Source organism: Cyrtonyx montezumae, unplaced genomic scaffold, assembly GCF_038088225.1.
Source record: "Cyrtonyx montezumae isolate F1298 unplaced genomic scaffold, pur_monq_1.0 scaffold_17, whole genome shotgun sequence".
NCBI lineage: Eukaryota > Metazoa > Chordata > Aves > Galliformes > Odontophoridae > Cyrtonyx > Cyrtonyx montezumae.
This window is the reverse complement of record NW_027071903.1, coordinates 9699751-9843929: the sequence shown is the minus strand read 5'-3', so window position 1 is coordinate 9843929 and position 144179 is coordinate 9699751. Positions and strand designations below refer to the sequence as shown.

The 144179-nt window shown below is 38.2% G+C and overlaps 3 protein-coding genes across 8 annotated transcripts; 2 read left to right on the top strand and 1 right to left on the bottom strand.

The window, feature by feature from the left end:
• Positions 1 to 14420: 14420 nt before the first annotated feature.
• On the top strand, positions 14421 to 29528 carry N4BP1 (NEDD4 binding protein 1). 2 transcript variants are annotated; one of them, XM_065733234.1, is made up of 7 exons: positions 14421 to 14734; positions 17158 to 18929; positions 23331 to 23461; positions 23923 to 24019; positions 25723 to 25830; positions 27349 to 27456; positions 29003 to 29528. In XM_065733234.1, the coding sequence occupies exons 1-7, from the start codon at positions 14501 to 14503 to the stop codon at positions 29337 to 29339; spliced, it is 2787 nt and encodes a 928-aa protein (XP_065589306.1). In that variant the 5' UTR covers positions 14421 to 14500; the 3' UTR covers positions 29340 to 29528. The 2 variants fall into 2 exon arrangements, with proteins under 2 accessions (XP_065589306.1, XP_065589307.1); XM_065733235.1 differs by lacking the exon at positions 27349 to 27456.
• A 53894-nt stretch (positions 29529 to 83422) lies between these two features.
• SIAH1 (siah E3 ubiquitin protein ligase 1) lies at positions 83423 to 103384 on the top strand. Of its 5 annotated transcripts, none has more exons than XM_065733231.1 (3): positions 83423 to 83659; positions 93433 to 93570; positions 100654 to 103384. In XM_065733231.1, the coding sequence occupies exon 3, from the start codon at positions 100656 to 100658 to the stop codon at positions 101502 to 101504; it is 849 nt and encodes a 282-aa protein (XP_065589303.1). In that variant the 5' UTR covers positions 83423 to 83659; positions 93433 to 93570; positions 100654 to 100655; the 3' UTR covers positions 101505 to 103384. The 5 variants fall into 5 exon arrangements, with proteins under 5 accessions (XP_065589303.1, XP_065589304.1, XP_065589301.1 ...); XM_065733229.1 differs by lacking the exon at positions 83423 to 83659 and adding an exon at positions 83974 to 84136; XM_065733232.1 differs by lacking the exon at positions 93433 to 93570.
• Positions 103385 to 106074: 2690 nt separating this feature from the next.
• LONP2 (lon peptidase 2, peroxisomal) lies at positions 106075 to 143278 on the bottom strand. The gene is made up of 15 exons (XM_065733228.1): positions 143040 to 143278; positions 141985 to 142219; positions 141024 to 141155; positions 139189 to 139311; positions 138192 to 138355; positions 137385 to 137479; positions 134953 to 135211; positions 129159 to 129300; positions 122758 to 122908; positions 121675 to 121801; positions 120127 to 120255; positions 114895 to 115039; positions 110150 to 110357; positions 108675 to 108865; positions 106075 to 106883 (listed from the first exon to the last, which is right to left on the bottom strand). The coding sequence occupies exons 1-15, from the start codon at positions 143270 to 143272 to the stop codon at positions 106662 to 106664; spliced, it is 2556 nt and encodes an 851-aa protein (XP_065589300.1). The 5' UTR covers positions 143273 to 143278; the 3' UTR covers positions 106075 to 106661.
• Positions 143279 to 144179: the final 901 nt, after the last annotated feature.

The following is a 144179-nucleotide window of genomic DNA, read 5'->3' as shown; positions in this document are numbered from 1 at the left end:
AATCATAGCATTTGTTTACTTTTCAGAAGGATTAAAAAGTTGTGTACCAACATGACAGCTCCAAGAAGTATGACTTTATGGGACTTTGTAGTAGAAGGATAGAGTAATCAGGAATCGAAAAAAACCTTTGCATATTTAAAGTACGACAACATCATTATCCCTTGTGCTGAAGGCTGAGACTCCCATAAAAAAAAATAACATACAGACAAATCTGAATGCAGTCACTTCATTAGTGGTAAACTGGTAGCACTGGCAATGTTGCAAAAATAATACAATAAAGTACAGACTTATTTTAGTATATAACTAAAAATTCTTAAAGCTTATTGAAGACAAGAAATTTAGCATATTCAACTCAGAAAGGTTAAAGTATATCAATAAGAGGAAGCAATAAATGCTAAAGGGCTGATAGTAATTTTCTTTTGTCTATAGTCATTCTCCCTCAAACTTCTCAGTCACTGACCCAGAAACTATTCTCATTTATGCCTTGATAGTTTTTCACTGCCATCTTAGTAAGAACAGGACGTAGTAACCATGAAGATTCCCTTTATACTACCTAGAATCCGAGTATATTTAAGCTAAATACTCCAAGTACTCCTTTGCATCTCCCTTCGCCCTTTCTAAAATATTTATCACAGTAAGCTTATCTTATTACATATCCTATAAACAACAATACAGGACAATAAGACAGTTAAGTAAATGTGCACTTCACAACACTGCAATATATACTTAATTATTTTCTGAAATCAGAGTGCATAGTTACCACCTCTTCTGAGATCAAAGTTGATATTGCACAGACTCAGCATTGCAATAACAAAAATACAAATGAAGAACCTTTCTGGAGCATGCCTAACATGCAAGCTCATGAAGATAGATATGTTTAAATAGATGAGAAAAAAAGAAATGTTCCAGCCTAAAATCTCCAAAACAAGAGGAATATGAGTAGAATTACTTCCTTATCCTTGCATGCAATTCTTTGTCACTCCAATTATGTCTTCATTATATCTTGAACATTAGCTGGAAACATAACAGATATGCATCTAACTCTGACTCATTAAAATACAAGATATTAGATTAAAATGTTCATGCAAAACTTCCAACATTTCAACACATTAAACAACAGAATAATTCTAATGTACATGCAGATTTTATGATACTGCAATGCCACTGGCTTTATGAGTTCATCATGTTTTGCATAGCAGAACTTGCTAAGAAAAATAATTCACTGAGAGAACTGGGGAGAAAGAACAGAAAATCCTGAAATTTCCAAGGAGCAGTGAATACCCTTCACCCCAAAAAACATCAAGTTTTCTGACCATCTCTACCAATATAATCTCCTATTATTTCCTTTGGGTATTCAAATTAGATATTCAGAAGAGTGTTGTATTGACACTGTCAGACGCTTAAACAGAATGATTTCAGATCACTTTGGCAACGGTATTTACTAAAAATGAATTGCACCATTTCAGGGAATCAAATAAAACAGAATTTAGTTCTGTATTGTACCTCTTTATGGACAGAATGTCCCAAAGCACTTTATAACACAGCAGCTTACTGACAGCACAGTGAGTACAGGAAAATGCAGCAGGCAGAATGTTTTCAGCAAAAGCTCACATAAATTCATAAGCAATAGAAATTCTTTCATTGAGAAGACTCGTTGCCCAGGAACACAGTTTATTTCTGTTCTTTTTCACAAAAAAGACCTGAGACAAGTTTTTCTTCAACAAGATAAGGATCCTCTTAGGCTCTTCACATCAAATGTGTTAACTGGTTTTACTTAGATGAATTCTTTCACACCACCTAACAGAATATTGCAAATTGAAGCTTGAAAAAAATTGTGGTGAAAATAATTCTACAATGCAGGCATTCTGATTTTTAGTGTAGCCAATACTGTTAACATCACATCATCTTGAAGAAAAATAAATATATATACACCTCTTCTGATGTTATTACAGAAGATGAAATTCCTAGTGTAGATTCAGTCTAGCATCTGTCTAGCATTCTACTCCATCCACAGACCACTCCAATTGCTGTTTGTAATTCCATCCAAAGCGACTTTACTGTCTGCTATTGCAACAGGCTTTGGTTTGTATGGTATGTAAGGGGTGCTATTGGAGAGATTTTGATTGCCAATTCCAATCAGGCTCAAGTTGAAAGGCATTACTTTTGTAGAACAGAATGGACATTCTGTGGAATAACCACGGTTTAATATTGTTTCTATTTAAAATATCATACATTAACATTTAATGAAATTAAATTCACTTGGAGCAGTATACCCACTAAGGGTCAAAGACAGTGTTCTAGAATCTAATGGAAGTCTTCTTTTATGCTAGTGCTGTCCAAATCATTATTTGTCTTGACTTCAGTGCTCCCTCCAAACTTAATTACTTGGCTTCCCTCAGGGCTGCAAACTGAGGCAGCCTCAAAATGAGGGTGGCTTATATTAAATATATTTTAATTACTGTCTTCTACATCCATAGAAGTAAAGGTGTTTCTAATAGTCAAAAAGAATGAATTTTCATTCACTCAACTCAGTATCTGTCTTTTTTGAATGTACATAGAAATACGTGGTATTCACATACTAAATAAATTACATAACTTTCTTAAAAAACAAACAGGAACATACATGAAAAGAGAAGCTTAGGTCTGTAAAGATAGAAAAAATAAAGTAAAATTTCTCTCCTGAGTGGGTTATTATTATTCTCCAAAAAGAAACACAGGTAAAGGAAGAAAAAGTAACGATATTTAGTTAAAAATTAAAGGAGATAGGAGAAGTGAAGGAACAGCATCTTTTCACCTCTTTTGTGCATCTTCAAATGACAACATTCATATTTTGAAAATAGTCTTACGTTCTGTTGGATACAAACATTATTGAGAAGCTAACAGGAAGCTAAGCAAACTGCGAAGAAGATCATGAGCAGCATTGAAGTCACTTGGAAAATTTTATATATTTTAGCCAACTCTAAACTTCATTTTCTCCAACACTGCATTACAAGTAGCTGGGAGTTTTGAGGCTTGCATATTAACTATCTGAACTATTTTACTATTTCAGGATTAATTCATCTTTCCACAGTGACAGTTGATTTTTTCATTTAATAATAATAATAATAAAAAGAGATCTTTGTGTTAAAACTTACATTAAAGCTGCAGGACTAACAAAATTCTCCTTGAACTAGTCAGATCATGGTCCTTTTTCTATATGGAGCAAGTGTTCTGTATCTTCTGTCATTCTAGAGCTACAATAGAAAAAAAATCGGGATCAAAATCTACTACATCTTCTGACAATCAGTAATATGTCACTAAGAATATGATTTAAAGTCCACTGAAATCAAAGGCAGTCAAAGACAATGTGCCTTGATGCTCTTCGGTTACTCATCCGATGTACACAACAAACAACACACCGTAACTTTTATTTTGGCAGATGCTGCCTCTGTATTTATTATTTCCAAGTTGCCTACCACCAAGGCTCATCAAATATTTAACTTAAGGACCATATCTACAGTTTGCTCCTTCAGTTTTTAGCAAGCTGACTGTTCCAAAGGGTCTCACTGAGATGTATGGAAACCAGAAGCTCTTCTGAAGAGAAGACAGCACTGAGACAAGATTAAGCTTTGACATCTCAAATGTTGCTGTTAAGGAACACACCAAATTCAATGGCTAGTTGGCATACAGACTACACTTAAACCACAATCCTACCTATTCAGTTACTTCAGATATGAGAATGTAACCTAAATATACAGGGTTTTTTTCTAGCAGTATGGTTAGACATCTCAACAACACCTAGCAATAAAGAACACCTTCTTACTGAAAATAATTGCTGAAGAATGACATCTGCTGATCCTGCATCCTGTTATACATTATTGGAAGCCCCCTGTTCTCTCATTCATATCCCCACAGTAGCCTACAGAATCACTTCAGGGCATCTGGGAAATTGTAAAACCTTTGAGTTAATAACTCTTTCTGAATAGTCTGTTTTCATGCAGTATTCATCCAGGCAATGCTATGCTTAAAACAAACCTAAGCTGTCAGATTTTTCTTTTAAGGAAGCATTTGTGCTTTTGTTTTAAGTGTGAACCCTGGAATAATTTATTCATAATACAACAATAAGCTGTCAGCTACCTTGACAACTGAAAATGAAGAGTACCATACTCCTTGAATATTCCCAGAAATTTGTGTTACAAAAATAGAGAGAAAAGACAACACATTGAAATCTGCAGCCAGACTCCACATGCAAAGAAACTTCATTCAGATGCCACTGCATTAAGATCTGTAGAGCCCTTAAGTCATAACAGTCCATCAGAAAAAAAAAAATCACCCGAAGCAATCTCAACATATCTGAAAATGTTCATCTGTCCATTTGAAACGGAAATTCAAGTATTTAAGCTCAGCATTAAAAAATTTTTGACAAAATACAAGAAAAAAAGCATGTTTGTGGAAGAGAAACTGCTTTAATTGGTTAGTTATGAGTATTTGATAGGTTTATAAATGGCAAAACTGTCAGAATGCAATTCTTCTCCTGGCCACTGGCCAAAGCAGTGTAGATTTTAGAGAAGATAAAACCATAGTTAGTACCGCCTTTCCCACAGAAAAAAAAATCTCAAAATGATTCTCTGCATTTAATTTTTATTTGTAAGAGGTGGTATTCACTCACTTATAGTTTCTCATTAAATTTTTTCAGCTTTTTAGTCTGTGTCCCTAAAAGGGAACATGCCCCAGTGAAAAGCCACAGATAGCCAGGAGCATCAGCACACACTTCCAGTGCAGATAAGCAAATTTTTTAATTGCACCAGGAGGATTAATCCTGTTTGAAGCATTATTATCCTGCAAAGAATAACTTTATCTATCTGTACCTGATAGTATCCTACTTTCTACAGAAGCTGCATCAGCTTAGGTGCACCAGTGACTAAGCTGCAGTTAGAGCAAATGTCCACTATAGAAAAGCTCCAGAATGATTAAAAGTAATAGGTCAGCAGAAGCTCCCTGCTGCAAGACTTTTATTCATCCTCATCTACCAAAGTGCTTCTCTTCTCTACATGAGCCACAACTTCCCTATTCTCCAAATTTTCACTCGCTATTTTTAAAGGCTAACCATCCTGCTGACCTAAAAAATGCCTGCAGTAACTAAGGAGAAACTCACCAGGAAGGGAAGACACAATGAAGATCCTAATCCATGTGCAGTGCCACTGAGATGTGGCTTTCTACCATCCACACAGTGGAATGAGGACACTTCCACTTAGTTATAAAGAAGAGGTCATGGAAGACCTTCACATATGCTGTCTCCAACAAGTAAGGAAACTCCTATCTTTTCCCTGTAGCTAACAGACTTATAAATAAGTATCTTGTGCCCTTTCTTGTAGGGATTGTAAGCACAAAGGAGTATGTGAGAAAAATGAAGATTTATATTTACACATCAGGGGTCAGAGCCATATTTCACTTGACCTCAGCCTCTGAAAGACTACCACTAGCTTGTTAAGTTGATGGTATCTATATATTTAATTACACCTTACAGGTATTATACATACACATTTTATCCACCACAGATATCATGTCAGGCAGAGTTAGCTCATTGTTTTTTCAGCTTTTTGCTATCTCAAAGAATATTTGAATTAAGAAAGAGGCTTCATCATATTTTCAAAGAGGCTACATCAGATGCACCTGAGCTCCCCTGTGTCGGCCCTGCCTTCCAACATTTGCTCCATCACTGCTTCAGGCTGTGACTTAGCATTTCCACTACACCAATACACTGGTATTTCCAAACTCAGCAGTTGAGCTAACACTATCAGTTACCAAGAATAGTAGAGAAAATTGCTGCACAAAAACACAGGTTATTTATTGTACATTCATAAGAAAAATGCACACACTTGGCATTTAAATACACACCTACCTGGAAAATTTTAGCATACAAAAAATTCTCTTCCAAGTTGCACATTTGTATAGTTATTCCAACAGTCAGTACACGAAATAACAGTTCATTATCATTAGCCAAAGAATCCTCCTTTTATTCCAGTGTAAGTTACCATACCTTGATACTCCAAAACCATAAGAAAGATTGCCTTTCTTAGGATTTGGTATCTATTAAACATTTATTTTCATATAGCATATTAAAGTGTGAATAATAGTTTAGCACAGTGCATTTTATTGGTTCACCAAGAACCAGCACACCATTCACTCAGCTCCTCTGTGTTCAAATACAGCAGCCTGGCCTATCAAAAAATAAATCAATCTTTTTGAATAGGGGGTATGACGTTTCAAAAAATTCATTTCTTATTTTTTTTCCCCTTAAGTATCACTAGAATAATTTCTTCCTCCTTAACTTACATTTAAGCACATTCAACTCAGTATAGCTGTAGTGTGTGAAACCATAAATGATAGTACCTTTAACTCTTCCTATTACATCTTCATTAAATAAGATAATACAAACTTGAAGGAAGTTACAAATAATATCTATGAAAAACAGGCTTCAGGAAGATTTTCAAAGTTATTCTTACATACTTTTGAGGAAACTATTACTCCAACAATTCATTTTCAATCATATGCAATAAGAGTCAGCTGGTACTTTCAGATTCATAATATTCTACATCTCTTACATGTAACTACACTAATCAACTAATCACTTTTTCATTGTTGTGAGCAAGTTCAGCCAAAAGACAACTTCTATTAAATGAGTTAGTGAAGATTCAAACATCAGCACATAACAGATATTACCAGCCTCTTTGGTTACTAAACCATTATTCGGAAATTAGGAGCTGGACTGAAGTAGCTCTCGATGACCAAATGTAATGATCATGGGTTGTATTACCAAGCAAATTACAGAATAGCACATACTTTCTACATCAGTTTTCATATTAAGAGCTTAAAAGTGGTTAGTTTTTACAGCTCTTTTTCCCCTCTTGAAAGATTAAACAAACGTTGAAAAAATATATTTTAAACCTTTCCAACCATTTGTAAACTTCTTAAAGAGTACACTTCAATTTTATTTCCATTAAAATTGTTTTGCATTAAAGTTATATTTATACACTCTAATTGTAAGATTTAATGAGATGGTTGCTATGATAAAGACAGGTCTCATCAAAATACACCAGGTCTGATATGATGGAAACAGATTCAAAATTCTGATCTTACTGAGGGACACAAGCCTGAGTGAGTCTGCCTAAATGATTCTTCCCTGAAACCAAAGTACCCTGTAAGAAATCAGCATATGCTTGACATTCTACACTGTCCAAATATCTTTGAGGAATTAGCACTTCCTTACAATATAAAAAGTTTGTGCACTCAATATACACGATTGAAAATATATACACTTTTTCTTCCTTGAAGAGCATGCTAATTAATAAATCTGCTATAAATCTATTCTTTGATTAGAATAGAAAGAGTAAATATTTAATGCAAACTAAAAAACCCCACTGCCTTAAAACAAAAGAAAACTGAGTAACTCACAAGCAGAGTAACAGATTCACATACCTTTTAAGCGAACAATAATGGCCACAAAAAACTGTCTATTTACTTGCTGCTAACTTTTAAATCCTCTTTGCCTTTAATTTTAAAATGCTTTCCTGGTCATAATAATGCAGCAAGTAAATATATAAATGTGAACATTTTGCTTGCTTTTTTTCCATATTTCTTACAGTTTTGGTCTATTGAGACATTCCATTTTACTTGTTTGAATTATATCTGAAGACATAACATTTTATATATTACAAAAATTTACTAATGCAAACTAAATATAAAGTAAATTGTACTAATAAAAAGATTTATTCATGGGATAAGAATCAGGCTCACAAATGTTTTGCATCTAGAGATCATTGATATTAAGCGATATCAAGTACTCATCTCTATCTTAAAGAGAAGAGAGGGTAATGGCATTTACCAAAGAGTCTAGAAGTGATAAATTACATCTTACTGTATCAAGTCAAAGGTTAAACTTATTATTGCTCACCACAGGCCAACCTTAACCCTAGGATTAATGCCATAAACAAAAAAGAAAATTCAGTTTGCACACATTACTCGCTGGGATAATGTCTCTGAAGAATTACAAAAGTGAAATGATGCCCCCTACTGCTTCCAGAAAATGTTTCTCTATAAATAAGAGCTGGTTCAAAGGGAAATTATCATGTAAAACCAATGAACATGTATTTTCAAACTAACCAGTGCTTATTAGCATGACACATGCCAAGGACAATTTATTTCTTTGGCTTTTAATTAAAATATATGAAGGGCCTTGCCTGGGAAAGAAAACCAGAAACAAACAGTGAATATAAAACCTGAGTTTCTCCAAAGTTATACATTTGGGTAAAGAAATCATGAAAATTTAATTATTTGTGCTTGTATTTTTCCTGATGTAATACTCAGTACATCAAATTCAAAGTAATAACTTTGATATAGTAATGATGTTTCTTAAAAAGTGAAGCTGATAGGATTGATTTTGTTGTCATCTAGCAAATTAACACAATAATCAGCTAATATAGGTCATACAGTGCTTTGAGGTGTGGAAGACCACAGTTCAATTCCCTACTCAGTTGTACAGTTCTAGCATCACAGGAACTATTGTGATGAGTTTATTGGTGGGCAGGGAAAGCAACAGGGTTACTGTTTGGCTTGCCTTTCAGAGAAGTTCAAATACTGAAGATCTATTAACAAAGCCTGGTTTTGTATTCTGCATTTAAGCCACAGTAGACCCAGTTATATCAATGCAGTTAACAAATTATATTATACTGATTTAATCCCCAATTATATATATACACCCAAATTTATATATATATACCCAAATTATACTGATGTAATCCCCAACTTCTTACAGATATTTGAGCATAACTTCTCTATTTTGAAATTAGGCATATTATCAGACATTAAGTACATTACTGCCTTTAATAATCCGACCTTCAGTATTGTTGAGAACTGAGAATTAAGATAGGTAACAGGGTTTTTAAGTTTTATATTTGTTCAAGGCTCGTAGATGGACTACAGTTCAAAAGTGTTTATAGTAGAAAAATAAATAGCACCTAAATCAGTACACATTTCTTTCCAGTTCTCACCTAACATAAATCACTACAGATTAACTGGGCACAGAAGTAGACAAATGTTTAAATAAAGTGTTCTATGTCACAGGAGGTGGTTTAAAACTACTTAACAGTAGACTCTTACCAGGCAGGGAATTCTAATATTTAAATTTTATTTTCATGGCAAAACTGCGTTTAACTGTGCTCAAATACAACTCAAATGCAGTCAGAGTCCTGACCTCTTCTGCTTCTACACTTATGAAAAAGTGTATTGTCTTAGGGTATAATAGAGATGAGAGGGGCCTGGCAGAACACCATTATGAAGGTCCATAATATAACTTACATAAGTTTCAAAAATTCATCTGCCATATAATGTAACCTCCAAGTTTTTTTCCTAGATTTTGATCTAGGAGTCCTTATCAGAACACAGAACTTAGAGTTGGCTTTTATAACTTACAATGGAACAACTTGAAATGGGATTATACCTTCATGAAAATGTTTATTTTCCACCACCGTGAAAGCAGACACAAAGAGGGACATCCCATTGCTCTCTAGATTCGCTTTCCAAATGTTAGAGGGTGAAGGCAGTTTCCAGAGGTCTGGTGTCTAGAAAAAGCCTTCCAATGATATTTAATTAAACTATCTTTGCTCTGAGACATACAATAAAATACAATGAAAACAAATGTAAATGCATCACTGTTACTCTGTAAGGAATGACACGTCAGTTTGATCATTTTGCCACTATTGTGCAAGCTTAGCAAGTCCAGTCAATCAAATTCAACTGAAATCATGACATACTCTAGTTTACAACAGCTAGTGATTAATCCCACTTACATTAATACGATTACATTAGACAGTATTCCCACAGAAAGTCTGCAAGCCTGATGCTTGAGTGCATTGTTTTCATAAAGATCTTTTAAAAGACAATTGTTGGTAAGTGTAAATATACCAGAAAAATCTTAAGATGTGCATACACCTGTTTTCCAAGAAGTTATCAGATAGAAGTGTACAGGAAGTCTGGTCCTGCCAACCATCTATACATTAAAATGTAAAAACTACAGTATATTCTTCTTTAACTGAAGAACAAGTTTTGTTCTGTACAAATTTAAGCCAAATATTACCATTCTCTTCTAGACATTCAAATAAAAATAAAAATTGAGATCAGATTCCAGACAGCATTACTGAAGTAATCAGTGCCCACGCAGATGTCTGACCAGTAGGAACTTTATTCACTGAAAGGTTAAACCATACCATAGTCAGATAAGCACTTATTTTTATGCTGGTGTACGTGTCCCAGAAACCACCTGTAGAGTCCTATCTTAAAAGAGGCTTTAAAATTCTGTAATGACACAAGGATTAGGATGTTTATTCATGAAATTATTAAAAAAAGTCCTTTGGACTGCAAAAGTAGTAAAGCCATAGTGGTGCTCAGCATTCGAAGCTTAACTTTTGACAAATTGAGAAAAAACACTGTAAAGAGACAGACTGCTGCTTTCACTTGTGGTGTTGCATAAACTTTGCTAAAGGTACATGTTCTTTAACTCAGAGTGAACACTGAGAAAGGCCCTCTTTCTTACAGTGTTTCAGCTGAAGCCAAGCTGTATATTCCTCAGACAGCAGAGGTGATACTCATTCAAATTCCATTTGTCATTTTCACAAGTAATTTAGTACCTCCTGCAATAAAGACTATGCTCTTAGATTACATATGTCCTGTCAGTCATTCAAGAGAAACTATAGTACTTAAATACACAGCAAACAGTGTAGAAAGTTCAAATTGAGTCATTATCATACACCTAAATATTGACATTAAAAAAATACAAAACTGTTTCCTGGAACATTTCCCAGACTGAATGACAGCCTTTGCCAATACACCTGCAGCTCTTTGCAACTAATTAAGAAACCTGAGCTAACACACTCAAAACGCTTCAAAAAACAAATGTAAACTCCATTGCATAAGGAGAGAATTATTACCAACTTTCAGTAACTGATGCATGTGTAATTGCAATACTTTTTCTTCCTTTTTTAAAGATTCAAATATTTCTAGTTCTAAAAAGAGTTTGGAACAAACAAAGGTAGTTAGTTTAATATTAAGGGACAAATAAAATCAGTAGCAGAAACTGATAAATGCAGAATCTATACCTTGGATTATTTTCAGTTTCCTCTTGAAACCAAAGAAATAAAACAAAATCTTTGATCAATGGGTTCATTAAGAACTCTGCATTGCAGTCAGCCCTACAAAAAGGGAGCTTTCTCAGTCACGATTTTCAAACAATTACACAGGTGTTTCACTGTGCAACCAGAGATATCAATAAGGTCTAGAAGTTTAACCTTAGAAAGCACAATTATTTTATGTCAAATGAATTTTGTCTTTTTGCTTTGTACTTCTGTAAAGAAACAATCATTCCCCTTAAATGAGGCATATAGCAAAATCCCCCAATGAAAATTTGATTGGGATACATTGAACTGAGATACCACACGTCTCAAAATTTTGCTACTGCAGTATTTATAGCTACAAATTAGAGTTTCAGCTATTCAAATTCAAGTAGGATATTTTCTATACCACAGTATTTTAGAACCCCAGCCTGCAAGTAATTGTACATATATTTAAACTTCTGCATGAGGACAACACCAGCGAAGGCCATAATACTACTGGCAAGGATCACAGCAGAGTCTGTGAAGTGTGTTACCATAGTCTGCATAGCTCATGGATCTGAAGATTCAGTTTCTGTAGTTTGAGCTAGCACAGCTCTGTTCTCTGTTCCAAGTGTGAAACTTAAGCCCAGACATTTCAGGAAGGCCCAGTTTCACAAAATAATTTACACAAACAGTTTTTAATTGCAGAATATTTACTGAGAAGCAAGAAGTTGATCAAGCAAACTACCTTAAATTGTCTAAGAAATATTAGAATATTTCTCAAATACATTTTCATTAATACAGTTAATGAAAAACTTAGCAACAACTTCCTTACTTACAGTCAGAACAATTTGTAAAATATCTGTAGAGTCAATAACCCAAAAGAATAATATTCAGAGAAAATAGTGAGGAATATGACATAATTTGCTAGGCTTATCTGAATGGTAAACAGACACCCAGTAAATAAAGAGAGGCTCACCTTCTGCAGATGGTTGACACTTACCAATGACTCCACACAGAAGGAACCTCCAACAAGAGATCCTTCCTTGGTGGTGGTCAGCCCTTAAATGGGGTCTGGGAGAGATGGAGCCAGACTCCACCCCTTCCAATCACACCAGTACATTGCCTTCACCTGTGCCCCTGCAGCTGACTCAGTGCTCACCTCAGGTGATCAATCAGTGGTTCAGGACGTGATCAACAGTTCCCATACAATATCCCACTAGTGTTCCAAGTGGAAATACAAGAGCAGGCATTTAGTGACCAGTTCCCTCAACTGCTACCAGTTAAGCACTACATTTTCCCTTCCCTAATGTAATCCCTACAAGACGTGACCAAAGGGTCAGGAATCTGAAATCTCCCCTCCAACTAAACAGGACCTATCACTCTGGATATTCTGCTGTGAACAGCCCATAGTCTTCCTTCCTTGACAAGTTCTCTTTGTCAGTCCATTATAAAATGTAAGAGAGCTTCTGGTGTACTCACCTTAGCTAAAGTCTGGTTTTAATGCACCTGAATATATGCCTGGGACAAGAGCCTTGTACCTTTTCCAAAGAATGGGCAGCATTAAGTTAGGTCCACGGTTTCAATTTGAAAAAAATTATCTAAATATTTTTCTAATCCTCATTCACAACAATGTATAGGTACTGTTCCAACTAGTTTTAACAATCAAATCATGCTTGTAAACGTAAGTAAACCTTCTCTACAGCATTGCTCTTTTCTCCTTACAAAGGGTTCTAGTTTATCTTGAATGCTGAAATGTCACACACTGTTTAATCTTAGCATGTTGGAGCTGAGTCTTAATGAACCTTACTCACTTGCAGTGACCTCCCTGAGAGACATTTCAGACCACAGTAATGCTATTAATCACCTTTGAACCCAGATTATAGAGAATTATAGAGATTACAATAAATTCTGCAGTAAGAGCAAGTTTTATAACATACAATGTAGCAAAATAGCCCAGCTATAAAAATGTATATTAAAAAGCACTAAACATTATCCACTTTATTTAGAAACCAGTACATTTTCAGCTTTTTAATTATATTTTTTGTACCTCAAAATTGCTTGTTGTTTCATTTTTATTGTAAAGTTACTTGCTTACAATTTCATTTATGGTGAGCAGAGGCTGTAACGCAGCAGTGTCTGCAGTGACCACATTGTAACAGCTGATGGCACCAACCACACCCAGAAACTGCCCAGCACCGCAGTGTGCGCGCTAGGGCATAACTTAAAAGCAGGTTAAGTGTTTAAACTACACGAGGGGATTCTTTCTAGAAAAGTAAAATCTATCCTAGGGAAAATCTGTCACCTTTCTCAAATGTTCTGTCACCTTTCTCAAATGTAACATCAAACATTAGAAGCACACCCAGTTCAGAGCACACGGGTGTGTGTAAATGCTGCGTGCAGGCATAACTCGCCCCACTTAACCACACCACGGCAGCAATTATATTGCACTGAATGATATAAAACCATAAATTCAGAGAGCAAAACAGCTGTGTGTAAGTATTTGGCGTGACTTTCATATGCACACTGATTGCAATCCCTCACATAGTTACGTTTCTTAGTAGGTGTCTGCATCAAAACGATACCTTGTATTTACCCTCTGCCACTGTAACACGTCGGGTATTAAACGAACAAAACAGGGACGTTTTGATGCAAGTGTGCACCCACTCTGGAGGATGCATCTAGCAAACAGCTGTCAAAAAAACACCACTGCAGCAACACTTGAGAGATGGCCGAGATCCAGGAGGGAATCAAACAGCGAGAACTCGGAGGACGTTCGCTGTGGTCAGGTGCAGGGAATGAGAGACTCGAAACGTTCGCCCCCTTGTGCAGCAGCTGCTCCGTGTGGGCAACTGCGGGTATTGAAGGACCTCGCAGAGCCTGGGAGCTACCCTAACCGGTGGAACATTTCTCTCTTTACGACCACAAGGGATAAAACTTACTTCTTTTTTATTATTTCTTTCCGAACGAAATCCACCACGATGACACCAGACCACTGCTGGAACCACTTAGGAGGGGTCACGGACCACCTCCAGGCGGCGGGGGAAAGAAAACCCCGGGCTCTGCCATAACAAGAGCTGAGCGGAGCACAACAGAGTAACCGCCTCGGTAAACCCTCATCTCGGCTCCGGGCTCCGCAACGAACCGCCCACCGAGCGCTAGAGGCGGGGCGAAGCCCGCTAGAGCAGAAAGAGCCCTCAGCAAAGATGGTGCCCGCGCTCGGAGGGGCACCGCCCACTTCCTGTGGGGCTGCGCCGCCGTCTCGGGCTGATGACGCACGCAGCGAGCGGAGGGAGCCCGGGGATTCCCCGTGTTGTTGTCCTGCGGCCCGGTGAGATGGCAGGCCGGAGCGCGACGCGGCGCGGCTGGCGCTGATGGCGGCTCGCTGGGCGGCCCGCGGCTCCGGGCCGGGCCTGGACGAGTTCACCGTCCCGGCGGAGAAGCGCCGCTTCCTGGAGGGCAGCCGGGGCCGCATCCAGGGCCTGTTCGAGGTGCGGTTGGCCGTGCTGGAGGCGCAGGGGGACTGGAGGCCGCCGGGACAGCCGCTGCCCGCCGCCAGGATCTGGGTGCAGCTGGCGGGCGGCAGGAAGGCCGTGCGGGGCGCCAAGGTACGGCGGGGGATGCGGGGCCGTGGCTCTCCTCGGGGAGCAGCGGGTGGGGGGGGGGGGGGCGCGCCGGGACCCGCCAGTGTGGGCAGTGAAAATAAGCGACCGCGCTGCGAGAGCCGAGTGCAGAGTGCAGCGACCTCGAGAGTGCAGCGACCTCGGGCACCTGGGCAGTGCTCCCGCGGGCGGTGTCAGGCGCGGTCGGAACGCGTCTCTCTCTTCCGTGTTCTCCGGTTCCAGAAGCCGCAGGGATCGGTTGGGTGTTGCCAGCTTTCGGGGTTGCTTTACGCACCTCGCTGGTTCCGTGGCCTGTTGGCAGCTCCGGGTTTCTTCACCTGTTGGCTTGCTGGAGCTTTCTAAGCAACGAGAAAGCCGTCAGCGCTGCTTGTGCCCGTGGGGATGGTGCTGGCTGCTGTGGGGCACGCGTGGGAGCTGCTTAACCCCTCGTCCAGCTGGTGCTCGTGGGGCCTGGCAGCTGTGCCTGCCCGTGTCGCGGCGGTGCGAGCACCAGCTTGGCTGCACGTGGCTCTCAAACCCACCGTCCTGACACCTGGGCTTTTTGTGCCTTTAGCACCCGTGCATACAGTTATTACTAGGGATCCTGAGTGTGTATTTTATGTCTTAATTCATGATGTATGATGTATTGTAATTAGATGTAGGGAAAATATGAAAGTTAAGGTTGTTGAAGTAACTGACTCTGAATCTTAGCCAGATGAATGCTGCTGTTGGGCTCAGAGATTCCCGAGGCTGCTACAGGTACCATGAAGGATATTTCCCCTCTCCAAGCAGCTACACTACAACTTCCTTTTTTGGTGGTTCTTCTTCCAGGAAAAAGCCTGGAAAACACATTTCGATTTTGTAATTGTGTTTTTTCCTGACAGCATACAAATTGCTTCTTACTTCACATACTTGAAAGGGTATGGGAGATTTTATCCTTACATTTAAAGCATTCTTCAGACCCTATCTGGATGGCTTGTTGACTAGAAAGCATTAATTATCACTCATGTTTTTGTTATTTTGAAACATTCAACTACAGCAGTTTCTGTTTTAATTCGTCGATCGTTTGCAGTGTTCATTCTTCAGTGCTGTTCAAGTCTCAGATCTTGACTGACTTTTTTTTGTTTTTCAGCAAAAGCAGTCATGATGGCTAGGGCACAAACATTTTTCTGTTGATTTTGTTGAAGAAGCAGTTTGTAGAGTTAAGGTCTTGAGGCGTCCTGCCTTGATGCTTACATCAGTATGAATCAGAGATGATAAAAAGTGGCCTTGCATTGTTCATACCCTAGTGATGGCTTTCAGTTTCATTTAAATGAGTTTCAATTTCCAAGACTAAGGGAAGACAATAAAATTTGATATACTTGAGAATATGCAAATATCATGACTACAGCTTAGAAGGTGGTTTCACTGCATTATACAATTTGAAGTATTGTGGACTTAGGGAAGAAAAATGCTGCCTTACCAAAGAAGTATGGTGCTTCAGCAACTTCTGAACTCTGACAAGTTTAGAATGCGGTAGTAGAGAGAATTTACTTAGGTAACTTCTGGTAACAACTAAGGTAACTAGGTAACAATCCTTTTTTTTTAACTGCTAAAACAACAACAAAACCTGAACTTCTAGTATTTCTGCCCATGTTTAACACAGACCTGGAGTTTTGTGGAATTTTCTCAGTAATTTGTCAATGTAATCTGCAAACTCAATACTCTGTATGGACCCCTCATCAAAAGCTGCTTTGCTATTAAGAATTTTGGATGTGATCTCCTTTGGTAGTAGATGGTGCTGTTGTTTTTTTTCACTTTTAGTTGTAAAATGTAAATGTTGTTTTTGATTAATGAAATCTCTCAGAGTCCAGGTAGTGCTTGTCTTTCTACTTTTGTCTTGTTTTAGCATAAATTTTCTATAGGTTATCTTCTAATGGTTGCTGCTAGTTACATTGTACCATGCCACAGCAGTAAATATAGGACAAAGAGCATGTAATAACTAGTTAAAAATATAAATACCTTTGCATTTACTCTTTGTAAGTTCTTCAGAATCATTTTTGCTATTTTTTTTTAACTGAGTAGAAACTCTTTTCAGTGGTGCGTGGCAATAGGACAAGGGGAAATGGGCACAAACTGAAGCATAGGAATTTCTTCATAAATGTGCTTAAGAACTTCTTCACAGTAAGGGTGACCATGGAGCACTGGCACAGGCTGCCCAGAGAGGCTGTGGAGTCTCCTTCTCTGGAGATGTTCAAGACCTGTCTGGATGCCAACCTGTGCAACCTTGTCTAGGGAGCTGCTTTGGCAGGGGGATTGGACTGCATTATCTCTAGAGGTCTCTTCCAGCTCATACAGTTCTGTGATTCTAATGTATTTATCCATTACTGACTAATTTTAAATGTCAGCTTTTCACAAGTATTCATTCCTCTGTCTTTTCCTCCCTCTAGGAGTATATCAAGGGACTCTGTGAACCTGAACTAGAAGAAAAAGAATACTACCCAAAGGACATGCACTGCATTTTTGTTGGTGCACAGAACATGTTTCTCAACAGTCTTATTCAGGATACCTGTGCTGACATAACAGTGCTGGAAATAGGATTGCTTAGTATTAAAGGGGGTGCAGAAGCAGTTGTTATGGCTCAAAGTCAAGTTCAGCAGTTTGTGAAGCTTTTTGAGAATAATGAAAGCTTGTCAAGCGAATATGAATCAGATATTAAAAAGCAATTCAGGCAATTTGTGGAAGCACATGCAGATAAATATACAATGGATTTATTGATTTTGCCTAGCTCACTAAAAAGAGAACTCCTTACTCTCACACAAACTGAACGTTGCGAGTCAGGAAGTTCTGTAATAGATCTTACGAGGTCCATAAGCCCAGTAGAGTTTTTAGGGGACAAAACCTCTGAAGTAATTGTTACAAACAGAGATAGAAAAACGGGGGGTGAGGAAGAGAGAAACAGTGCTGGGACTCCTGTAAGTGAGCTCACAAAGCAAATGGACAATGTGTTTTCTGATGCTCCTGAAACAAGTTTTGTTCCCATAAATGTTGTGCCTCCACTGGAAGCAATGACATCTAAAGAAAGACAGTGTTGTAAGAGAAGATCTTCTGATGCTGAGGAAAGTCTCCCTAAAAAGCAGTTCTCTTTGGAAAATGAACAGGAAGTGAAGTCTGTCTCACACAGTGATCCTTCCAAGAGGGATGCAGTTGTCAATCAGATTTCAGATAGCTGTAGTGAATTAGATGATCCCAGTTACTGTATAAAAGAAGGCGATGATATCAGCGAGGAAATGGAATATAAAATTCTTGTAAACTTTTTCAGAACAATGGGATATTCACGGAGTATTGTGGAAAAAGTTATTGGTGTTCTAGGACAATCTGTGGAACCCTTAACATTGCTAGAAGAAATTGAAAAAGAAAACTTAAAATTTCAAAAAGAACACGAGTGGTTACCTCAAACACCTAGAACTACAAGTCCTCCTTTAGGAAGTAATGCAAATAGTTCACATAAACTAGAGGACAAGGGCATTTCTTGCAAGAGAAGTCCACTTAAAACCAGTTATACTTCAAATGAGACGAGAACAGAACATCACAAAATCAGAGATGTGCCAAGTACTAAAGTCGATGCAGAAGATAAAACACATATATCGGTATGCAAACCTGTCTCTCCTTCTGGTAAAGGTTCAGCTTTATGCTGTGAACAGAGAGATATTTATTGTCCTACTAGGAATCATAATTCAACATCAAGTGATACAGAAACTGATGGTTTTGTACCTCTCAGCCCTACGCAGGCTGGAGCTCCAAAAGATGTTGATTTTGTAGCCAGAGGGAGCTCTGATGTGCAGCGTACCTCAGCTAAGAGTAAAACTTCAGTCCAGCAAAAATCTGCAGGGCCCTCAACTGTGCAGAATAGTCATCCTGTTCTAGAGGACCGGTTAGGACACCACAGCTCTTATCAAGGGAGATCTCCCAACCAACAAACTTCTCAAATGTCAAATTTTGAAGTTCCTACCCAGGCCCACGTATTGTCTTCAGAGATACATTCTAAATATCCTGATAGAGAGATGGGAGGTTCATGCAGGCGTCATATTGATCCTTCCATTACTGGTGTTCAGAGATTTCTGGAATCTCTCAAAAAGCCATACAGACTGGAGTTGAAAAATGAACCTGGGAAACCATTCTTAAAACATATCATCATTGATGGAAGCAATGTTGCAATTTCGTAAGTATTGTTCTTACCAACTATCTCTTTTTTAAGGTTTCAGAGTGTTTTCAAGTGGACTCAGGGTGTCGAGGTTGCTGTAGTTTATAGAAAATTTTTGGTAGCTAGCTTTTTGGTGATCAGCATGTGTTGAGCTGAGCTTTTCAGACCTAGTGGTGGCTACATTGATAAGTTAGGGTAAGGTTTAATAACAAAAAGTTATGTGCAACTGACAGACACTTTAATTTCTAACACACAGCAGTTTTGATAGTTTTAATTCTCCATTTAATTATGGTGTTCGTGTTTAAGGCAGCCATAAGTTACCATTCACAAGATTTTAGCTGATTCTGTGTATGACGTTTATACCAGTGTACAAATCTAACTATAAAATGTGGCGATGGCTTACTGTATAATTAAAAACAATTAACACAGAATTTACTTTTAATTAAAAAAAATAAATGAGTACATGATTTAAAGTTAATTACATAGACTAAGGGAAGTCTTTGGCTTTGACTTAAATTGCTAGGTGACTGCAGTATTCTTGGAAGATTTGCTTTAAAGCCTTTTAAGACTAAACTTTCCTGCTTTGGTAGAACCTTTAGTAATTTGTAGAAAACTCAGATTTATGAAGCCAAAAATCTGAAGAGAGGAAAAAAAACAAACAGGATAGATGATGGCATCTGAAACCAAACGTACCTTAGTGGTAGGTGAGATCCTTCTTGGTAACAAGACTTCAAAATGAAAATTGAATTAATTCTGTAGTATTTCTTACTAGGCAACTGTCAAACTAGGAGGCTGATGTGTGCCATTTTAAAGCAGCCTACTTGGAATTATCAGTGCTTCATCTAAGGATTTAATGCCAGTCAGAAGTAATTTCAGTGAGCTCTGTTGCAAGCAACTTTATCTACAAAGGTTAAATTGTTTTGCAGGAAGCTAAGAGAAAAGTTAACTTCAACTTAAGAGTAAAGTGGATTTTCTTGTTTGTTTGCAACCTTGCAAACAACAAAAAAGCTGACTTTAAAGATTGGAAACCCAAAAGAGTCTTTTATCAGTCTTAACTAGTTAAGTCTAGGATAATAATTATTGAATGTGATGTTATATATAAGTAGGCTAGAATAGTACCAGTGATCTCACAAATTCTATAAGATGTGCTTTTCTACTGAGTATGAAGCATAGTGTTCTGTGTAGGAGCATTTGGTTTTAGAACAGCCAAATGCATCTAAAAACAGTGAATTAAAAGACAGTGAATAAGCATCTGCTTAGCTCTCCAAACACTGTGAGAGTAAGGTCTCCACAAACTTTCTTGATTGTGCATGATTGTCAGTAAAAGCAGGTACTCCCAATGTACATATATGTATCTAGCAGTACTTACGTGGGTTAGTGAAGTTCTGGTATTTTCTTCACTCACCCCAGTGGATTGTATTCTTTAACATCTGGAGATTACTGGTGTACTGTACTTAAGAGGTTGCTGCTTTAGGGCAGAACATCTAGGTACCATTGATGTGCTATCACCAAACAGAGTTCTACAATGTTTGTCTTTGCTGCTCAGACAAATTGAGGGGGGAAAAAAAAAGAGAAGGTGCAGGTCGGGGGGGTTGTACGTTTGCATTTACTTGTTGTTTTTTGTGTTTTGTTGTTTTTTTAAGTAGGTATTCCTGTAGCTTCCTTCTGGATAAGTCTTGTTATTTTCTTACACGTTAGAAAGTGAAAAATTGTTTTCAATTTTGCTTTGAAATGTTTTCAGTTTTGTTTCTCAGTATCTTGAGGTTATGGAGACCCACTTCCATTCTCATGTGTTTGTGCACCTAAGTATCATACTTTTTTTTTTTAAACAAGATGAATGTTTTGCCCATGTGCTTGGACTTAGTCTGAATGGGCTTTGGAGTCACTACTTGTATTGTTTTAACTCTGGAAGACAACAAGAAGCTGAAGAATTTCTCTTTTTGTCATGTGCAACCAAGTCTAAACTATGCATTGAGGCATTAATGCTAACTGGAGTTTCAGTGTTTTGGTGTTGTTTTTTTTTTGAAGTCTGAAGTTTAACTGCTAACAAGTATTTTTAAATCTATATCTTTTCCTGTGCTGAAGACAGGCCTCTCATGGGAGACTAAAATATCCAAATAGTTATCAAGTCATTTTTAATTACATTTTAATAAATTGTTGAAGAAACTCTAAAAATAATTGGATAGAATTATAATTTTTCCTAGAATGGTTTGTAAATCATGATGCATGCTTTCCTTAATTTCATTATAGAACCAAAGGGAAGATATGTCATGGAATATAATCTGCTGTGTGCTTTTTTTAGTTCTTCATGGTCATCTTTTCTCTTACTTCAGAAATACTTATTTAGGATCATTGTAGGTTTTTAAAGAGGTGGGATAGCTGAACCCAGTGTTTGCAGCAGCATCTGGGGAGCAGATGCAGTCTTCGAAATGAAATCTTGAAAAAGCAACCTTGATGTGATGACTTCCTGTTTTTGCAATGCCTACTTAGTTCAAATAAAGTATTTCATGTATCTGCTTATCTAGTAGTGATGTATTTTTTCATATTAGAGCTTAGCGTAATTCGATGTGTAATTTGATAAAGTTTGTTTCTAATTGCATACTTGTTTTTAATTTGTTTGTAGTTGCTTTGTAGTAGGAGTTTGTGACCATTGGGTCCAAATCAGCAGCTGCTGCTTTGGGCTTCTTTCTGGCTGCCTTGCAGGAAAAGTAGAGAATTCAATCATGTATTGTTCAACAGGTGTAAAGCTCTAAAACAAAAGAATGGAAAAGTAAAGAAAGCAGTTTTCAATGTGATTGTGGAGACTTCTGCATCTCTTAAAGTCTGACTGAGAACTATTTAAATAGTGAAAGCATTCAGTTTTCCAATTACTAGAATATCCAACTTAAAGTTGCAGGGGGGACAATGACTGCTGTTAAGTTTTGAACTGGAAGGCTTATGAGAGAAACTCTTCTGTGACAGTTATGTTTCTTTCTCTGCTCTTGGTATCAGGAACACTTCATTTCTTTAGGGGAAGGGTATAGGGCACAGATATTTTTCTTCAGAATCTCTATTAATAAAAGAAGCCTTTTTGTCTTTTATACTTCAGATGTAGCTTATTCAGTTTTCTGCCATTCTAAATATAGAGGTTATCTTCCAACTCAGTCCAAGAACTTTAATAGATTTATATTCTGATACATTTACTGTAAACGGCATATAGAAGTTGGAAAGAGGATCCTTGAGTGCTACCAAAGGTTGCATTTCACTGCAAAATACTTCCATGGAGGTGTTTTAAAGAATTCACTGTTCAGATTTCCTGGTTGATAAGACTAAGACTCCATTCAAAACTAATAAGGTATATGATTAGGTTTGTATTATACTATTACACATTAATTCAAGAACAGTTTAAAATGTGAATACCATTTGATTACTTACTGTTTTGACATTCGTTCTGTAGTCACTTAATGTCTTACTCAAAATGTAGAATAGGATCTACATCATAAGAAATGCTTGTTATGTCCATGATACCAATTGTAATGGATTATTGTAATCAGTCAATGTCTTTGTTACGTCTACTCTGTATTCTCAGAAGATGTGAGAGAAAAGTTTCAGAACTGAAACTAGTTCAGCGTTATGTAAGCACCTAACTGTTGTTTGGTGGGGATTTATCTAGGGTTAGCTTCTATTCCATCTTCTGTGCTTTATTTTAAGGCTTTTTTTCCTTTACTGTCTTGGAGTTCAGTTCCTAAGTTATTAAAGGGTGACTTCCAGTTGTTACAGACCTGTAGGATCATTGGTTAATACAGACCAGGAAGGACTTAAAAAGTGTCAATTCCAACTTCTGCATCATTCATAGTAGGCACTTGCTGATTTTAAGGAAAGTCACTTAACTGAATTGTAAAAACCATGTACTGTGCATCTTTCTAAGGGATTGCCACCGGACTGCAGTGTTTTGAAAATCTGTCTTCAAGGACATTTCATTATGTTGTTTGAATATGGTAGCTCAGGTTGTTGAAGAGAGGGGAAAGGAGGCCCTAAAAGCTCAGGTTATCATTGAATTTATCAGAGTTCATCTTGGGGAACTAGTTAGACTGTTTTATAGCAGGATAGTATTTGGATACATAGCGTGCTGACTGTCTGAAACAATTGCTGTTAGTTTCCTTTTAAAAGTAAATGTACTTCTAATTACCTAGGTATTGTACTAATGAAAGCTAAAGAAAGCTGAGCTATGTTAAATTAATGTGATCATTCTATTCCCTGTTCGTGCAGAAGACATTTTTTCCATTCATAATATTTTTCATCTGTAATATCCATCTAGCTTTTGTTTTGCTGAGGCTGTTGGGTACATTTTCCTACTTCTGTTTTGTTTGCATTAATAGTAATAAAACTCCAGTGAATATAATCTCATCTTTTTTTATTCCCATTCCTGCTCCCTCCAAGTCATGGTCTAAGGAAGTTCTTCTCTTGTCGAGGAATTGCAATTGCTGTTGACTACTTTTGGAAACGTGGCCACAGAAACATTACTGTGTTTGTTCCACAGTGGAGAACAAGACGTGATCCTTCCATTACAGGTGTGGCAAATAGTTTCCTAATTTTTTTTATTTAAATTAATTTGTAAATAATTACTTGTGTACTCCTATGAAAATGAAGAACATATATTTCATAAAACAAAGGATGGGATAGTCTGGCTGCTAAGCATGAGTAATTTGTTTTCAGTATACGTTGTGAGATACTCTGAAGTTCTCTATAGACTCGGTGATAAGCCATAGGTAAAGGCCTTTTTCTCTTTTTTCTGTTTTGTATTTTTGTTTCTTTGCTTTTTAGTTTCTGGTTTCAGCCTTTTCTTCCTCTGCTTTTATATTAATAACTCTCCAGCTATCAGTGTGCTATTTCTGTAAATTAATAGGTACAAAAACAACCCATCTTCTCTGATACATATATATATATATATATATATACATCTTATCAAATCCAGACCTGGCTTGGAGGAAAGCTTTTGTTTTTATTGAACAGTTGTTTAATCTTTTAACAGAGCAGGATTTCTTAACACAGCTGGAAGATGTTGGAATATTGTCTTTAACCCCTTCACGGATGGTGTTGGGAGCAAGGATTGCTTCTCATGATGACAGGTATGGAATATGCATAATTGAAAAATGTTTTTAACACCTGGTTGTGAAAGCTAAGTCCTTCATTGTCAGTAGTATTATCTAGTAGTTCAGCATATCTTGACAGAGTGCTGTGCATTCAGCTTTAGGCTGACTTTGACATATAACACTGTACCAGTAACATGAAATAAATGTTCTTGGACATATTTCTTGAGGTGTTGAATTCATTTTGGACAATTTTCATGGCAACTTTAACCAGAATTTAAGAAGTAAATCATTTCAAATGTCATTACTTGCATTGAGGGGAAAAAATGAGTGTTCTACTAAGGTAGGTTTTTATGCTTTTCCTGATCATGGATTTATCCCTAAATAATCTTATAAGTTTGAGGAGCATTAGCATAGATTAGCTACTGATCAGGTACCATTTTGTTTTTGTTTTCCTCTTAATGTCATTGTGGCGTATAGACACAGTTGTGTATTTGTGTCAGTGCATTTGTAACAGTGTGGGCTACTAAATTTCCAAGTTAATTTGAACTCCTAAATTCTGCTTCAAAATGTGGGAATCATTTTTTGATGGACAACACAGTACTAAGCTTTTGGTGAGTGGAGTGGGATATACTAGTGCTTTCATTGGTATTACAAACTTTCCTGGTTTTGATATCCAGTCAGAAGAATGTGGTAGTAAAGGTTTTTTCCACATCTGGTTTACCTAATTCTGCTTGGACAAGCAGTTTCTAGCTTTGTCTAGTGCAGTTTTGTTCTAATAATACTTCACACTTTTTCTGACTGGAATTTTTAAGTTCTTTGCATCGTGGGCATACCTATTTTGCTCATGTTACCTGACTGCAAAAATTGATGTGCAAAATATAAATGAAGTGCTCTGTAGGTTTATATCCTCGTTAAAATGTCACAACTTCAGTCTCTTTAGTAATCATGTAGAAAAATGTGTAATATTTTATATTATGTAGAAGATAGCCAAGTTGGAGTAGTTTAGACATGAATATTTTACACACAGCCAGCTTTTATAGTGTTATGTTAGTGCAGTAATTTTAAGATTATTGTGGAACTGAGTGTAGCATTTACATGTTTGTGCTTTGTTTGAAATGTGTCATTTTCTATCTTAAATAAGTACCAACCATTACATCTATGCTAAAGTCATCTCTGTGCAGTGTTTCAACTAGCAAAAAGCTTAGTTTCATGTAGGTAAATATCATGGAATTATCTAAATTAGTGTGTCATAACTTGTATAATAACAAGGACAGTAGCTGCAGTCGTTGTTAGCAGGTGTTGACAAAGCAAACAGTTATGCATAACACTATATTGCAGAACACAGACATTAATATTAAGCAAACTGATATACCTGAATGAGTTTGGGTTAGAATCAGTAATAATTACTGTACTTTGTAAAACACAAACCGCTTGCCTCTACAGATATTTCAGAATCTATTCTCTGGGTTTGAGGGTTTTACGCTTTCATGTTGGTATTTTTTTCTTCCAGTGGGGGAAAAAAGCTCCTGTAAAAATTATGTGCAGTAAATAAATGAATGCTGCCTAAAACTATATTTTTTAAGTTAATAATGGGTCAAAAATAAAGTAATTTTCCAGTATTTAACTTTCTTCATGTAAGCTAATTACTTTTGGATGGTAAGAATATTTAGTTTTCTAGATCTTTGAACGATTTTCAGCGAAGAAGACTGTTATAACTGTCTTTGAAATGAATGTTACAGATTTTTATTACATCTTGCTGATAAAACTGGAGGTGTTATTGTGACTAATGATAACTTCAGAGAATTTGTGACAGAATCATTTGCCTGGAGAGAAATTATTCAGAAAAGGTAATTACTTAGATTTCTATAAAACCTTGCAGGATGTCCGTCCTTAAAGTTGCAGGCACTGTAATTAAAAAAAAAGTTTTTAAAAATTATAATTGAGGTGAAGGTACCTGTGATGTAATTCTTGTAGAGCCCAAGAAGTTACTGTTAGTTTCACTGCTTTGATGTGTGGCCTTAGAATTGTGTGTTGAGTATCCTGATATCCCTATTATTCATGGATTCTCTAATGCATGTCTGTTAATTGCTCGTATCAGGAGAAGCCCTATATGGCAGCCAAACTGTGTTGCTTCTGAAGTTTCAGTGTTACATCCTGTTAAGAGTACACACTTAGCAAGCCATTCTCACAGTCTTTGTTGTTAGTTCATTTCTTCGGGGAGATACGATGGCTGATGCAGACACAGCGTCACTGTTAAAGTTTCAGAATCACTCACCCTGCACTGCAGTACAGCAAACAGACATAGCTAGACAAAATAATGAACACTTTATCCCTGCAGCTGTTTCCCTGCAGTTGTTAAGTATCCCGTGGGTTTCGATGAGTTCATTTAGCTGTCATGTATCCCTGTTTCAACTTGTGGATTCTCTGTGGCTCATAGTTTCTCCTGTGCAACCAGTTTCTTGCTTTTTTTTCCCCTCTCATTTTTTCCTCCAGTTAAATCAGGTCTTCTTAACAGAAAAGTACATTCTTCTGTTCAGCTTTGACTGAATTTCCTATCAATGCCTCAGTCTTTGTGACATTCTCTGAGCAAACACCTGCTGCAGTGACCGAGTTCTGTATACATATACTGAAATAAATAATTGAAATCTGACTTGGTTTCTTGTCTAGTAACATGGGTATTTTCACTGCTTCGTAAGAGAGCTTTCCCAAGTCAGGTTCTGTTCACATCTTCAATATGAATACTTATTCTTTGTCTGCGTGCTTTTTTTTCTTTTAAGATCATGTGTTAACATCTGCTGTTAGTTTTACTTCTGCAGAAACTCCGCTGTGCTGAATCTCCTCACAGACAAATTTTAGTTGAACTAGTTTCCCTGAATGCAGACTTTCCACCAGCCCAAAATGATTCCAGAAAAAAAAAAGTTTTGTTTCAGCTATAAGCATCTAACAATGTTTGCTAGTTGTGTGGCTTTCTGATAACAGAAGCATTAATTGCTCTCTGCTTGAAGATCCTTACAAATGAACAGCAGTTTGAACAACCAGAAAATCTTCTGTACTCATCTGGAAAATTCCACTCTGGTCTCTGCAATTTTTTTTTTAAACAGTCACCTGACATATGCCATTTGTAAAAGGAAAGAAAAAAACAGCCACCTCAGTGTTTTGCAGCGCAAATAAGAGCGTACATACACTCTCTAAAAGTTACTTCAGTAGTGAATGCTGGTTGTAATTAAAATGGTTATTCACTAGTTAAGCACCAGTAACTCCTGATGTTGCATGGAGTGTTTGCTCTAGGCAAACACTCCTCTGTTACAGAGATGAAGGGGAGAATACATTCCATAATAAAGAATAATGGAAGAACTCTCTTGCAGGTTGCTCCAGTACACTTTTGCTGGGGACATATTTATGGTTCCTGATGATCCCTTGGGAAGAAATGGACCTAGATTAGATGACTTCCTTCAAAGTGAAGGCTGTTCTAGGTATAAGCTTTGTTTTCACTTCTGTTTGAGACTGTTATAATTTCAGATGGGAAATGAACTGTTTGTGGCTCACCTGAACATTTCTGTATAGAGCAATATCGTAAGGATACAGTAAAATCAGACAAGAATGCTAGCAGTTAGTAGCTTAAAAACATGGGTATTTTTTCCTGTTACTGCAGTCTGTTCGGAAAGTGCAGGTGACATTTGCATCAACATCTCTCTCACGACTGAAATAAGTAAGACAAATGCCTCAAATAACTTCCTCTGAGGTTTCACTGTGGTGGCTTTCATACAAAGGTGGTCCAAACTGTGTGTCATTATTGCACAAACCTACTGGAAGTTGAGGTATGTGGTAGTCTAGTGTCTTTCTAATTACAGTGGTGCTATCTAAAATGCACTTGCTCATGATTAATACTTGGGCAGTAGTTACCACAGGAGAAACACTAAATTCATTTCCTTTGTCACAGGAGAGGCATTTCATTTCTCACGTGGTTATGGTGCTGTTGATAAAACCATTTTGGAGGGGTGTTGTTATTTAAATGCGTTTGTACTTGATTTACAGTGTTAAGTATTAATAAGTTTGTAGTTGTTATTGTTCTCTTTAAATATGCATGGATTTCAGAAGTACGAACTTGCTCTGTGTTATGTGCCAAGATTTAAGAATGAATTTGTTCTTTTAAACAAGATTTAAGCTGCCCTTTCCTTTTTTTCACATGCCTAACAATTATAAATGCTAATGTTAGTGAAGAGTATGGAGAGGGATTTTGAAACAAGTAATTAAAAATCAGTGAACCAAAAGGGAATTCACTTAATATTTAATGTATAACTTTTAAGATAGAGCTCCGTAGTTCTAATAGTTCCCTTTGGTAGCAGGAGAATGAACTGTAACATGAGTTCTCATTCATATTTCTGTGTTACGCGGTGGCACGTGAAGTGGAATTGGCCCTGAATTTAGTAGTGCTAGCAGTTTTGAGTAGCATCAACTTCTGAAATATTCTGAAATGAAATCTCAGTAATTAAGAACTATACTCAGATCCTAAATACTCAGATCCTAAAATTGCTGAACATTTCCATTGCCCCATTTTACAGTCTAAACTGTGGGCACAACTGACGAATGTCGTTGGCTCAAGTAGATGAAAAATGATCTCATGAAGTGGCTGAAGTGTCTCTGGTCTGTCCTCAGTCTCACATTCTGAAGCAGTATATATATGTTCGGTACATCTTTTAATTCATTTTGATCAGTGGCATTTGTGTTCCAATAAGTGAGCTTTGACTGTTGCTGTACTCTGCCAGGTAGGTGTCACAGTGCTCACAGTGTATTGGAACAAGTCCTAGGTAATGATGGTTAATGCTGTTAGTCATGCCAGAGTCAAGCTGAAAAATGTTATGCCTACAGTTTTGTTTCACATCAGAATCGAGTGATTCATAGTTTTTCAGTCAGTAACTGAGCAGTGAAGTTCAGGAGTTGTAAGCTCTTTTCTGTGGCTGTATGGAGACAGCATTTGCTCTATCTCAATTTAATCAAAATTTTAATTTTATTCCATAGAGATTTTCTGTCAACACAGAAAGCTTTACAGAGCAGAGAACAATATTACTCTGAGACACCTTTCTTCATGCAAGTCCCCAGTCCAACCAGCAGCAGTCGGCAGCCTAAAAATCAAGCACATGGTGGTAATTCAGCTGCGTGGCTTCCATTGGATGCAAATATCAAGGCTTGTCTATCAGTTCCACCACAGAGATCTGCCTCAGAAACAGTACAGCTTAGAGAAGCCCTAATAAAAATTTTTCCTGATTATGAGCAAAGACAGAAGATTGATAAAATATTAGCTGATCATCCGTTCATGAGAGATCTTAATGCACTATCTGCCATGGTGCTTGACTGAATAGTATACGGGGTTTTTCTATCAAAACTGATCAGACTAAATGTCAATATGAGTAAGAATGTTTCTCTTTTATGTTACTTTGTGAATATTCAGAACCTAATTTTATTTGTATAAACAAACATATTTTTATGTATGTCCTGTTGCTAATAGATGCCAGTTTTTGGTAAATTAAAAACTGCTGCTATTACAGATTTGTGTTAATATTTTCTATGAAAGACCTTCTGCTTCATTTTAATTGCTTATAAAGCAGTAATGATTCAAAAGAACTGCTGTCACTTTAATGTTAGAAGCCAAAAGCTTCTAGTACCTCCTTCACTGAAAAACTTCCAAATGTTTCTGATGAAAATACAGGTACTTTCTTTCAGATACAAAGACTGCTGCATAATGTTTATGTGCTTTCCTTAGGCCTTCATTGTCTATTTTGGAAATAATCTATAATCTTAAAGGTCTGTGAACAACTGACAACCGCTGTGGGGCTGCTGGAGTGTACTGTTGCAGTACTGTCACAAGATGGCATCGTGCATCTGTTGGTTTCTAGTGATCAAGAGCTGAGATTTCTGACCTGTAATTGGATGTGCTAGTTCTTATAAAAAAAAGTAAAAAACAGTTAAGTGTTGCTATGGATAAAACCGAACATTATGTGAATAACTTCTGGATACTAAAGAGATGTGCAGGTGATATTACAGGTGTCTAGTAAGCTCAGTGAACATGGCCAAGATGGAGTCTGTAGAGTGCACAAACAAAAAAAAAATGCCATTTGATCCAGGTTGTGGGATACAACATGAGAGTAATTAAGATTCCAGATAGAAAGCATAAAATCACAACTCTCATCAGTAGAAGACGCTTTTAGTGCTTTAGTTCTGTGATGCTTATGTTGCCTTTATATTACTAATTATTTTGACCATCAGTAGTATGCCTTTAGAATAATTTGAGCTGTTTTGTCTTTGTCCTGCCTATTTAAGTAAGAATCCTGCACTAGGCTATTAACAGAACATGACACTGTTTGTTTAGAAATTACACACTGTTTTGTGCTAAACTAATACACTGCACTTAAGTCTGTTCTACTACCTGAAAGTAGGGTAGCAGGGAAGTTGAATGTAGTTTCCAGAAACTGGCAAGTAGGACCACATCCAAGAGCAGGAGTGAAGATTATAGTGTGTCTTTGTACAAACTGGAAGTCTTCATGCCTTCCTTTAAACATATTACCTTTTGTGGCTTTTTTGTGACTGAAAACATGAGGTTCAGAACCCACGTTAAACTTTGGGCATGCTGAGCCTTACCTTGAAGCAGAAGAATATTGGCTTTCTCTTCAGTAGGATTTTCCTGGATTCTGAAATCACTGCTTGCTTAGAAGCCAAATGTACTGGATGTACTGAGGAAATATTTGTTGAAAGTCTCTCTCTGTTGTCTCAGATGGCCTTTTCACATGCATTGTGAGGTCAGAAATAGAAGGCAGAGTCCAGCTGCTCTCTCAATAGGAGCTGCAGCAAGAGCAAAACTAAGATATTAGGAACGGTTATCAACAGACTGTCAAAAAAGAAAAAAAGTGAGGATGAAGAAATTTGTTTGAAGGTGGTTCTACATCCACTGTTGATTCTTTTTTCCTTTGCACTTCAGTGGACGATTCATAGGTCAGGTGAGCAAGGTTATTCTGACCAGCACGTCTTTGCAAAAAAGTAATGCTCAACTAATAACTCCTCTGTGGTTTATTTTAACAAAATGTTAGGCAGGTCTGTAAAGCTGATTTGACGGGGTGTTTCAATGAGCAGTAGAGGAGTAAGTTGCATTCAGTCGTGGGTTTCTGTTTAAGAGGGATAAAATCTTGATGAGGAAAGTAATGAATTGGATAATTCTGCTTAGTTCTACATCAGAGTGAGTGAGACAGGGCAACTTTGGATCAGCTCCTGAGAAGTTCTTCTGGAAGTGTTGTGGCTTAACCTGGCAGGTAGCTAAGCACCATGCTGTCGTTCGCAGGCTCAGGGGTTGAGGTTATAAACTATTTAAGTTAGAGAAAACAAAAAGGAAAAAATGGTATTAATTATGAGAATTACATATGTGTGTATATACATAACAGGTGATGCACAAGCAATTACCTCCTGCCAGCTGATTACCAGCTAGTCCCTGAGCAGCAGCAGGTCACCCAGTGAACTCCCCCAGTTTTTTCAAACTTTCATTCTCTGAGACATAAGTAGAAGCTGAGAAAACTGAAACATCCTTGGTTCTGTACAGCATTGCTCAGCAACAATTAGAAATGTTAGTGTATTGACATTGTTTTCTTCTGAAATCAAAACAGCATCATACTAGGCAGTATGAAGAGAAACAACTCTGTCCCAGCTGAAACTAAGAAGGGAAATTAGGAAAATAAGCCAAGACCAGGACAGACTACTCTGTATCTTCATTGCTTATCAGTATACTGAAACCTGAAATTAATCATGCAGAGCAGAAGTACAGGTAAATAAATGCAGTGTTATTCTCAACTGTCACGAGGAATGAAGAAGATAAAGATTAGAGAATGACCCTGCAGGGGCAGCCAAAGATATGCTGACTACATCCAGTATGGGAGTGACAGGGAAGAGTATGTAAACTCCTCAGTAGCTAGCAATGGATTAAAGGGCTGCGTTAATGCTAGTAAATGCTAATGTGGTGTTTTCTGTGCTAAACATCCAATTTGAGAGGATTTAAAAGAGGAACGTAGTGTTAAGTGCTCAGCAGAATGCTAGTTGATTACTTTTGCATGGTGCAAGAAGCCTAGCTGGGAATAGTAGCTGTAAAACCTGTCATCTACCTGATTTTTCCCAGGAGTACAGACTTGACAAATTAACTGATTTCTGTGGTATTTATGGATATTAAAGCAAGAAACCCACTGGGGCCACAGGTTGTTTTCTATTTTATTTTATAGTTTTTTTAGGTTCTGTTGTGCCTTCAGATTTGAGTTTTAACCTCTGCTAATATTCTTATTAACGACCATTGTAGCTACAGTCTGAATTTTCCTTGAAGAAAATGGATGGAGCTTTTGCAATGCTGTGCCTGTGGCAGAGGAATACATGTGGTTGCATCTCATCTATACTTGGAACAAAACCATCGGTGTTTTCCAGTTTTGTTTTCACTTGTTCCTAATTCCCTACTGGCTTCCTTGATATATGTAGCAGCCATAACATCCTCTCTTTGCACAGCAGAACCAGACTGCATGAAGAAGAGCTGAGAAGGCTTTGTTGGAATCAACATAATTAAAAGTGCCTCATAACCATTTTTTTCCTTAGGATTTTTAAATGGCAAAAAAATCTGCTTTTCTGTGCACAAAAGTTTGTCTGTGGTGCTCCTCTATTTACTGTACAAAATTCTTAGAATGGAATGAGGAAAGGAAAAGGTAAAGTACAAATGTAAAATTACCCCTTTCTGAGTCTGAATATAAATAGAATGTTCACGAGGCCTTGAATTAATTGACTTTCTGAGATGGTACTGCTTTCAATTTAAGATATTTTTACTGAAATTAGAAGATAAAAGGAGTGTTCCTTTGATCCTGCTCAGAAATGTCCTATTTTCCAGGTTAAGATATTCAGAATTCCAGGTAGGTATAACTACTTCTGCCCAAGCAGAAAAGCCCAGAGTTTACCAGCAAAAGTTTAATAATAATGAAATACCCAGCGATAAGCAATAGAAAGTATGTTGCATGTGTGTGATTGCCCAGCTCCATACTAAAATAAAAAATATCACAACCACTTGAATACATTCAGGTAGTTGTCTGTGTCATAACGTACAACTGTGGTTTAGCTGGGCTGTGAGCCTTGTGTGGCAAACAGTGCAGTTTAGGCACCCACGGCATGCGGGGTGTCCTGGAGCTGTGTACTCTTTCTGCCATGCTCCAGATCCCAGATAAGTTACACCTGTTGCTGTTTTCTGTGCTGGTAAAAGTAACGTATAGTGAATGATACAGTTTTGTGGTTTAGTTTAGAATTAGCTTAGTTAGTGATGTACATCCTGTACTTGACCGTGAGTCTGAATTTGTCATTCCTGCTGGACCTGAGCTAATTCCATTAACTGTCTTCGGTACAGTGTTTTCCAGTGACCCTATTTAATATTTGGGGCTTTTTATTTTCTTTTTCCTACCAGTACCAATGCCTTGTGTGTTCCAGGGTTCTTTCCTATCGTCTTGGAAAAAAGTTGACTGAACCTAGAATAAAAATCCTCTGAGTCTGAAAATGTGAAATAGACTATGGTATTTACTGCTAAACTCTAGCATATCTCCTAATGCTGAATTGTACGGTGACAGAAGAATCAGAAATTTTTAAAGAATATTGTGATATGTAGGAAAGCTGATCTTCAATGGAAAAAAAAAAACCAACTCATGATTAAAAGCTTAGTATGAGTAGGTAAAATCTCTAAGAAGAGACTTGTGGAAGCAAACAGAGCAAACCCAAGTATTCTTCCAGACATTACCACAGAAGCATTATGTATGTCCATTGACAAGTTTGCTGTGGCAGCAGGTAACTCACTGAGTATGTGGCAGGTGACCATATATTGTTTTTCCTGTGATAGAAAAAAATTGATTGATGGAAAACTAAAATAATTATAGATGACTTTATATAACAGAATGAGTACACTGGGGGTCATTTTGGAGAGCAAATATGAGGTAATTGCCATTTTTTCTTAGAGAGAAGTCTTAGATTTTAATGAGTGGAAAACAAGGGGAAAAAATTTAACTCTTGAGGCATTACAGAGCTGACGAAGAATATTTGATGATTTTTTTTTTCTTATCAACCATAAATTTTCATATGGATGATCATCTCAATCGTTCTTACTTGTCAAAGAGATGCTGTGGCACAAGGAAGACCTGACCTACCTCTCAACAGATGCCATGCTCCTGAGGTCCTTACCGTGGCAATAGCTTTGTGTATACATCCTCCTCATCTCACCACATTATCTGTCCTGGAGGTAATGTCCAGTGCTCACACAAGGGCTGGCTCTGGCATCACTGCTGCTTGCACCGAGGCAGCTCTGCTGCTGTGCAGCCACAGAGGGTGTCCATCTTCCTTCACCTCAGTTGAGCTGTTGTGAGGAGGACAGCAAAAGAAAGGTGAGGAATCAGAAAGGATGGCTGATACTCTGCTCAGCAGAAGGCTTTGCAAGCTTGTGTGGCTGTCTGGGCAGCAGCTGAGCTGGGTTTTTGTGTCTTGGCCCAATTTTGCAGATAAGGTGGGCAGGTTGAACTGGCAGGGGATGGCAGAGCACAAGGCACACCGCTCAGCCACGGGCAGGGCAGCTCCGCAATAGTGTTTGTTTGAAATGAGTTTCAATCTCACTGTTCTATCTGCACTGCTAGCCCCAGCAGGGTGTCATCGTGTCAGCACTAAACTGAGGTGGCAACTGCAGGTAGGCTGAGCAGCCTACACTCGAAGCAAAGGGTGCCAGAGTTCAGAACTCTTCTTCTGTTTTTACAGAATGTGTTTCCTGTTATGTCTGTGATTTAATACTATGTAAACACTGTTGAAATCTGCGTTGAAGGAGATGGGATTCAATTCTTTTACATCCCTATGCAGAAAGACCTCTGTTTGTATAAATTGCTTTACCACAACTGAAAGCTGAGATCTGGGGGTTTGTTTTTCTTGAGTGACTGGGCTATGCCTGAAAAATGTTAAGTATTATATTCTTATTCCAAAATAAATATTCATGTTTGGACTTAATCAAGAATAGATGAATCACTTCAAAGTCACACAGTTACTTAATCAAGTGTAGACAGAAACCCAATGTGGTCTGGGGGCTTTGTTTGATTGTGCTTGGTTTTAAAGGGAAATGGCTTCTCTATTTGTTATGTTTGGTCTGGTGTTAACTGTAGGCCCCCTTAAATCATCTAGAGCTGTGTTCATGTCTGAGCACACTTCTTTCATATATGTGTATCCTCACCTGATGTATTTTTATTTTTAGATCCCAATGTGAGAATATGTGTATAATGCAGCCTTCAACTCTCTCTAAATTCTATTCTTGAAGCACACATTGTGCTATTCAACCTTTGTTAGAGGAAAACAAAAAACCAAAATAAACAACAGAGCTGCACTTAATCAAATTACACTTAAGTTGTACATTTAAGTGTCATGCTCACCACTCCCCTGGTTGTTCTTGATTTGCAGTCTTTAGAGACATAGACAATTTCCCAGCACTTCTCTGGGTCAGAACCAAAAGGGAAATGTTTTGATAATGGTAACATTTTTCCCTCCTTCTGTGTTAATTGAGATTTTTTTTTAATTAGAAGCACTGTTGTGAGTGGCAAATAACAGGAACTATTTCCTGTGAATGAGCGGTGCAAAGTTATCCTCTTCCATCCCTTCGTATTTTATAGAATAATCATCTTCACAATAAACTCTTTGGACTCTGACTTCTGGGTATGAGTACAAGATTTTTGTGGTAAATTCAAGAATTCACTGTCAAAAGAAGTTTGTTCTCTACATTTTAAGGTAGGCTTTATGTAACATAAGTGATCTTATTCACATTGTAAGAAAAGCTACAAACAAGTCCTGGTATTCAGTGCTGGTGGTGCTGCTTTTCCTTTTTCTGTCAGTGCCATATTAGGGCAGGCAGGCTTTTGGAAGAGCATGTCTGAACTGCCCTTTGCAACAGCAGAGAAAGCGGCTGAGAAAGTTCCATGAAAAACAGTGAATCACACAGTGTCTTTCTAATTCTGACAGTGTTTCCTTCTGTTTCACAAGCTCACAGGCTGTTTGCCATGAATGCATTTCTCACTGGAATATTTTTGTAGCTGCATCCAATGCTATTTTTAGATCTGGGTCTGATTTATGTTCTGAATGGTTCTGATTTTTAGGAAGCTTGTAGCTCCGCAGCAATTGATGCACATATCCTGTTATTTTAACAAATGATATTTAAAACAATAATTGCCTTGCAAGTTCAAACACTACCTACTGTGCTGTGTCAAACTGTGGAGGCTATGGTAGGGGATTCTGGTACTGGGAGGAGCATGGTTACAAAACTAGATGTGTCTCTCGTAGGTTCAGTTTCTTCCTTTCATCACAGAATATGAACCCGAGGCCCTGACAGCAGTGCAGATAGCCATGTCCAAAGTATTTTTACAGTGTGCTCAATTTTGTTCATCTATATTGGTAGGACACACTAAAATAGTGCATTCCTCAAGCGAAAATAAGAATGATGAATTAAAAAGAAAAAAAAAGATGGATTTTAGGTACGAGCATTTTTCAGCTTTCTGCATATGAACTTGCTAGAATGGTGTTCCACTGTACTGTTGAAGTTTCAGAGCTGTGTGCAATAAACCAAGTTTTGCTGTTTGCATTTATATCTAAATTCTGCAAGGTTGCATTTTGTAATTTTTAATGGCAATTCAAAGGAAACATTTTTTTTAAGAAGAAACTGTTTTTTTAATATGTTGGTTCCCCTTTTTCAGTCTTCACTTGAGTACATATTTTAAGTTTGAGGAATGGTGTTTTCAATATACTGAAGACTTAAAAAAATGTTATATTTTTAATAAAAAATAGAAACTATTATCTAATGCTGTCAGGGTTCTGCTGGAATAGACTAATTAGTTTTGTATCTGTCTCTAGATTGTGGTTCAAGTCCGAAGTAACCTATAATTATTCTGCCTATCTATTGAATGAACATACATTATTTGAAATATTTAATCTTCACATTATTAATTTTAAGAGGAAAACTTGCTGAGAAGAATTCAGAGGTTAAAAAAAAAACAACAGGAAGAAGAAGGGGTGGCTTGCACATATACAGGCATAAACCCCTTCACCTCTCTTTAAAACAAATTTTGAAGATAAACAAAAACTCTGTATGCTTTGATTCTTTAATTTTACTGTGATTCTGATGGTCATAAAACCATTTAAAAGTTTCTGGAAGTATAAGCAGCAATAACATTCTCATATCTGTAGAGGGAGTCACTTGTTAATTCTTCAGTTCAAAGGTATATAGTGGCACTCAGTCTCCAAAGAAAAGAGAGTATGTTGTACAGTTATATACAAACTTAACAAATATTTTCAGTTACTCTCAGTGCAAAAGTTCACTTGTCTGTCTTACTGTACCATTTTACACCTTTACTGGTATCCTTACTGTCATGCCTTATCTTTGCCTTTTGGTTCCTGGCTCAGTGAGAGTACTTTTTTTTAATTTGCTAATAGATCAGTTGTGAGATGAGGGTGAAATTGGTAGTAACATATTTGCCTTTGTTATGAGAATTTGAATTCAATTTTGTAATGAGAAATTTTCTGTTTGGAAAACTCTACTTTCCAAAAATTAAGGTACCAGTGCATAAGAAAAACAAACAAACGAAGAGTGAGAGGAATTATGTTAAAATTCAGACATGACATCCCAGAGATTTATGTAGCAGGAGAGGAGCAGAGCTGCCTGCCTTGCTTTACCAGGACCACGTCAGAAGCAAAGCAGAATCCTAAAGCAGGGTCAGGAAGGGGCTAAGCCTTCTGCTGGGTCAGTGCCACAAGATGAAATGACATTGAAACCATTCTTGAACCTTCATGTGAGGAGCGTTACTGCACCTTGAATCCAAATGAGCCCCAGTCATTTGTGTGCCTTGCAAAGGCAGAAGAAAATAATGAAGATCCGTAAAGCAAGAGCATGAAGGTCTGGCAGTATTTTTGTGGAGGGGGAGAAGATACATGGTGGTTTTTAAATGTGGGAGATCTTTGCAGTAGAGGGCCTTGAAATAAAAAGAGCACATCAGAGTCCTTTGCCAGATCTCCTACTGGCAGAACACCAAGAATATGGAGCATGACATTCTTGTCTTTCTGAAGTGTAGGGGCTTTAAAACAGTAAATTTGATGTTTGTTGGAAGCAAATTAATGTTCTCCGCTTCAGATACAGCTACTTGAGTATTCTTTACATTAGAGAAATATAATTTTCTGTATTTTAACTTTTTAGCCAACTTTTTAATTCTCTTGGCACACATGCAAGGAGGTCTAGCAGCTGCTGGTACCTAACTGACAGAGAAATTGCCAGGGGCTTGGTAACCTCATTTGAAACGCATAATTCAACACTCAGTTTCCCAGTGTTTAAACTTTTTTCCCTCCTAGGGTTGTGCCAGAAAGTGACATTTGAATACGATTAAGGACGTAGCACTGAAAATAAAACGGTTTAAGACAGTATTAGTGTGGACATGAAATAAACTTGTAGAGTTTATACTGATTTGTGTGCGCACAAATGATTTTGTTTGAAACTTTTCAGTACATTAGTTTTGACCAAAAGTTACTTAGGGCTGTAATTCATAAGTAGTACGTAGTACTGGAGTGGCTTAAAGTGCTACTGGTGTTAATTTGCAGGAGTTCCACTTTAGCTACCCTTGGTGCCATGTCCTGGTGTCTCTACTGTCACAGCTGGCATACTGACTTGATCTGCTCTAGGTCATGAGTCAGTTCTCTGCTGTTAATAATAACGTGGAGATGATACAGAAGCTAGCTGGCTGTCCTTTGTTTCATAACATCCATCACAGCTAGACTGTACACATGGAAATCAAGTCAATCTTTCTAGTACTGCAGCAGCTCTGAGTCTTCAAAATTATGAATAAGTAAAATGATTCACACATAAACCCACATACTTGTAGCCCATCTGATGGGATTAGTCTCAGGGCCTTTCATGGACGTTATTGTACTAAGAGGTGAAAGTAGTTGCTGCTTGTGGAGCTATTTTGGAGAGGAGGTTAAGGTTTATTTAAATTTATTATTTAATAATATACAAATAATAAAGCAGCTTAAATGAGATTGTAATGTTCCTGTAAAACATTTATAGCCCTTTATTTCTCTCATCACTGATGAGCTCTTGATTGCCTCTTGTTTGTATCATAGTGCACTCATAGTGTAGTAAGAAGGATGTAATAGGAGAAGTAAGAAGGTATAGTAAGAAGGTATATATATATAGTAAGATATAGTACATATAGTAAGAAGGATGTAATAGGAGTCAGCCTTACATTGGGTGCATCTGTTCATAAGCTGCTGGGAGGAAGAAGAGGTGACTTGCCAGTGGCTTTTTGGTGCCAAGATGTGGTTAAGACTGAAACAGATTAATCTTTTCTTCCCCTTAAGCATATGTGATATCTCCTTGTTATTAGGACTGCTATTTAGTTGTAGTGGTTATGGATTAAATACTAGTCTTGCATGCAAGTTTTCCTTCCCTTCCATAAAATGACATGTAGATGTACTTTGAAAGTTTTGTTAGGATAGGATCCAAACATACAGAAACATTCCTGCAAATGTAAACACTTCTTTTAAAAGTATGAAGATGAAAATTTCTTTCTACTTTCTTCCTGGGTGAAACAAACACAAAATCTATTTTTCATAACTTTGAGGCTATCATGTGGTTAGAGCATGCAGACGTGGGGCAGAAGGTCTGATCAGATATCAATGTGCAAAGGGTGAGAAATTTGATAAGCAGTACTCAGCTGAAGTCTGAAACACAGAGTGTTTTTATGGAGAAAGTTCTAGACAACAAGTAAAGATTTGGCCATATATTTGAAAATTCAGTGGTTATATTTCAGAATAAATTGTGTGTGTGTTTTAATAACCTAGCAAACTACCACAGGCAGTACTACAGTCTCATCATGTCTCTGTACAGCCTGTAATATGGAAGGAGCTGGGCACTAAATCCTATCCTACTATAAATACAGGGTTTGCAGGCTTAACATTTTACACTTAGTAACGTTTGGTTTGAGTTAATATTTCTGACAACTGTCTACTCTACTAATTGATTAGATACATTATATGTTGTAAAGAAGTGCATTTTCTCCATTGTGCACTTTTCAGGGGAGAAACTGAGATCAATACTAAAATGGAGATTGCTGTATCCCAGGCCAGAGGTTAAAAATTTTTCTGTAGAGAGAAGTGAATAGATGTACAAGGGAAGTAGCAAGATGTGGATGGATGATGAGGTTCTGATAGGGCACACAAGAGGCATAGTGGTTGCTTACAGCAACCTGGAATTCCATGGTAATTTACGGAGATTGCATTCCCCCACTTTACCATTACAGGATGTGAAATCACGCAGCTGAAGAAGTCATAGTGAAGTATTTTTATACCAAATTATAGAGTTTTGAGACACAATGCAGGTTACTAACAGAAAAGAGTAAATTGTACCATAACATATGCCAAATAATACAACTAGAATGCACCACAGTTTTCAGTATAAAAATATTATTTTACCAAACCATGAATGCTAATACCTGCCATGTCTCATGGATACTGGTAAAAAATTAATGCGAGGCAAACCAAATCAAAGAAATTTAAACCGGAATTTATGTCCATGGCTTACACAATAAAATATTCTCTGGTCCTGCAGAACAGAAAACCAAGACAAGATAACTTTAAATTATAAGTATGTTGACTGAACTTAATCTTTTGCAACATATTGTACTTTTTCTAAATGGCCTACTACTGTCACCATCCAGCATGGCGTTTAGTTTATGCAGCTATTGGCTTTAGAGCATCTGGACATCAGTATGAGAACTTATGTTATGCAGCTCATCAGCAGATTTGCAGTCCCTGCACTAGCAAGGAGTCAAGGCTGCTATGACAGAAAAAGAGCAGGAAAGATTTCACCATCTCTTAGCAGAGCTGGGGGGAAGAAAATGCATCATGTGCTATGACAGGTGGCATTCATATGGCATTCCATGTTTTCTCTGAAGCTTTCTGCCAGCTTTGTATTAAAAACACCTGTGATAGCCCACTCCCCTGACTCCTAAGGCTATGCACTGACAAGGTAGGTTAACTCACAGGTGAACAGAGTATATATGGGAATGACTGGTAATTGTTGTTATGGAAACACCCAACAGATCCAACTGTATGAGGGTTTTGCTATGGGAGGTGGTCTGCAAGTTCAGAGCAAAAGGTTACATCAGGAAAGCTTTATTCTGAATTTGAGAGCCTAAAGAGCTGGGAAGTGTGATATTCAGGTATGTCAAGAGTTTGATGGCTGTTAATCATGTAAATTTAGGGGTGCTTTTTTGCTCCATTTTTCTAGTTATCTAGTAGATTTGATTGTCTTGCTTTTTCAGTTTCTTTTTGTCTTATCAATCTACTTATGTTCTGATATAAGCCTGCAATGTGGTGTATTATGTTTTGATGTATTGATGAGTTGGAAAAGGGGGAAAAGACCGAATTTTTAGACAAAAAAAGCAAATGAATAGCCTGTAATTCATAAAGGTAATTTTTAATGTGGTATTTTGCTGTGTCTATACAGGTTCGTTTTCATGTTGGCTTTAATCAGCTTGCTGCATCTTTCATAACAAGGCAGATAATAATGTTTTAGTAGGGAAAAAAAACCACAATATTCATGGGTTATTTATAGATAAGTTTGCTGGTAGTTTAAAAAATACATATTCTTACTGTTTTCTCACCTGTTTTTCAATAGCTATAATACTCATGCAGCTATCATTCAGTATTTTTACTGGTGTTTTTTCTTTTTTTCTGTTTTTTAAATTAGAATCATTTTTTGGCTGATGTAAAAATATAAACAAATGTCTTGTCACTGTCAGTTAATCTAGTTATAGTGGCTGATGCTTCAGGAGTTTCAGCTTGTATTTTTAAGCACGTGACCTTTTGTTCCAAATGGTCATCAGGAACTTTATAGGGAAACTAGAAGCCTGCAGGATACAGATAGGGGCTTTACACTATTCTCATGAATATGTAAATACCACTCAAAGTCCACAGTGCTTCAGGATCTTTGGAAAATGTGGCCTTAGCACCTCAGCACTTATTGAGAAGCATGTCTTTTGCATTCATATGTTATCACCAAAATGTTACTACCTCAGGAAAGGAAGGTCAGGTGTGGATTTACAGTGGGAGGTAAATGTACTTTAGGTCGCCTGCCATTAGCACCATCTGGAGCAGCATGTCATGTGTCACAAGGCACAGCTGCAGCTAGGAGGGCTGTGCAGCACTTCCAAGTAAACAGCAGCAGTGCCTGCCCCAAATGTCAATGCAGGATCCACTGTACTCAAGAGAGGAGAAAATTAGGACTGCTTTCCCACTAATGAAACAGGGACTTGTTAAAGCTTTTGGGATGCAGTTCTAGTTCAGATCATTACTAAACTTGCTTTCATGAAGAAGGAAGCGATCTAAGAAGAGAAGCTGTGAGGTGGAGGCATAAACCTGCAGCGAGTTGTGCTGTAGCAAGATGCACAGGAACAAGAAGTCTGAATTTCAGAGTACAGTAGAATGCTATGGTGATTTCAGTGTAATTGTTAGTGCAGGCCAAGATATTTTTAAAGGAATCATCATGTGTTTGGTGCTAAATTTTCGTATGTGCTCATCTCTTTGAGTCCTAAGATATTCAGCACCAGGAGTACTAATCGTTGTCACTTGCAGGCATTAAAGGTGGCTGGTTCAGGATTTTGTTGCAGCAGCTGACTTAGTTATGTTTTCATAGATGTTCCGATATAGTTCAATGTGTCTCGTTTTGTCTAAATCTGGCAAAGGTGGTGGAAATAGTATTTCCAGTAGAAAGTATGCCATACAGCTGTTCTAGGTGCCTCTGGCCTAATTAACTTGCTGGTGCTTTGATCTTAAGTTAATATGAAATCAGAGCTCTATTGGCCTGAAAGATCCTCTTAACAAATTTCCAGTCTTCCTCATGGGCTTTGGTTTTGCTGGCGGTGTTCTCCAGGCCCTTTGTTCACCACCTACCATTAAATTCTTTTGAGCGCAGTTCAATTCAGTAGTAAGTGTAAATGTTTATTTAAAACTTCTCTATGTTTTTTATTATTATCATTTGTAGAAAAATAAGCTGTGGTAGTTTTAAAATATACAGCTAGCGAGCAACACAAGGCTTTCATAAAAGTGAAATAACAGTCATGGTGATTTGGTGTGACTGGTAGTGCCATTAATCTGACTATCCTGGCAGTTGGAGGTAAGCTGCTTACAAGTGTCTGTCTCCTCAGGAATTGCCGGGTACTTACCCAGCAATAAAGAGATGATAGTCTGTTTAACCATAAGAGCTTCTCTACCAGCTGCCTGTGTATTATAGTTCCTACTGCACAAAAACAGTTTACAGTGTCATGGCATATCTGGCTGCAGAAGTGTTCTATGCTACTTTCTATTTCTTGTGAGCTGCTTAATATGAAGCAGCCATGATAAAAAACTTGGATGTGTGAAGTCAGTGAACCAGTTAATTACACTGCAAGAGTCAATGCATCTACAAATGAAATATTGAATATACCACTTCTTTCATTCATGAAACAAAACAGTTGCTTACTTAAAGGAGACATCCAGTCATAGCCTTCTAAATTGTGTAGTTGTTGCAACTGGAGTACAGTTTAGTTTGGAAATGCCCTCATTTGATTTGTTTATTTTTAAGAACTAATGTCTGTGTTATAAATTTTACTTGGGGGTTGTCTTTTGTGTTGTTTTTGTTTTTGGTTGGAGCAGCATTTGGGGAGGATGGATTTTGTTTGTTTTTATTTTATTTAAAGAGAGACTGAGTTACTCAAATGGCCTGCAAAGGTGCCACGTGTGGGTTTTGGGTTCACACAAACTGGGTTAATCTGGGTCTGTCACAATGGGCATATGGTGTTGGAAGGGGCATATGGTCTGGGAGGTACACTGTAGTGCTATAGAACCTTTCCAGCTGGTTTATCTACAGAGCAAATTTAGGAGTTTGCGGGGGAGAGAGATTTGTTCCTGGAAATCAGTATAAAGTTTCATTATTTAGCCAGGATACTCAGCTCCCATTGTAATCTGTTCACTATAATTGTTGTCCCCCTCTCAAGAACTAAATAGGTCTAAAAGCTCAAAAGCTAAAAAAACAAGGCTGCAAAAATAATCTCTGGAAATAATCCATACGACAGTGAAATTGCTGTTTAGGAAGCTTATAGCCCTCTGAGCTTCATTAACAATGTCTAATAAATATTTTAAAAATTACTTTGATATTGCAGTTGTATGTTCATATCATTAATAGTTCACCTTGGAAAACATTGTAAAGTATTTTAGATTTTTTAATTTATTTTGGGACACAAGATAGTCCTGCTCCTTATGTTTTCTTCACTGCTCTTAGTGAGATAATGAGGGGAATAATGGGCAGGTTACAGAGGGAACTTGAGAAGTCATAGAATCATTTAGGTTGGATGAAATACTACAAAAGAGAGATAGGAAGGGAAAGAGAAGTAATGCATTTTTTTATTTTTGCTAAGGTGCAGTGCTGATATTTGGAATAAATTGTTCTATTATATATTTTTGTTCAACATTAAGATCTTTCTTTGCCTTTTGACCCATGAATGCAAGAAAAGTCTGCAGCTTCCAATTGAGATTTTTGGTTTGAACATAATATGCTGCAGAACTGCAACAGGATTTCTTAAGCAACCTGGTGCTTGTAGGACGAGGCCTAAACGTGCATGCTGTTGTTAGCATAATGAAGCCTCAGTTTGAGATTAAAGTCTGATAAGTACTCCATGTTACCAAATAATGATACTGGCCTATATACGTCATGGAAATTGTGAGAAATGGGAACTATTATACATAATTTATATTTTAAAATAATGCCATAATCAGTAGTGAGTGGTTTTAGGATATTATAATATATTGGCACTTGCTGGCTGTATAGTTTATGTATAGGTAAGCTCACGCAGAATATTTCTCATACATTCAAAGGTAATATTAAGATAATACTAGACTTATCTGACATTTATTCTGTAAAATGCTGTGGTTACATTTTAGCGTTCCCAAATATTATTCATTTATACTGATATTTTGCATTCTGTCTGTATTGATTTATTCTGAAAAAAGAAAAAAAGTTTTCAAGAATTAAAAAAAAATTGAGATAGTTAATGTTTTTACCTTGCTGTTTTGGAGGAATGCTCTTGGGAACCGAGGACTTCGGTGTGGTTAATGGATTGGGGTTTATTTATTTATTTATTTATATTTTTATTTTTTACTAAGTACTATATTCCTCTGTCTCTGGAAATTCACTGCATTTTGGCTAAGCCACCAGCCTGTGCTTGCACTCTTGGCTTCTGGGCAACGTGGTGGAGCCTGGCCCCAAATTCTGTGCCTATGCGAAAGTATTGCGAACTGTGGACTCATAAGCTCTGCTAAGCTTAGGTACAGCATCAGGATTTAAAGTTAGCTGGTGAATAACTTGCACTGTATCTTATCACGCTTGTTCTTCGATCTTGTTTGTAAGGAAAAAATACAACAAAACTCCCACTATGTATTCTCTCCTCTTTAGAGACCTTATCAGATACAGTGGAACACTTCCAGATATGCTGTCTCTTACTGAACTAACCACAGTGCAACATATTGAGGAATCACTGATTTATCAGTGCTATTATGCATATAGTCTACTCTTCTTAGAAGATGGTCTCATGTTATGTGTTTTTTCTTTTTTTGTTTAGCAGTGTTATTAAGTTCCATTTTATCACAGCTTGACTGACTGTCATTTGTTAGAACTGCCTGTGGGCTGTTCAACGCATCTAATTCTACATTTCTTAACTCCATTTATTTTCTTCCTGATATTAAAAATCCCTGCTTCTAATGACAGGCTTTTTTTTCAGTAGTCCTCTAAAAATAATAATAATAAAGGAATGCTGCTTATTTAATATACCACTATAATGCATTTTGCTTATCACTGTGTAGTCTTTAACTCTTTTGATTAAACATTGTTTAAACCCTACTCTGAAGGTAGAACTAGTAATTTCTTTTTGCAATTTCATATCTTGCTTGTTTATTAGAGTCCATTGCTCTAGAAACATATTCTCTTATGGGTTCATAGAGAAATTAATCTTGCCCTTTTGTTGTAATGGTGATGCAAACCCAGGGAGATTAAGCATCACTGGGTGCAGAGTTTTCAGTACTACTGTAGTAATTCTATTTCAAGCAGTGAGTTGCATTTGTAAATATTTTTGTTCTAGAAATAGACTAGGCTGCCCGTTTCCCACAACCTTAATCTTTTGTTCCTACTCCCCTCTAACTTTTTCCAGTTCTTTCCATCTTGCTTGTGACCAGCTGTGCCTATTTCTTGTTATAATCTCAGTTCATCAGATTTCAATCCAAGTCCTCTTGCCTGACTCTTATACAAATACACAAATAACTTGGGTTATTTACTTAAAAGATTAAAGAAAACAAACAAGCTGCAAATTGTTTAAATTCATTAGGATTGCTCTCAATTTATCTGCTCGATGGCAAACATAAGGTCTTTTATTTTTATATATATAATTTCTTTTATTGATTGAAGATATCTCTATAAAGATTAATAGTTGTTTTCTGTTTGGTGAAGTTCTAAGCAAAAAATATATATTTTTTCAGCCTATAGTAAGTTGCTAATATTTAACTTCAGATACTTGTGTGATGTTCATGAATATTTATGTATTTGGTAGATTTTACAGCTATATGTATGCAAACTGAGATTCAAGATTACCCATAAACTCAGTATCGGTAAGATCTTAGTGTAACTGAAGCCAAAGATAAGGCTTCAAACTTGAGTCTCAGTCCTGCGCAGAACTTTGCAGTATTTCCCTTTGAGAAGGATGAAAGAGAGAGAATTGCTTGTGTATTTATACAATAATTTCGTTATGTAAACTCTTATTTTCACAAATATCACAGTGTCTATGCAGTTCCTCTTTTCAGAGGAGCAAAGCTGGCAGATAATTAATTCTTTTTTTTCTATTTTTCAAAGGAAAGGTTATTTTTCCATTATTTGGGTTTTATTGACTCTTATGTTCTTTAGGTTCTCAGTAGTGAATGCTTTTGTAAAGCTTAAGCATCATAATTGTATTTTATTTTTCCTACTTTAAATTTGGGTAAAAATTGGTGCAAAACAGAGCTCTTTGCTTACCAAGACAGTATAATCAGATTAACTCAGGTTGGAAGGACCCTCAGGAGGTCATCTTGCCCAGCTTCTTATTGAAAGCAGGATAAGATCAGGCTGCTCAGGACTTTATCCAGAACCTCCAAGAATAGAGACTAAGCAAACTGTTTTGTGCTTGGCTGTCCTCATGCTTGAGAGGTATTTCCTTGTATCCAGCGTGACTTCTCTTGATTCAGTTTATTTTCCCCCTCGTATACTACTATGCCAAGTCTCCTCAATAACCTCGTTGTGGGTACTGGGGACAATCAGATGTCCCCAGAGCTGCCATTTCACTAAGCTGCACTTGCCTGCTTTCATCCGTGTCTCCTCACAAAGTGAGTCTTCCAGACTTTGACAGCCTTGGTGGTGCTCAGCTCTCAGTTCATCCATGACTTGTGTTTGGGCACAGAAAGTGAGCTGCAGCTGTAATTTTTGAAGCCAAGTTTTCAATAAAGATGAAAATACTGACGAGAATTCTGATAATAATTTTAGTTGTGGAACTGCCTGCTTGGATGTGATTGAGAATGTAATCATGGAAATGGCTTCTGAAACTTTAAAGGGAAGTTTCTTGTGAAACAAAATTTAGAATTGTGCCAGGTTTCTGCTCAGAAATAAAGCGAAGACAAAGAGCACTTTATGTGCTGTTTTTATGTACGTATGTTAGGAGGAGATCACACACACAGAAAACCTGCCTGTCAGTGTTTAAATGTTCCAGTTGTTCAGCAACAGCAAACCCTGCCAACATCAACTAGCTTGATAACTGAGCAGAGCAAATCTATTTATTTATTTATGTTTTAAAAGCACAGTGACTGTAAATTTCACAAGTCATATGCTTGTTTCATCACCAAGGTAAGTCTGGGGAAAATAAGTTCTGTTTAATGGTAACACAGTTACCAAATGGTATGGCATTGATCAGTATTCCATGTTTTACCCTTTGCTTTACACTTTTTGAGACATTCTTTGCCTGGCTGGTATGCTATGTTTGTTAATTAACTCCATCTGCTTAAAGTCTGTTCTGGCAGTTTAATAATGAGTTGCTTTATTAAAAAGTGTGCCTGCAAATGCTACTGTTGGTGGTAACAAAGGGAATTGAAAGAAAATACATCTTAAAAGTATCCACATTTTGCTGGTGATATCACTAAATCTTAAATTTCTATGGCTATGGTTCTCCATGAGTTTTATAGGAAATGGTATGCAGTACTGTGCAGTTCACTGTGCAAAATATTATGTTAACAGAGTAACCCTAATCACACTAGCATTGTTCTGTAGGTTTCATTACAATGTATAACTGGAGCCACCAAAAGCATGAAATTGTTGAGTTTTGCAGCTTTGGAACAGAAAAATCAGTTATTAGAAGTTTTTTCTTTTAACTTCTTGGTGAATTTTGTTTGAATAACAGAGACAGTGGTGTTCTGCTTCTTTGGCCTTGTTACAGATATTTATTCTTTACTACCGAACTCAGAAGACCTGCCTGGCAGGCTCCTGGGCATTCTTGAAGAACATGGAGAAGAAAGATGGAATGTTCATGTGTTTATTGGATCTGTTATAAGTTGCTTTAAAATATGTATTACTATTGAATGTACATATACTACCAAAAAATATTTTACACTTATCCTGAGGCAAAATGCTACCTGGATATAACAATCAAATTAGTCTAATTAAAAGCCAAGCATTGCAGATTTTGGACTTGCTTTTTAACTTTGGTTTCTTCATTATGTGCCTTCTATTGTAATTAAGTAATACCTTTTAAACTAGTTTGCTATGAAAGGAATCACTGTGTTCTGCTTCTCCAGAAGCTGCTGCTGTATTTGTACTTAGTCTATGTGTGGAATGTAGTTAATAATACTGTACTTCCATAGAATTTTGAGCCAAATAACAAGCTCACATAGTCTGACATGCAGGTAATTGGGAATTGCACTTCATCTAATAATTCAGAAGGTTGTCCTAGGGTCTGGATTTTGGCATTCTGGGAGATAAAATGCTGCAAGCAGATTATTAGTCGAGAGTGTGCCACTGAGATCCATCTGTTTATAAGGAAACAGCTAGATGAGAGATTCTCCTGCCACCTACCTAGTGTTTTTCAAAAAATAATGGAACCTCAATACTAGGAAATGGTGAAATTCACTTTGTCTAACTTCCGTTTGTTTCTTTATCAGTGAAACTGAAAAGATTATTTTAATGTGTAGAGATACCTGTGCTTAGTGACTGTCACCCTCAACAATTTTCAGTTTTGTCAGCCTTCTGATCTGCGCCACTGTTTGGGCCTCTGTGCTTGAAACTGTCCAAAATATTTTCACTCTTTAAGTATGAATATTAGAATTGAAGACAGTGTATCTTTCAAAGATGAGCACAGATAGAATTATCAGGTAGAAATGTAATATTTCATGTTTTTAAACATGGAAACATTTCATTACCAATATTTAAACTTATTGAATAAGCAAAAATATTTATTATCTTTAATAAAACAACTGAATCTTGGGAAGTTGACTAGGATTTTCTGTCTAATTCTGGGCTCCCCTGTTTAAAAAAGATGGGGATCTCCCAGAAGTAGTCCACTGGAGGGCCACAAAAATTTTATCACCTGACACCTTTATCATCTCCCATATGAGAAAAGACTGAGTGACCTGCAGCTGTCCAGCCTGGGGAAAAGAAGACTAGATGGGGATCTGTTAAATGTTTATAAATATCTAAAGGGAGGTGGGAGGCAAAATGGATGAGCTTAGGCTCTTCTGAGTGGTGTGTAGCAATAGGACAAAAGGAGTAATAGCCTAAAACTTGTACATAGAAAATTCTGTAATAACATGTGGAAGAACTTCTTTCTGGTAAGGATGATGGAGCACTGGAACAGGCTGCCCAGAGAGGTTGTGGAGTCTCCTATGGAGATGTTCAAGATCCATCTGGCTGCTTCCTGTGTGACCTACTGTAAGGGTCCCTATGGTACTGACCAAACATTGGATGTGAGCACCCTGAGGTGCTGGCTGGTGTGTTTCAGCAGTGGTGACAGTGATGGCAGGACACCTCCAATGGTACGGATTGTTACAAGTGTGGCATATAGGCTCTTGTTCATTGCTGGCAAAATGCATGGCTACTAGTGATGACTATGCTGAAAATAGTGTTTCATAGCTGAGAGTTTGCTCTCTAAACAGTGTTACTGTGCTTTTGTATCTGCTGTACTTTCCATGGAAATAAACAGGAAGCATAACTTTTGGAGTGACCTACTTATCTTCCTTTAATGTCTCTTTGCTTTATGAGAATATAGTGCTTTGTATAAAAAACGTGAGTAATTTATTTGTCACAAGATGATATAATCCCTGTTGACTTTTTAAAACTATACAAGGAAAACAGTTTCATCTTTGGAAGTAAAGCATACTTCTCATGTTAAAGTGTAATATATGACACTGGCTATCACAGCGAATCATAAATAAGGAATTTATCCAGGCTACTCTAGTTCATTGAAAATTTTGGCTATAATAGTACTTCAGTGGCTGAATATTTGGGTAATACACTTAAGGGAATCATCAAAACTGCCTTGACTCCATCCCATTTATTTCAAAGCAACATAAGTGCTTTGGGAGGTATTGTATACCTTCCTGCAAAAACTTTTCCATTAATGGAAAACGGTTCAGATTTATATACGATGAATGTATTCTACTTTGGTTAATTAGCATCTCCATGTTATCAAGGCAATATTTACTTGCCTTGACAAAGTTAAAAGGGATTGTGCAACTTAATGAATTTACTGACCACAGTGTGTGTTTTTTGGAATAGATTCAAACACAGTAACTAATTAGAAAATAATGTGAGAGCTGTGGTAATCGCTGAGGAGGCCTTCGTTCGCTAACCTCTGTTCAGTCAGTCATGCTGTATTTAATTGCAGCAGTGTTTAAACTGGCTTTTAGGATGCTACGGAAACATTCTTCTAGGGGAACTTTGTAACCTAAAAGCAAAACCACTGGATTTCTAAGCAGTCAGGAAGAAATAGAAATAAAAAAATGAGAGGGAATCTTGTTTGCCCACTGCAACATCATCAAAGGAAAACTGTGAAGAGGAAAAAAAGGTTATGTACTCAAAGATGGTTTGGATGTAGATGCTTGTTAATGACGTTTGATAGTTCTTGTAGCTAATTCGTGCCTTGTATGATGTGGAATTATGCTCCTGTTAGTGCATCTTTTACTATAATGTCTATCTTTGTGTTTGGTTGTCTAGTTGTTTGTAATCAAGGCTATACTGAGCCAGGGTAATAAAGTAGCTAGGATATATTGCTCACTCCCTTGTGTTGTGCAGGCTCATACAAAGAAGAGAGGAAGGTTTGTCCTGGCTCTGAATTTCATCAGTTTTAATGTTATGAATCGTATCTAAGGAATCTTAAGAATTGAAAACTCTAAATGTCTTTTGAGTGCTTTCTATTAATGCACAGTTCTTTAACTGTTGGGTTCTATATTATGAACAGAAATACTGTTTTACTGTTTACAGTTGCTTGCTTATAGAGACTAGAAATATTAAGCTAGATGTTTTTGTGCTTTAAATGCTGTCTCAGCTGAAATCAGGACAGTGGCATCAAGGTTGAAATGCTGCATGAGAAACCTAAGCAACCTTTACCAATCTGTCTCAATATTCTCCATTCTTAATTTCAGCATAGTGACTGAGTGAAATCTCTTAACCACCTTCCCAAGTTGATTGGAAGGATGAGAATACAGAAGTGGGGTGAAGCTAGGAAGAAGAGATGTTTATAAATTACAGTACATTTTACCAGCCATGCACTGTTGGTCATAGAAAGTGAAGTATAATCCCTTGACCAGACTTGCCCAATAGATTCTCAAGGCTCAGATGGATTTTGTAACTTGCTATTCTCCTTTTGCTGTAAGAACAACAGTGCCACATCCTTAGCATTAAACTGGTTCACAGAGATTAGTAAAAGCAAGAGCAACATTCATGCAGAAGGTTCTAGTAGTCAAGTACTAACAATGGAAGAAGAATGGTAATACTAATCGAGATTCAGAACAGACGTCCATGAAAAGTGAGTTAGCCCATTATTTTCTCTGTAACCTTTCACATATGCTCACCTGTACAACAGTTTGACGTGACCTGTAGCAAGACTGAGAGGTGCAGTCTGGAAAAAACAATAAAGCAAAAATATGGTAACTGAACTGTTAAGGTGTCTCTTATCTGTAGTGAAGCATAATTATTATTTATATAAATCAGTTCTATGGCTTTTGTATTAGTTTCAGTTGTTAGGACAAGATTAGTAGGTCTTGTCATACACTTGTTGAATTTAAATTCTTTCCTGTATATCATTGCAGAGCATCCTGTTTTGCTTTTGCCTCTCCCACTTCCTTTCAGAACTGTACCAGGAGCCTACAGACTTTTTCAGTGTTTCAGAGGGGTGATATGATTCCCAAATCAGAATGGTGGCAACAGGAGACAGTCTGCCTAGTGTCATTTTTTTTCCCAAGTTGTTTCTTTGTTTGTACTGTGAAATGAGATGGGGGGAAAACCAAAAAGCACATGATTGGCTCCAGTAAATACTAAGTGACAGTAAATGCCTTGTTTACTGCCTGGGGAAGGCTGGTAGTTCGCTGTATTACCACTGGGCCTCCTTCATAAAGAAACAGGGCTCAGCTCTCCCTTGGAGCTGGTTATGCAATTGATGGGGCAGGGTTTTGGCTTCTGGAGCAGCAAGCTTGCATAACATGGCTTGTAATCCAGCACTCCCTTCCCAGCCTGAAAGGATCTTTTTCATAATACATTTTCTGTGACAAAAAAGTGCTTCCAGATTTCTACGTAATTATGTACTGAAGTAATGGTATCTTAACTTTTAAAGGAATCTTCTTCAGGAGTTACTCTTTTTTTGCTTGTTCTTCCTGCATATGGGGTACTTTTTTTTTTTTTTTTTTTTACTTTTTTCCCTCTCAAATCATGAATCATTTATAAGCTGAAATAAGATGTGGAAGTTTTTTCCATACTGTGAAGGCAACTTTGACTTTTATTAACAAAATGCTCAGTAGTGCAGCGCTGAAGTAACTGAATGATGACAGCTAAGTGTTTCTTGGAGGCTTTACATCAATAAGTTCATTTTGTTGAGTTTCATTTTTTGTGTGTGCATTAGGCCTGCTTAGGAAAGGGCAGGTGAACAAATCTACACCTAAGAAGTTCGCTCCAGGCACTTGAGAAAGGAAATGCCTGAAGAGCAGCATGATATTAATGCCACAAAGATGCTATTTACAGAGATAGCTGCAGTGGTTACTTGAGGACAATGGGAATTGGGATTTCTTGTTCTTTATTGAAGCCTAGGGGCATGCATTCTTTTTGTTCTAACAAGAAACTTCCATCTATTATTCTTCAGCTGCCTTTATAACATAGAGTACTCATCTCCAGTAAACCAGATGCTCAATTACTGTCTGCTTGTTTGTCCTTCCAGAAATATGTGCACCTCTCTGTTGACAGAAAACCATAGAGCAGCAAATGGGTGGTGGATTTTGCTTGTTGCAATACAGGTTTTGTGTTGTTCTATGGCTTGTCTTGTGCAAATTTATATCATTTATATTTTATCTTCCCTACTTGTGCCAGATTGTGCCCAAATCCTAAGGTGGTTATTGGAGGAACTGCTGTTTTTTATCTACTAGGTTCTCCAACACCTATGGCAATTATACTAATCTTGAACAGAGTATCATAATCTTGTGTCTTGGTATGTTTCTCAAATTACCTCATTTGAGCTGTTGTTGGTTTCTCTCCCCCCCACCTCAAAAACAAACAAACAAAAGGTTTACTAAGTATTTTGTGATTTTGTGTCTAGTTTGGAATTGAATGACAAAAAAATGACCCTGAATAATCAATTTTCAGCTCCTTTAAGGGGTTAGCAAAATTTACACTAAATCTCTGGCAGGAATTCTTCAGACTGATAGTTTGAAAAGTCAGTAGTTTGTAACAAGCAAAATCTGAAATAGGAAAGTTAAAAGCTGAGGTATGTGAATTCAATTTTAAATTCAGTTTTGTGTTTTGAAAGTGTTTGCAATGAACAATAATGAAACCAAAACCTAAATCTGAAATGTTTAATTGGCAAATAAGATTTCAAGTACCAACTGGACGAGAGAATTCTTCCGTTGCTTTTTCTCTTTAAAGGTTTCTCAGCTCAGTTTTGCTGGCTCTTTTAACAGGAAGTGAAAAAAAATTCCTTCTCATCTCCTTGAAACTGCTCCACTGAGCTCAGGAGTGGTCTGAGGTAGCACTGTACAGTTCTGGTGTTGTTCTGAAGTTGTGAATTAAACTAGAAGCATGTTGTTGATATTACACTTGCGTGCTGTACTAGCAGGCAACTTTTTAACAGACACAATTACACTGATGACTCCAAAGGTTTTCAGCTTTTCTTTTTCTCTTTAGGTATAGGAAAATGTTCTCCTATAGACCATGTAAATTCATCTATAAAAACGACATTGACCTAGAACAACTGCATCTGTGCAAGGAACTTAAATGTGTTTTATCTGTCTCCCTACTACAGTACCATATCTGCATTACAGACTTGTACTAGTACAGCCCCTGAACGCACATACTTCCTCTTTTGATTTATAAAATATATTACTGTCACATAAATCAGTCAAAAGTACGAGGTATGTTTATTAAAAAAGCATTAAACTGTCACTTTGCATCCATCACTGTATGTAGTGGATGCAATGAATGAAGGCTATTTGATATAAACAACATTTGTCTTTTCAGATTATCTAGTTATGTAGTAGTCTGGGATAATTCATTGCAAGAAAAAAAGCTACATAATGGTATGTATAATGGGGAAAGTTTTTTGTTTATTGGAAAAAAATCAAATTAGCAGCTTCAGAAACAGCCCTGAGTCAGACAGCTAGCTCTGTTATTATGTTACTCAGAAGTTAATGTATTATGAACAAGTGCCAAATATTTCTGTGTAATGCGGAGGAGATTAAATGGAAGCTTCTATTTTTGAGATCTGCTTTGTAGTGTATGCGTACTCAACAGAAAAACCTAGATAACTAGTACACAGATAGCCCTGCTAATTATGAAGGATTACGTAAATTCTATGATTCTATGTAAACGTTCATAATCTGAGCATTGTATTTATCTGAGGGATTAAACATACAAATCAACAGAAAAGTTTTGAAAGCGGGATCGCAAAAAGCAATTAGAAATTTAATTTTAAGTGATAATGTGGGTGCATGATTGAGCTATGTTGTTTTATTTAAAGTCACATTCGCCATATGTGAAAGGGGGAAACTCCATGGCAGAACGAGAATGCGTAAGCGTGTCAGACTTCAAATCTGGTCAAGTAACTTGCACGGTGCTTGCTTGTCAGAGATGACAGAAGTTATGAGTTTGTGTGCAATTCTCAGCTAGTGCAGAATAGTTTTATGCTTTCTGTATTGCTTCTTTGCTGAAAAGATCACTGTGTAGGGCTGCAGAGCTGGGCATGGTAACAGCAGTTCCTCAGTTTCAGCAGCAGATCAAAAACCGGTGTTCATAAAAATTCTCATTTCTAAGACAACAGACAAAACTGATTTCAAAGATCTTTGCTTTCTAGAAAAGTTCAGATCTAGTTAGAATTATCCGTATCATTGTCAATCTAGCTGTTTAAAGTGATTCCTGTTTTGAAATAGGATTTCCTCTGCACCTCTTAAATATTACTAAATGTGTAGGACTTGGCTTAAGAATCTAGGATGATTTCCACTCTTTAAAAATACTCTTATCCTGAGAAGTAGAGGGCCTCATCTTGAGGGACAGAAGGCTGCAGTAAGGGTTGACTCACCAAAACTGGCCTCCTGTTTTCAAATTCTGTGCTTGGGAAGCTGGGGCTGAGAAGACAACATGGGATTTGGTTTTAGCATGGATTTACAGACCGTGAATATACCTGTGTTTTCTGAGTAATTGTTAATTTTTTAGTTCTCAGTATGTGAAAATGTTGCTAAAATTGCAGATGATTGTTTAAGCTATCTGGCATGTTTGAAAGTGCACCTTGAATGCTATGAAGAATTCACTTGATGCAGTGTTTTCATTTCTTATGGCTCTGTAGAAGAGGATTCTACTCCACAGCCATCCCCAATGAAAGTCAGTATGGATTGTTGTGGTCACTGAAGGAAGCATTAATTAAGGCCCTGGGAAAAGGACGTGTACACTTCACAGCTGCCTGCCAGAGCAGCAGTCTGTTAGCACACTGCTGACTTGAAGAGAATGCTAAAGACAATTACTGCTGCTTTATTAAAGGGACTAAAATCACCTCCTCTAACATTTAGAACCATTTCTACATTGGCTCTGCAGACTTTCTGAAAATAGTTGAATAAGAAATCAGGTTTGGGTTTGGTTTTAAGTAAGCATAGGGTTTTTGTTTTTTCAAAGTCCTGCTTCCATAGCAGTAACAAACTGGTCATTAGGTATTTGTTGCTAATTCTTTCAAGACAAAAGTTAGAGATGCCTAAGAAAAGTTTTTATCCATCAGCACATTTCTTTAATGGACTAGATCTTGAAACGGGAAAATTTAGTTTTTGTTTTGAAGATGACAGCATCAGTTTAGCTTTATAAATTTTGAAACTCAAAACGCAAAATATTAGATGATTAGGTGATGGTAATTACATTACTGTTCTGCCATTTCTAAGTATTTTTATACTGAAAGATTCTGAATTTTTTTTTCCTGTCTTTTTCACAGAGTGCGTTTACAGTCTTGTTTAAGCAGTACTCCTCTGAGTAATCCCAAGTTCCTTTGAATGATACACAAGAACTGCAGAATTTGGGCCCTAGGAAATTTAGTATAGACCAGTAACAAGTTGAATTTGCCTTTGAAATTCTTACCAGGTGGTTGGGTAAAGGTAGTATTTATTACCAGTCTGTTATGAGTAGGAAATATTCATATTTATGCTATGTGTGAGATTCTGGTGTGTTTCTAGAGTACTCGAGAGTTTATAAGAATCCTACTGGGAGCTAAATAGTGTGTGGTAGGAAGAGAATATGCCTTAGAGGATCTCATGAGATAACTCTAATGCAATGAGAAATGGTACCAAACAGAAGAGGAGTATCCAAGGAACATCTGAAGTCATGGAAATTAAAAATAAAGGCTAAAGAACTTTTTTATTTTCATTTCAAGTGGTTCATTTTGTCAAATGGACAAAGTTCAGAAGGATTTTTGTTTTCTCTCTGAATGTAGTAGTTATAGAGTTCATTTCTCAAGCACTTCTTACAGTAAATGAGCTTTTGTTTCTGGTTAAGAGCCTTTATTTTATAAAAGGACATAATAAATGTGCATATTCTGAAATTAAAGTATTTTCTATAACCATCTCTTTCTTATTTGTTTGGGATTCTGGAAGTAATTCTATTTCTTGCGTGTTCCAGAAAGCCCCTTCTCTTGTTTCAGTACATCTGTAAGAGGGCTTGCTGGTCTTCTTTAGACATTGATAATATGTGACATTTTACTGGCTCATTGCAATTCTCCAGAGAACTTCCAAATGTTTATATATTCCCTTAGCTGCCTAGTTATCTTAACACAATGACTGAGTTTTATTACTCCTGTCACTGAGGCAGCTACTGTGGTGTCAAGCCAAGAAGGACCATCTGGGATAACTTTACAGATAAGTTCCAGTGATTTGCTTAGATGCTTGTATTGACTTTAAAGCAACACTGTTCTAGGCCGTGAAGTGCTTTGTAGAGATAATTGCTATTGAATCTGCTGTTTTCTGTTTAACATGCTTTATTACTTTAAGTTCAAACTGCTTATGACATTGATTCTCCCCTTGTGACAGCTCTGCTATTGCAAACAGGAAGTTTGTCTCTTGTGTGGTTCCTATTTACCAGCACTTTTCTTTCTCAAGAGGGCTGTGCACACAAAACATATTCACTCGATACTTCTCCTGTCATCAGTCTTGTGCTTGAATTCTTCATTATTGTGTCTCTAACTCTCATCTTATGTAACTGATGTGGCTGTTCAGATTGTTATTAAACAAAGTTCAGAACATCATATGCTGAGGCAGTCACACTAAGTGAAATGTGGATTTCTCCAGGGGTAATGTTTAGCTACATAATGATGCTGCTACATGAATTAAATTTGCATAACTTCATTGTCTTCCAAGTTTTTTTCATTAACTTGGTAACACAGTAGTTAATAGATCAAACCACAGCTACACCGAAGATTATCATTTCAGTCTCTGAAATTCTAAGACAACAGCTGCAATCCCCTGGAATGATGTTCCAGACTTTTCAGATCTACAAGTGTTTTGGTTTTGTTTTTTTATTTAAGTGGTTCTGACTCTGAAGCATACTTCCAGGACAGATGAAACCCGGGCACTGAACATCTTTGGGAACTTTTGCAAAACCTTAATGAAGAACCTCTTTTTACTATTAGAATTACATCTGTAATCTGGATTCCAGCTTCAGAGCAAGAAAACTGAGGCATCAAGTAATTTTGATGAAAAATGGTTTATATTATCTAAGTAAACCTCTCAAGAATTTGTTTTCTCAAGAAAGCAAACGTGAGTGCTTTTCACAAATATCTGTCAGTCCTACTGATTTCTAAATAGAAAGTCATCAGACATTGTAGTGATAGATTAAAACAGAGGGAAATATATTGATAGGTCTTGAGCAAATCACTATTGTTGATTACTGACCTGGCCCAGTAGAGATTCCAAACCACTGTGAAAAAGAGAATATTGATTTTTTTTTTTATAGCTGAATCTGTCTGATTTTTTTAAAACTTTATTTAAGCTGAACTTTTCTTATGAGTGTTAGTGCTGGTTGTCTTGTATTTTGCATTTAGTTTGAAAAGTATACGTTTAGGTCTCTCCAAAAGTAATGTCTCCTATTTATTTCCATGGAAACTAAAACAGGTGCGGAGAGCATAATGAACACTATTTGATAGTGTTCTGTACCTGATAATTTGCTCTATATTTTTCAACACAGTCTCCACTACTGGCTATGCATTTTTGCCAGTGATGAACAAGAGCCTGCATGCTGCACTTGTAACCCTTGCACCAGCGGAGGTCATCAACTGCTGAAATGCACCACCACCACCTCACTGTGCCCACATCCACTGTTTGGTCTCCATAAACATTCAACTGAACATCAATGTGTTCTGTTTTTCTTGCGTGGAGGAATTCAGTGCCACCCCTTTGTTTCATACACGCTTCCACGTCAGACTGCTGCCATCTGTCACACTGCGATGTAATGGAATGTTGGCAGGAAGGTTTCACCCCTACTGCCATCTCACTAACATTTCTGTCTGACACTGTGGGCCAATGTAATACAATAGGAGGCGTTACTTTTGGTGTAGCCCTTGTACATGTCCAAGTCTGCTATCTCTTTTCCGATAGCTTCTCTCTTTTCCTGGTTTCTATGTGGTAATGAGAACACTGCTAGATGATCTAACCTCCAGATATTTTCCTCAACAACTGCTGAAAAATGTACTCCCCAAGAAGTGCCAAGCAAAACAAAAAACTGAAAAGAGCTCTAGCTAAAAGGAAGCTTTCATCTGCAAGCATGTTTGTGAATATTATCTAAGTAGATAGCTACCAATTGTTCTTTTTTTTTTTTTAACGGTGCCATGACTTTTCAAAATATTTCACAGAAGTAGAATTCTGTTGCAAGAGGAGGGTGTTGGATACGACTGCAAATTTTCTAATATATGGGAATAACAAGAGAGGCTGTAGAGGAAAAGAAAGTTATCTTTTGCTCTTTGCTTGTAAGCTAAGTCAGCCTAGGGCACGGATTCATGCAGTGGCAGACAGATATCTGCTCTTTTTGAGTGAGAGCACGCCTCTGAGGCAGTGCAGGCGTGCCCAAAGTGCTGCACGGGTGTACCTGGAGAGATAGCACGGGGCAGGGGTTGAGACGGGAATACCCCAGGGGAAATATAGGCTGGGCTGTGTACTAGTTGTCCTGAGTGTCAGAGATCATACTCTGACCAATCTTACTCGTGTAGGTGTACCACTGAGCCCAAAGGAGGGAGAAAGAATTGTGAAAAATCTAAAACAAAGCGATAAAAGGAAGCCAGAGAGAGGAAAGATACGAATGAAGAAAATTTTTCAGATTCCTTTTCTTGATTCAGAGCAGAAAGGAATCTCTGAACTGTTTAGGAATGGTATCCTAAAATTTTGTTTACTGTCTGTTAATTTAAAATATCTTGACTTTTCATTGTGCTTTTTTTTTTTTTTTTTTAAGCACTGCAGATTCTTGCTTATACTGGAAGACTAAATCAAAAGGTCTCTGCTTGGCCTCTAAAGACTGTAGGTAGTAAGAATTAATAGGATAAGGTACCTGTACTTAAAAATATTAAGCTCTTTTTCTACTAGAGCACCTGCAAAAACATAGGCAAATCCAGAATCAACAGAAGGTATAAATGCTATACTATGTGATTCATAAAGAAGACAGATGGTAGATCATCAGTAAATACTTTGACTACTTTTTGTCTTCCACATAGTTATGAGTGCAGTTACTACAAAGACAGAAGTTGAATGCTTTACCTCTATTATTACATATTTTCAGTTTGCTACAGAAATCTTCTGTCTATGAAATTGCAGGTATTTTTATGCTACAATCTTGTAGCACGTACTCAAACTTTTATTCTGTCACGCTTGCAGACCATAAATACAGTCAGTATTCTACTTCTTAGATGCAATTCTCAGCCCAATATCTTAGTCCCAAGGTGAAACATTTGAAAGATCCTATAAATTTCTGCAATTAAATATAAAAGAAAATTAAGCACCAAGGCTTGACATGGACAACTTGTACACCCTACACCCGAGGCACCTTTTCAATTGTGTTGCAATGTGAAACTACAAAAAATAAAAAATAAAGATAGGGCAGATCTCATTATTTATTTAAAAGATATGTTGTATGAAGCAAGATACGGGGGGAAACACCTGGTAAAAAAGGTGTGTTATTGTTTCTGATGACAATTTTGCAACAGGCCTAAAAAAATTAGGGATTTACACAGAAATACAGTGGGAATCTGAGTGTATAACCCCCTTAAACTAACATGCCAGAATTTTCAAAGGGTGAGAAGGGCCTGGAAGGAGTGAGCTGTAATCCAGTTGTTATTGATTTGTGTACTACAGTTAGCTCTATAGTGTGTGAGTACGTTCCTGGGAGCTACTGCTTTCCTGACAGCTAACAAGTATCAGGAGTCTGCCTCAAAGCTATAAAATGTAGGCCCAAATCTTTTTCTCTAAATAATGTAAATCCAAAATATTTCTGGTGGCAGCACCCAGTCTATATAGATGAAGGAAGAATCACAGAATCGTGATCCACTGTGTGACATGTCTTCTATATGTCAGTGTAACAGTGGATTTCTTTTCATTAACATACTTGGTGTCTTATTTCAGTAACTGATATGAAACTCAAGAAGAGAAGGTTCCATACACGCATCCGTGGGCAAGCAGGCTTGGCAGGCATTTACCCTAGAATGATACTGAAATTCCTGGTTGTAAACCAGAAAGCAAGACAGGAAAGACTTCTTAAAGACTGTCATTGACTTTTTAGTATAAGCAACTGTTGTTGCAAAGCAGATAAAGGAATTTGGATTCTATTTCTATTTCAGGTTGTAAAATTAATTTGATACGTTCTCCTGCCTTTTGACACCAGATAGATGCTGAAAGCCCTATTTAGATCCTGTGTTTATCTTGGCTTGGTCTTCGCATGTCTAGTGTGTAAGCCCCACAACTATTCCTCTCTAAATATAAGACATGTAGCTGATGAGTTTTCACATGCTCCACTGTCTCTGTGACAAATACACTGAAATCTTTTAGTATGTCCCAGATATTTCCGCTTCTGTTTTATATTTCTTTAAAACAAGGTTTGCAAACTCTTCTGTGTATCTGATGTTGTTGATCATTCTTTGAACATAATAGTATTTCCTCACAGCATGTGTGTTTCAAGGTGCTCTAGAAATGTCTATACCTTGCAGAGATCTCCCACTTTTGGAAGTATAGCATTTTAACAGGGATGCAATGTAAACTGTTCTTCTGGTTGCAAAGATGCTTTTCTTCCCCTCTCAAGTTTCTGAGACCAAGGTTTCCTCATAACACAGCCATGTTTTACTCTGATGCAGTGAATATTTTTGCTAAACCAGGCGGCCACAGATTCCTCACGTGAAAAACGGTTACAAAAGATGAGACAGGGAAGGGTGAAACGCTTTGTCAGAGTCACTTCAAAGAAGAAGAGAAAAAAAACACATTTCTGGAGAGTCTTAGAAATGAAGGACTTTCCTTGACTACACTGGCATTTCAGGATAAGACTTGTGAGAGGAATGGGCATCTTTAATCTTCAAGGGCATGAAAATGGCCTATATTTGGACTAGGGAGGCAGGGCCAGGTGGCTAAGAGTGCTGAAAGAAGTGAATGAAAAATATATATAAAGAACTTAAGAAATTCTCAAAATACATTTTAGTAGTAAAAATTAATTATAAATTTTCTTATGTATTGTAAGTTCCTGGTAAAGCAGATTAGGCCAAACTACTCAAGATGCGACTTGAAATGTAAAGAATCTCGTGTTGCTTTGATGTATATGTGAACATATTGAAAGTGTATATTTGTTAGCTGATGTAATATTGAGTCCTCACAGGTCAACTTTGCAGTGATTTATATGAAATCTGTATTTGTATATGTGTACATATACAAACTGTGGTACTTTTTATGTTCAGAGAAAATTGAATAGTCTTCCCAATTTGAATCTATATATGAAATATCTTTCCCAGAAGCTCCTATTAAGTAATAGGCTATTAATGTAATCTTCAAGAACTGAGAGACTGCTGAATAGGAATATATTGTTACTAGGAGAAAATGGTGGGCTTGTGAAGTCAAATTTTCTTGATGTAAATACAGCTTTTCTTTCATATCTACATCTCTCTCTCTCAAATATACCTCATTTGTGTTATGAAAACAAAACTACAACAAGTAACTTATGTTTATAAAGGGGGTGAAACAAAAATTAAAAAAAAAACAAAATTAGAACCATATGCTCTCAGAACTAAGAGCTGCATTCACAAATGGTTTGTTGTACAGCTTTTTCAGAATTATCTCAGATAAGTATTCTGTTGATGACAACCTGGAATTAAATTTGGATAACATACCATGGATTATTAAAAATATAAAGTAAAATAAACAGAAGTATCTTTCTGGCTAAAGGCTAGTTGTCACCTCAAAGAATTTTTGGTTTACGTTATTAAAGCACTCAATAATGATCAGCTGCCCTTGGGAGACATTTGTTAATATTTTATTCTATGTAAACATCTGGATTCAATTTAGTCACAGAACATTGAGAGTGAGAACTGACCTCTCTTCAATGCAGTGCAATAGGTGTCTGGAGGTTTGAATGCTTTGTTTGCATTACTTTTCTGAGATAAAATTTACCATTAATCCAACTAACTGAGATCCAGTAAGTGCCTTTTAATGCTAACTATCTTAAGAATAACTAGAAAACTAAATTCAAGTTCATGTGCAGGATTCTGCTACAGTATAGCCATAGTATATGTGATAGAGGTCTACAAAAACATACTAGATATCACTTTGAAAAGATAAAACAGCAAAATAACCTGGACAACAGAAGTTTTCACTCTGAATTTATTTTTGTTCTTTGCCATTTGATGCCTTAGCATAAATATGAAAGGCTGCCTTACTAGCCTTTGGCAAATAGATTTATTTTATTTCATTCAGGAGTTAATGGATTTGGACCTTTACAACCGAATCTGAGAAGTACTGAGTAACTCTCTTGAGATACTAAATGCTGCATGAAAATGCAACGTTGTCATGAATCCAAGAAGGAAATATCTCAATGTTTGTTTTTGTCCCTGAATTAAGTAATGATGAAGGACATTGATACTGTTCACTAGTTAGACAGCAAATAATTCCTTTACTAAGATAATGTAGCTATAACATCAAAGTAATTAGCCTTCTTAATTGAATTTAAGTTGCATGGTCAAGTTGTGTTCATTCTGCAGTTTATAAACATAATAGGGATCATTCTGGGGAGTAGGGAATAATAGAGTTCTAGATGAACATATGCATGCGATTTTCTGCCTTTGAGTGTGCACCAAGCAGTATAGGCACAGTGATGAGTGACTGAAAAGCTGCCCAGCAGAAAGAGACTGAGGTGCTGGTTGATATTTGACTCAATGTGAGCGGACAGTGTGCCCAGGTGGCCAAGAAGGCCAAAGGCATCCTGGCCTGCATTAGAAACAGTGTGGCCAGCAGGACTGGGGAAGTGGTTGTTCATTTCTATGTGGCACTGGTGAGATGGCAGAGATAGCACCTTGAATGCTGTGTTCAGCATTCAGCTTCTCACTACCAGAAAGATACTGATGTTGAGGAGACCTCAGTGATCTCTACAACTAACTGAAAGGAGGTTGCAGCAAGGATGATGTCACTCTTTTATTAGGTGACAAGTGACAGAATGTAAGGGAGCAGTCTCCAGTTGCACCAAGGAGGTTGAGCTTTCTTATTAGGAAGATTTTCTTCATGGGGAGGATGGTCAGTCTTTGGACTGCACTGCTCATGGAGTCCCCGTTGCCTGATGTATGTGGGAGACGTGGATGTGGCACTGAGAGATATTTTTATATGCCAATGTTACAAGTTATAAAGATTAATTTTGTAACATCATCTTATTGTTGAAAATGTTACCCAAGTTTCAATTAACTGCTTAAGTCCTCATAAGGCACAGTCAGTGTTACACAGCTGCTTAGACTTGGACACTGCAGATGAGGCACAAATCCTGCACGCTATATTTTACTTCCTTTGCTTTTGAGAACTTCATTAGTGAGGATTGGTTCATTTGCCTAAGCATAAATGTCCAGAGCTATTGTAATGATCTAAGATATTTCAGTTCTATTCTGGCTACCTCTACGTAAGGGAACAGATATCCTTTGCATTCTCTTCACTATGTAATATCTACATACATTTTCTAAATAATTTCGAGCTGAAGCAGCGTATGTGTTACAAACATTCTAAATTTTAACATCTGTAGTGCAACCCTAAAAGCCTAATACTCTAACTGTCCTGGAGAACCAGAGATTCCTGAGAGCCCACTGGTGATTTGCACCAATTATTGATATATTTGCTCAGAAGTTAAGTATTTGCTAACTGACAGGAGAGAGAAAACATTAAAATGATCAGAAATCAGAAGGTAACCAGCAGGGGGAGGGACTCCATGTTAGTCTGTTGTGCTTTTTCATGTGTTGTTTTTTTTGTTGTTGTTGTTTTTTAACAGTATCTTAAAAATTGCTTTCTCCGTGTATGTGAATATCTCTTGTAACTGATCTCATGAGGGTTATTTCTCTGAGGGTTGGTTTTTTTTTTTTTGGAATTTGTAACATTTTATTTATAAAAATAATCAGTCCAGGTTTCTGAAGTATAAGATTACATTTACATCTTGAATGTCCCTCTGAAATTTTCCTTGGCTTGGTAGGAAACATAGCCATCAAAGGCCACTGGAAAAGTTATTCTTGGCTTCCTTCCCAGCTTGTAGTAGGTAAAAGTCAATGTGACATTGGTATCCAAATAGCTGTAGGGGGATGTGGGCGCGTACACGGACTATATAAACTATAATAAATCACTTGTTTCAAACACAGTTGATCCTTTTTCTTGGCATCTAAGTGATTGTGCTGTATTTACTTTGTCTCTTCCTAAACGTTATATGGAAAAGGAACAGATTCTTCCCTTCCCGTTTCCTCCTATGACTACTTTGAATTCACCTTAGTATTTTTATTTCTAGATATCTTTCAGGTTATTCAGAGGTATAATTGATTAAGTTTCCAAAATGATGTGGTGAGCTGGGTAAGATCAGAGATTCACCTTAGCTGTGCTGTGTCAAGAAGTTGGATGTACCTGTGTGTTTTTCTTATTAAGTTTTAAAAAGAACAAAAAAAAATTAAAAAAGGACAAGGCAGAACAGTTCAAAACAGCATGTCCTTCCTCTGTTAGCAACTCTTAAAGGCATACAAATACATAGTTTTTGAGCTTTCATGCTGTTTGCTTTTACTAGTTTGGTCAGTGTGGAGTGTCAGGTCCTACACTGATCTTCAATGGAAAGAGCATTAATAATATTCTCATGTTTAGCAATACTGCTGAGAAAAAATAGCTGCTTTGGAAACTTTTGAGTTTAACTAGTGAAACTAATATGTTCTTTTGAATTTTTATGCATAGACTGTTTCTTGTTGTTCCTGAATTGCAGAGATTTTTTTTCTCAAAACTATCTAAGTACTTCTGACAAAAGCTCTTTACCCAATTAATTTTCCTGTAGTTACATTAGATGACCTTCAACAACTATATTGTTATCTATGGGGAAAGTCAGTGGCCTGTCTAGTAATTTTAAGCATCTTATTTCCAAAAAGTTCAGGTTAGGAAATTAGACTGGAAACAGAAGTGACAATCTTTCTGAACAGTATCTTAAGTATAAAAAGCAGGAGACTAAATAGATACATTCTTTGTGAGTGTGGTAATTTCCAGCCACAGTCTTGCTTCCCTATATCTTGTAAAGGTACTGGAATTCATTTTGTTTGAGGATTGCCCTTGTTATGCAAGTATTTGTTATGGAAAGATAACACTTCTGTTTACACTGAAATGACTTTCAACAAAAGTCAGTTGCTTCCATGCAAGCTGTACCTTTTTATGCAAGAAGTTTGCAGCAGATCTGTCTTACTCTTTGTCACTATTAATTAGTCACCTTAGATCCTTGTAAGGGGCTGGAAATTTTCACTAATTGGGGTTAGACTGAGATTTGTGTGAAGAACCACACTACATAAATTCTAAGGATTATTTTGTTTAGATATAGACTGTGAGAAGCAAGCTAGATTAATTCTCACTTCCTTCTCACTACCAAACCACTGTCATTTTCAGTTTTCATGGAACTTCCTGATTCCAGCACTCCCTGACACTGAAAAAAACTGCATTTAGCACATGTTGTCTCAATATATTTTTCACTGCTTTCCTTATGTCTGCTTCTGCAGTAAGTAGCTTAAATGAACGAGGACAAATATTCTGTGTCTACAATGCAGGCTAATGTATCTGAAATTAAATATCTGAGGAATCTAGTCATCCATTCTAAATGGGAATTCAGGATTTTGAGTCCGTTTTGTCTCCAGGTACCCATTGGACTAAAAAAAAAAAAAAAATATTTGGAAGGTATGTTATTGACTGAGAGTGAATTCAAGCAGGCTTCTGATTTATTTATTGTACATGACCTGATTCTCCTTTGGAGCCATGAGTTCTCTGAGTGCTTTGGAAGCCATTCAGAGAAAACGTGAGGCAATGTGCCAGTACTAGACAGATACAGGTACGGTATTCTTGTAGGATCCTAGGCAGTCTTTTAGAAGCAGTATTTGCTCCTTTACTGTAGCCTACATGAGTCTGCTGCCCTACCTCTACTGTTCACACCATCCTCGTTGGAGCTGCACTGTGTGAAGTATAGTGTGAGCAAGAGAACTTGTTTTGTTTAGCTTTCATCAACACTAACCAGGAGAAAGCTTATGTTTGCACCATCTTTCGTGCAAACATATCAGAAATACTGATCCTTGGTTTATGAGTTGTTGAGGTGACATAATCCCTGTGCCGTTATTTTTCTGTATAAGAATAGGATGTTAAAATAGAAACATTGAAAGTGAGATAAGGTGTCACTTTAAAATCTCTACAGGATGCCTCTATTTACAGGCTTAAACTTAGAAACCTGTGATATCATGAAAAAAAAAAAAAAAAGGTTGCTTTTCATCTGCTTTCCCTCTGGCTCCCAGGAGTCAGTCTCACTGTAGCAGGCACTGCATTGCTATTTCCTTTTTTAAATCTAGGACGGCAAAACTTTGACACATTTCAAAGTCCTGATGTCCTCGTTAATATTTCTTTTTATTGTGAGCGATGGTAAGGCTTACGCAGCAAGTGTCCCAGTTTCCAGTTCCTAATTCCAGCAGAAAAATTTCAGAAAGCAGAAGTTTGACAGCTTCTTGCATGGTTACATATTAAATAATGTATATTGCAGTGTGCAAAAGCTCTGTGCAAAATTGAGGACATAAAATGCAGAAATATGATACTTTATGATCCACTTGTAAAAAATAAATAAAATAATACAATAAAAAATTCTACTATTACTTGTGAAGGAACTTCAAACCTTTCACAGCCATTTAATTGAGATTTATCTGACTGGTACATGAGTGATAGAAACCTTTTAATGACTTCAGTACAAGAAAGGTATTGATATACTGGAGCAGCATTTTTCATATTAAAAAAAAACCCTGTGTTTTTCTTATAATTCTTCCTCAAATGGGAGGTTCCAGACTCACTAACTGTGGATCACACTTCCTTGTCCTCTCACGAAGCATTAATAGAATATGGACAAATAATACAGGAGAAATCAAATGATTGGTTAATACCATAATGCTCAGGCAAGTGGTCAAACCTAGCCAAGAGAACATGTGAAAAGACTTCTGGAGAATCAGCAAATCCTACAGTAATATTTTTATTGGAAACTGAAAACATAAAATGTTTTATGAATATTTCTGGATGATCGCTTGGGGGAAAAAAAGGAAGACACAATTGTCCTGTGTTTAAAAGCACTGTAAAAATGAATAGAGATGTTAAGCATCCACACTACATTCGAAGAGGAGAATTCTCAACTTAATATTTTTTTAAATTAGGTTGGGGTAACACCTTGAAATAGGAACTAAGTAGTTGGCAGGCTAAATGTTGCTGTTTTAAAATGCAGTTAATACAGTGGTGGAAACAGGAAAAAGTCAAGAAGTAGCAGGTATTCAGAAGTTATATTGATAAAGATAGCAGTAGCATTAAAAATGAGTGCAAGAAACAGGGCACAATGACACTTTCCATAGATATAATATCTACCCAGCATGCTGCAATTTCTCCATTTCTAAGACTAATAGCTGTCAGAGAAGTAGCAATAGGGAAAAATAGAAACTGATCTACTCAGGCAGTCTAGGGATTTCTTGCTTTTCTGCAGTATGCTTTCAAAATAGAGATGAAAATGTTACTGAGTTCCACAAACCAAATGCAACCCTATGTAATCCTACTAAATCAGCTGTATTGCATCTTGGTGAATTCATCCCTGCAATTCATACTACATAACATCGGGTTCAAGGTGCTCATGTATCAGGGGAATAGATATGTCACCCCTGTAAGACACTGGCATGTCAGCTAGCTTGCTTCAGGGTCACAAGTTGACGTGGAGAACTATTTGGAAGGCCTTCCTTTGGGAAACTCCCTTCTGAGTAGGGTAGTTCAAGAGGAAATAGTAACAAATGTGTATGCTAGAAAAAGCACAGCATATTCTGCTGTTCTCCAAATGAGAAATACAGGCAGGTCTATCAAACCAAACAAAACGTGGTTTGGGAAATTTCACTTAGGCTTTTATTTCTGCATATACTAGAAAAAACAGTTAATTCAAGATACCTTGTCAAAATTTCATACATGTGCATTTGAGAAATGTATTCTGTTACACAAGCTAATGACAGTACGTTATGTTACTCTATGTAAAGTTGTAAACTATCTATTAGCATCTTACAACTTTACTGATATTCCTTGGGATGTATGCTAATGAAAAGAGTTCTCAGTTCAAATACAATTGTTAATGTTCTAAAGGCAAAATGTGTATATACTGTGGGATCTATTCAGACTAGACAGTAAGGGGGTGGACAGAGCTATGGTTGAGACTTGGGTGAGAATCTAAGTTAAAGCAGTGCAGCATAGGCAATGGGGCCGTAGCCCCAAGAGTGATCTGATGCTCCGAGTATCACTTTTATTGCATGATGTTGCTCTTGAAGGTGAAGTGGATGACCAAAGTAGACAGGTTTCCCTATCTTTAAACCAGTTCAGTTCCTAGGATCAATCAAGCTGATCACAGGGCCTTCTGTGATGTGACCTCTGTCTGATACATAACATGGAATTGCAACTTCCTGCACAAACTTCACGCCTGTGCACCTACGTTATGTTGCTATCTGTGTCAATGGGTTTTGACACACCCATGCTCTGCATAGTGACCTTTTTCACAAGCTGACTGTAAAGAAATTAAAATAGACTATATGTGCAGTCCTTCTGGCCTCTTGCATGGGTCAAGAGAAGTTTACAGGCTGCGTGAAGCTCAGTTTCTGCAAAGGGAGCGTAATGCCAGTAGGGAAAGAATGGTGGAAAACATTTAGCAGCAATCGGAGTGCAGCTGATGCATGCATTTCAGAGTAAATCAAAGATATTCTCACAGTACTTGAAGGTCCACCTAAGACTTTTGAGAATTCCTGAAGAATAAACCTAAGTAAATCCTGGGCCTTAAGGTGTCTCTCCAATGAGCTGCAGATGTGTGGTATGTAAATAAGTCAGGTATTTTCATAGATTCTATTATTTCTGCCCTGTACGTATCAAATCTTACAGGTGTCTGCAGTTGGTGATATGAACAAAATATATTGAGTATATTTCTAAAGAAGCACTTTATGCTAATGTATTCTTTTCAGTGGTGGTGTGTTTATGGCATTTCTGTGATGGCTTTTTTTTTTTTAGGTAATTACTCTTTTCGTACTGAAAATGTACTTAATAAAACCATAAATGCACTACGTGCAGAAGTAGTGATACATTAGTTTCAGAATATGAGAATGATCACTGTGTGACTAGATTGATGACACAGAGTGAGGAGGATGAATGTTATAACAAATCAATACAGTGAGCTAAAAATAAGACAGTAACAAGCAAGGTAATGTTCAAAAAAATCTGTCTTGATGGACAGTGACTCCACATTCCCTTTTGTTTTTTTTGATGATTAAATGCTGACTTACATTTGAAGATTTACATTATGGCTGTTGTGCGGGGGAAGAATTTGATAGTATGACAGACTTTGTAATATCACTGAGCTGTTACCCAAGAAATTACTAATTTGTATTGTGAGCTGCTCTGCTTGTAGGGGCTGTAAGTGCTGTGTAGCCAGATATGTTAAACTGGAGAGCACTATTCGATAGAGTGGGAAGTGATTAAATTTATCACAACCCCATATTCCTGTGTGAGCCACATGAAAACATTCTCTCTATCTCTCATGATTAATTTACAGATGTGTAGTATATTTTACCCCTCTAGTAATGAAATTATTTCAGAGCTTGCTGTGGATGAAATTAGATTATGGTCTCTGGAAAGGAAACCATGTTCAGGTTATATGAAGTCCAAAACCTTGTTATTTCATCATTTGTGAGTTCTTCAATTGTGTTTTTAAAAAGAATGTTATTTTCCTTTTTGAATTACGCTTTGGGCAGGGGGTGCAGATGCTACTATGTTCTTCATTTCTTAAGTGATGAAACTAATACATATTTGCAACAATGTGAAGTCTTATCATATAGAGGAGCATATATAGTTCTCTGTATGGTGTCTCAATCAAGCTTAGAAGATTCTTTCTCACCGTACAGATTCATGTACTCATTCCTAAACTGGAAGTTGCCTGAGAGACCTCTATAAAAAGATTAGTAAGGTAAAAACCAAGATGTGAAAACAATTTTAATTTCCTGCTGCATGTATCCAGATATGTGTCAAGTGGTCCTTACACTTTCTTCACAAGTTCTTTGTTGCTCTTTTATCTAGTCAGCTTCTTCAGTAGTATGGAAGATAAGAGAAGGAAAATATGATGAATTATGCAGTAACCAAGGAAGTTAATTCATAGCCACTTAAATGTGTGGCTTTAAGAGATGTTATTCCACTTCTTATCCTTTATTTAATTCCTACAGAGAATCAAAGGTATGTGCACAATTAATAAATTAAATTACAGGTAGCAATCTCTTTCCAGCTGAGAGATTCAAAGACTTGAGCAATTAGTCTGCTCGTTAGGCTCAAATCGCTGAAGCCACACAGATTCTAACACAGCTTTTGCTAGAAATTCTGAAACTGCGAAAGTTTTCAAGCAAATCTTTTGCCTCTGTTTCGGTAGAGGAACATAATACACCTAGAGCTTTTCCTGAGAATCATCAGCACGTACCTGGGGAGCTTCTTCAAGACCTGGTACCTGACCAATTACATTTGTATTGATGGAGACCAGGTGGGATTAATACCTAAAACTGCTGATGAAAACAGTAAAGCAAACAACCAAACACTTTTATCTCTTCTGCACCAACTATTGAAGCTGATGGGAGATTGCAATGAATTGTAGTTCATAACGTTACTATATATTTACAGAAGAATTATGACAGCTTTTTCCATTCTCTCCATGGAACTGGAAGTAGAATGCATGCTTTTTGTTCACCACTGCACATCATCAGAGGGACAGAAAGACCTGTAGTTCTTCAAAGCAGCATATCAGTTAGCCCAAGAGATCTATTGGCTACAGCTCAGCTGTTCGTGCGTGGCCCTCAAATATTTCTGCATGTCTGCTATAGAGATAAGTAAAGGGCTGTTCCCACCTTCCCATGGCACAAATGGGATACAAATATTTTCTGCTACTCACACAATCCTAATACTGTGGAATTTTCAAGGTATTTTATAAGCTGGAATCAGTCCTGCGTAAGTTAGATGTAATTGTTTATGCAGATGCATAAGCAAACAAAGATCTACTTCTAAAGAAGATGAAAGTCAGCCTATACTTTCAGTAAGCACAGAAGACCTAATGCAGAGAGATGTGACCAAAGAAATAGCCTTGACTTTTTTACAGACCAGACAGATCTTCTGGATTAAAATGGATCTCTCCTAAAGAAGGTCTTATACACACCAAGCATGGTAATTACTCTCTACAGCCAGGAGAGGAATACAACGAAAGGCAGCAGCTGCTCTATTGTGTCCTGGGTTATGATATAGCAAAAAGAAAATGGTAGAAGACTTGTCTTACTAAAAAACAGTGACGAAAAATCAGCAAGGTTTCTCTGAGAAGTAATATATGACTGATGCAGGCACCTCATGAAAAATGAAGTGTGTATAAACGAATCTGCGTGTAAGCCAGTGATGATGCCAGGGGATTCTTCTGTTTAAACTTACAGCTGGTGAATGCAAAATGCTTTCCAAAACCACACTGTGAGGGTTGACTGTCAAAACTGTAGCTCACTTCTTCTTAACAATTATAGTATGTCAGCCAGGAAAAAAAATGTATTTTTAAGATTGTACGTCCCTCTCGGTAAACAAATCTATTCTGGTACTTCTCTCTGCTGCTGTCTGTCTTGATAAAAAGTTGTGGGTTTTTTTTTTTCCTAGACAATGACTTTGGAAATACCATCCATTTCTGAGATGGTACAGTTCCGCATATTGCATCAAACAAACAAGCCATCCTCCTTCATAAGGAAAGGCTGTGAATGGGTTTAATGGTACCTCTGGTACTGAATGATTAAACCCCATTTTCAGTTTTGATTTTCATGCTTCAAAATAGCTTTTGCACATCTGTGAAACTGTTTTCCTTTAAATCCCAGTAAAATTCTTTTCCCCACACCTATAAAACAGGATAAATATCAGGATGTCAGTATACTGTAAGTACTTCCTATATTGCTGGCTTTTCTTCTCTTGCCAATTTCTTTCAGCTGTGTTTTCCTTTCTCTCTCATCTTATTATATAAGCTCTACAGGGCAGGAAATCTCCTTCCAATTGTATGTACATTCAAAAACTAACACACGGAAACCCTGGTATACAATTTTGACAGATATGGGTACATTTAATACAAGAATTACCTGTGCAAGTTAGCCTGATATGAAACAGGTCTTGACTCTATGAAGGCTATGTAATGGGATCTATGATCAAATAAGATTAGGAAAGTATGAGCAAGATGTCTGAAAATCTAATTGACATGTTTTTGCCTAATACACTTTAGCATCTTGTAGCCTGAAGAGGTGCTCAGTTGCCACTTGTAGAAGTCAAAGATTTAAATTCAGTCTTACACCACAGAAACTGAGCCACCTGCATCTGAGCTAGGTATCTACACCTTGCTCATGGGACTTGCTTATAGGCAACTTTTCCCTGTATGCTGTCCCAGATGTGACATCAAAAGGCTAAGCAGATCAGCAGTATTCTAGAGCCATGGTTATTGTTGTTGTTCATGGCAGTTGTTTTGCTCCGTCAATTACAGCCATGAGGAGTGGATTTTTCCAAGTCCTCTTGTGGGTGCTGGTAAGGCAGTGGAACAAATGTCTTCTTTTCATGAACACACAAATAGTACTTGGGAAGTGGAACAGTAATTCCACCCTCCCCCAGGACACATAGAATCTGCTCTTGGGGATAGAAACACAAAATTCTTGCTAATTTACAGCACTTAGAAAGGGGATGTATTAGAAAGGGTATTCCCAGATTAGTTCTGCCCAAATGAGTCTTCATAGATTACTAACAAAGTATAATGCCTACACTACTCAGAATTTGTTGTAGTTAATATAATCCTTCTGATGTAAGAAATAATGTCTGTCCAATCTTCAAAAGAGATTTTTACATTTTCCCTGAAACCTGTCTGTAGGGGTAATAGTGCATAGTTACAGCACTTGGTCTGATCTAATTTTTTCTGCAACACACAGACAGGGAAAAAAAAAAGCATATGGCAACTGAAAAGACAAAGAAATCATCATTTCTGAGGGCTACTGGCTCGAGTTAGTTGTATGGTGTAGTTTTTTTTTAACGCTTTTATGCTGCATCACAATGCATTTCAGTGTCATTGCAACTGCAGTTCAAAACTCAAAGTAAGAAAATAATAAACTGTGATTGGGTTTGAAAAGTGTTTCACTCACACCAAGAATTTTAGGGCTGAGATTCACTTTTTGCTTGCTTTTTCTACCTCCATCAGCATGAGAGGTTGCATTTTATAACATCCATGCTTAATTTATATTGAAGGACTCTGTAGAGATTTACCTCCATTCTATGTTATGAGAAAATCATTTTATCATCTTCTCTGGGGTAGGCAGGTTTTGGATATAGTATCTTAAATACTGTTACAGGTTTGACACTTGCAAGCTTAGGCTTTTCAGGCAACATATTTAGTACTACTGACAAAAGCAGGTTTCCACCTCTGACACTCACTTTCTCACAGTGCTGCTAGTCTGATTGTTCCAAATGAGCTACACTGAAAAGAAATTCGCACGGTGAAAGGACTGTGTTATGGCTTCACTAAGCACCAGGCTATAACAAAGATACAAAATCAGAAAGCTACGAAGATGAATGAAATTTAAAATAGTTTTTGAGGATTTATTATAAACACATACACACTTTAGAAGGCCTCTGGCACTAAAAAGCCCCAATGCCTATCCTCTAACTAAATTAAATTCATTTCCATTAGAGCTCAGCAGATGCAGCAGCCCTGTTTTCAGTCCCAGGGGGTACTTTCTCCTTGCTAGCAATGCCAGATACCCTTTTGCTTTCTTAACGTCTAACTGCTAGGCAGCAATCCAGAAGGCAACGATAATATTGAGAGAAAAGAAGCAGTTTATTGTAAATAGCAGTTAAAAATAGGAAAAGGTTCAAGTGATCATTAGTTAAGGCAGTTTCTTAATGGTCTTCCTAGCTAAAAAGAAAAACTATGGCCTGCCACCTTGAAAAACAGTGTGCAATTATCTAGGTTGATTCTGATGGAGTAGCCGTTGCAAAGGGGTACAAAATAGTCAAAATGAAATTGGAAATGAGGAGAGGTGGCAGTTGTAGTAGTTAAAATCAAGTTATTTCCTTTTTCTTAAGTCCAGTAAAATATTTATTCTCAATAAACAAAAATTACTTTGGATGCAGCCCCACAGGAACTCTACAGCCAGTGATGAGAGTTTTGATAAGGTTAATTAGTTGGATTTTCCATGTGAATTCTAGTTCCTTTCTAAAAATTGGTTTTCCTGTTGCTCTGATGTGCAGCAGGGGAAGATGCTGCTTTGTTTAATTATCAGGACAGATCACATCCCAGGGCCTTCCCATTGTAGTACAAGGGTTGTTTATTAGAAGCTCACAGATGAAATTTATTGGTTGTGGAAATCGTCTAGATTTAGGATTAAAGGGACAGACATGTTTGATGCAACTATTGCAGTCCATTTCTTCAAAATTGGTCCCCAAATAGAATGTTATGGGGTCACAGAGAGGTTGACTGTTTTTCATTGCTATGGCAGTAGCTTTCCCTAGCATGCATTCAAAATTCCTAAACATGTAGGATGGCCAACAGCAAGAATAGTTGTGCAGCAAGGAAGCCCCACGTGTGTGATCTCCTGAACAAACTAGAGGTTTTCTCCATTAGCACTCCCTTCAAACTTCCTTTTTTAAGGGAGCATGGGTTGCAGCACTATAGTTACAGAGAGGCCTGCAACAGTTTCAGCTTGATATGATATACTTTCAACTGCATATTATTTAAAAACCAAGATGGTGATATGGTAGGCTTTCCTTGTGCTGCATGGAAGGCTGTGCAGGCAGCAAGGTTATGATATTTTATAATGGCTTTAAGTGCCTCCCTGGGGTGTGCCTCTTGGAATTCAATCCTAGCTTGCAGGGTCTGTGTGGCAATGGATGCACTGTGCAATGCTTCTCCTTATTCCCACAGGACTAGCAGGGCACAGTTTGCTCCAGAATTATTAAAAAGGATGTGTAGCTCACTGTGTTACAACGTTGTACGTACTTTCTTTCATTTCAAGAGGAATAAACTTCTAAGCAATATCACAAAGTGAATACAGGCACAAGATTACTGTTTAACATCTTATTGAATGTTGTTATCGTGTCACCCAAAAATACTTTGGAAGATGATATCTTTATGCAGCTGACAAGCTATAAATTCTCTCAGGCAGCTCTGTAAATGTATGATCTTCCCAAGAGCTTTTCATTTTAAGCAAATGCATAAAATAATCAAAACAAGTAAGGATGTATTTTTAGCTATCTAGGAGCTGATGCTTAACTTTGGGCTTACTTTTGTGTATGAATTTAGCCTTTAATGTATGAAGGCAAATCATTAAGAAAACTGTATTTGACTCTAACTAGGGATGTCTTCTCCACATAACAGGAAAAAAAAATAGGTAACATAAATTAGTAGAGAAAATTACAATGACAATATTAATGTTCAGTGTCAGTATACCAATTGGGATGGCTAACCTATTTTTGCCGTATTACATTCTTTGACTTATTCTGTTGTAAACCAGACTGGATTGGTTCTTTTGTGTGCTTGTTTGGTTGGTTTTGGTTTTAACTTTTTTTTTTAGTTTTTTTGTCTGTTTGTTTGTTTTTTTCTTTTTGAGACCAGGGATAATGCTGTTAGTGAGCTCAGTGAGGAAAATGAACGCTGTGGCTCCAAAGCTTCCCTATGCGGTACTGGCAGAAGGGGAAGAGCTGAAAGCAAGGGGTGCTATGATGGTAAATGATATCAAAGTAGCACGAAAAATCACATTTGCAATATAAAATAGGCACACATATCAAAGAATATTATAATGCCTCAAGCTTTATCTGTACTCAGGTGTGAAAAACAGAATGTTGTCTCTTGTAATTTTCCCTCTTCTCTGGTAAATCAGAAGTGTCAGGGATAAAGCCCATAATCAGATTTTGTTGTGGCCGACAGCTTCTTCAGTGAGCCCCCCCAGTTTTATAATCCTCATTATGCTCTGTGGTGTCCGCTCAGACTAAACTCCCAGCAAAATGAAAAGGACTGCTGCATGACAAAGGATACCTCATTCTAAATATCCCGACTTTGTACTGCTTCCAGAACCTGATGTAAGGTGTTATATTTAGCCAGTGCATGACTCGCTGATGTATTTCCGGTGACAAGACATTCTTGAGAATAATAATGACTTCTAAATACATTTTAAACATGAACATGAGTGGGAATAAAGTAGACTTGCAGCACTTATGCCTTGGTGACCACCCCAAGTCTGCTAAAAAAAAATGTTATGGAGAAAAACCAAACCTCCCTAATCTCCCTTCATTTAAAGCTGAATGCAAACCTTGCTTCTTTGTCCAAGCCTCCTCACAGTAGTGCTCTCATTCTGACTGATTCATGCAGAAAATGAAAAACAGGAGACTTTTTGTCCCCATTTGTATGGCTAAAGGAAGATGTGGAGGAGAGATGGTGGGGGGAAAGGGGGGAAGTATGACCATTTTCTTTGGAGGTGTTCTGATAATACTCTTACTCTGACAAATGTTTGTGACTGTGCTCAGTCATGGGCCTGGGTACAGTCAATAAGTGAGGTCTGAGCAGGAACAATGAAACATTCATGTGTGTTGTGAGAGCTGGAACAGTAGGAGGTGGTAAACGTGGCAGGATCTGAGCAAGGTGTTAATCATGTGCCTCGGGAGATTTGTCCAAGTATAGAAATGGGGATTAAGTGTGTTTTCTTATCAGAAAACTTGAAGAGCAGCCATGAGCTTCTGTCAGACCTATTTTACAAAAGTGAAAAAAGAATTTGTAAGCCAGGAAAGTGATGCCACTCTTCTTTTTTCCTCTAGTATGTTCAAGGAAACTGTTTTTTGAATAAACAGGCTTATACCAAAGATCCACCTAATTCCTACATGAGTCTCCTCCTGATAGAAATGCTGCAGGAAGGCTCAAGATGTTGGCTGTTTGCCTGAACAGTGTGTAACAATATAATGCAACAAAATATATCAAAATTTACAAGAGAACTTCCTATCGTGAAGCTTGGCACAGGACTGAGTACCTCTTGGAAAACTAACTTATTTGTGCTAGCTGAATGTCTGCATATACTGTTCCTTCTGTTGAGTGTGGATCAGAACATTTCATATTTAATTTGAGCTCTAGCTACTGCTTGACTATCCGTGTATGTTGTGTCCAACTGATTCAGATTTAGGAATAGTCCCTGACGTATGCAGATTTTTTAAACTATTTTTTTAGTAGATGACTTATTCTGTGATACTGCTTCTAATTGCATACCTACTATTGCCCAGTTACATTGTTCTTCAGATCATGGTATAAGATGGATTTGTTCCTCCCAGACATAAACTCCCAAAACCTTGCCAGTGCCTTCATGTCCTGCTTAACTTTATTAAGCACATTCAAATTCCAAAATGTTATTATGTGTGTGTTTCATGTTATTTTAAAATCACTTCATCTTGTAATTTTCTTATTGAATCACTAAACAGATAGGAATTTATTTCTATGTTGTTTTGTGTGCTACGTGTCCACAAAAAATTTATGATGTTAAACCATTTTCTATGTTTAATAATTATACATTTTATTCTTGACTCAGGAGGAGTCAAATGAATACTGCATATTTACATATGTAAGAACTGGGTAACTCCGGAGATTTTAATTGGTTTTAAAGGCTTTTTAAATTTAGTTAAGCAGTTGTAATGTAAAACAGGTCAGTGCTGACTGGAATTGTGTTTTGTCTAATGACTAGTTATGGGCTCTTGGAAAAGAACCTGATGGCCTTAAGTTTTTCTTTGGATCTCAGGCACACAGTGCTTGTGTTGGCTCAATGTGTTGCTACTTCTGTCTTGAAAATCTGAGTCTGTTGTTCTAAAAAAGAATTTAGATGAATTACTTCAGCCACGTTGGCAGACAGCCACTTGCTTCCCTTATAAATTAACAAGGTAATAATTGTTTAGAGATATGATGGTCACAAATATTTCTGTGGAACCATGGTGCATCAGAGTTGCTAGACAGGCTACCAGTAGTTGATAGATTTAAAGAGTATATTTTCTAAATAAACACTACAAATAGAAGAAATATGTGCAAACTGATTTTGCTAAGGTATCTACAAATTGTCAAGCTGCTGGCTATTATCAAAAAGAATGAGGCTGTGGTAAAAGGCAAGTGTACAACTATACAACTATACAGTGATTCTGAGGAGTGAGTAGATCCGTTATTCTATGAATTCCACAGTTCTGAAAATACTTCAGTATTTGTAGTATACCATAGTGCAGCATACAGTATATTGTAGCATACTTCAATGTGTGTATTATTTAAAGAGTAGCAAGGCACCTTTTCTTAAGAAAAACTTTTTTTTTTTCCTGTTCAATCTTTTTTTCTCTCCCTAATACTGTGCCTATTGCTAGACCAAAAACATTTCCATCTTCCCTTAATCTTTCTACAGAACCTATCTTCTGTTTCTTCTTTCAATTTCAGCTTCGTACAAATTCTGAGCGTGGGTGTAAGTGGTAAATAAATCAAATTAATACAATTAAAACAAAGAAAATGTTTTTTCTAAAGAAATAACTGACAATTTAGATCAGTCAATTACGATAATTATTAAGGACAGAATGTCAGTGATATTTCTTCAGATTGTCTTTTAAATATTTGAAGACTTTGCACATAGCTGCACAGTAATTAATAATAGACTATAACATGCATTTTCTATGAGGATATCCAATGAAGTCACCTGGTGCCTCACGACTGTCAATCCAACCAGTCTACCATAACATTACCTCTAAAATGAAATATTTATTGTTTAAAAAACTAAGTTTGCAATTTTATTTATTTACCTTCTAAGACTTCAGCTTCTACTTCAGAAGGTTTTGCTTGTTCCCTTTTCTGGTGGAATCATATTTGAGGGAGTCTGTCCAGTGCCGCAGATCTTAGAGACAGCCTTGCAGAAAGAAGGAAAAAAGGGCCTTATGTCACGTTAAGTACTCATCAGTGCAGTCTCAGGAGTCAGCAATGAGTCTGTACAGATACCTGTATGTGTATATGATGTATGAAACTTTGCAGGTTAGGAGTGGGACATCATACATACAGAGAATGTGCTTTCTTACAAATCAGGTTTTGTTCAATAGTACGTATGGAAGTCTTAAGTGTATCCCCAAATTGCTTTCTTGTGGATTCTTGTCAGCTCAAAATTTTGCTACTATAGAAAATGTGTGATCCAAATATACAAAACTGATATAGGTGTTTAGAAAAACAATCTTACTTTTTTTGGGTAATGGAGCTGCTCTAAGTAGTTCTGCTATTATTCCATTTCCTTGCCATCAGAAAGTCCATAAACAAACTGGATGGGAATGCAGATGTTTGGCAGCCTGTAAAATGAAGAATGCAAATTAGCTAAATAAATCCTGATGCAGGATGAAGAGATCAGTAACTGATCTTCCATCTTAATAATATTGCCTTTAGGAGTCCCCCCAAATGTTCGAGATCAAATTTGAAGGCTTGTCATTTTCCTTTCTGTGATACTGGGCAATTATGGACCATAGAAATCCATACAGTGCATTTACTGTGCTAATAGGTATGAGGAAGATATCCGCTGGTCAGAAGAAAGGAAGATACAAACATTTTTTCTTCTATTTTTGTAAATAGAACATATTTTCCAGGTGAAGAATAGCATATTGCTCGTGAAATTATACTATATTTATTACTTTTATGAATGATTATCTTAGATCTCCTTTCACAATTTGTATAACCACTGATTTGTAATTAGCACACACTGTTACCCTTGGATAATTCTGCACAAGTTTCAAAATAATTATTTTGGTGCACTTGTGCATTCCTTTTCCTTAAGGGCTAAATACTCAAAACTGTGTGAAAGAGAATTCTTTGTTACTTTTAGAGACTCCAAGATGCTGCAAAAACAAAGTTCACTTAAGCATGTATATTTTTACTGGCTTCAATAATATTACACACAGACTTAGATGAGGATTTATTTGTGGGTGCTTTGCTTAGGACTTGGGCACTTAGCTGCCAGGATCAAGTGTTACTACTGCCCAAGAAACCGGATCCAGCCACAAAATCTGAGTGTGCAGTTTAGCAACCATTGGCAATCCTACTCCTCAGTCTCAAGAGAATGCTACCATGTGTTGCTAATACGTGGTCACCTAGAGAACTAGGAGTTGGTAGTGCCCTGCCTTCATTCTTGAAACAAGGAGTGAGTTTTTACAAAAATGCAACGTTTCCCTAGTAACTTAAATATCACTTCACATCTCCAGAAACGGAAGGGGAAAAACTGCTTGTGTGTTCATTGAAGCATACAAGAATGTACTAAATTTATAATGGGTGCTTTGGCTATACCCCATATGTTGAGAAACAGGGTAGTGGTAAGGACAGGTAAACACTAGAACGGGTTTTAGAAGGCAAGTTTTAACACTTCAACTGTAGGAGTCTTTTTATGAGCTGTTCAGACAAACATTGGTCAGAAATAATGAAGGCACAGATGATTCTACTTTGGAGCAGGAAGGTGGCTTTCATGACCTCTGAAATGTTTTTTACCCTGATTTACTATGGTGATGAGGCCTATGCAGTGTTGCTATGGGGTCTGTTCCAGTCAACTGGACACATTTCAGAGCTGAGGTTGACAAGGGCAAAGTGGGAGGATGCTGTGGTGAAGTAAGAGGTAAGGAAAAATCCGGTTTCACTGCTCATGGAATGAGTTTCTACTTGTGAAAGGCAGATGCTCATAGTTATGCATTGATTTGACATAGGATTGTGAGACTGTATCAATATTTGTTTTTTTATAAGCAAAGTCGGTGCAGGTTTGCAGGATGAAAGCCTTAACCACAGCTATATTTTGTAATAAACCACATAGATTGCTGAAATGATAAACACTGTGGTTCCCATACCTGATGGTACTGGCTGCTACTATTATTGAGGCTTTTCCTTTGTTGGCTACAGAGGACAACCTTTTTTTGAAGGTTCCACTACTAACAGACTTCTCTGTATCTGTACTGAAATCAAAGGTGAGAAAAAGCCTCGAATATAGATAACGTGATGCTTCAGGAATACATCCTTCCACAAGAATAACACTCCGCTTAATCAGAATGTATGTCCTTAAGCATTCAGGAAGACAACCCCACTACAGGTTGGCAGTCGTTGCCACGTGCATAGCTCCTTGTGAATACTTATGGGGAAGGCCCAGCAAACACTGCAACTGGGCAGTGAAGCAGTGTGTGGGGGGAAGCTGTACTTCTGTACTTGTTCTTTGGCAATGTGTAATTGGTATTGTTTACAGTTGGGAGGACTCTTCAATAGTGGGTTTGGTGCATATCTAATGCACCACTGTGGTGATGCACTTTGAAGGCAGCGTCTTCAATGTAATCTTAAAACTCCCTGAATTAAGAGCAGAATTGGGAGAATCAGCATGGGAGTGTTACACAAAGAGGTGCTTTCTGGTCACCAACAGGAATGAGTAGGATACCAAGAACCATCCTGGGTTCTTCAAGAACCAGCCCAGAATCTGCTTTGGTTGCTCAAAAAAAAAAAAAAAAAAAAAAGAAAAAAGAGAAGAAGAAAAGTGTTTGCCATCTGAAATATTGTACTGAAAGTAAAATAAACAGTGGCTCTCCTCTGGCAAACCGCTGAATAACTTCAGCAGATAACCAATCCAGTCCAGCACTGCGTATGTAAGCACGCTCACGGTACCGTGATTTCCTGCAGCCGAAGCGCCGCAAGTTCCAGACGCAGTCGGAGCGGGGCCGGCCTGGGCCGCGTTGTGCGAGGGCAGTGAGGAGCGGGGCGGGCTGCAGCCGCGGGCATTCTCCTTTCCTGGCGCATGGAGAGCCGTGGTGCCGGAGCCCGGCTGGGCCGCGGGGGCCGTGACGCCGCGGATGCCGTCGCGCCGAAACGATCGGCCCCGGGCCGGGAGCGCTCCCGCTGAGGGGAACGGGCGGGCGCGAGGGGCGCGAGGGGCGCAGGGCCGGGCCCCGAGTCCCGCGTCCCCTTCCTCCGCTCCGCGCTCCCTTCAGGGGAGCCCGCGGGCCGTGACGGTGCAGGTGAGAGGCAGCCGCGTCCCCGGGGGGCCGGGCTGAGGAGGGAGAACGGAGGAGTTGGGGGTTGGGGGTCGGAGGGCCGGCGGGGACGAGCGGCCCCGGGGCCGAGCGCGGCGCCGCCCCGCGGAGAGGCGCGGCCGGAGGAGCGCGGCCTTTGTTCCCCGCGCCGGCTGCGGGGCGGCCCGGCCCGCGCGGCGCTGCCGGGTGCGCGTGCGCGGGGGCGCTGCCGGCCGCGCGCCTCCGCCCGCCCGCCTCGAGAGCGCGCGCGCGGCAAGCAGGAGAGCTCCGCCGCAGCTGGCGCGCCCCCGCGGCGGCGTCTCCTCGGCCGGCAGGCGGGAGGGAGCGAGGCAGGGAGCGCGCGGGCGGGTCGGGCCGGGCACCCAGCGTCTCGCCGAGCGCCGCGCAGCACGTCGCCCCGCAGCCCGCGCCATCGGGGAGCCAGGCCGCCTCAGCGAGCTCCTCCCGGCCCGGCGCCCGCAGGTGAGCGCGGACGCGGAGCGCGGCCCGGCGGCCTCGGCGCCTCGCCCCGAGAGGGACCCCCGCGCGGAAGGCCTCGGGGACGGTGCGGCGGCCTCCGAGGAGGCTCGGGACGCGGCCAAAGCGCGGCCGGTTTCCTGCTCGCAGCCGGGACCAGGCGGCCTCGGCCCGCGCGCCGGGGCCTCCCCGGCCGGGTCCGCGGGTCCCCGAGGGGGGAGCGGGGGGGGCGGCGGTCGGGCGGTGCCGCCGGGCTATTGTGCGCCGGGCCCAGATCAGGCTCGGGGCCTGCCGCGCGGCCTGCCTGCTCCTTTGTGGGCCCGGCCCCGCCGCCGCCGCCGCCGCCGCCGCCGCGCTTTGTGCGAGCCGGGCAACGCGCGCCGAAGGTCAGCAGGGCCGCGGCGGCGGGGGGAGCCCGGGGGCGGCCTGCGGGCCGGGGGCGGCCGTGCGGGAGGAGGCTGCGCACGAGGAACGGGCAGCTGCGCAGCCCTGCTGCTCCGGCCCTGCGTGAGCGGCGCGCGGGGCAGATTCTCGCTTAGCTCTGCGCCTTTGCAAGGCACGAGACCTTCAGTTCTTTTCCCTTTTCCGCTCTAAACTGTCGTTGTCTTGAAAGACTGGGAACGGCGGCATGTGTTGTAAGAGACAGTTCTTGAAGGGAAGAAGGAAAGGACTACTGCAGTGGTGAACTGGTGGCACCTTCGAGTAGTTTCAGTTCACAGTTTGTAACAGCTGTAAATGCAATTTCTTCAATTTCTTAATATTCTCTCTTCAGTCCTTTTTTCGGCTGGTTTTGGCACACGCTGCCTCTTCTTTGTAATGAGGCAAAGAACTTAGGTGTTAAATAGGTAAAGTGACTTAAATTTTTTTGAGGTGCATGTAAGGTTTTAGGAGGATCATTGCAAATAGGAGTAAGTCATGGAGGACATGGGATGTGCCACGCACAGGATGTACTTTGAGTTGTCTGTTTATCTCCCTCTTAAACTCAGAAGGTAGTACTGTGCTTTCCAGAGGGGAAGGAAGATAGAGGGCTCTTCTCAACCCCGAGTTCCTCTAGTTGATCTTCCAGAACATTTGAGGTGCCAGAGTACAGACTAATACTAAGACTAGTACTTAGACTAATACTAAGGCTCGTACTTAAAATTCAGATCTCTGGTCTGGTTAGCTGCTGCAGAAAAGTACACCTGCCCAAAGAATAAATTGCATTGTGTCTAATTCTGTTGCTTGCTCTGTGCTGTAATACTGACATTGAAGTTGAGTGCTAGAAATTATTATTGTATGAACTTCAGTGGAGACTGATGTTCTTAATTATCTTCAGCATTTTTACAGTAGGGAAAAATTATGCAGGAAAGCACAAGGATAAAAACAATCTCTTGTATGCTTTTAGGAGTCTGTTGTGACCCACGAATCCTAAAAGAGGAAACAATGAGCGTTTCATCCTGAAAGCTTGTTGTGACAGAGTATCTTGTCAATCTGTATTTACATTGGTAAGGTTCTAATGCTGTAGTCTTATTAGACTGTACTACAGGAGTTAGCTCTGAAGTCCAGTGGCTCCAGCTAAGTAGGTGTGAACTAAGGAAAGTAAATATTTTAAATAGCAGAAGTACTTTCTGTGCTTAGGCATGAGTATTGTTGCTGCTGTCTGCTTAGTGCGAACTGAGGAAGGAGTGCTGCTTGGATGTCAAGGACACTGGCTCCTAGCACAAGGGAGGGGGAATGTGAGTGAGTTTATGTCAGAAGCAAATCCTACAGCTGTGCGTGCTTGAAGAAATCAAGTGGAATGGTTTTAAGAGCTCTGGCCTTCACACAAAATATTATATGAAACTAGATATTCGTATGAGAAACTTGTTGTTCTTGGGTTAAAAGACCTTAGTTTTATTTTTCTGCTTGTAATAGTGTTTCTAGATTTTAACTGTTAACTTAAAAAGTTGGGCAGAGTTTTGCAAAGTAGAATATCACTGTGCGTTGCTGTAGCGGCTGTCTCATGTTTGGAAGCTAAGCTGAACCACAGTAGTCAAGGTGAATCAATGCTGCCAGAAGTCCTGGGCACGCATAAGGAACTAACTCAGTTACTGAGCTGTGTTGCCTGTGCATGGTCAGTTGACTGTAGAGTTACCCTAACCCCTCACTGTTGTAAGCAGGTAGTGCTTAAAAGAAATGGGGAAACACAGAAAGACGGTATTGAAGCACACTGTAAAGACATTGTCAAGCTCTTGTTTGTTTCAGCTACTGGTTGAGGATCAAAGCTTAGCTTTTCTTCTCTGAAGGTTAAAGTCTTAAAATGTGAACATTGTAGGAGATGTTTTCTAATGGATTTTATGATTTCTTTTGTGTTTCTCTGTTTGTTTCTTTGTTTTAAAGTAAAATTGTCATTAACAAAAGTGAAAATTAGTTGTGAGGAAAAAAAAGAATAGTAGATCTCCCTTTTGGCTCTGGTTGAAATACACTGCAAGCAGGGACATCTTTTCTTAGTGATATGCTTTCTGTTGTTGAATTTATTAATAAGAAAACTTGTGGTCAGTTTGCACTGTTTTAGAGTGTATGTAGTGTGAATATGTTAAACAGCATCAGTACAGTGTGGTGGTAGAAGTGCAGCTCTGGTCTGTGCTGTTACGGCATGGCATTGTGAAGTAGCAGTGGAGAGGTGCGGATGAACACTGCGTGCCCAGCGCAGCGTGTTGCTGCAGGCTGTGTGGAACTATTCCTATTAGTTCTCGATTGTTTTTAACAGATCTTCCCAACTTGCTGACTTGAGGTTGTTGGTTTTGCTGTTTTTTTTTTACCATGCTATATATTTTATATATATATATATATACACGCTATAGAGTGTTCAGATGTTAGGTATGCTAGGAAAGGAAAGCAGAACCTTACAGCACTGCTGCATAATACAATAAGGTTTTATGCCATGCTTCATCTAAAAAAAATATATATTCAAACATATACTCGTCCTAGTTCTAATCCAAAGTACATGCTATGCTTCTGTAATGTCCTGGACAACTATTTTAAATATATTCCTGCTCGAGTTAATCTATAAAATGGTGATTTTTGTGTGTGTGTTATTACAGGAATAATGAGAGATTTGGTTACTAATACCCCAGTACTTTAATCAGATGAAGAGCTAGATGATTGCAATTAACCAAATGGTGCATTTCTGATTGTGACTTGTTACTCAGTGCTATGCTTCTCCAAAGAGAATGGAAGCTGAGATTGTCTGTTTGCAGTAGAGAAGTAAAACATTTGAATGGTGACAACTGTCATTGTCCTTTTGCATCTAGAAATGCATTTATAAAATTACCGTGAATATTTTCCTGCAGGGAAATGGAATAGAAAGAACAGGAAATCCACCTGCAGACAGTTGTTGACTGTTTCCTTTTTTGTTTGCCTTATCTAGAGCCAGTTGTGTATCTTTTCTTTTAACAGTTGATGACCTTGCTGGGATACTTAAGAAAAGCAGAGCGTACTAATTTCTGTTGTTCGAAGTAACCACCAGCTCCTGTGAAGTGAAACCGCAATTCTTTGAACTTTGGTGTGTGTGCTATGAAGCCTTTAAGTTCACGTTCTGATATTCTTTCCTACGTTTCTCTCATGTAGTATGAAGCTGAGCAGAATTTCATTTAGTCTTTGATGAAAGGCAGCAGTGGCTTTCAGTGTTTGTGTTTGTATTTTGAATGCTGTCAAGGAGGAGAATGTAGAATGCCACACTTTTCACAGTTGTTCTCAAACACACGTTCAGATGAAACGTCGAAGGAAAAATATATCTGAAGGAAAATTGTATGTTACATTTTACTAATGTACAAATTGTCAAAGAATTGAAAAGCTTTAACTGGAGGAGGAGTACTTCAAAACAACTTAGTGTTAAATTAGGGAAGGGAAAGCTTGAAAATTCATTTATGTAAAGATTGCTGATGTTTAGCTTAGCAATGAGGTGTACATAAAGTTGTCTCTTGTTTGTTTATAGTTGAACTTTCATGAGAAAAAGTTTTGTTTTCTATACCTTATAAGGGGTTGATAACTGAAATATTAGGTTTATAAATGTTGTACATCTTAGTGTGTGTTTCTTTATGGCAAAAGGTGGCGTGGATGCTGGTTTGAAGTGGATTTTAAAAGCAGTTTTTCTAATATGCATCTTTATTTCTAAACGACACGATTTGTTGCTGTTATCACCTCATTGTTAGAAAAGAAGATGTAACAAAAGATGTAGCCCTGAGCAAGTTGCAGCATGCTGAGGGTAGGATTTGCCCAGGCTACCAGTGGTGACACTAGTGCTATCACTTGTAGTGAAGCTGACACCAGTGTGAATGTGCAGTGGGTCTGTTTCAGTTCCAAGTTCAGGAGAAAACTAATCACCTGTGAGGAATGGGTAGCTATTATCTGGTTCACTTCCCAAAATAGCATGCTGCCTGGTAACATAAGAGCAAGTGCTGCTGCAAGAGAAGTCATCCCCTCTCAAAGGAGAGCTTGGGATCAGTGTAAGTGCAGACTTACAGTTGAGAGTCTTGCCCTCCCCCTGCAAGCTCATTTTCGATGTCTTCCTTGCACCAGTATAAGCACTCCTGTAGTTGTGCAAGGCTGATTTTGCTGAATATTTTACCCTAAAGAGAGAGGAACAGGTACAAGGCAGTGCAGCCATCCCTTTTGGTGGCAGCTTCCTTTTGTCTATTGTAGGAATGGTGAGATTGCACTCTGGCACACTGTGGACGTGTGCCTGGAGTCCTGCAGCACAGATCTGGTGTGTTGTTCTTTGTACTGTAGATAAATCATTTTCTTCAATTGTTTGTAATGGTATCTGAAGGCTCTTAAGGAGCATGTAAGTGAGCATTTCTTAGAAGTGCTATTAAAACATTTAAGAGCCATTAAAACATATAATATTGCTACTTTGTCTTTCAAAAATAGTACCTATAGCTCACTGTATCAGTTTAGCACCAGGCCCTTACTCTCCTGTTGTCCAGTCTCTGAAAATGGACTTCTTTTTTCTTTTCTTTCTTTTTTTTTCTTTCTTTTTTTTTTCTTTTTTTTTCTTTCTTTTTTTTTCTCTTTAACCCACAGGCTTCTGTCTTCGGATCAGATACCTTAATTGTCCTGAATTCTTGATCTGCTTAGTGTCATTCTGGAAGTCACATTTGAAACACATACTTCTGTATACATTCGTGTATTGACACATAACCCTATTTCATGGTGTACAGGATATATAAACTCTTAGTTAAAGCTAGCTTTTACATTGATGTGAATTAGTTCGGTTTTGCATACAGATGAGCCTTCAGCTTTGGTATTTTCCCTCTGCTCCTGTGCATGCGCAGTTATCTTCTGGTAAAAGCGGTGAAAATCTTCTCACCCGATCCCTTGATTACTGAATTGCTTACTTTGGAGTATATATAAACCTATATACGTACGTATATGTGTGTCTGAATCACTGGGGTTATGAAATGAGTTCTGTTTGCAGAATTTTCCGCCCCTTTTGGGGCGTGGGGGAGTTAACAGTGTTGAGCAGTGGTGTATGCTTCATCCCTCCGTGCCTCGTCCCTCCGCGCCGATAGCTGTGATTATGCAAGTGTGCCAGGGTGTCATCCGGACTGGTTGCACAGGTGTGACGGGGATGATTTGGCTGGCAGATGTTGATGGTGTACTGTAAAATTTTAGTTCTTTGTGTTAGGTCGAGTGCAATCATTTAAAAAAGCTAGTTTACAAATAAAAGTAGGCACTTCGCTGCAGAAGTTGATGGAGATGTTTGTTTAAAACGGCATCTGTAATGCAACGATTTCAAGAGCCTTTCTGTGTGTGTTAAACATCTGCTGTCCTAATCATTTTAAATCAGGTGATCAGTTTAAAGAGTATTGTTCTTTGTGGAAATATAATTCTTCCAGGTATGTACAGATGCTGCTCTGCTAAAAGAGTGAGTGGGAGGACATAATTATTTCATGAGGGCTGTTTCTTAATATGCATAGGAGGAAACAGAGTTGTGTGTGAAACTTTCCTTATTGTCTATTTTTGCATGCTTCATCATCCAACCTAACACCTTTTCTTTTCCTTTGTAATACTTCAGAATTTTATAACTTTTTTCTTTCATTGAAGTTTACAGTTTGATTTTAGATAGTGAGTCATTGTTAGGATTTGATGGTCCAGATTCAGCACTGTGACACAGATTTAAGTTTCAATTTAACCATGCGACAGAAAGGGAGGACAATATTTTGCAGAGAAGGATGTAGTAGTGTTTGAATCTAGAAAGTGCTGAGGGAGCACAAAGTGGCAGAAAAATATATCTGCACCTGTCATTTCCCAAGCGTTTGTGATGGCTTGCATTTTATTTTCTGGTATAGACTCAGCCTGACTTATGGCAGGATTTTAGTTTTGTATGCTGGGAAGCACTTCCCAGGCACATTCACAAAGGAGTGAAATAGCACATTTTGCTTCGTATTTTAGATAAACCTGAACAGACATTAATGGGGATAAAAGACGATATAGTTCTGTGGCCTGAGAGCTATTGGTCTGCTAATCTTAATCACTCACTTCAAAACCTGGGTTGTTGCATCATGACAGAGCAGGTTGAGAGAACTTTTTTTGTAATACAAGGATTCCTCTGAAGAGAGGTTCCTATTACTGGCTTTCCATAAAATGTCAGCGTGGGGTTGGCAGAAGAAGAGGGTCTTCAGATTAGATAAAATAAGACCAGTGAGAAGGGTGTTGCAAATACCTGGTCTCCCTAATTTGTCTGACGTAGAAAATGCTGGAATTGGAAGGAAGCAGTTATGTGTATGTGAGCAGGACTTGGACCATCTCTGGAAAGTAGTCAGTGATTGCAGTCTGACTATTGCTGGATTAAGGATTGAGATGTTAAAATAGTTTAAGGTAGTGGTAGTTAGCATGTCATGATATTTAGTTACTGCTGACTGGAAGTAAATTTGAAGAGGGTCTACAGAGTTAATTTAGTATCCTTCTCATGTTAATTCATTGCCTTTTGCATTTATGTGTGATACTTGCTTTAAAGGGAGGGAACTAGTTCCCCGTGGTGACTCAGACACTTGTGATGGAGCTGGAACTAACCCCAGGTCTGCCATGAATATCCCACGCCACGGACTGCTCAGTACCACTAGTTCTACTTTTCAGCTCTCAAGGAATGCTGAAACTTCTTTGTGATGTGGTGGTGTGTGGAGAAGTCAGCAATGCACAGTGTTTCTGGTTGCTGTGCCTGAGGTTGATAAGACAAACTGAAAAATGCTTTTGTTGGTGAGATAAAGGCATGTTCTAAAACTAGTGATTTCATGGAAAGTGTTTTCTGAGGAACTGGAGGCAGCAGAGCTGGCACTGTGCAGAAATGGGCTGTCTAAACTTAGCAGTAACCACGTTAACAATGCAGGTAGCACTGTAATAACAATTAAAAAAAACCCAGGATTTTAAATGGTGAAAGTTGAGTCCTTATGCTACAGTACAACAGGAGCAGTTGATTCAAAACTGCTGAGCAGAGAAAAAATAAGTCATTTAAACAGTACTGGGTTTAATGGAGGCACATGTACTTCAAAGGATGGATGATGGTAACACGAGGCATGTAGAAAATGGGATTTAAGGAAACAAAGTACTGAGAAGTTTTAAATAGGTATGTGAAAATGCAACAGTGTTTATATGCTTCTTCTACTAAGGTGATGTGTGTTATGATGTAGATAGTGTCACAGTGCTCCTTATTTTCTGCCTGTAAGTACAAAAGCCAGTGTCCCATCCTAAATTTCCAGAGCTTCCCTTTTGATATAGTATGAAAATCTTGTTTCAGAAACATAGAAATGCCCATTTTAAAACTATGGACCTTATGTTCTTTATTCCATTTGTGTGACAGAGAGATATGAGGACATTGTCTTTCTGTTATCCTTCTAAATGTTCTCACTCCAGGAGATTAGATATCTGAACTGGAAAAGGGACAGTTGGATGTCTATTTTATAGGAAGGAATCAGATCTGTGAATTGCAGTGTTAGGCTTCCAGTGCCCCTGCTGTGGGGTTGTACTTGAAACCCACATGTACATCTGTGTTTGACATACCTTGTGGCAGAAAGATCTCCGTGCCCTCCTGTACACAGTCTCCCTCCACAGGCACGTTGCCCATCCTTAACAGTTCTTCACTGTGTTCCAGCGTGCAACCCTGTGTATGGGAATAAGAACAGGTTAAGGAACACGAGAATTGATTGTTACCTAAGACAAAAGTATGCATGAACATAAGAAATGTAGAAACTGGAGAGAGCTGTATTAGAATAGTCTGTATACCTAATCCTTTCTGACTCTTCCTTCTACAGAGCAGCTCTGTGCATTATGATTGGTGTCCTGTGAGCCACGTCTTTCTGGAATCAGGTCGGGTTGTTTTGGTGGACTGCTCCCTAGTACTATTTGTTATGCAGGAAAGTTTCGGAGCATAAAATAGATCTGGAATTGAAATAGTTATTGCAGGAAGACTTTGTATTTGAAAGCACATCAAAACATAGGTATTTCTTTCAGTTTAACTTTACTGAGTTAAGGTAGGCACTTCTATGCCACACCCTCTTCCCTGGGTCTGCCACAGACAGAGTAATGGTGATGCAATATTGCATGGCAATTACAGTATACAGTGAAGAATATAGTTTTTGCAAAATCACACTGAGGAGAGGAAGGCAGCCCTCAAATTGTCACATTTGGTAGGATTTGCTGTTAACACTTACAGAGCTGTTGTTCTGTGCTTGGTTTTTTTTCCTTAACTTGTATCTAGAGTCTGTCTATGATATCTCATAGAGCAGAATTCAGTGCTTTCTGCTTCAGATGCTTCTGAATGGTAGTGTATATTACAGCATGAAAAATAACTTGTTTTCCCGTGGTGCTGTTACTGATTTACTTAGTAGCTGGTCACTTTGTATGCCTTGCTTACTTTTTATTGCTGCCTGCTAAGCCTGGAACTTTTTATAAAAGGTAACTGTTGACCTGTTTGCTTCAGGATGATCCTGATGCAGTGCAGTTTAGTTTGCTCTAGTAGTTCAGTTTAGTTTGCTCTAGTCGTGGTAAAAGGAAATGAGATACTGTTAGAATATAAATAAATCAATTAAAACTGTTTGCCATGTTGCTAGTTGTTCAAGTGGAGTTTTATATGTTTTCCTTTGTCTTTACTTCGTCAGATTCTGTGGTTTCTGCCATGATCTTTATTTTGAGATCTGTACTTGTGCTTTACCTCAGTTTGCACTGCTGTGCTCAAACTGGCACACTGCAGGAAGGCACGCACAGTTTGGTATCCAGAGGAGGCTGCGGTGTGGGACAGCTTGGTGTTCTGAATTCAAACCAGTTTGTTGTGCTGTAGGTTCCAGGTGCGGGCATGCTGGAGGTTCAGGTGTCCTCTGTCAAGGAATGCTCTGGCCACTGACTGACTGCTGATACTGACACTGAGGACACAGAGCTGGTGAGCAGAGAAAAGAGGAGGGCTTGTTCACAGAGCACCGCTAAAGGTAAAGTGCAGGAGTGCATCTCTGAACAGTGTTTCTGTATCACCACCTTGCAGTGGGTGGGGACCTGCAGTATCAGCAAGCTAAGTTATTTACTTCTTCTTAAAAAGGAAGAATACTGTAAACTCCTATTTGGAAGCGATCCACAAACTTTTAATGCCAGCATTTGGTTTTGATTTGTATTTAAAGAATGGTTCTTTTTCTTCTGTATTTTTAACTATATGTAATGGAAAAGATTGTTTCACTAGGCTGTCTTTCATTACAATAGACAACCAAATACCAGTTATTTTTGCTTATACCAGTTTACATAATGTATGTCTGCATTTTCTTTTTCTACTGGTGGCATTGATTTTAGTATGGCTTGAATTTTCAGAAATTTCATTTATATTTTCTTTTTCTTCAAGCTCAAAAAAGGGAAGATAAATGTCATTCAGTGCTATAAAACACTCATCGATGGCCTCAGTGTACAAATACATCTGTTTTCTTATTTACCTCTAAGCATAAATATAAGACGTGTGAGACTGGAGTGTTCTCTGATTATACAGTACAAACTGCATGGGCTGAACGCAGGGTTTTGCTATTGATCAGGCATTTCTAGTTTTCATTCTAGAATGAAATTTGGGGTTTTATAAGTTAGTGGTTTTTTTCTCTATGTACTTTGTTTCAGAGTTCATCCCTCTTTGCAGGACTAGTGTTTCCTAGCTGTATAGTCTCTGATACTTGGTGCTAACTTTGATCTTCATTCAGTAGAATTTAAACACTGAACTGCAAAGTCCTGGATTGATAGAGTTATTCACTTGCAATTGATAAAGTTCATTGTTTCTTTTTAAAAATGAATGCTATATTTTATGTGGCTGTTGTATACCTTTTCTGCGTTGCTCTTCCTTCCTAATTTTACATTATATATGAAATAGTGGGGAAGACAAACTTGGGCAGCTAGAAGCAGGCAGCTCCTGGGTGTGGATGAGTAATGTCCTGGCAGAGATAGGACTAAGAGCTAATTACAGTGGTTAAACAAGTGAAATAGCACTAGCCAAAACTCAGGTTTTTGTATTAGATTAGATACAGGTCACTACAGTTAAATGGGTGTAAGAGGTGTAATAATATCCTGCTTGTGTTTACGTAGTGCTGTTTGCATCTGCTACAGATGCTGAGTTTGGAACAGACCTGGATTGGCTGCTGGTAATGACTCATCTGGTGATAGCATTCTGAACAAGGGAACGCGCGTGGTAGCATCAGACATATGCTGAGCATTAGGGACCAGTGGTTCACTGCAGATGATCACAGAGACTGTATTAATCCATTGGGGTTTATCTTCCTGTGTATCAGAAGGGGATGTTGGTAGGGAATCTCTGGAGGTATTAAGAACAGATACCTGCAATTTTAGGCAGACTGGCTCACTACAAGGCAGTGGAAATTCTTGTAATTTTGTGTGAAAACGAGATGAACTGCACAGATGATAATTTCCAACTTCGTTTTCCGAAGTGAAATAGTCATGAAAGCTGCCACCTCATTGCTTTTGTAGTTTTATCTTGGTTTATAATATTCTGTTACATTGGATTGCTGTGTTTTTTGGTTGTTATGCATAAAGAGAGAAGACCTATGTGTCTGAAATAGCAAGCAGAATATCATTCGGGGCACTAAAGAAAATGGTGACTGGAAGAGTTGGAAAAATTCATAATTCGTAAATGAAAAACAGTAGATGAACACGAAGTGGTGTTATGTTGTTGATTAGTCATTTGTACCGCACACCAGAAGTGCTTCTAAAAACGTTGACGTGGGCTGCAGTGTGTGTAAGCAGGGCTGTTTCCAGCAGCGTCAGACTGGCAGAGGTGGCCATAGATTTGATATAAACCATGTCAGGCCTTTGGTGATCCAGGATTTCCCAGACTCCAAAATGGATAAGGTTTGGGTTCTCAGATGAGTTTAAAATTAAATAGAGATCCAAAGCATTATTATTTAACAAATATTCACAACCTACTTTCTGAGGTGCTTGCTCCCAACCCACGTAGCACTGTACGGATTTGCTGAAGTGGTGGTGGTGAGAGCAGTACGCAGTGTTTTCCATAGGGCCTGCTGAAACTTCTGCTGCTGGTTTTGCTGTGCATAGGCTGTTGCAAATGCAGGAGGGGACAGAGGGAAGGTGTACATTCCTTGGAAAACTATATTCCCGAAATGTGAAGGACACGGTTCAGAAACAGGCATGTACATAGCACGACAGAGGCTATCCTCAGCAGCTTAAGACTTGTTGATAATTGAGCAGCCATGCAACAAAAATTGTTAACTTCTAATGAACTAAGGATTTTTAAAATAAAATTGACCTAATGCTAATTTAAAAATGGCAAGAAAGTTCTCTGCTTAAAATACACTGGTATTTCCTTTTAATAGGAACAAAGGGTGCTTTATAATTGCCTTCGTTTGTAAGTTGGTATTCACTTCAGTCTTCTTTATCCAGTAACACTAGCGAGTGCTTGGGCATGAGACTGTGCTTTGTGTGTACATGCACCGTTGTTTGTGTCTGACTGTACACACACACTTCTGTTGCATTCATTAAAGCTTCCTTCTGCCACCAAGGAAGCAGCGGTGACATTAATCTTGTCAATTTATTTTATGTTACAAATGTTATGAATATTGAATTGTGCACGTTCTGATGACAGTAGCTAACCTTTCCCTACGTGCTTGTAGTTATCGTTCAGACCTGTTAAGCAATCAGTAATTTCAGCGGTTGCCTTCGTTCTGGGGTTTTGGCATTCTCGGGCCTATGCAGCATCTTGAAGGTAGCCAGGTGTCAGTGTTCTCCATGTGTTACGAAGGGATCTAACTTCCAGTGCCCTACAACTGGGCTTTTTTTTTTTTCCTAGGTATCATTCTCGAATATGATTGTAGAGCTGAAAAAATGAAGGTTTTCTGTTACCTTGGTCATGACTGTAAGGTGCTGAGAGTTATTCATTTTTTAATGCAACTCTCTGAATTCACTTAGTTCCAAAATGTGATTGGAATAACATTTTGTCGTACTGCATGTAGAATTTTGTGATGAGGCATTTTTCTGTCCTTGCACCACTCTCAGGCATACACGATGGGATTATTTTTTATTTTTCAAACACGATGATGACTATACAGATCATTTGTGGTGCTTTGTTTTTTTTCCTTTTTTTCCCCCAACACTAATACCGTTACCCCCTCAAAAGGTATTTAAGGCATTAGACACAAGTGTAACCTATTAGAGCGAGTGAAGGTACTGGAAGAGCAGATGGTGTTAGCCTGAGGGTGTCAAAAGTACCCTCTATTTCAGTGAAATGGGACAAGTTTGGTTTCCAGTATGGCGTCTGAAGCGAATGTTTTGGAAAGGTGAGAAGCTGAGATGGCATAAATCCATCTGTATGTACCGCTGTTACTTCCGTGGTGTGTGAGTTAGTTCTGAACTTTTCTTGCAGCTGCTTTCCTTGTGTCTGCACATCAGCTGGGCCGTTCAGTTGGATTGCTGCACCTTCCTGCTCTCACCGTGACTTCTCCTTGGCGGTTTCGCAGCCTGTTCAGGTGCTGCACGCTGCATCACACACGGCAAAGGGCACACACTCCCAGCTCTGTACGGGGCTGCTGGCACTGCCGTGTGGGGCAGGAGGCAGAGCCCTGGGCATGCCCGACTGCCTGCCGAGCCCTTGGTAGCTGCTCCACAGGTTGTTCCTGCTGCTTTTCTTCATCTTGGCTCCTGCAATGGAAACCGCCTCGATTCTCACCTGGTGGGACATACAGCGATGAACTGTAAACATACTGTGTGTTTTGTTGATGGCTTCTGTTAAGAGCACTGAAACCTTCCTGGAAGTGGTGTTAACTTGCTCATGTTGCAGGGGCAGTAAAAGCCTCCGCAGTCTGCCTGGACCAGAACCTGAATTTCACGTGGCAGGAAAGCATTTCTAAGATTGCTTTTGTGACTCAGGTACAGCAGCCTTGCTTTGCCCAGCGCAGCGCTTGGCCCTGCGTCCGCTGAAATGTGCGCTTATGTGAACAGCCCGTGGTGCTGTGGGCTGGGCCGGGCTGGTGGGTCGGAGCTGGGAGGTGCTGCCTTCACGTGTCCCCCCCCTTCCTGTCCCATCCCCCCCCACCAGCTGTTGGTGGGCTGGTTTCCCTGGGGGCGGAGCTGTCCTCTGGCTGGAGCTAGGAACTGTTAAAATGCATGTCCCCTTTCACTCTGCTGCTTAAACGTACTCAGATTCGTTTGATGTTTCAAACAGTGGTGGTTGTAGGAGTTGCTGTTTCTGCACATGACAGCCGCGTCCCGTGGTTTGTTGGCACTGCTTATGCCACTTGCTCCCAAAGCTAATGGCAAGTGTTGCACACAGGGTTGCGTTGATTTGGTGTTTTTTTTCCTGGCCTATAGAAAATGTTTTGCAACTAAAAATATCATTAAACTTTTATTTCCAGTTAGGTGTTTGGTTTTGGTTGGTAATTTGTTGAGAAAGTGTGACAAAGGCAAACACAGGTTAACTGTTACGCTATTAACACTGATTTGCCATTACCATGTAGGTTTTAAGACATCTATGAAAAACTAACTTCTTTTACTTTTCCATTGTGAGGCATTAATCATCTTTTATGTTAGCAAGCGATGGGAGCGTAGGCTTTGGGCGGGTTTGCACTTGGTAAACTTGGTTTCTTGCTTTATTCAGTTTCTTGTTTGTTCATCCCAGTGCCAGGTTCTCAGGTTCCTGTGCATTTTGGATCCCTGCTCAGTGCAGTGGTGCTCGGCTGTGAGGGCCAGGCACAGGCAGGAGTGGTGCCAAACCAGGGCTGTGCAGTGTCCTCCTCAGTACTTCTGAAGCGTTGAAAGCAGTGGTGGGAAGTGCATCTGTGCACCAGGTCTTGTGCAAATTTGGAGCTTGCTTACCTAACCGTGGTACAGGTCCTGGGGGTGTTATCAGCAGAGCAAAGCTCACCCAGCAGGTCGGACTGCCTGGGGAACAGTGCTTTTCCCAGTGTTGTCTGTGGGCTCTGGGTGCAGTTAAGATGAAGCACACGCAGGCTTTTCCAAAATGTGTTTACAATTTCTGCAAGGTGATGTTTTCAGAATTTTACTTAAGAATATGTAGGTGATTTCTAAGCTCTTTCCAAGCACTGTGATAAATTTGGTCAGCTGTGCTGTTACTCCACATGTCCAGTTTGTTCTCCTGGACCACAGTGTGACAACGTGAGTCTCCCATCTACAGATTTTGGAGAAATCTAGTAGCAGTGCTCAGTTGTCACTGGGCTGACTGCCTGAACCCTGTGCAACAAGCTGGTGGGGTATTGCTTCCCCAGAGCACAGATTTATTTGTCACAGATCGCTTAACACTTTCCATCTGGAGGGAATGCTTAGAGAAGAAAAACAAGGCCAGAAAACTACTACTCCTTTCAGATCTCATTTAGGGCCCAGTAATGAAAACCACTGCATGGTTTTATTTTGAAAGATGAGATCTGGATATTTTGAGAGCAGTGAGCTCAAGGTGAAAGAAGAGACTTTTGGAAGGCTGAGATGATGCTGGAACGGGGCACACCAGACTGAAGTCAGGACTGAATACCAGCTCGCAAACACCTATGTTAGAGCTCTGGATTGGAGAGGGGCTTTTGATGAAGAGAGTGATGTCCACCTGTGGCTGTTTTGTGAATGTCAGGGGGTAAGCTGTTTTGCTTGTTGGAATCTCATAGTTTGTTCGTTTCATGCCCTGAATAGCGCATGCCTTTGCAAAAGCACGCACAGTATGCTGCTCTGAGCATCTAGTCCAAGCACGAGTAAGCTGGTTTGTGGTTGAAATAATTCTAAATATGGGAAGCTTGCCTACTGTCCAGTATTCTCATGTCAAATATAAAGGAGAATAAAGATGAAGTTTTGTTTCAGTTTTATACATACACAACAGATACAGAGCTGATGTACAGAAACTCTTAAGGTGGTTAAGAATGTTTCTGTGCAAGAGATTCCAGTTTTGGATAGGGTTTTACTTTAAGCTATGGAAGTAAGGCGTATCTTCTCAATATTGCAGTTGTTTTTTTTCCTAGCAGTACTAGTGATTCCTTTTGTGCAAGTAGGAGAGGAGCTAGGAGGTCCAGGACAAAGCGTGGCAGCTGTATGTGTTAAGACATATGGCCTTTTACCACTGCTCGCTGAGTGCTTGAAAGCACTGTGCAGTCAGACAGACATCAACTTTGGTTCAGGGGCAGTGGAAAAAATAGAACTGTAAACTCTACTGAATGTAAGACTTTATAAACAGCACCTTTCAAGTTACTTTGAGTGCCTCATGTTTAATTCTCAAAGTTCATCTTCTGGATTCCTTGTCTTATTTGAGAAATTGAGTAAAATAACTCCTGCTTTGTATTTATTTTCTGATGTCTTCACGCATGGTTTAGTTCAGCAAGTGGAAGCAATGGATGTGTTTTAAAAGCTATAGGACTTAATAGAGGAGTGAAGAGTCCATGTCCTATCCTGGGAAAGATCTGTGTAGTAATCTTCCTAGCTGTGTTTTTCATTGTTTCTGGTGGTTTCTTGTCATTTTTTGTAATCGTTCTGATGCATTCAATATGATTATGATACTCAAGCTTCTTTTTTTTTTTTTTTTTCCATTTCAAATGGCTGGTTTCTTCTGCATAGAACTTAAAATTCAGCTTTAGATTTGTTATGTAGCATGCACAGTTGTTCTGCTCACCTGACTTGATGGAATATTGTGTAAGTGCAGTATTAAAAGGAACAACAGCAAAACAAACAAAAACAACAGCGATAACCAGCAAAACAAAAAAAACCTCTGAGGATTTCAGTTGCCTTTGGTACTTCTTTGCACATTTACTGTGCAGATTCCAACAGGTAAACTCCAGTTCAGAACAGTTAGCAGAATGTCTTCCCTCGTGAGCTCCGTGTCATACCAGCGTCTATTCTATGGAGCATAGCTGGAAGTCTACATGTAAAGTAGGCACAGCTGCATCGCATGTTTGGGTTTCACTTCTTTTTGTCTAATTTATTTTGATTTCTTCTGTAAATCGAGAAATACGGTAGGAAGAATAAAATAAAATGTGTTCAGATACAATCTCTGCAGTATGCTCACTCTTTTTTCTCTTCTCTTACAGAAATGAGCCGTCAGACTGCTACAGCACTACCTACAGGTACTTCCAAGTGTACGCCATCACAGCGAGTGCCTGCGCTGACTGGCACGACAGCTTCCAATAATGACTTGGCTAGTCTCTTTGAGTGTCCTGTCTGTTTTGACTATGTACTGCCACCAATTCTTCAGTGTCAGAGTGGCCACCTTGTTTGTAGCAACTGTCGCCCCAAACTTACGTGCTGTCCAACTTGCCGAGGCCCGCTGGGCTCCATTCGTAACCTGGCTATGGAGAAAGTTGCCAATTCTGTACTATTCCCGTGTAAATATGCCTCTTCTGGATGTGAGATAACTCTGCCACACACAGAAAAAGCAGACCATGAGGAGCTGTGTGAGTTTAGGCCTTATTCCTGTCCATGTCCTGGTGCTTCATGTAAATGGCAAGGTTCTCTGGATGCTGTAATGCCACATCTGATGCATCAACATAAGTCAATTACAACACTTCAGGGAGAAGATATAGTGTTCCTTGCTACAGACATTAATCTTCCTGGTGCTGTTGACTGGGTGATGATGCAGTCTTGTTTTGGCTTTCATTTCATGTTAGTATTGGAGAAACAGGAAAAATATGATGGTCACCAGCAGTTCTTTGCGATTGTACAGCTGATAGGAACACGCAAGCAAGCAGAAAACTTTGCTTATCGACTTGAGTTAAACGGTCATAGGCGGCGACTGACTTGGGAAGCAACTCCTCGATCTATCCATGAGGGAATTGCAACAGCCATTATGAATAGTGACTGTCTAGTCTTTGACACCAGCATTGCACAGCTCTTTGCAGAAAATGGCAATTTAGGCATCAACGTAACTATATCCATGTGTTGAAATGGCAATCAAACCTCTTCAGGCCAGTGTTTAAAACCATTGCATTTAATTTAGCAGAAACTAGGGTAACCATCGTTGACTGTCAGACAAATTATTTGGTAGATGGAGGGTAGACATATATGAAGGTAAATAAAAGGAAAGGCTGTTAAATTACAGGAAGCAGTTGCATGTAGTAACACTAATATATTTAAAATAAGTCAACAGTAAACCACTGAAAATATATATACACCCAAAATGGGCATCTTTTGTATTAAGAATTGATTCTACAGGAAATGTTGTAAAATAATTCTAAAAACTTGTTTGTAGATTGATTGTACTGTTGAAAAGGATACTGTTCGTGTTTTTGTTTGTGTTCTTTTCCTCCCCCTTTGACTGACAAGCCATGTTGAGCGGTTTGGGCTTCGGCCGCTGCTTCCCGCGCCCCTCCCCCCCTTTGTAAGTCACTACATAGTATTGCTGCTGTTTGTGTATATTTTTTGTGTATTTGCTAATTTTTATTAACTTCTAGTTTTTCATTAAATAAATATGACTTTCTTTTCTGTAATTCAGGTTTTTCTCTTTTTTTTTTGTATCTTTAAAAAATTAACTACAGGTGTCATCTTTTGATATGCATAATTGCTATGGTAAAATTAATATTTCTGTATGTTTGGTAAATTTTGTCTCTTTCCAGTAGTCAATTAATTGGTGATACTGTTCTTAATTGAGCTATTTTGTGAATGTATTGAACTTGAAAGGAGTAATGATGTTCAAAGATGTATCAGGAAAGAAAGCTCCTTTAAAAACAGGTCTAGATGTTGTTGTACTTTGAGTTATGATCCAACAGAAATGAATTACAAACATTTCTCCGCATTAAAAAAAAAAATCAAGTTTCAAATTTAGAGATGCTTAGAAACTCCACTGCATCCTTCTGTTTGGTGGCTTTCCAGTACAAAGAAGGTATTGTCTTACACAATATTTGTCACTATACAATGGCCATTTGTTTAAAAACAAACAAAACCACCAAAAAAATGAAGAAAGGGCAGTCAGAATGAGATGTTTTCAGACTTTTCACATTTCTCATTAATAATGAGAATATCTTGCAAATCTAAAAACAATTTTTTTGCTTTGTGCTTTAGCTCAAAGTTTGACACACTACTGCTCTTGCTCACTTTCTTGTCCTCCTGTCTCTTGGTTGTTACTGAAGTAATTTTCTCAAGCTGATTTTTGTATATTATTTTGGTGACATGATACACAGCCAAATGCAAGTGATCTCCTACAGATAGGATTCAGCAGCCGTGACAGCTTTTGTAAGATATGGGCTTTGTGCAGACTGCCTCTATGTGAAAAACGTAACCTTGAATGTATATGGTATTTGTGTTACAAAACAGGTGCAAAGAAAGAAAAAAGGATTAAGGTGAAAAGCTGTTTCATCTCGAGCTATTGAAAGGAAAACTCTGTCAAACCCAGTAGTAATGGACATCTGTTTGGAGAGGTAGCCTGACTATTAATTCCTTTTGTAACACATTAAAATACGGTTTATTTACTGTGCACTGTCTTTAGCTTTCTTATCAGAAATAGATCTATTAGGACAATTCTTGTTCATATGATTTTGATTCATGATGAGGTAAGTAATTCTACAGGTAAGGAACATCAAGCATATCGAGTTGGATTTATACAAGAATACAGAAGCAGCTGGTGTCATGTGATGAAGGGAGTTTAACTGATTTGGTGTTGAGGCTGTTGGAATTGTGCACAGATTTAATATACACGATGTACGGGTATCTTGTGGCAACAGGTAAATTTTTCAGGAGGAAATCCTTCAGTCTACTATTTCCTTACAAATACACAAAAGATTGTTTGCAGTCTTCAAAATTCAGCACTCATTCTCACCTGATAAAAGTGTGCCTACATTTATCTGAGTTTTGTCTTTTGGTCTACTGACAGAAACTTGCCTGAAAATGCAAATTAATTTTATAGGCATGCACCCACTCCCCCGATTGGCTGGCTTGGAGTGAAGGCTGTGTGCTCATGTTGTTATCTGCTTTTCAGCTCAGGTTTTGAAAGGAAATCTAGCTAAGAGCCTGCTAGGGTCACCCTGAGAATGCTGGTACTTGCAACTTGAGCATCACAGGGCTGTGTAAGTGCACAAGTTAGTGAGATTGCTGCTGCTTGTACTCGTGTTCTGTTGTCCACAAGAACTTAAAGCCTTATTACACTGTTCTACAGTGAATTTTATTAGGCTGGAAATCAAAAGTATACTTGTGAAGGAGACTAAAAAATTGTACTTGTAACAGTCAAACTTTTTTTAGTCATGCTTTACCAAATGCTATAGCATAAATAATGTGTGCTGACTTACTGTAAACTAGTACTCCACTTGGTGTAAAACACAGAAAACAACCTGTATAAAACAAACATGTGCTGTCCGTCATGGGATGGAATGATTAATCAAATTATACTTAGGCCCAGATCCTCAAAAGTAGTGGAACCGTAAGTCAGTGGATCTCTGCTCTTTGTAGTTTTGAGGATCTGCTAAGTAAAATGCTCTGTTATATATGAAAAATGAAAAAATAGTAAAAATCTGTACAGTTTACTACCTTATCTAAAATAAACGGTGTATTAAAGCCTGGCAATGTTTCAGTATTAGCTATTTCTTTTAGAAAGTACTTTGCTGTATTGAGAAAGAGTACTCACATTTGTCTTGATTAAATGAAATGCAGTAGATCTTGCATTTGTCCCCTAGTACTACCTCTGTTCTTTTTCATTGCCTTTGGGGAAAAAAAAAAAAAAGCCTTAAAATGTTTGACAAATATGGATGTTAATATTTGGCTTTTGTTTTGATATTTCCTATTAGTAGGTATTTGCAGTATTGCTTTAAAAACGAAAAAGATTAAGCAGAATGTTTTGTACTGCTACCTATGCCATTGTATTATCCACTATGTTTTCAAAGCTACTGTGATTAAAAGCATGAATTGCATTAGTGAGACAGTTTTATCTGTAGCGATTTACAGTGTGGACTGTGGAGAAAAGGAGCTACCACTGCTGCCTTTTAGCTTTGGATAAACAGATTATTTTATGGTATAGTCTCAACCCACACTCATCTTTATTACCAGGTCTGTTTAACTGTCAGTTGCAAAGCAGGATAACCTCTAGTGTACTGAAATAACTTTGAAAGATATTTACTGTTTTGGCTTGCTGCTGCACAGATGGTTATGCTCGAGAGTGCTTGGTGAAAGCCAAAGGCATTTAACTATAGCATGTGTTATAATGGATAATACTTCTATTTAAATAATAATTAAAAAATCATCAAAGTAACACAGTTAAGTCAGCTCTGAAGTGGGAACTTGAAAAGCTGTAAGTAAATCCAGAGGAAAGAACTTCCAGAGTGGCATGAAAGCTCTCACCTTTCAGATAAAGTCCAAGTGGACAAGACACGAGTCGGCGTGCTGTTGCAGAAACTCATTGCTTATCTTTTCTTCAGAGCAAATCCTTATTCTTCTGAAGTTACTGTAGAAGCTTATTATTAAAAAACAAACAAACAGTATTTGCTATCTTTCAGAAAAAAAATAAATGCAGTTCTACACATAGAAGCAGACTGCACTAGAATTCCATGCATGTCTGTTCTCTTACCAGTGCTAAGTAGTGCAGGACTGACATTTGATCTGCATTAAGTTGAATTAAGAAAATACTGTTTTCCCCATACTAGTGTTGATTAGAGACTAAGCTGCGTATTAGTTATCATTCCTTTCTGCTGTTTTATTGATTGTCAAGTTATTTCACAGTTCCTGTTTTCAGGTAATTTCTAAGGCAGAAAAATGGAGTCTGTCTCCTTTTAACTGCGGACCTGAGGTAATGAATAACTGAAGTGTATAATTCTTAAAATAGTAAAGCAGAAATTGTTGGTTTTCTTATCATTTTATTAGATTGTCTTCTGTGAAAGTTTTAATAATCTAGTGCAAAAATACCCACTGAATTTATTAATGTAACTACCCTTATATTCCAGGTAAATTAGCTTTCTTTTTATCACTGTAAATTAAAGCCAAACAAACCATTTCTTCTGATTTATTTTCATAAGGACGCTTAAGTTGTTTCAGAACTAACAAGCAAGAGCAGAATACAAGAGACGAAGTTTTCTCTTGTGGCTGACCCTCACACAAAACAACTGCAGATTCCATAAAGTTAAATTTCTGAAGAGACAAAGCTATCGATTCAGAGGGGTTATTAACATTTTCTCAAACCCTGCATTAATGTGCACTACCTACGACAATTTAATTATCCAGTGCTTTAATTGGTATTAAGTGGTTGTACTATTTAGAGTCTGAACGTTAAGTGTCCCAGAATCAGCAGTGTTCCTAGTTTTCTATCAGGTAAGAATTAAGGAGGCTTACTGTACCCCTTCCCAGTGTTACCAGGCTCAGACTTTTCTATAGAAGTCTTCAGAGTTCGTGCCACCTACTTCCAGTGCTATAAGTACAACTTTGCACACATGAACTTTACTGCATTATAGCCCTTCCTAGACAAAAAATGAGTACATTCCTGTAATTAGGTTTGAGAAACGATACCTACAGTGCTACAAACTAGAACTATTGTGCTACAAACTAGAACTATTGTTTCTGTTATCCATAATCTGCGTGTTTCTTAACATTTCCTGAATCTTGTTTTTCCTGATGCCACCACTCCTTAGCAGATCGCTTGAATTTTATTTCCTAAGAAAGGAAACCCGTACACCAAATCAGTCTGCTTTCTGTTAACACCCCCATTATTAGCCCCTCTTGCTGTGCTGCATTTGCTGCAATTTGTGTTCTCTGTGACTACATGAGCTGCATGCTATTCCCTGGCCGTGGGCTCGCCCTCTTTACAGATGTCATCAGCTGTTGACACTGATATAACTACCTACATTCCAGAGAAGGTAAGGAATTGTTCCAATAGCATCAGCTTACTCATGCTTGAATCCACTGTCAGGAAATAAGTTTTTTTTTTCTCCAAGATTCTTTGCTGGTAGCAGCAAAAGGCAGCATACCCAGCAAATATGGTTTGGGGTTGTTAACTGCTGAAGCAATATTTTTATTTTGAATGCATTTACACTCCCATTTAAACAGTCAGGCTTAGCTCCTATTTATCTAGTTGATAGTTACTATTCTCTATTAAAATTTGATGTAGAAGTAATCTCAGCTTGTCTACTTAAAGTTTACTATTCAAGCGCTCAACTCTGGGCTTAACTGAAAATCCTCCGTCAAAAGCTGCATTAAGAACTTCATCCAGACAGCTCGCCAGAACAAAAGCCAAATCCTGCCGTACGTTCAGCGCGATTTCTTCCAGATCTTTTTCGTTTCTTTGTGGAATGATGATTCTCTTCAGCCCAGCTCGGTGTGCTGCAAGCACTTTGTCTTTAATTCCTCCAACCTAGTAAGGAAAAGAAATACATACTCAAAAAACAACAACAAACGAATGGTGACGCTGGTCTCAAAGTAATAATTGTAACAACTTTGGAAATCTCTCCAGGAGTTAATTTTAACGAGGTTCTCCCTTCCCCAGATGGTTTAGTAAAGCAATTAAGAATGCAACAGTACTGTTAGCTTGCTATATGCTTACCAAGGGATGGTTGGGGTTGAGAGGGACCTTAAAGAGCACCTAGTTCCAAGTATAATACACTACAGCACACATTGTTACAGATAATAACAGAATTGAACTCTGAATTTAAAATTATCCAGGGATGCATGTACTTGTTCTAAAGAAAGTTGCCCATAACAAATTTTTCTTAGATTTTCAAACCATAGGTTTAGAGAGGAAAGTCTTCCAATCCTACACAAGCTTCACTTGAACAAAAGAAAATGCCCCAAAATTATAAGGATGTCTTTGTTCTAGAGAAGTAGGCATCACTTCAGCAAGCTACCCGTATCTAAATTTGTAATGACACATAGAGGTAGTTTTAAAATTAGCTTTTCTTTTAGTCACAGCTGTAGCTTCTTCCCCTTGAACTTTTTTTCAAATCCTATTTGAAGACCTTACAGAAGAAACTCATAGCTTTGTGTTGCTTTAGAGGAAAAGAAAGCCCAGAGGAATGTGGGCTTCTAGAAAACAGGCTTCCATAAACCAAGGTAATGGAGAACCATAAATACTCACAGCAATCAGTTTAGGCAGAGCAATGCTAACTATTACGTAGCACAGTGCTTTCTTTCAGGCAGTAGATGTAGCAGATAAAGTAACAGTAAAATTACCAACGGATTCTAAACAACCCTTAGACAGTAAGGCATTTATAATGAAGCTGAGTATTTATAGGTATTTCCTCACCTACTTTAAACAACGGACAAATCGTGGTCACTGGGGCAATAAAAGCAATTTATATGAAACACTAAGCAAACGTGCACTGTATCAGAGTTAATGCAGTTGTTTAATTATCACCAGAGCCCGGAACAGCAGCAATCTTGTCAGTCTAACTGCTGCCAGAATGTTATTGCAGTGATCCCCTCCCAGGACCTCTGAAACATACTTCAGTGATGCTATCTACGCTGTGCTCTCTAGTGCATGAAACAAAACACTGTTTCTAACTTCATCCATCCTCTGTCCATCATTTTGTAGGAGAGGAAAACTCTTATCTGCTTTAATTAACTATACCAGTCTCCATGTGATATGTAAAACTAAAACTGTATGTCTTTGAAAATTTCCCTTCTGCCCTCATGCTTTGAAGGTTTATAGGAATATCATTCAGCTGAACTCTATGTAAAGAGCCATATTTGAGAAGAATCTGAAAAATCTACACATAGTAATTTCGTACGGATTATTCTTGAAATTCTCTTTGAGAACTGAAAGAAACAACTTCTCAGTGCAACTGAAGATAATCTTGTAATAATAGTACTAAAGGAAGCATATTTAGAAACTGCATCTATGCATCCTGGAACTATCCTGAATTTTGGGATTGCTGGGGTTCTGTTCTAACTGCACACAGCAGTAATGTGCACTTGCTGAGAACTGCATCAAGACCATTTGTAAGATGAAATGCAAAGCAGGCACATAAGTGTACAGTACAAGCCCAGGCTGCCTTCCATCAGCCTCTTAGAGCTGCACCAGAAAGGACCAGACTGCTGCTAAGGGATGATCCAGCAAGACTGTGCTTTTGAAAATGGCTAAAAACAGACTTCATACCTAGAATACGGAGAATTAATGCAACGTAGCTCTTTTCCAAACAATACTCACTGGAAGAACAAGGCCTCTTAGTGTAATTTCTCCTGTCATGGCTACATCTGAGCACACCAGCCGCCCACTGAAGAGGGAAGCAAGGCAGGTTACTATGGTAACGCCAGCAGATGGTCCATCTTTTGTGACAGCTCCAGCTGGGAAGTGCAGATGGATGTCAGTGTTGTCAAGGAGATCAAAACTTCCAGAAGCTTAAAGAAAAAAAAGAATGGTTTCAATGTGAAAAATCTAAACCCATTTTGTTCCCAGTCTTTATTCTAAAAGGCCACTGGAGAAGTACAAGTCTTAGCGTTTTTTTTTTAATTTCTTTTTTCAAGTGTGCTGTAAAACCATTATACTGCTTAGGTTCAGCACAAGGGGGAGAAAATCCTGCAAGCCTTCCTACATTAAAACGCAAAATCACAACAAGGTAATGCATCAGCTCAGCATTTGCATGTGTTCAGAAATTCAGTGTAAGGGTTAATGTAAAGACCAAAGAATTCCTACGTACAATTTTTAGTTTTAGATCCTAAACTATAAATGTCAGATTTCAGTGAACATACCACAAAAGCAGCACTGATCATTATAACAACGTAGGTCTCTCATCTACATCTTTTCACCTTACTTCACCCTCCTGGACTTAACTGTATGTTATGTTCACCTCTTGAGTTTACACTGCTAATACCAGCAGCATTTCACAAATCCATTCTATTTAGGATTTTTTTTAAAGCTATTTAAACTTCTGTAAGCAAGGACAGATGGCTGACAGATGCCAGAAAATTATGTAGCTATTATTTGGCTAATCAGCTGATGATCAAAACTACACAGCACTCTTCAGAGGTTGAAACAAGAACAAGCTATTTGAACAAAGTCCTATTTCACTTCAGTTCAATACTCTCACAGTATCAAAGCAGACACTAAAAGACTACTTTTAGCAGAAACCTTAGCCTAGATTTAGAGGGAAACTACAGCCTTGAGTATCTATAGCCACATTACAAAACTACTGCTGGAAATGCTCCATGTAAAATTGAGTAAGAGGCAGTGCCTGTCTCAGCCCACAGAAGCATCCTAGCACAGAGGCTGTCCACAGGGATCCAGGTTGGTGCAGGAAAGAGCTGACCAGGCTAGGTGACTGCAGTGACAGCTCACACTCTGCCTAGGCCACACCTGTCTGCAAGGCCACTAAAACCTCAACTGAGCAGAAATCAGCAGAAGAGCCAACGGGGACCTCTAGGGCTCATTTCAGCTTTTGTACAGAACTGACTGCTGGAAAACCCTTTCTCTGTTAAGGCACAGTGCACTTCCTCAACAAGTACGGTAACTTCCACTGTTATTTAGCAATGCTTCCTTGTAATGAATTACTGAAACATACCAAGCATTAGGACATTTAATTTCTGTGCATTATTAATGCTTCCTAAATGTGTACCCACGCAGTGAGAGGTCAATATCCGTGATGCAATACGTTCACGCGGTCTCTGTCGTTTCCCCCAGCCTACCATTCGTGAGCTGGTATCTCTTGGCATTGCTGCGCAGCCAGCTGATCGCGAGATGCGCCGACTCCTTCATGACATCTCCCAGCTGACCAGTCAAAGTGAGCTGGCCCTCCCCGTCCATGCGGCTGGCTTCCACAAACATGATCTCTCCTCCCAGCGGAGTCCAAGCCAGGCCTATGGCTACTCCTGGCTGACTTAAGCGCTCCGATACCTGGAAGAGCCACAGCAAACAACGTAAGAAACAGCTGAAACAGAACTGTAGCAACAACCTGATGGTTGCCTTCAGAACAACTCCACCGAATAAAACAGGAAGGTTAGGGCCGATCTCATTTATGTTTTTTATGCAGCAGTAATACTGCCTACATGTAAGCACTAATTACAGCAACTGTATCCATGTGTGGCTCCTTACCTTGGGGCAACGGCAAACAGCTTGGCAAACTGCTCTGAAAACCTTCCCCACTCCCAGTGGTTCCATGAGAATCCTTCTTCTCACTTCACAGGAACCTCAAGTACGTAGTCAATACTGACTGACTGCTACACTCCCCCAGCAGACGGATGAAGTCATATTTGTCCTGACTCTTGCTACTTATGAGTAAAAGCCAGTTTTGAGCCAAACACTACCTAACATTTGGGCCTTTTCAAAGGTGACATCGTTGCCTGAAGTGCTGTCAGACAGCAGTGATTCATGCAATCACTGCAGATGTTCATTGCAAACGTTTATAATTAGTTTGGAATAGCTGAAATACTTGAGTGTGCAGGTTAGATGTGAGTAAGCATGTGGAACCTGATTACCTCCAGTGGTGATTACTAGAAGTCAGCAAGCTCTCTGCTCCATGCAGGACTACAATCCACTTATCTAAAACACTGTCCAGATACTGATGAAAGCAATGGGAGTGCCTGAATCCTGGTCTCTCATGTTAAGTAGAAGGAAAGAGGCAGGATGTTTTCCATGAACATTCCAGTTCTGTGGGTTTTTTTTTCCATTATGTGAAAGACTTTTGTACATACAGACAGTTCTTGTCCCGAGCTACACTAAGTTGAAGAAGCTCCTATGAAAGACCATACAGCTCTTCCATGTGTTCTGAACTACTGTACAAGACAGAAAAGAACCCAGATGAGTTTCTAATATCAAGCTGCGAGCACAGCAAAAGACAAGCATGCCTTTGTAAAGTAAAGCAATAGGCCCATTTGAAAATATTTTAGTCTGATACTGAAATGCAGAATTGAAAGTTAATTTGATTCATTTCTGAGATGGAAGAATTATTCATTAAGCTGTTGAGAAAATTTCAAGAATTGTTCTTTATCCAATAAAAGACAAGCAAACAGCAGCACCATAATAAAAGTATGACAACTCTGAAGTCCACATTAAAACTTTTCAAACTACTTTTGTTCCTTCTAAGAACATATAACATTCCATTTTATAATACTACAGAGCAACAGAATGTTTCTTCCCCCTCTAGCATCAATTCATTCTGCACTGTACAACTTCCTATAATTTAAATGCTTTCATTGTTTGCCTCCTTCCAAGAGTCAGCAGAGGGTAAACCTATCAGACTTCTGTACAGACACCAAAAATGCAAAACTCATTATGCACAGTGCTTGCTTCTCTTAGCCAGCAGCTCCACTGCAAGATCAGAGAAATCTGCAGAGAAGCCTTTTTAGGATGATGATGGCTGTGGGAAGGCTGCCTACCTATGGGAGTCCTCTCAGTGCAAGGTACCTGTACTGAAATGCACCTTAACCATCTGGGGGCAGAAAGCCACCCAGCTCTGCTCTGAAATGCCTGTATAAGAAATACTTGGATTTGTGAGCTTCCAAGGCAGTATTAACCACTGTAGTCTCTTAATAAAATGCCTCCCCTGCAGGTCCAGTAGAAACAAAGTCACAAAGTAGTACCAGGAAGTTGTTGTCCATTTCGTTTGTTTCAAAAAAAACAACAGCACCAGCTTACCTAAAAAATGATATAGCTTGCCATGTGATTATCAGAATGAGAACACTCCTAACAAAAGCCAGAGGTTAACATTTCAGTGTTAGTATGAATGTCCCATCATAAAATTAGAATCACAAAATACAATCAGGATAGCTGTAAAATTCTTAATGCTCCATTTCTTTTTTCACAATTAGAAAGTGGCTTCCTTTACACAGCAAGAGTGAACAACTTCACTCTACCGCTGCTACCTGTGGTTACTGAGCAAAAAGAGATACATATTTAAAACAAACAAACAAAAAAAAGTAGGCTGACTTACAAACACACAAGTTGGGATTGTAACAATAAAGCTAAATCCCAGGGCAAAAGAGAAACTGCACTATGAACATGCTGGATACGTCACCAGCCCCCTTCCTCCAAAAGCACACTGTGCTGAAATGTTTCATTAAGTCTCTAACACTTTCAACTGTTGTCAAGATTATTTTTCCAAAGCCTTAGCATGTGATTTATTTCAACATTTGTTCTGTAGGGTGACACATACAATTATTTATTTGTGATAAATGAATTAATTCTACAAGTATGAGCTGAGTAATCTGTCATGCCTTTCTGCTGCAGAAAATACACAAAATACTGAAAAGGTAAAAGACAAGTCATTCATTTCACAGTATGTCCTATAGGACAACAGATCAATTAAGTCACATCATATTTTCTGTTCTGTTTGCTCAGTCTCATCAAGTACTGACAAGGGGACTGCCTCTGCTGTACCTTTATTTCAGCTAATCATAAATAGCAAAACAGGGTAAAAGATGAAGCTTTAAAAGCTCTGTGTAGAAAGAAAGGCACTGCAGACAGCACACCCGAAAAACAACAGCAGTCAAAGATGCTCACCACCAACACGGGAGCTACACTCATCTGAAAGAATCTTAAGGCCACATGAAAACATTCAAAGGAATTATGGATTAGTTGCTAAAATTCACTATCACAGGAATTATGTGACTATCCAAACAATTTACACTAAGCAAAGGCACGTGTATTGAAAAATATATCCTCATAATGAATAGTACATGAAAATGAATCCTGAACTGCTCAGGGAATTGATGCTGTGTGGATTTGCCTAGTTCTGCTTAAGCACAACTTAACTTGCCTACTAAATATGGAATCATTTAAAAAACCTCTGAAATCAGAGTGAAAACCTTTAGTCAGTCTTACTTTGGCTTAAACAGATTGGCATGAAATACTTCTCTGCATGTTCATGGCAACTGTTCATGCAAAAAGAAGCTCCCACGTATTCGTGTATTTGGAGGTAGGAAGCACACTTCAGAAATGCCACTTGTACTACTTATTCCTGCAGAAAGAGAACAAAAGAGCCAAAATTTGCCAACTCAGCTGCACTATCACAGAGAAAGAAATAATCAGCTCCAGGGCAAGTTCAAAACTGGTCAGCTCATCCAAAGAAAGTCACGCGTACTTCCAGGCCTACCACCTCATTTTTTAATAAGTGTCTTACATTCACATTTGTTTGATTTAATTCCAGTTTTGACTAATAATAGACTTGCAAATGACCAAAACCTTAGCACAAATGGGGGCAACATTTAGTTTTTAGCACCTTAACAATACTAATAAGCACTGTACGTGGAATTCAAAATACAGGCTTTAATATTACAAGCAATTTATGAAGCTAAGGTATATCCACACTGTCATCTTAGCTAAAACCACATGGTCCTGTGTGATTTTGTTGGGCACAGCAGCTTCTGAGAGTTGAAAAGAAGTAAAAAAAGTTGCTTATGAGGTCATCGGCCTAAAAAGCAATCTCTTCATAGTTCTGGAAGTTGAAGAAAAAAAAACCAACCAGAACACAATTGACCAACATGAAAAACCTCAGAGCAGGGGGTCATACAGTAAGAGTCTTTGAGAACCTGTTCTTCCCAGTCTCCAATTCCCCCTAGCTTCCACTTCTACCATCATCATCCTCTAACACTCTCTAGCACTGTCCAACTTGTTTCCTCATTTCTGCCTCTTCATTAAGAACCAATTCAACAACAAAAGATCTCAATGTCTGAAAACTTCAGCACAGAACTAGTGTTCCATCAGCAACTGCCTGCTGGCAGTGTTATATACACTGCTTATGCTGGGTCAGTTCACCTGGGCCTAAAGTAAAGCAGAGAATAATTGAAATGTAAACAGTGAAAAGAGGATCCTTAAGTAACTAACTAATTTATCAAATGGCCTTTTCCACGAAATAGAGCAAAATATGGCTGGGGAAGAATTCTGTAATAAGCCAACTGAGGAACAATGCAGACATGAGAAAGCTGGAGGTGATGGTTCATCCTAAGATTAACTGTAACAGGTAAGAATTCTGTTAATGTGAAGAATGTTTAAGAATGTGCAACCTAACATGAAGGGGTTTTAATAACCAAAAGCCCTGATAGGCTTTAAGGAGGTACGTGGGACAGTCCTTAACACAGCTGCTCCAGATAGAGGAATCCTGGGTTACATTTTGGCTTATTTCCCAAGACCACAAAACATCTCCCAAACAAAAGCAAAGTTGTTATAAACTGAGAAAATGCCACCACATTCTTAAGTACTGCAGCAGGCAGGCATCTCTGCTAAGAGGAAGTCCTCATTACATTATTTACTCTGAATTATATACGTATATATATTCTTGAGGTGAAAAAATGCTTGGTGGAACATAAAGAAACACATTCTTGTTTCTAATACACACATTAAGAAGTTCACATTGCATAAATTCAGCCAGCATCAATAAGACAAATAGTCAAAACAGACAGAACAACAGTCAAACAGAAGTGAATGAGGATGTTACCTCCATTTCATACATGGGTGGCCCCAGGATGTCTTTCAAAGCGTGGAAATCAATTAAAATCGGCATCTCGGGTGGCAGAGCCAGGTCAGCTGCGTCACCGATGGATTCTGACTTTGTGTCTTCTGTGACATGTTCTTTGCAGTCTAAGAGAAGGAAATCTAATTTAGGATTTGTAACAGTCTTTGGCAGAGGAATTAAAGAAATTATGACAGGAAATCACTCAAGAGGAATTACCTGAAAAGCTCATGAAAAAAAGCTTAAAGTTATCTTTCACACAATTCTTGACAAGTTAAAGCTAATGCAGTATCAAATATTAATTACTTTGGTTAAACTTGTCCTAACAGTTCAATGAGGATAATATTTAATCTAGGCCCCTGACAGACGTACAACTCACCTGCTCAAATACATTTTTAAGTAGGTCAAGTAGCAGCAATAGGTAGCAACATTCTCACATTATACTTTTCACTTTTATTTTTGTCTCTATGACTACCATGGCTTCACTTGATATAAATCTTAATTCACAAAACCAGTTTTCAACACCCAGTTAACCACACTGCCCATGTTCAGTGGAAAATTTATCTGTAACTACCTTCATCTACAGCTTCTATCTTGAAATATTATCCTTTACCACAGCTCTGCTCTTTTGTTAGATGACGCATTTCTGAGGTGTCTTAAACAACGGATTCCAGTAGCAAAACAAACTCCAACTATCAAATTATCTGTTGTTTTCAGATATATCTATAGGTGTAATGCATGCTCCAGGAAGGGCCACGAAACCCAACTGGCCTGACACTTTTGAATACAACGTACAGGTCATCAATAAGGGAACAGACAATTACAGCAATAGTTACGCATATCCTTTCCTTCCTCCATTTTAAGTGTGATTACGTTGCTGATTATACAATTGTCTCCTTAGTGGTAAAACTCTGGTTTTCTATAACATTTGTTTTTTGCACAAAAATGAACTGTAATGAAGACCATATGAACATCAAAGTCTCAAAACTGTTTTAAACATCATTTGTAATAGGCCTACACTGAACAAATACTTAAGTGATTGTGTACAGAAGGAGAAAGCAAGCAGGGAGTGACTTCCCATTGAATGTGATCCAGATGCAAAGGACGCACTGCTGTTTTCTTGAGAGCCCCAAGCAATATTTTAGTGAAACATTTATCAGAGAAATGAGAAATATTTCAACAGCCCAGATGTTTCTAAGGTTTTATAGCAGAGTTTTACAGCAGTGCCTCCCTGCCCCGAGGCTGTCATTAAGCATTGTGCACATACACGTAGTGAAGATACTTCATCCCACCCCAAACATACAAAATCAAGGCACATTTTAAGCAACAGTGTTCATTACGCAGGAACTGAGCTCCAAAGCCTTCTGCAACTCATTTTGGAAGACTATCTACAGTTGCTTCCATTCTTTGAAATTTTTTCCCTTTCGATGAAGAAACCATCTTCCTCTGCACACTAACGCATGTACAATAACTGAAGTCACAGAACTTCAAACAGTTGTGGAAAAACATCCATCAATGAACCAATCTATTTAACGTAACATTAAGAGATGCTCTGCGCTGCATTCAATGTGAATGCAAATTCTCATTTGATGAGATACAAACCCCTCTTACTAATCCTGATGTATAAGGCCTTTTTACAGTTCATTTTGTTATAGCACAGTTCTCACTAATGCATCCATACGGTACCAAGGAAAACATTCTAAATCAGTACCACTATTAAAATACTAACTCAGCTTTCATTCAGCATTCAAATTTAATAGTAATTATACAACAGCCACTAATCTTTCCACTGTACAACAATTTACTGCTCAATGCATAAATCCTCTTCCTCTGCTATAAACACTGCCTTAGTCAGATGGCTCTCCTGTTGTTCCAGCACGTCTCTTTATTTTTGTTGAACTACTATTTCTGTACACGATAAATCTAAATACGTAAATACTAGCAAGTCTAGGAAACAGAACCCTGTATGCTATTCCTGCAACTTGGATTTCAATTGTACTACAATGGATCCTCAAAACCCAAGTCATTTGATATGGCAATTCATGTTTTAAAACAAAACTGAACTTAAAAGGTTTTACTACCTAACCAATGCAATGTCCCATCTCTGCTTGTCCTTTTTTCACTTAGTTCTACATATTCATCTGTAAATACCATTTCATCATCTACTGAAATTATGACTATAAAATATCTATAAAGAAAAAAACAATTAAGATTTTCATTAACGATGACATAAACACGTTCCCACCAACCATGGAGGAACAACCATGTATCACAGAAGTTAAAAGACATTTTTTCGTTCTAGGTTTCAACTACTGTAACACAGTAAGATAGGACTCAGCTGCTGCACTGTACTCTCGAGGCAGCTGCTCTAAAGCAGGCAAGTCTCACGGTGTTTTTGTCACTCGTAGAATTTCTTCTGGCATCAATGACTAGAGGAGCAACTCATCAACTTCAGATAGTATTTCATTAAAATAGCAGGTAGTGCGTGTCAGTGTATACAAGGATGATGTTACTGCACACAAGACCTCTCTGGAGAGGTCTGAAAGATGACTCCATTTGCTTTTGCTGAAGCTTACCATACAAATCCAATGACTGACGCAAACCAACAGACCTCCACTTGCCAACTTCGTCATAAAGCCCAGAAGTCAAAGGAGCGAGGAAGGCAACACAAAGCTGCCAGTGTGTTTCAGACACGCAGTATGGGAAAGTGGCAGTGTATCTCCTTGCATTAATTCTGCCACAGAAGGCATCCTGTGCTTCTAGAGCCTACTCCTAAACAGCGTCGAAAGCCGCGCGTTTACAAAGACTTGGAAACACCTGCTCCACTTGAAGTTAGTGATCTGATTTAATCGATATAATGATGGAAATTTTGTGGCTCTAGCACCTCACTTTTTTCACCTTCATTTATAAAGCCACAAGCCAGAAGGCTCTCAGATGAATTAACACATCACATCACTATTCTGATATCCAACAAATCATACACAGAATATGCTTTAGCAAAGGGGAGCGTGTGACGTACTTGCTTATTTTCAAACTCGTGACGTACAAATGCATAAACTGCAGCATCAATCCCACATCAGCCACAAATGTTTAAAACAAAGATGAATGACACTATTTTCTACAGATAAATAAAAATAAATAAATGAATCAGGACATCGTTAAAAATGAAACTATTAATTTTCACCATGATGTTTACACAACAACTTGACCAACGATTCTTCCAGTCTAACTCCATGAAGTCAAAACACATTGTTCACAACAGCAAAAATGCCCTCAACAACAAGACAAAAAAGATCCAATACAACCAAAGAAAGAAATTAAGAAATTTAGACTGTAAGTCCCATTGGCTGCATCAACTTGCAAATATTGAGAGTCTGGGGATTACTCAGAGGTCTTATTTTAACTGCTTGGCTGTTTCCAGACTGAATGGCAGTAAAAATATATATATATATATATATATATATATATTCATTTATCTATTACAACTGTCTCACTCTCATAGACTCCTAATAACTGACATATTCTGCTAAAATTACAATTGCATATGAGCACATTATTAGCAGAAAATAAGCAACATCTTGTTGTCTGCACCATTCTCTAAGTGCCTTTGTAATACTGCAGTTTAACTACAGGCCCACTTCTCCTTTGGACTTTTACTTATTAACACAGCTTTTCCTTATGGATAATTCCAATTCCAGAACCACGAAGACAACTACAGATCATTTCTTTCAGGCCTGCTCCAAATCATGTGTCAGCCAACAATGCTAGCATTTTGCCCTCTTTTTAGAGCACTTAGCTTGCTGATTCTGCTTAACTTGGGTAAGTTGCAAGTCCAGTACTAATTTTAACAGTGTAAATACCTCTCCTGAGTTGCAGGCACAGTGCTAATTTTAACACTGCAAATGCCTCTCTCACTGGATCAAAATATCTACTGCAGTTCCTCCTCATGCTGTGCTTTAATAGTAAAATGGTTGCTCTCACAGTATCAGGAGTTGTGCTCTGAAGCTACTTTTCCTGTATTTTATTGGAAGACTTGAAGAGCAGAATGGTAATAGGTTTTCTATTCAGCAATCATATCAGATCTTTTAAACATATTTTGCTAACTTTCAGTGCAATTATTTTCTGTCCAAAAGTGTCAACCAGATTCACTGCAATATTTAAAAAGCAAACAAATCACCCAATACTGCACTTGCTAGGTTTTACTGTGACTAATGTTGCACTAAGGGAGATGGGTTAGCAGCAGCACTCAGGTTAATGACTGGCCTCGATGATCTTCAAGGTCTTCTCCTGGCCAGATGATTCTAATTCTTAAAAACAGCCACATTTTATAAGATTCAGTCAATTCACAATTCTCATCTAACTCTAACTGCTGCAGTGGCTATCAAAGCTCACAAACTTTTGGATCACTGGGAATAATACATCACAACCTTCAGTATATGTGGAGAAGAATGGATTTACTGAAGATGACAAAATCCAAGAGACTAAGCGCTACTTTGATCAAATACAAATTCTGCTACTTCTGAAGTGCAAAATTATCAATTCCACCGCTCAGAGCTAAGCGAGAAGTCCAAGCTTCCTATTCTTCAAGGCAGCAAATAAATAAGAAGTGCCAAATCTCTATCACTAAAGGTCCCTGAAGCATCATTTCATAGGATACTGTTCTAAGCAGTAAGTTAAATGAACTGCCCTAAGCCCTCAGGCAACGGATATGTTGCAAAGACACATTAAAAAAAAAGCCTCCAAACCTTTTTAATTTCAAGGATCTTCAAGCAGTCACTTACTTCAGTATACAATAGAACAAGTGGACTGAGTTCAGACTTGATAGAACACACAGAGGACAGTTTAAGAACCTCTTTAAACACATTAACTAAAGCCACCGCTCAGACTCTTTATTAAAGAAAAATAAAAGTGAAAGATTTGCATTAAAAAGCCTAATGAGATACACAAATCAGAACTGCCTACCTATGATATCAAACTGATCCACTGTGCTTCTCAGTTACCACTCTGGCAGGCTGAAATTATTCCGTTTATGTCCCCAGCTGTAATTCAGCACTATGTGAATGCCCATAATAAGAACATTACTCCATTTGCAAAGCTTTTGAAAATAAAGCCTTTGAAAAAGCATAATAAAGGAGAAAATGTTGATAATCAGTAATGAGCGACTGCAACTTTAGAAGAATTCTTTTCAGTAAAACATGAAAAAGATACACACCTCCTCCTTCACCCAGTTCAGCATGATCAGGCTTTGTTTCCTTGTGTTGCCCTTCTGCCACTTTCACTGCCACTGCTCTGCAAATAGCTCCCAGCTTTCGATCCAGAGAGCGGACTCCTGCCTCCCTAGTGTACCTAGCACAGAAACAGTTCTAAGTGACATTTCTTTTTAATTCAAACATATTGTCTTTTTAAAAACACATCCAAATGAAATGTAGAAGGCAGTAGGACCTTGGGCTGCTCAAATAAAAAAAGTTATATGCAAATACCAAAATAATTGCTGTTTGCTGATAAAATTTAAGAAAGACAAACCACTAAGTAACACTTGGAGTCTAACCTTAGTGAAATGCTACACAATGCTCCAGAAACACTGAGCTCTTCTTGAATGCATAAAACATTAAACAGAATTACAATGGCTGCTCCAAAAATAATGCCTTCTATTTTATTATGTTTGCCCATGATATCAGTAGCAAATGGCTGTGGGATGGTAGTAGAGGCTGAGCCTTCCCACCAGTATTCCATTACATTTTAGATACTTGCTGAACGTTTATGGAGACTGAACAGTGGATGTGAGCACAGTGAAGCAGTGAGTGCTATGTTTCAGCAGTGGCAACAACAGGTCATGTCCACTGGCACTGGTTATTTGAGCATGGCATGCAGGCTCTTGTTAACTGCTGCCAAAAAGGCACAGTGTGATTCTGTTGAAAAATAGTGTTCTGTAGCTGAGAATTTTCTCTATCAAACAGCGTTATCATGCCCTCTGTAATAGTTCTAGTTTCCATGGAAATAAATAGAAGGCATTACTTTCAGAGAGGCCTACACATTTTTAAATTCAAAATACGAATCACTGAAATTAAATGAATTGACTGAAAAAGAACATTTTTTATTAATCTACGAATTAAAAAGAAATGTCAGGCAAAAACATTCACTTAATGCCAAAATTCTGTTCCTGGTCATAAAATACTTCATTCATTACCCATACACTTATTCCATTGTAACCAACTTACTTTCAAGAACAAAAACTGTTCTGATTTATGTGTTCAATGAACACAGCAGTTCTAATTAATACAAGCTATTTTAAAAATGCATTTTTAATATTTAACTAATTCCAACTTTAGGCAAATGCAGTTTATCAATCACAAGATACAAAATGGTAATTTCCTTTTTTTTTCCTATGAAGATGACAGAAATAAGACTTCATTCTTTTTTAAAAAAGTTGTCTGTTGCCAAAACCATGGATGCACATACTGAACGCTGCAGCAATATTAGCATCAACTGTTTCAATTTATTTATACTGCCTTATCAATTGTGCCAACACAACTCATTGACAGCCAGGCTCTGAGAACCAAAAACAAGGAATTCTCTGCAGAAGTAAGAGGAAAAAATGTTCAGTTTTGAAAGCAGAATCCAACTGAGCACAGAAAAAGCAATTCCAAAAACTAGTTGTTGAACTTCTGAACTTGTTTAGGACAACAGATCTTAAAAAATGCTTTGTGTTATCACTTTAAAAACTTCCGGTTACCAAAAACTTAAAGCGATAAATAACAGATTTACCTTGTAATTATGTCTAAAGTGGTTACTTGTGGAATCTGTATCTGCTGTGGAGTAAGGCCATGTTGCTCAAGTTGTTTAGGAATCAAGTGCCTATGAGCAATTTCAATTTTTTCTTCTTGTGTATATCCTTGAAAAGAAAAAGAACATTTTTACTAATTGGTTTGCTTATACACTATAATGACATCAAACTTCATACAACTTCATACCTGACTGAATTTAAAAAAAAGATAATTATCTTAATAACAATATTGACATGGGGCTCTAAAGTAATACTTCACAAGAGTCAAAAAACATTCTCATTTATATTTACAGTAGTAAAGTTCCAGGTTCCTAAACTGCCAGACACACGTACCTACAATTTATTTAACAGGAGTATTTATCTGTTCAAGTACATGCCATCAGGATCCACAAGTTCTTTACTTCTCTAAACTGAACTTAATGTGATAGGGTAAGCATTAAGCATATTCTGTATATGTCTAGGGAACTTAACATCATATGTATGCATACATATGAAAAAAAGACAGCACTAGTCACTATTTCAGTGCTCCTGAAAGTTGTTTTGATGCCTTGCATGGTGGAAGCCTGGACAGCTGTATCTTAATCATTAGGCCAGTCATTAGAAAAGGAAAGGGATAGGTGCAGTATATTATCAGGACATTTAATGCAATAGGACAGAAATAGTTTTCATTACAAAAAGCGGAACCTAGTTTTCCCACAGCCTGGTGAGTGCTAAAGAAACAAAACCAGCTACCGTGTATAGAAGGTAGGCTCCCAGTTTAGGAAAGGCCTCAAACTTACACCTACTGTATTTCTCTAAAGATCCAGTCCTTAGTTTACTACATTCCTTCGCACCAATTAGAAAACATAATTCCAGAAAACAGCTTAGTTCAATAAGTTGTCTTCTCATACTGTTACTTCGTAAGTGACAGAGGCCATAATGGAAGCACTGCTAACAGTCTCTTTTGATGACTTTGGGTAATTGGTCTAGCTTCCTAGGAAGCTTAAAGAAATGCTTTTTATTCCAGGTAAAACATTGTTTAAGGACTTGCAATAGCCATGTTAATGAAAACACTTCAGCATTACCTGGAACTTGAATGACTTCCATCCTGTCAAGCAGAGCAGGTGGGATAGTTGCTGTAGTATTGGCTGTAGCTATGAAAAGGACTTGGGACAGATCAAAGGCTACATTTAAGTAGTGATCGGTGAAACTGTGGTTTTGTTCTGGATCCAAGACCTTAGCAAGAGATAGCATAAAATGAATGCAGTTATTCAATTACAAGTGAATAAAGTATAAGCATTTTGTTAATATTCTACTTGGATCTGTCAATCTTAATTTATATTTATAAAATACACTATGAATATTAATGAAGATTTATGACACCCTACCTAACTCAGATAACTTTGACCTAAATTTCATATCACATACCAAAAACGTTTTTAAATTTTTATCTTTAGTTTTTTAAGCTTCCTGACAACATTCCAAGTTTTCTAATACACAACACCAGGAATAGCTCCAACCAGCCTAGACCGCCTAACTTTGGATGGGCAGCTGATTCCAAAGGCTGACGAGGTCACATGCAGGACCTCTCTTCACGTCATCATAGACAAAACATTTCTAGCCAATTTTACAAAGGTGAAGATAAATCTGACTGCACATATACCTGAATAAGTATTCTCAATGCCAAGTGTTTTCTTCCTATTTCTTTTACAAAGAGTGATCTTACACTAATCTTGTTCACAACTTATATAATTTAACGTATTGATACAGGCTTTCAAATCAGTCTTCCACACACTCTCTTTGGGTTTGCTTTGGGAAACCCAAAGTGTGGTGCGGTATTCTAGATGCAGCCTAACGAGTGCCAAGTAAACGGGATAATCACATCCCCTGATTTATGGGCTATGTTCCTGTTAACACAACTCTTGATGCTGCTTGCCATCTTAGCTGCTGGAGTACACTGTTGGCTCACGTTCACCTTGGTGTCAACAAGGACTCCAGTGCCTTTTCAACAGAGCTGCTCACAGCCAGCCAGTCCTCAGCTTGTATCCTTGCATAAAGTCGCTCCTCTCCAAGCCCAGGGCTTTGCACTTGTCCTTGTGAATTTTTCAGGTTCCTACTGGCCCGTGCTTTGAGCCTGTCTAGGTCCCTCTGGATGGCAGCCCTACCCTCAAGCCTATTGACTGGTCCTCCTTAATTTGGCATCATCTCCTAATATGATGCAAGAGCATTCCTTCATCTTCGAGGTTACTGATAACAGTAACAACTGGACTGCTTCCTGTACAGCCTGTGGCACTCTGGCACTCCATATATTACAGGCATGTTGACAGAGTAGGACCCATTAACCACTGTGGTCTAAGCCTAATCATGCATGCAATCAGCTGCCACCCAAACACACTGTAACATTACTAATTACATAGAAGGATGTTGTGGGCAAACCTGCTGGAAATCTTGCTAACATCAAGTTAATTTACATTCACTGTTTTCCCTCTGTCCACAAATTCAGTAATCTCTCCATCATAAACAGCAATCTGGTCAGACAGGAATTATTTGCCCTGATATAAATCCATAGTGACTGTTTCCATTCCCTGTGTTCCCACTCATGCAACCAGAAATAGCTCTTTACTACCATTCACATACCAACCTCTTTCCATCCCCTCTTCAAGCACTGCTATGCTTCTTCTTCCCACATAACGAATTAGTTCAACACTGACATGAATAATTCTCATATTACAAATAATAGGACCTTAGCATCTTCTGAGAAATGGCACACTGCTATCAAAATAATTTATATGCCTTTACTAAAGTGACTGCACCTGTCTTAGCAACTTGAATCATAGCCAAGAACAACACTGACAATTCTAAAAAAAATGAATTTGAATACTTCTTAGCTAGGTAGGACAGATGCAATTCTGAATATTCTTAATCTTTTTTTTCCCAGCATACTGAAAACAAAGCAGAACTTTAAGTAGAACATTTTCTGATTTCATTTTGAAACACTGTACAGACTTTAGATGGATATTTGGAAACATACTGTGGCTACGGTAAAACACAAATCATACTTTCTCCCTAATGTTGAAATATTTAACCATACTGAAGCACACACCTAATAAGCCATTACAGATGTAACTCTGTGTTATTGTACACTGGCTATAAGCTACTGAAAAGCTTCTTTTCTTACTCTCTCCAGTAGACAGCTGCTATGCCCTTCTCCCTTCTTTACTGACAAAAGCACAGGCCATGAAGTTTGCTGACTCGTCAAGTGAGCTCATGAATGATTCCATCAGTAGAGCTAAGAAAGCTTAGAAAGCTACCTCTTACCTCAACTGGTCCTAAGATCTAGTCCTAAAATACAGAGGGACACAATCACATACAACACATCCAAGCAGAGTACCTACACAGTTCTTCAGAGACAGCTGATCTATATCAAACATTAGTATTCCAAAGTGCATTCCTGAAAAATTTTCAACACTTATTTGAACAGCAAATCCTAATTTAGCTTGCCTACTTTATTTTACACTGACAACATGATATTTCCACAAGATTCCAGTCTATTACCTCAAGCATTTAAAATCACATCAAAAGATGCTGAAAAGCAGTATATTCTCACAGACTCAGTTTGGGCTTTTTTTTTTTTTTTTTGTTACATTAAGTGTTACACTTACATTTATCTCTTTCTCCTGGTAGTCTGTAAAAAGAAATTCTTACAACTTCTACTAAGGGCTAGACTGCTCATTAGAACTTCATAATACATATAGAACAGTGATGCTATTGTACTCATGTACAAACAGCGCTAGCTAATAAATGTACAGCAAGCTGAATGTATGTGAATTGTCTGATATTTCATATATGGGCTTTGGTTTCTAAGAAGACTAACAATTCTTTGTTACAGTAACCATTTCTTAGAGAAAGACATAAAACAGGACCATACCCACACAAATAGAACAGATTTTCCAAACCAAACAGAACTGTTCTTTAGCTAGGTATCTGTGCCAAAGTTCATGTTCAAGTTTTCAGATACTCAAATAATAGAAAAATGTTAAGTACAAAAAGAGCATTCAGTGAACAAAACATCTCGATTAATTTATGGTTGACAACTCACATACGTACAAAGGATTCTCTATATCAGCATTTTATTACCACAAAATCCAGAAGTTCCATGAACATTTAATTGCCTGGCTATGTTCCTGGTCTAATTTCCTGCATACAAATACTCGCTAGCAAGTACTTGAATCAATTTCTATTTTCTTCTGTTTTAAACTGAGGTCATCTAAATTTAGACTAAAGCATTCCCTTGTTGATGAACAGTAACTGAGGATAAGACGACATTCTGCTCTGCTTAAGCAACAACTCTGCGGTAACACTAGAACTCAACACATATTTGCTAATTATGAAACACTGAGCTTTGCTTCCAAGTTCACAGAGTATTGCAGGTTCCCTACACACTGCTGTAGACAGTCCATGTCTAACACACCTGCACATTAAGGAAGTAAGGTCTTACCACTTATATGTAATGACAGCACTTACCAAACTAGAAGCAGAAATCTGAAAAACAAGAGTGTCATCTAGGTGATCACTTACAATTGTTAGTTTTCCGACATAATAGTTCCCTTAGTGCATCCCAGACACACTTTCCAACAGAGTAAACCACAAAAGCAGATGAAAATTAAGCTGTTATGTTCAAGCATGAGTTCTCCATGTGAAGAGGCAAGCACACGCTTGAAGATGTTTAGACAGCAGAAGAGGAATATACAGCTCTCACATGGGAGCAGCCCAGACACAGTTAATAGAGCAATTACTTCTCCATATGCAACCTTTGGTCCATTAGCAATAACCTACATAAAGACTGCAGCCCAAGCAGACGGTTGGAAGCTACCCTGATCAGCCTCAGCTAGAATAATTCACAGCAGAAGATGAGTTGTATATCACTAAGAATAAGGCTTAAAATGTTGAAAACATTGTACTCCCAAAGCAGTAAAAAAAAAACAACCTAAAATATAAATAATTTAAAACAAAATTAATCATTTATCTGTTGCAGAATAGAGAAGGAAAAATCAATTAAAACAACCATCAAGGAATAACAAATTAAAAAAACCATCAAGGAATAACAATGTTATTAGTAGATTAATGTTAATGTTCAAGATTCCTAACCAGAACACTTTAAAAAAAAAAAGTCATTCTTTTTTCCAGGAAATGCCTAATCATAGCTTCATCAGTGACCGACTGCCTAGCAAACCATAGTCAGCAAGCTAAAGGAATGTGATTTTTAGGTATAATTTTATCTGTGTGTCGACTACAGTAAGGCCATTTTAGTTAAACACCTAAAGAAGAAATGATAGAAGAAATACCAGCAGATGCAGAAACAGATCTCACTACTATCAACAGCAAAGATTAAATCACGTAAGAGAAGAATACAAACAACACACATTTAAATATTTGTTAGACTCTGTTAGGAGATTAAAGATTTGTTAGGCTTATTTTCTTTGCACTTCAGGAACGTATGCCACGCACTTGAGAAATACATAGGTGAAGAATCATACTGAAAAGTGAAGCCACAGAATTTTCTAGCACATTTAATTTACTAGTAGTTCGAGTTTACGTGCCAAGATCAAAACAGAGCTCTCAAGCCTAACCTGCTCAATCACTGGTTTTAAAAGAACCAACTGCCTTTGCTAAAACAGTAATTTTATTCTATCTATCAGGAAGAAAACAATGACATCTGTAGAATGTCAAATGATGTTTTATTTGTAGAAATCCATATGGCACACAGATGATCACGACACCTGAACGTAACTGCTGCAAGTAGCACTTTTCATACTCAAAGCACTATATCAAGTGCTGTCAGTAAAAGAGTCATAAAAATGCCACTGAGGGCAAATATTACTATTTACCTTCGTACCCTCCCACAATCTCCCAGCTACTGAGAACTGAGATCTTTCTAGTATTACTCTCTAAATTATTTCAGCTGAAACGATCCATGCCAGTCCCAAAAATTTAGATGCATACTTTACTAATCCAACTCATTTTGACCACAACAGGTGAAAAACAAGCACAGAAGCAGTTCAAGTTTTTCAGTGATGGGATAGGAGCCTCTACAGTTAGAGAACACACAGAAGTTTTTGACACTGCAACAATAAATCAGTTTTTTGACACTGCAACAATAAATCAGTATAATGAAATTCTAAATGTACACAATACCGAAACCATTAAGTGCACTAGTGCTACGTATACTCTGGAAAGGCTTAAGTGTTTCAGTTTAGCCAACTCTTGCTATGCTACTACCTTTTTCACCCCTTCCTTTCCTTTCAGCAGTGCTAGGACAGTAAGATGTAAACTATCTTCAGCACTAGGACACCAAGGAAGGGCAAGGCTCTTCTTTCTCTTTTACATATTCAAAGAGATGCTCCTTCTACCAAACTACTACATCAGAACTGCTCCATGCACAAGCCATTGGGAATAGGAAGTACACTGTGATATTCTCGTGTTTCATCCTCCAGAGCAACCAAAGAGAGGAAGAAGATTCTAGCAACTCACTGCAGCTTTATACTGCAGACCTCTCTGGCGCATGAAGCCTGCAAGGCATAGCTCTCCATCTCCATCATAATCACTGAAGTTTTAGCCTTCTAAAATTCCAACAAAACTAATTAATAACAACTTAATAGCTAATCAATTACAAAATATTGCAAGAGTATCTTCTTCACACAAGTTCTCACTTTAATCTCCTGATAGACTTTAAGCAAGTCTATTTTAACACCTCTAAACTTCCTGTGATAAAACTACACCACATACTTGAGAGTTAGATTCATTGGCATTTTGGTCTGAGCCCCTCAAAGTAAGAAAATGTATACTCCCAGGAAACACTAATAGCTGACTCTTACAGGAAACAAAGACATTCATTACATCATAATCAGCCAAGAAGTGTAAAACTATGATTTAAATGAAAAATTCTCATTTAGAAGTAACAACATTACTTAAATATGCTGCTAATAGAACGTGCAACAAGCCCATATGATGTGCTAGGCAAGGTGCTTAGCTCCAGTATGAGCTTGCACCGCTAGAAACTTCAGAAATGTATTAAAATTGTTTCAAGAAAAGAAAGGGAAAAATTGAAAAAGTCCAGCTACCTGCTGGCTGGCCTACAGTTCTTTCTTACAACTAACAGCATTTAGTTAATAAATTATGTCAATGCCTTAAAAATTCCCCAATTTAAAGCCTGGAATGCCTTAAAACACACAGAACACTTAGCACAACACACACCTTTGTGTTTAAGCACAGATTACCGACACTAGAAACATCTTTCTTAGTAGACTGTATGTCAGCATTTGAGTTGTACAGAGGAAAGAAATCCAAGAACTTCAAAACACAGTAGCTGGTAATTGAACAAAAAAGCTGACAGTCATGCTGTTTTTCTTTGGGTGGTTCTTACTTTTGAGGTACAGTATTTTAATTCTTTTTAGTTACAAATGAAAAAATGCTAGATATTTCTTACCTCTAGTAATGCTGCTGCAGGATCCCCCTGCAAGCTCTTCCCCAGTTTATCAACCTCATCTAAAAGGAACACTGGATTATTAACCCCTACAGTCTTCAGTCCATTGATTATTCTGCCAGGCATGCTGCCGACGTAGGTGCGCCTATGAGAAATATATGATGGGAAAAACATAGATCAGATGCATGGAAAAGAAGTATTCAAAAGAGAACCTCAGAAGAAAATACATCAATAAGCAGTCTTCCAACTATTCTTTCACTTTTGAACAACTATCTGGAGCTAGTAGATAAAAAATACGGAATATGCATCTCAACTAATACAAGCAACTGTATCAGCAGATGTAAATTCAAGTTCCGTGGTGCAGTAGTTGGTCTGGGAAATTAAACACAATCCAAGCATACATATACTTAATAGTTTAGAGACATTTTGCATGATCCAGTACAAGCCCCTTCCTGTTGTATGAACAAGTGGAAACAGATTTGGAAACCTCATCGATAGTAACATTTTAATAATAAATAATAATAATGAGGTTTTGCCACCACAACAGAGCTCATACAAGCATGTTACAGGTTAGGTCAAATTTTCAAATACGTTTAAATATCATGAAATGTGAACTGGAACAATACAAAAGAACAAAAAAGTATCTGAATTAATTCAGATGTTACATCCATATACATTCTTTGCTACATTTATCACAGCATCTTCTACAAGATAAACTAATTAATAGTATAAAATGCAGGTCACTCAGAAGGAGAAACATGAAGTGCAAAATTACATGAAGTCTGAACTACAAGTACCTCATGACTCTCCCAAAGCACTTAAACAGAACAGGCCTGTGCTGTCCTACAATCTGCTTTCATACTGTCCAAAATGAACAGGATTACATTTAAAATGATGAAATAAATACCACAGGAGTCAAAACATACTAAAGAAGATCTTAAATATATTTTAAAAAACAAAAGAAAAAGCAAAAGCAAACAAAAAAAAAAAACACCACATCCCAACCTCCACAAAGCAAAATACAAAAATGTCAGATCCAGATAACACTTAGCTACTGACAGAAAAAAATTGAAGTTACTGTATTTAATTGTGGATCTGAGAAAAGCTAAAGGTTGGTGAGATCTTTTAAACAGCTAGATATGCAACAGAATTTCAGTTTGCCTATTACCACCTTCATGAGACAGCTGCTAGAGTCTGGTGCAGCCAGCATGCACTAGTTTGTTACCTCACTGCTTTTGTGCAAAGCCTCATTCTGCAGTGAATGAGCCCTATAAAATGCTATCAAAAAATTATGAGACTGAAGAAGAATTGAAGTTGACAGAAGCGAATCATTTAGCAGTTCAACCAAACTAACCAGAGCAACAATTCTCTGTTTTCACCCAAGGTGCCTACTACACTAGTAAATGGTTTTATATGATACACAGACAGTGTTTAATAGAAACTTGGGCTTTGAATTTTAGGAATAAAAATGCCTAGGTATCAGTTTATTCTTCCTGAGTGTAGCAATCTAATCCTTCCATACATTTTCATTTATTAGAGATGGACCAGTATCTATTATATGCTACTCATCAGTCTCAAGAACACCACAGTGAATAAAGAATGCTAACATCACACGTAGGGAGACAACAAACAATAACCTAGTACTTTGCATTAAAAATACAAACCGAGATAAGTCTGTTTTTATCCCTATGTCAATACAAGAGTCCTCTGTAAGACAGACTCTCCAGAAATTTATGCACTTCTGTCCGTAAGGATGTTTAGTCGTCATTTCTATTCTTTTAGCTACAGCTAAAAGGAAGAAAAACAGCATTCTAATCTTAGCATTTTGATATAAATGTGGCTTTTTGACACAGTTTCTCTCCATGCACTCAGCCCACAAAGAGAAATCAGCTGCTTTCCATTTGAAACAGGAAGTTCTGATCAATCTTGGTGGCACTCTCCTACACAGTAACAAAAATCACCTTCACAGATCATTCCAGATAAGGCCTGTAGTTCAGTAAACTTTCTATTCGTTTTTAAATAAGTGAAAAGTCACCCTTCAAAAACAGCCTGTAATTGGGAGGTACATAGCTCTCAGCTGTCTATTCTATGATAACAGCTCTCCCAGTGTAAACTGGGAATGTTTACGAATCAGAACCCCCAAAGCAGTACTAGTACTGCTGGTAAAAACAGGGCCTAATTTCTTCATATTTTTCTAAAGACAAAAAGTTTTAAGTTGTTTTTAACTACAGTGATTTTTAATCACTAAATTAGGAAAAGATAATGGTAACAACACCAAAGAAACTATTTATGAACTTGCTTGCACCAGGTCGCAGCTTATTTTTTTGCAAGGACAAAGGTTGCATCTACTTTACATGTGTTTCTACACTCTGTAGTTGTGTAACAAAGTTACTTAGCACAGATGAAGCTCAGGTTTGCTTTCTTCTATTGCAAGGAGGCCTGCACTATGGGCTGAGCATTCACACCTTTTCATGTGCAGACACACCTCAGCAAATACTCAGCATAGGACTAAACCAGAAGTAAACTATCCAAACTTCTAGAAACTGTGCTAATATGAAAAAAGAGTTCCTCACACAGAAGTGAGAGAAGAAAAAGAATTCTCACTAGCGCTGTTATGAATAGTGTGATGAAATCTTTCCTTTGTAAAAATAGAAAACCACTCAGATGCAATAGAGAAGATCATGCAGCTCTTAAATAAAGCAAAGTATCGCTACTGCAGAGATCTTAAATTCAGTGACATTTTCAGATATAAACAAATACTTTTTTTCTTTTGCTTTTATAAATACAAGTCACTGGTAAGAATGGAATAGCAAGCATTTACATATAGCAAAGATGAGTGTTGAATGCTAACAACAGCTGGGGCATGTCTGATAAAGCAGTTTTGTTTTTGTACCAAGGTGATGACTTTGAGAATGTGGACCAGTAGTATCTTTACCCAGTCAAAAAAGGACACAGAAACCCCAGCTGCAGCCATGCCTACATGGAAAAAACTAGGTGCTTCCAGACTGCCCAAGCTATACCTCTCCCAGAGCAGCACACATACTGACATATCACTGCCCTCCACGCTCCAGTGCGAGACATTTTGTCTTGTTTTGCTTGCTAAATCTATCACTATGCACCTTTCACCTGCATCAGTTACAAGCTACCAAAGTGAACGCTATTTCAGGTCATACCTGCTTGCAAGTGAAAACAATCCACAATTTCATTTTCAGTGCTTTAGTGCATGTATTACATTTTGAAAATGTTTTGTAAATTAGTAAATGCAACTACTACCATTTTTCTGCAACATTAACAGAACATTTAACTTAAGCCTTCAAGCCTAAAAAGGAGCTTAAAGGAGAAAAAGGAAGGCTGCTAACATGTAGTATTAGAAAATAAGCCCACTTAAAAGTCAAACTCTGAGGAAAGAAAGAGCTTATGCCTTCTTCAATTTTAGACTGCTTCTGTAATACCCTTTTGTGATTGCCACTGGAAGCATAACAGATTCACCTGACTGAGATTAACTTGAAGGATCTATTAATGCAAAACAACATTACGGAGGGACGATTACAGGAAAGCTGTAGTTCTAACTTGATAAAATCTGAGAAGCAGAAACAGAGAAAAAAATCTGTATTCATCTGTTACGTTTTTTAACATGAAACTTGCAAAAGGGACTCTTACTAACCACCACAAAGTTTTAGTGCATACAGAACTCTTAGTCAATTCTAGATGGTATTATTTTTCTTTTCCTGTCTTGTCAAATACTCTCTAAGTATTTTTTTAAATAATGAAGATTACTTTCTAACAATACTACAATGGCAGCCACAAGCACCTGAATTTCTAATTTTTTTAATTTCATTATCACTTGACTACAGTTATCCATAACAGAAGTAAGCACAAGATACAAAGCCATAAATAAAACAAACAAAAACAGCTAGAAATTACTGGCAACTGAATGACACTTGATGACAGTTTTACTTTCTTTCCATAACATCTGATTCATATACACAGTCTCCCTTTCAGAAAGGCTCAAGTTTTACTCAGCACTGGAAAAACTTAACGTCAGCAAAAGCTTAGTATCCAACAACCCCTAGTGGTTCCAGTATCAAACAGCAACTTGTAGTACTTGCATTATACTTGTTTTTAGGATTCATACCATAAATAATTTGAAACATCAGAATTCTAACTTAGTAACAGTTTGCAATTTACAAGGAATAAAACGCTGTGAAGAAGGACAGTTCTGCTTCTTGTTCCATTCATTTCCACTGACTAACTAAATTGGCAAAAAGGCCAAATGTTACCAAGGTTGACAAAATAATCAACCACACAGAGTACTGCTATACACAAAAAACTGATATACTTAATCAAACATATGCACAACTTTACTTCATACTTAGCCCCTAGTAGCTTCTGGGTATGTTGGTCAAACCTATCCTAAGAAAACCTTACAAATGATTATTCATGCCACAAACTCTAGGTGTATCAAGTCCAACATTACTGTCTCAATGTTTCTTCTCCCATGTTCTGCTCTAAAATGTGATCATATTATATCAGTAGTATATTAAACTCTAGATTTCCATAAGTTCATGCACAAGAGTTTCAGTACAACACTTCCCACCAAGTCTTCTGCATTCCTGATAGTACAGACCATAATTTACAGTACTCTAATACATTCACACTGAACTAGCTTACACACTGAAAAGCGTGATACCACAAAATGAATTGTTAGACATTTAGGTTCTCATTAAAATTAACAGCGAAGAGATAAGAATTCCAAGGTACATTTTATGCCATAAAGACAAAAAGAAATAACAGAGTCATTTGGAACTGGAACAATCCTGATAGTGTATTCTGATAGTTGAGGCCAGCTGGGTAAAATTAACTGCTTACATAGCATCAGAGAACTAATAGTTTTAATTTGCAATAATTTACCAGCTGTTGTAAGGAGAAATCACATGGTTTTACAGATCATTAGAGTAAGCATTAAACATACTTAATGGAACCAAAAATGCTGCTCTGATGCTTCGCAGTTACTTACCTACATTATCCATTCATTACTCCTCCAGCAGGGCACAGGAAATGGGTTGATTTAAACAAATCATTTGGAAGACTGAGAAGCAGACGTGTAAAGAGATGCAAGTAAAAAAATAACCCCTACCTAAAACATCTCCACTGAACTCTTTCAGTTAAGTGTCCCTGAGTACACTTCCTTTTTGAATGGAAAAATAGTATACTAATAAGGCTGAAATACTCATAGTAAGTCAGTCAGTTGCTATACTTCAGTAACTTTTAAGGATCACTCTTTTTTTACTCTGGATCACTCAGTTTTTACTCTGGTTTTAATAATAAAAATGGTTATAAAGTAACGTATTGTTAGACTGTGTTACACTATTTGATTTAACTGAATCTTTGCACTCCTCTTAGAACTTGAAAATTCAGTCACAGTGCCAGAATAACCAAAGATTAAATGACTTAGAAATATTAAAGCAGTTTTAATTATCCCAAGTATATGTCTTCAGTAGCACAATTGTGAAGCTCATGGGTAGTGCATTTTGCCACAGTTCTAGATCCAGGTATGATTATTCCATCCTCCACTTAGAATAAGAAGGCAGGATCAGAAAAGAATAAAGACCAAATCTCAGCACTGAATGCCCACTCACTATTAAAGTTCTTTCTTTTACAATACCACTGAATATCAAAGAAAATCAGTGAGTTTGGAAATAAATAAAAGTTCTCTGCATCAGCTGAACAATGAAAATAATCAGTATGTTCTGCAATAAAATAATGAATTACATATAGTTCAAGAGGAAACACATACCTATGGCCTCGGATATCAGACTGATCACAGACTCCTCCTAAAGCAATTCTGTGGAATTCTCGACCCAAAGTCTTTGCAATCGATCTTCCGACACTGGTTTTGCCAACTCCTGGGGGTCCCACGAAACAAAGAATGGGTCCCTTGAGATTGTTTTTAAGCTGTCTGACAGCTAAGTACTCCAAAACTCTCTTCTTCAACTTCTCCATAGCATAATGATCATTATCCAGAAGAATTCGAGCTGCACGAATTTCAAGGCGATCTATCAATCATTAACAACAGAAAGAATATCAGCACATTTACCTTTAGGAACAGAAACAATTCCACTGTGCAACAGAAATAAATAATTTTCATACATGTTCATCAATATAATTCACCCAATACTCACATTTATAGTCTTCAGAATGATTTTCTAACATAATTAAAAGCTTCCTTTCTTTAATAAGAAAAGTAAACAAATCCATAGAGCGGCCTCTCTAGTTTAAGAGAATTAACAAGAAAAATCAAAATACCCCTTCATTAAGTCACTAAAATCTGGATCAAATTAACCTAGTATCTGTCCTGGATCAGCAACTGAACACCGTGCAAATTTTTCAGCATTTTCCACCTCACAGAACTAAGTCTGAAGCAATGACATCTTATCAAGAGATAAACTCAACCCTATGTCATCATCATCTATTTAATACTATAGTCTGTTACTATCCCACAAGGCTCAAATGGCAAGCTTTGCTAGCTATATATTTTAAGTGACCTTGCACTGTGCAAAAAACCCATGTACTATTAGCACTGGAAAAGTTTGATTTTTACAGTTCCCATATTAAAAGGACTTTAACTAGTGCTTCAGACAGAGCAGGAATTTCTAGTACAAAGCAGCTGTCTCTGCTCTATAACAAAGATGAGGCAGAAAGGAATGAAGTCTATCAACTCTGTACAAACCTACTCCTCAACTTCTGTGCACTGCAGATGCAAATCCTTCATCCTAGTAACTGTGCATGTTTCATTTATGGACAGCTGTTATTAAATTCCTATAATCAACCATGTAATTCTTTGTAATGAACCACTGAATAGAACATTAATGATAATAATTTTCCAGGTCTTTTGAATTCTATTTTCCATTTTTCCATTCATGCATATTTTTATTCTTTTATCCATGAAGTCCAAAGCACCACACATATGAATGCAAATATAAATTTTCCAACTTTGTTTCTAGGAAAAGAACTTCAAACCACACGTGACTATGCATAGTTATGCAAGACTGAAGAGCAACTTCCTGCAAGACCACATGAGAGTCAACAAATGCTTTACCCACTCCATGTTTTTTTTTTAGTAATACTGACACATATAGACAGATCATTTTACCATTCAGTCGTTAAAGAAAATATTAGCAAGTAGATTCTGGTGAACATGCTAGGCTCTAATTCAAAAAGGTCAATATTTTTCATCACATGCACTAACAAGGCAAGGCAAACAGATGTTTCATCAACATAAGGTATTCCAGAACCCTCTTCCAGAAGATTTATGATACAGAAACATGAAAAGGCTTTTTTGTTTGACATAAGAGAAAGTAGCAGCAATTTTCTTTGGTATTTTTAACAGAACAATACCTTTATTTGATGTGAAAAAAACCTCACCTGAGCAGCTTTCCAGGATAATGACTACACTCTATTTTTCCAAAAGCACATCACACACCTAACAACTAAATACTGTCATCCAGAACTGTCTCTGAAGCAGAGACATCTCATACACTACTGATGAACATGCTATGGATATGTTTACAATGAGGCATGAAAAAAAAAAGAAAGTCCCAACAGAAAATAATCAGACTGGGATTGTAAAATAGTCTAATTGATACTAACTAAAAAAAAATGGGGGAAAACAATTCCAGTGTTTTGTGACAGTGAGAAAAATCTAAGAAAAGAAACCCAACATTTTGAGAAGCACAGTATGGATTTATTTACTACTGCTTCACTGTATTGCCACAGTAATGTGACTTAATTGATCCTACTTGAAATGCAGCTAGCAAAAATAAAAATGCTGCAAATACGCAGAGGTCTTGACTGTCATAAAGACTAGCTAATACAACAATCTCTTTGAAAACATACTCTACTGCACTGTGACATAGTCACACTTCTGTTTTTAGAATAACAACATACATAATAGCATACATTGCAAGTAATAACACTTTCTTGCGTAGATATTTCTTGTTTAATTCACTTTTCTGGGTGTACAATTGAGCTACATGGGCTACTCAGTATACAGATCTTTATTTAAACACAGTAAACTGCAAGACTTCAGTACCATTAATAGCATTTTACTATGAGACAATGAAAAAAAATTGGAGGAGAGCACTAAGTACATTCTTACGTCTTTACATCATAGCCACTTGTCCTAAAATGACTGTGCAAGAAACTGTCAACAACAATAGAAGGGTTTACCTTTCGTGCTCTTGTTCCATGGCAATTCTACCATAAGTTCCAAATAATTTCTTGTCAAAGCATATTCTGGCATTGACTGAGGCATCTTCTTTAATCTGGAAGTATGTGCATAGAACTCATAAGGCTAATGAGAATCTAACTGCAAACTAAGACACTCTCTTGCACAAAAGAAAGATATTTAGCAAACCTTTTTACTTCCCAACACCAGTAATAGTAAAAAAAGTACGTCACTTTCACACCAACTACAAGACTTGTCTCTTCATAATGTAAACTTATTTGTATGATATTTGAAGAAAAAAAACAATTATTTTCCTAAGCATACACTGCATACAAAATGCATGCACCACAGTATACATATATATATATATATATATGTATAAATGTGCACATTATCACTGATGAGGTTGTTAATGATGATATCATCACTAATACCAGTTATATGCTCACCAACACAGGGGAAAGAATATAGAAATCAATACGCAGATCACTTTTCTCATTAATTCCTAACAACTGTGGTGTTATTTGCCCCTCTCCTTTTCTTCTGAGGTACTCACTTCATACATAGAGATCTACAGCTTTTAGTTTAATGCTGTATTAATTCATAGGCCAAGTGTAAAAGACTTCCTGTCATTCTTTCTGAAGTTACAAAATGACAAAATGAGGAAATCTACAAATGTGCTGCTATTTTTCTATGAATTATTATTTCCAAAATGCAACCAACACAAATGTATCATTAAGTAAAATATTAATGTGAGATTTGTTAAAAAATACATTAAGAAAAGAACCCACAATTTCTGATTCTCCCACCTCTTTATTTCCTTGAGACAAACTTTAAGAGCTTGTTCTGACATGCTGGAAGTTCTGATCTTTTTTTCGAGCATGACAACATCATCATGATCTTCCTCCTCCTCCTCATCTTCTGTAGTGCTTGGAATATGATTGATTCTTCTATTAGGACGAATAGCTAGAACCTATGAAATGGGCAATAGTCAGAGAGAACCATCAGTTTTTGTTTTTTTAAATAAGGTGAGTACTTTGATTCAGAATGGAAACCATGAGAAAAACATGCAAGGATTTAGAAGAAACTACTTAACAAGTCTGAAAATTTTAATCCAATACGTAGTTAAAGTGTAATTGGTACTACTTAAAAAAGTTACTATTGTACTGTACGTATATGCTAAGCTCATTTGTCATCTACCCTAATCGAGTAGGTAACAGAAGGCAAGAACAAAATTGAAAAAGTCATTCTGACATTCTGAAAAGCTGGCATTGCAGCCCACCTTATTAGGCAGGATAAGCACAATATTTTCAGATAAGTAATCTCTCTTACTCTTTTTCATTTCTCAATTATTTTTTGTTTACTAAACTGCATGTGTATAATTAAATACAATAAAAGTGTTGCCTGTCACAGTTTAGCAAACATTTCACAAGCCACATCATTTATGCATATTTCAAAAGCTGTTATTCACCTTTAATGCCATTAATAAATGCACTTTTCACTGCAGTGCACATATCATAAGGTTAACTGGTTATCAAATAATTCTTTAATGGAACCTGAGCATTTATTTGAAGTCAGAAAGTGCTCAGATGAAATAAATGATACCCAGGCAGCTTTAAAAAGATGTTTTCCTCTTCAGATGTCTGAACAGCTGAAGTTGCCAGCTGGATGTTCTCCACTGCTACAGCCTGTGCACAGGTTAAAACCTTGCGTAGATTACAATTACACACCTTCATCAGCCTGTTCAAAAGGACACAGATATGTTTACATACGATGTTTAAGAATCCTAGATTTAAAGATCCATACCCTTTTATCATCATCCTGTTTGGGCTTTCTCGTTTTCTGAAGAAGCTTCAGTCCTTCAATTTGTCTAACAAGTAATGGTATAGTCATCTTGAACCTTTCCTCCAGCCTAACAGCATCTAGAATCTAAGAGCAAAGAGTTATGAGAAGTCAACAAATTCACAGTAACGGAGCATCACCGAGGAAAAAGGGAACACACAGGATGTCGTAGCAGTCTTTTGATAAAAAGACAAAATGTAGCCTCAAGGTCTGGACAGCAAAACTACAAAGTAATTAAAATTACCAAAAAATATATAATTTTTTATCCTGTTTTTAAAGCATCTTATTATTTCAGTTACATTTCACATGGAAAAAATCTACCAGCAGATTATTTCTCAATTACTGAGTCTCAGAAAAGAGCTCTAAGAAAACATCACCAGAAAAAAAACAACAAAAACCTTATACCATAAGGCATGTTTTCCTTGTTGCCTTGATGCCTTTTAAAATAAAATAAGGTATTTTACACATTGTTTCATTTTCATGTTAAGTTGACCTGTGGAAGCAAGAAAAATTTATCTCTCTGTATTTCCACAGCTTCCACTGCCTGCTCTCAATCACTTTGAACAAAAAATGGACATTGTTTATTTAGTGTCTTTCTTCAGCAAGAGATTGTGCTACAGCATTTATTTCTAGCTGTTGTTCCTTCTCTTTCGCTGCTGCCAGTGCCAAGCACTCAACCTTGAACTGAAGCCATAACATGAATTCCTTCATAGAACAAAACAACTCCCAAAAACAGCAATGTAACAAGTCAGTAATTTTCAAGCATAACCACTATTTATGCATAAGATGAAAAATCAATTACTGTCTCAATTAAAAAATCAAACAAACATGCAAATCTTTTTTTTTAAATGAAGGAAAAAACCCTGCTTCTGAAGCTGCCTCTGTTAAGAAATAGGTAACAATCAGTCAGCTTCATTAAACAAGAAAGATTTCAACACACTTTGAAGATTTATCACCTTTACCATGACAGTGGGAAATGCCCTCTACTCTGCTCTCATGAGACACCACCAGGAGTACTGAGTCCAGTTCTGGAGCCCGCAACAACAGAAGAACATGGAGCTGTTGGAGCAGGCTCAGAGGAGGGCCATGAAGATGACCAGAGAGCTGGAGTAGCTCCTCTATGAGGACAGGCTGAGAGTGCTGGGGCTCTTTAGCCTGGAGAAGGCTCCAGGAGGATCTTACAGTGGTCTTTCAGCATCTGATGGGGGCCTACAGAAAAGTTGGGGAGGGACTTTTTATAAGGGCACATAGCAAGAGAACAAGGGGAAATGGCTTTAAACTGGGAAAGGGTGAATATAGACTAGATATTAGGAAGAAAATTCTTTACTGTGAAGGTTGTCTGAGACATGGGAACAAGTTGCCCAGAGAATTTGTTGTTTCCTCTATCCTGGAGGAAACTCAAAACCAGTCTGGATGGGGCTTTGAGCAACTTGGTCCCATGGGAGGTGTCCCTGCCTCCAGCAGGCATACAGGAACTAGATGATCTTAAAGGTCCCTTCCAACCCAAACCATTCTATGATCCTGTGCAATCCAGGCTGTATCTCTTGTTGTTCATTTAAACTAACAATTTCCAACACTTTCTACGTTCATTTATCTTTTAAGTGAATTCTGATGTAAAGGCACATAGAAAAATATTTTAAGCAACAGCATAAAACCTTCTAAAAAGTATTTCTGCCTGGTTGTAACAGGAATACCTTCTGGCACAATGTTATCGCCACATAACAAAATTATCCTAGAAGTGATTATACTATAGGAAAGTGGCAAACACTTCACCTTAAAACAATTTAAGGATGCAATACCTGAAGCTTCTCTTGGTTGGATGTTCGGATGATTGAAGTCAGTATATCCGGCAAAGCTTCTCTAGGCAGATTGTCCAGAAGACGTCTCAGCTTTGCAACTGCAGGAACAGACATATCCAGCATCTCAACCAACTGTAAGGAAGAGACAATGAATAACCACAATGAATAATACTCATAGTTGTTGAAATTTTCTTTTTTAAATTATTTAAGCAATATCTGACTTTAAAAGCACTGCATCGTTAAGCATGAAACTTACATAAATGCTTTGCCAAAAATGCACTGTAAAAAAATACTTGAAGATGAAAGAGGAATTGGCCACCAAGACTCTGAGCTTTATACTTGTTTGATAAGTTCATAATTATCATTGTTTCTAGCACATTTTTCAGTGCCTACAATCTTATTACCTCTCAAATACCCTCAAATAAAAATCATCCCAGTTACCTTCTTCTACATCTCTTTTAAACACTAATTTATTATACCTGAGGACATGTGTTTACAATAAATGCTTTTTTCCCCTTAAATAACATATACATATACCTTAAAAATCCATTGTTAAGTATCATGAATTCTAGAAAAATCACTTTCTCAAATGATATATATATATACGTATGTATGTGTGCATGTACGTATATTTATTGATTTGTTTTGTTGTTGTTTTTATTTTTTTTTTACTACAGTGTACTCACGGTACAAGTACATACGAACAAGTATCAAGTTATAGTAATACTAACATAATACAGTTAGAGTCATCCTCAAATGAACCACACAGAGACTCAAACTCAACACATAAATGTCAAGCCATACCAAAGACAATATTTTTCTACCAGAACTGAAATTCTGTTTTCACAAAAAAATGTACAAAGAAAAAAGGTACAAAGAGAGAAGAGCAAACAGAAAAAAATATATACATATATATTTGTTAGTATGCTGATTTAAAATTAACCGGTTTAAACCAATTTACCTGCACAGCGTATTTGTAGAACTGTTCTGACAACTCTCCAAGTTCCTCCTCAGACTTATGCTGATTTGTAAACTGCTCAAGTCGATCCAACTGCTCAACTTCTGCTACAGGGTATGGCTTCTCCTTCAGCAGCTGCAGTATCTGAAACCGGCAGAGCCCCGTAACCAGCAGCGTATAATGTGGCTTGGGCCAGTTGCTGCCAACCACCTGAACTGCCAAAGCAGCAGTGCCAATCCTAAAAGCAGACCAAATCTTCATATTACTTGTCACTTTCCACAGAACACTTCACTGCCCCTCACAGGAAGCAGCTGAGCTACAGAACCTCACAGTTCGTCACTATTCCTCAACAGCAGTGCTGACCACATTAGCGGATTTCCTATGTGACATTGGTCAACAAAACCATGCCTTGAAAATTAAAGAACAAGCCAACCGAAAAATGTATGACTGTAAAATGTAATACGACATACACATCCCACCTGGAAAGATGTCATTTTTTTCACAAATAAATTAGTAGGCCTTGGTACAGGAAAGGATCTCTCAAATTTCTGCTCTAACTGTACACATTAAAAAAACAACAATTTATAATTGACAGTTTTCGGTAAAAACTGTCTGTCTCACGCAAAACTAACGTTTTAATATCTCATTTATCTGGCTAAACTGCCTGTTTAAGCAGAATTAAAACAAATTGCAAACCCTTACAAAATCCACTGACTGAACTAAGTTTTGCAAAGAATACAGCCCTTCAATTTTATGTACAGCTGATCCCTCAGAAATAGCTGGCTATCGTTTCGCGTCAACTGGGTCTTCTACACTACTTTTATTAAACAAACTAGCTAACTAACTTTTTACCGCTAATAAGCAGAATAGCTCTAACGACCGCGAATCGCTCTGCGGCACCGCGTCTGTCCCCCAGCCCGCTCTCTTTGTCGGGCTCGCCCCGCGGCAGAGCCGTCCCGGCCGGGAGCAGAGCTCCGCTCCCCGCACGGAGGTACCGACGTGGCCCCCGCGGGGTCAGAGTGGGCGAGGGCCGCGAGGGCACAGCGCGGCGGCTGCACCTGTGCAGCGAGGGCAGGTCGTCGCAGTCGGACGTGGGGTCGCTGGTGTTGGGGATGACGCCGATGATGGTGCTGCGCAGCGAGGTGCCCTTCAGCAGCCGGCTGCGCACCAGCTGCATGTTGCGCGGCGAGTCCACGCTCGTCCGCATGGTCGAGCCGGGCAGCAGGACGCCCTCGTGGGTGAGCAGCAGCGGCAGGCGGCTGGGGATCTGGATGGCGCTGCCCGCCGCCATGGCCGTCTCTCCGCTCCGCAGGGCCCCGCCCCGCTACGGGCGCCCGGCAGGGACAGGGACAGGGAAAGGGACAGGGAAAGGGAAAGGGACAGGGCCGGGCCGGGCCGAGGCCGGGTGCGGTGAGCGCTCCCCGCCGCCCCCAGCGGCGCCGTGCCGGGCTCAGCGCCCGCGGTATGAGCTACAGCTGTTCTTAAAACCCTGTGGGTGACCGCGCGGGGACAGCTCTGTGTCACGGCTGCCGCTGCCAGCAGATGGCAGGCGAGCACTGGGACTGCCGCGTTCCCTTAAAAAAGTAATAATAACTGATCATTTCTCAATACGATGGTTACTAGTGAAATGCGGTTATCGGGACTCCATGTACTGGTCGCGATTGATCACACCCTCGAGCACATGCCGCCCTGCTGCTGCTGCTGCTGCCGCGAGGGGGGGCTGCCTCCACCCGCAGGTGTCGGTGCGGGCCCGCGCTCACAGGGCTCCGAGCCGGCCCCGGGCGGACGAGCGGCAGCCCCGGCTGCAGCCAGCTCCGGCCCCTGCTTCCAGCGGGACAGCTCCGAGCTGGGACGGACCCTGGGACCGTGTGAGCGCTGGGGTAGTTCTACGCAATATGGTTTCCAGTGAGGTGGAGGAATGGATACAGCTCTGCTGCGCCCAAAGCAGCTGTGAGACGGCACCGGCACTGGCCTGCAGGGAGCTCCGATGAACAGAGCGCAGAAAACACAGAAACTCTCCTTGTTTCTTCCTTCTGTACCTTCCACTGGAGTAAAGAGGTGCAATAATCCAAATTGCATAACATAATGAGCTACATTAGCCAAGCCCCGGTTAATCACTGACCTATTCGCTATGCTTTGAACAAAGGTAATCCTGTACAGAGGTGAAATCGCAGTAGCAAGGAATGTGTTTACACCAA

Excerpts from the sequence above, each read along its gene's own strand:
- LONP2 (XM_065733228.1), bottom strand. The coding sequence starts at position 143,272 with ATGGCGGCGGGCAGCGCCATCCAGATCCCCAGCCGCCTGCCGCTGCTG. Across the intron at positions 121,802-122,757 it reads GGAAGTCATTCAAGTTCCAG|GATATACACAAGAAGAAAAA; the intron begins GTAATGCTGAAG and ends TTTCTTTTCAAG. Across the intron at positions 120,256-121,674 it reads ACTTTAGACATAATTACAAG|GTACACTAGGGAGGCAGGAG; the intron begins GTAAATCTGTTA and ends TTTCTGTGCTAG.
- SIAH1 (XM_065733232.1), top strand. The coding sequence starts at position 100,656 with ATGAGCCGTCAGACTGCTACAGCACTACCTACAGGTACTTCCAAGTGT.
- N4BP1 (XM_065733234.1), top strand. The coding sequence starts at position 14,501 with ATGGCGGCTCGCTGGGCGGCCCGCGGCTCCGGGCCGGGCCTGGACGAG. Across the intron at positions 14,735-17,157 it reads AGGCCGTGCGGGGCGCCAAG|GAGTATATCAAGGGACTCTG; the intron begins GTACGGCGGGGG and ends TCCTCCCTCTAG. Across the intron at positions 23,462-23,922 it reads ACGTGATCCTTCCATTACAG|AGCAGGATTTCTTAACACAG; the intron begins GTGTGGCAAATA and ends ATCTTTTAACAG.